General features: G+C 41.9%; 7 protein-coding genes and 1 long non-coding RNA gene across 13 annotated transcripts in view; 4 read left to right on the plus strand and 4 right to left on the minus strand.

Moving 5' to 3' along the window:
- Positions 1-45,724: 45,724 nt before the first annotated feature.
- Positions 45,725-49,281, plus strand: ccdc43 (coiled-coil domain containing 43). Its single transcript, XM_044050047.1, has 5 exons — positions 45,725-45,917; positions 46,845-46,932; positions 47,426-47,561; positions 48,447-48,502; positions 48,678-49,281. The coding sequence occupies exons 1-5, from the start codon at positions 45,744-45,746 to the stop codon at positions 48,863-48,865; spliced, it is 642 nt and encodes a 213-aa protein (XP_043905982.1). The 5' UTR covers positions 45,725-45,743; the 3' UTR covers positions 48,866-49,281.
- A 503-nt stretch (positions 49,282-49,784) lies between these two features.
- moto (minamoto) lies at positions 49,785-54,881 on the minus strand. Of its 2 annotated transcripts, none has more exons than XM_044050045.1 (8): positions 54,801-54,881; positions 54,439-54,552; positions 53,652-53,821; positions 53,365-53,460; positions 51,816-53,220; positions 51,006-51,140; positions 50,553-50,730; positions 49,785-50,469 (listed from the first exon to the last, which is right to left on the minus strand). In XM_044050045.1, exons 2-8 carry the CDS (start codon positions 54,505-54,507, stop codon positions 50,285-50,287), a joined length of 2,238 nt encoding a protein of 745 aa, XP_043905980.1. In that variant the 5' UTR covers positions 54,508-54,552; positions 54,801-54,881; the 3' UTR covers positions 49,785-50,284. The 2 variants fall into 2 exon arrangements, with proteins under 2 accessions (XP_043905980.1, XP_043905979.1); XM_044050044.1 differs by having other exon boundaries at positions 54,439-54,557.
- An 892-nt stretch (positions 54,882-55,773) lies between these two features.
- On the plus strand, positions 55,774-58,189 carry fzd2 (frizzled class receptor 2). The gene has a single exon (XM_044050125.1). It carries the CDS (start codon positions 55,942-55,944, stop codon positions 57,580-57,582), a length of 1,641 nt encoding a protein of 546 aa, XP_043906060.1. The 5' UTR covers positions 55,774-55,941; the 3' UTR covers positions 57,583-58,189.
- Positions 58,190-65,925: 7,736 nt separating this feature from the next.
- On the plus strand, positions 65,926-83,997 carry mylk5 (myosin, light chain kinase 5). 3 transcript variants are annotated; one of them, XM_044051485.1, is made up of 18 exons: positions 65,926-65,969; positions 71,737-71,885; positions 74,031-74,165; positions 74,324-74,476; positions 75,599-75,775; positions 76,214-76,249; positions 77,105-77,235; positions 77,346-77,499; positions 78,524-78,835; positions 78,918-79,026; positions 79,464-79,667; positions 79,992-80,209; positions 80,390-80,513; positions 81,527-81,679; positions 81,758-81,887; positions 81,973-82,060; positions 82,157-82,297; positions 82,828-83,997. In XM_044051485.1, the coding sequence occupies exons 1-18, from the start codon at positions 65,941-65,943 to the stop codon at positions 83,031-83,033; spliced, it is 2,649 nt and encodes an 882-aa protein (XP_043907420.1). In that variant the 5' UTR covers positions 65,926-65,940; the 3' UTR covers positions 83,034-83,997. The 3 variants fall into 3 exon arrangements, with proteins under 3 accessions (XP_043907420.1, XP_043907421.1, XP_043907422.1); XM_044051486.1 differs by lacking the exon at positions 65,926-65,969 and adding an exon at positions 71,463-71,582; XM_044051487.1 differs by lacking the exons at positions 65,926-65,969; positions 71,737-71,885 and having other exon boundaries at positions 74,116-74,165; positions 74,320-74,476.
- LOC122785608 lies at positions 74,095-76,252 on the minus strand. Its single transcript, XR_006362309.1, has 3 exons — positions 76,191-76,252; positions 75,854-75,919; positions 74,095-74,155 (listed from the first exon to the last, which is right to left on the minus strand). It is a non-coding gene; the product is annotated as an uncharacterized LOC122785608 (long non-coding RNA).
- Positions 83,691-87,057, minus strand: hsd17b1 (hydroxysteroid (17-beta) dehydrogenase 1). Its single transcript, XM_044051488.1, has 6 exons — positions 86,930-87,057; positions 86,011-86,172; positions 85,767-85,946; positions 85,575-85,668; positions 85,312-85,495; positions 83,691-83,846 (listed from the first exon to the last, which is right to left on the minus strand). Exons 1-6 carry the CDS (start codon positions 87,042-87,044, stop codon positions 83,691-83,693), a joined length of 891 nt encoding a protein of 296 aa, XP_043907423.1. The 5' UTR covers positions 87,045-87,057.
- Positions 87,058-115,281: 28,224 nt separating this feature from the next.
- On the plus strand, positions 115,282-127,478 carry stk17al (serine/threonine kinase 17a like). Its single transcript, XM_044051580.1, has 7 exons — positions 115,282-115,608; positions 119,417-119,629; positions 123,767-123,911; positions 124,919-125,045; positions 125,139-125,187; positions 125,563-125,742; positions 126,459-127,478. The coding sequence occupies exons 1-7, from the start codon at positions 115,496-115,498 to the stop codon at positions 126,757-126,759; spliced, it is 1,128 nt and encodes a 375-aa protein (XP_043907515.1). The 5' UTR covers positions 115,282-115,495; the 3' UTR covers positions 126,760-127,478.
- A 10,262-nt stretch (positions 127,479-137,740) lies between these two features.
- LOC122785081 (V-type proton ATPase 116 kDa subunit a1-like) overlaps positions 137,741-144,179 on the minus strand; it is a 15,791-nt gene continuing 9,352 nt past the window's right edge. Inside the window, exons 18-22 of one of the 3 annotated variants that reach the window (XM_044050687.1) lie at positions 143,998-144,105; positions 143,146-143,190; positions 142,553-142,670; positions 141,823-141,994; positions 137,741-138,677 (exon numbers count right to left, since the gene is read on the minus strand). In XM_044050687.1, the coding sequence (XP_043906622.1) occupies positions 138,584-138,677; positions 141,823-141,994; positions 142,553-142,670; positions 143,146-143,190; positions 143,998-144,105 (537 nt within the window). In that variant the 3' untranslated portion in view covers positions 137,741-138,583. The remainder of the gene's footprint in view (positions 138,678-141,822; positions 141,995-142,552; positions 142,671-143,145; positions 143,191-143,997; positions 144,106-144,179) is intronic. The other 2 variants (XM_044050688.1, XM_044050689.1) reach the window with 2 other exon arrangements.

A 144,179-nucleotide genomic window follows, 5' to 3' on the forward strand; every position in this document is an offset into this window, starting at 1 on the left:
CCCGCCTGCTGCTTCTCCGTCGCTCTCAAACCCCCATATCGTGTTTGTCTCTGATTATCAACACCTCTAATAAGATCCATCAGCCAACCAACCGCCGTACCGCCCACTTCATTTGCAGGAGGAGTGAAAACCAAAGACGGCGAGTCATTTTGGGATAAAAAAGAAGATGGAGCCACACGTCAGAGTCGACGGAGAGGTGGGGGACTTCTGCCTTAGAGACGGCATGAGACAAGCAGAAAATCACTGACGGCAAGCCAAACGGTGATTCATCTTAAATATGTTGTGTACCAACATGATTAAGGCCCTACATCTGTTTTCCTTCACAACAAGATTAGCCCACGACAAACACATTAGCCAGGTGGACAATAATGACAAACAGCGTTTCTCTCTCCCCCCTCCGTCGATGGCAAGACAGAAGGGGTTTCCAGCCGCTTCCAGCACAGAGCTGATCTCAGCGGCAGACATGCCATGATGGCTCACTGTCACTCTTCGTGTGACTATTTTTAAAGCTGGATGGAAAGCAGTGAAGACAAACACTGAAGAATCCTCTCCTTCTCCTGCCATCAGCCTCCAAATAAATAAATAAATCCCACTGTGGCAACTAATCTGTCTTATTGTCAGTGTGAACACATCAGAGACAAGCTGCTGATAAACATGCAGTGACAGCGATCAAGAAATATCTGTATGTACATGTTGTCCTGTGAAAATCAATATCCCATTGTTGCACAGCCTGACACCACCTTATATAAACTGTGTATAAGTCCACAACATGGACTCACTCGACTTCTTTTATTATACAGTAGTGGCAGTTGAAGGTCTTTAAAACAGGGTTTATGTAACTGTGTAAAACTGAAACGCTATAATAGTGTTTTTATTTAGAGTGTATATTGCGAGTAATAACGCACAACGACCAGCTGTTTGTCGACAAAATCCACACAGGACTGAGGCAGAGAAGGCTCTGCTGTCGTGTATGTTTCTGCAATGCTGTCAATCAAAAAACTGGTCCCGCCTTTCACACAGTTCCTCCACTCATCAAGCAGGAGCCCAGCGTCCGCCCACCGCTCCGTGGACTCCCAGAGAAGCTGAGCTTCCGTGGAAGTGACGTTTTTGGCGCATTTGTCCAATCACCGTCGGGAATACGAAAATCACGATAATCCGAATGAGCTAGTGGCACATTCTTATCGCGTTCTAGTGCACGGTGAGTATTGAAGCGTAAATATAACACAGTACATGTTTGACGACATTTTAGAGGAAGCTAAGCTTCCCTTGCTGTCTTAGAGCAATTGTTGTACAGTAATACCACATTTCTGTGTAAAACGGTATCGTGTAACTTTTAAATGAAAATAAAAGATTTCTCTTACATTAACCCTTCTATTACCCTTCTCATTACCGTAACTCCTAGACCGTTTGCGACATCTAGAAAATTCAACTGGCAATCTGTCCCAGTTGTACCCAACCTTTCGCCTTATGTCATCTGAGATTGGCACCATCCTCATATGGAGGATGAAGCGGTAGAAGATGGATGGATGATATCAGAAAGCAGAGAAATAGAGCTTTGCGTCCATAAACTTGTCATTACAGTAGCACCTCAGGACTGCCGCAGAGCGACTGTCTAATCACAGACAAGATTCACCAGCACGTCACACTTCTCAGTACCGTAATTCCTAAATGGTTGAACAACTGCCAGACATCGAAAATGAAAGTTATCTTGGAAAACGGAGCAGAAAGGGGCAGAAACACTCACTCATTGAAATTTTTTTGACAATTCTACAGCCATAAAATCAAAATAAATCCAGACTTTCTCTGTGTATTACAGTAAAGTGCTTTTTAGATCTTGCGTCGCCCATAAGGAAGTGATTGGAGGAGGCAACAGCCATATTGCGCTAGTAAAGTGAGACAACCGCAAACAGATTCGAGTCTGACTGAAAACACAGAGCAGCGCCCACGGAAAAAGTTTCAGAAGTGGATGAAAATCTTACACGTACACATTTCCTGTCACATCCAGCTTTATCTGCTATCAGTGATTGATGGCATCATGACTACACAGTGGGAGAGAACTTCTCTCAGTTGCTCATCCATAAGCCCAGGGTCAACACCACACGAGCCGGTTGCTCAGAGAAAAGCAGCTGAATAACACAACTGACATGCAGTCTGGGGAGACGCAGTGTACTTGTCTTCCTCTCCGTCTCAAGGCTTCACTCCAATATATGTACATGTAAAATAGGTGGATCCGTGTACGAGTGCAACCAGCTGGAAACGAGCGGCGCAAATAAATAATACACTTCCAAAACGAAGGTCGTCATGAATACGGTGACGGTGGTGGCATCGGGTTTTTTTTTGGAGCTGGTCTGCTGTGATGGGTCCTGCAGTGAATACTGCGTCCCTCATAAGGTCTGTGTGACATGGACGACTGCTGAAGGGCTGTCCCCAACAATCACGTCTTCCGGCAAAAGGCAATGGGACAGGGAGCAAAATAACACAAAGGGCAGCAGCTTAAAATAATTATCAAGCCTTTAGAGAGTTCACATTAAAACAAGCAGCCATTATGAGCCATGATTAAACTAAAGTTCATCCTTAAAATGTGCCTTGCAAGCAATATGTGTTAATTATGCACTTTTTATTGATAATAAGCATTTTACAAGGTCTTATAAGTAGCTCATTGACAGTTAATAAGTGCATTATTGGCTCTAATGCAACATAAATAAGTTAATTATGCTTTTATTAACACCTATATAGACTTATTGATGTTGATATCATAACCAATAATCATGTCATAAACTCTTATACGAGGCTCATTAATATTAACAGTTTAAAAACATTTGTGTTAATTATTTAGTGACACCTATATTGATTAGCGTAGCATAAGGTCCTATAAGTGGCTTATTATTGGTTAATTACAGCTTATACAGGACATTAAAATGAAGTAATTTCCTTTTTGTGGGTGAAATATTTCTTATTTTTAATGTCCTTTATGTCCTAATGTCCAATAATATGCGTTAATTATGCACTTTTTAATGATTTTACAAGGTCTTACTAGTAGCTCATTAATGGTTAATAAGTACATTATTGGCTCTAATGCAACATAAATAAATGAATTATTCTTATAGTGACAACTATATGGACTTGACAAGAGCTTTTAAGTGTCTTAATAATAAAAGTGTTTATTATTTAGTGACACCTATATTGATTAGCGCAATGATAAGGTCCTATAAGCGGCTTATTAATGGTAAATTACAGCTTATACAGGATCTTAAAACACAGTTGTTTCCTCATATTCACTGGAGGATTTCCCCGCCTGTTGTTCACTGTCACAGTCATTGTGTATACACATTTCACATAAAACATGATGTGAAAGGGATGTTGTCGAAATAAAGCATATGGATTTGTTTTTAATGTCCTTTAGACCCATATCTTTAGGTCTACATCTTCCAAGATTTTTTCTCCCCCCTCAGTCACAGTGCGGCTTCATCTTAATTTGAAGCCCCTGCTTTCGAGTAACAACAAAGCAACAACTGCTTTTGAAAAACTGCCCGAGGAAAAAAAATGTATTGTGTCCCTGCAGCTTCCTGTGGGCCACGCTCTCTATCTTCATTTCTCCCACACTATCTTCACCGCTTAACATCCATCCAACGCACACACACACACACCTCCTCCATAACCTATCCTCCCGTGTTTGTCCAGGGACACTTATCATCGATGCACACAACATCTTTTCCTGCATCCCTATCGATCCCCCTACTTAAACAAGCCTCATTTGCAGTCTCCTTCTTGACATTTTTTCCCTCTCCTGTCTCTTTCTTTTCCAAACTCTGACAGGCTGTGCAGATTTTGGCAGTTTGCTGTTCTCCCCTAATCCTCCGCCAGACTTTCCCTCCTTCACAAATATACAAGGATTTCAGAAAGAAAAAATGCATCAGATGGCCATGAAGACATTACAGCTTGTGAAGTACAGTTTTTTTGTTTTTTTTTTAAATTACAAACAAAAATATCGACATCATTTACAGTTGCTTTGTTGACATGTAAACAAAAATACAAAGAGATTTCCTCCTCGGTTTACGGAAAATGCTAGTGGAACTAGTGGATTATTATAATTTTGGCCACTCTAATGTAATATTTTAAATCTGTGGTGTTCCTGAATGAATTATGAATTTAGTCTTAGAATATTACTTTATATATTAATTATTAATATATAAAATAATAAATGTAAATCATCACAGATTTTACTACGACTACTACCAAGGGTAGTAATAGGCCCTAAGCTGAACAGGGTTCCAGTAATGAAGATATGGTAATACAAGTATTAAATTATATTGGTATATAAATGGTATTAGTTTATACAGTATGTTTGTATTAGGGCTGCATGATAAATTGAAATGTTTAATGCAAATGTACAAAAGGTTAGAAACCTTCAGTTAGGCATCAAAGTAAAGTGCCAAACACTGTGATTTCTTTAGGGCCCTGAACATGGCCCTGCATAATGGGCTTATTGTGATTATTGTTGTTATTGTTATTATTATTATTATTATTATTATTGTTGAGTGACCTCACAGGAAGAGGCACAAGTATCAAATTAAACAATGTCGAACTGTAGATCAGTTAAAAATGCTTAAAGGAATACTTCACTGATTTGCATTTAGCTTTGTATTACTAGAATAGGGGTAGTATTTTCGAAAAATATCTTCATTCTTTGTTTTGTTACATGTCCACCAGTGACACTTGGTCCGAGCCTTGTAACTGCAACGCTAATTCCGCACTTTTTACACCCACTCGTAGGGGGACGGGACCACGTTCCCAGAATGTAAACAGTGTCCGCCATCTTTGCTAACAGTTACGCTAACAGGACCAAGTGTCACTGGTGGGCACGTAACAAACAAAAGAAGGAAGATATTTCTCAACTCTTTGTGGTTGGGAATCCAATTTTCTTTAAAAAAATACTACCCCCATTCTAGTAATACAAAGCTAAATGCAAATCGGTGAAGTATTGCTTTAGCTTTAGCTTTAGCTTCCGCCTCCACTGCATCACATGAAGTGAAGGCGCTCAGGGAGACACTCAGAGAGGAAACTAGGATTGTTTAATTGCGACGCAGCTCATGGAATAAAATGCGGAAGAATCGTTGTCATTTAGAAATGAGATCACGTGCAGCTATGAACCGAGATCGCAATCACAATTTATCGTGCAGCCCTATAGTGTATAAACATTTCCTAACACTGTAAATCTATAAGGACGGTCTTTTCTCCACCTGTACGCAACAGATTCTCTTGATCACAGAGCAAGTGGATCATAACATTCAAGTAATAATAATAACAATAATAATAAAGTCAATTATTAATTATTAGTGAAAGTAGCTCAAAATTTTATTTGAACATACAAATCCAAATACATGTCCATGAGTCATGTGAAATTGTGGCTGAAGATATGTGAAATGTTTTTCAGTCATTGTTATAGTTAGGTATTTTCTGCTTTAAGTAAAAAAAACAACAATCAACTGATTTCTTTCACTCTGTCTTGGAGACATTTATCGCAATTGTCTATACTGACTGATTTCTATTGTGACAACCTTTTTGGTCGTATTATCGCCACCTCTATTCTGCTTATTTTTTTTAGAAATAAGACAAAGGGGGGGAGGGAATAGAGGATGAGACAAAGGAGAGGAAGAGGAGAAGAAGAATGGAGGACAAAATGCAGGGGGATTGTGTTTGTATTTATTCTCTGCTTCAGGATGAAGACTCTTTTGAAACATCTATCTTAGTTAAGTGCATCGTGCTCCTGAAAATGAATCCATCTGTGCAGCTGTCCACCCTTCCATCTTTGTCCAAGTGCTTCACTCTAATATTGGTATCACCACAAATTACACTAAAGCACACACACACACACGCATTTTACACACACACACACACGCACACACACACCCACACTCAAGCAGACTGGAATTAATACTCCCCTCAACCAAAAGCCACTCAGTTCTATATTTTATGCAATCTTTCTCTTTCTCTTTCTTTCTCTCTATGTCTCTGCTTCACACAGAAATGGTGTTGTCTGTTGTGTGGGTGTGTTTGTGTTTGTGTGTCTGCTCTAAATCGATCTTTATCTGTATCAGTGGACATTTGTGTGCATCACACTTTATCCGTTGTATCCATTAAAGAAAAATACCAGTAAATGGTAAATGTCACTGACATTATGAATGCTAATTCTACATTATTTTGAAATAGTTATGATCCTAAATCAATACAAGTCAAATGATTCAAATGACCCTGGCCTAGCTATTGTTTTTAAAGAAGAAGTGGAAGAAGAAAGCATGGAATAAAAGTGATGGGATGGATGTACATGTGATTTTGTACAAACAGTGGAAACGACTGTTGTGAACTAAATGCTGACAAATTACCACTGATTGAGTCTAATGTTTTTCTGACAACCCAAACACCAACATTCACTTTGTTGTTAAGAGTTTATTTGGTCTCCAACAACTCCTGAGGGAAACACTTAAGTCTTCAGCAGCTGCCTGCTGCAGTCCAAGGGAACAGTGTTAAGAGGGCTGGGAGAACTGAGCAAAATGTTAAATCTATGGACCAAAAAAAACAAACAATCAGCTGAATAAGAGAATAAAAACACTATAAATATACACCAGGGGTGTCAAACGTACGTCCCGTGGGCCAGAATTGGCCCACCAGAATGTCCAATCAGGCCCGTGGGATGAATTTATGATAATTTGACGTTATGAAATACTATATTTTTCAGTTGCAGACACCTGTGCCTTTGTAGATGCACTGTGATATGTACGTTTTAATGCACATGTGTAAATGAAATTGCTACTTATTTTACCCTCAAGAAATTTCAGGTTGTCCATAATATGTTTTGTGAAACAGATACTTCAGAACAAACTGCACTGAATTTACACAGCACTACATGTGTTTTTTTGTTTGTTTTTTTACTTATTTTAACCACAAAAGGACCAGAGAATGTCCTGTAACTAAGTGCTTTTGCCCATTTATCCAGAATAACTTGCAATATCTGGCAGTTATTTACAATTTACTGCAGGTTCATTTAGAAAAACACTGTCGTTGTAAATCTGGACATTTTTACAGGTGTTCTTTCCACTTTCTCCTATATGGTGACATAGACGCTATTTCTCCGGCTTCCTGAAACAGCGCAAGTGAAATTACCGTAATAACCACATGTTGGCTTCTCAGCTTCCAGAAACCGTTGGATTTTTTTCTGGTAGCACAAACCGCCGCGTAACTACGATAATGCAAAGTGTCGTTGGCGATACGCTCTGTGTTAAGAGCTTAAGTACAAATCATATGATCAACAATTAATTCAAGAAAAATACTTATGTTGATGAAAGACGTAGACATTACTTATTTAAGCATTATTTTTTAACATGCCTTAAAATACATTTATCTGTATTGAGGGGGCAATGGAAATGGCACCAATCTGTGACACACACACAGGTTTTTTTCAGACCAGCAGAACAGCAAAGTCCTGTTTTTTCCTTTTTTTTCCCATTTTTTCCCATTCCTGCCTTCACTCGTATCCAGAAAATGCATATTCAGCCAGTGGTAACAAAAGGGGCGAGAGAAGAAAGATGAAGAGTGTGAAAGGTCGCAAGAGAGAGCGGGAGGCTGAGAAAGAGAGGAGAGTGGGTCCTGCATCTCAAACCCTCCTGGGATCACTTGTACAAACTTCTCCACAAGTGCACTCCCCTGCCCCCGGACACTGAACTGGTGAAATCAATGCTGAGGCGTGTGTGTGTCTAAGTGTGTTTGTGTGTGTGTGTGTTATTGGAGAGGGAGCAGGGGAGGACAACTCTGACGGTGGAGGAGGAGGAGACGGGCGGACGGAGAGAAAATGGAGAGAATAGGAGAGGCAGCGGTGAAGGATAAGAAATTCCTCAGATCAGATATTCTTAAATGTCACCGAGCTAAAGTGTCTCCTGACGGCGTCGCGTGGAGGACAACTCCAGACGCTGCGAAGTCCCAGCATTAACATTTAAACACATTCATCACATGTGTTGGCAGAGAGGAGGAGAAGTCATTGTCTCTGTCTTTTCACTTCATTCACAAGCCACTTTATCAGACACACCTGCTCTAACTGTGTGTTCATGGAAATATCTAATCAGCCAATCATACGGCAGCAAACTCTGATATTCTTTTTTGAAACTCCATCTACCTTGTTCAACTTGTCCTTTTCGTTTGATTTATCTTCTTGTAATTATATATAATAAATAAGATTTTATCGTTATTATTATCATTATTATTATCATTATTTGTTAAATCTTTACAGTACAGTAACAATATGGTAATATTATGGAATAAAACATTCTAATTATTTCTAGGGAAGTAATATGATAGTAACATCATCTTATTTCTATGTTAATCGCTAAGTGATGGCTTTGTAATAACAATAGAAAAATGTGTGTCAGACATAAGGCGAGCTGAATTTCAATTTTATAACATGTCAGTTATACATTTTGGTTTGAAGATATTTCACTGATTGAAGCCTGTAATCGTTCTCATTGACAAATTGTTGTGTAGATATCACTGAAAGTAAGATTTTTCTCTCACACAATTTCATTGCAAATAAGATGGTATTACCATAATATTACCCTACTCTAATGCAATGTAAAGTGTTACCAAAAGGGGATTTAAATGAATTTGAACATGGTACCAAGTTTACAGAGAATGGTCCGGAAAAAAAGATAAAATATCTGGTAAGTTCTCCACGTGAAAACATGCCTTGTGTGAAATTGTGCTACCAAAGGTCAGAGGAGAACAGTCAAACTGGTTCAAAACGACAGAAAGGCCACAGTATCTCAAATAATAATAAGATATGAAGAAGACTATCTCTGCACACACAACACGTCGAAACTTGAAGCAGATTAATTACAAACAGAGTGCCACTCCTGCCACTTTACTAGTCATGTGTACCTAATAAAGTGGCCAGTGAATGTATGGTGATGTGATGTTTGCCAAGCATGTGGTTCTTCTGATCATTGGTCAGAACTTTGGGAACCCAAAAACAAAAAAAAGGCTGCAGCAGTTGTTCTTTTTATAAGAGGTGTCTCAATTAGAGTGTAAATTAAAGGAGTTAGTGGCTTTAATGAGAGAAAATGCTATTTTTCAGAGCATGTGAGTTGCGCTGCATGAAATAAACAGTCATACCTCTGCACAATCCTGCAGGAATGACTTTGTGTGAAGGGCACATCCTTCTGAACGGCTCCGAAGGAAACCAAAACACCCAGCTCTCTTCAAAGAGTTGAAAATCCCATCACCTGTCGAAGCATAAATCCAAATTGAATATTTAAGGAAATGATAAAGTTCAAGATTTGGCCAAATCCTAAATTTAGCCATTTCATTTTCTCCCATTCTGAGTCAGAATCATGTTTATTGCCAAGTACAATGACATTTCTTGTGGATGTCTCCTTTTATAAATAAAGCTCTATGTGGATGACTATGTTTTTTTATGTTTGCCTTATACTTAAAAGAGAGATTTATATAAACATACTCCGCTTTGTGTTTTTCAGAACTTTTTTCACCGGCGAAAGAAGACAACAGAGCAAAGTGTCTCCTTTATTATTAAGGCCCCCCTGATGCCGAGTCTTAGCAGGAGATTTTGGCTTCACGCCTCCCTACCACAGTTTCAGTAAATCGGCTTTCTGTGACCATGACAGTCATTAGCCTTGTCCCTGGCAGTAATCCTCCAGTTTCTGTCTCTAATGGAAGCAGGAAGGGTTGATAGCATTCACTACGTTACTGCCTCTGCTGCTGGGCCCCAGAGGGGACACACAGTCTGTTCAGAGGCAAAGCCTGATGCACCTCCTGCTCCACAATAACGACACCTACAAACACCAATCGTGCTCCTCTGAAGTTGTTGGCGAGACAAGTTCTGAGCAAGGACACTGATGGACGGCGGTGGACAAATAGCGACAGTTTTACCTTTAAGGTAAAAGTAATATTCTAATACTCCGGTTACTGATACGACAGGATCCGTGCATGACCTGCCTTCAATCTGAACCTCTAAGTAATTTGAATGGTAAATGAATCGGTAAAACAATTCTAGATTACTGTATTTGTTGACAGTAATCAGGAAAGTGTGAATTAAAAGTCCCAAATCTCAAAGTTGAGATTGTTTTTCAATTTAAAAGTGCAAAGGTGAGTGACTTTTAATTTGGAAAATGTAGTATTTATTGAATCTCAAAGTTTGTCCAGAGTGGATAAACCCCATTAATCTTTGTCAGCAAAGAACAGCCAAGAAGAAGATTTGAATTTGAAATTTCCTCTAAAACTGTACAGTAAAAATGTCAAATTTCCAGTATGCTAGTAGTCATAGATGTCCTCATTACAGCTTCATCAGTCTTTTTGTATTGTATTGTATTTTATTTATTTTTTGACTTATTTTTGACTTATCTGTACCACTGCTACGATGACCAATTTCCCCTCGGGGATAAATAAAGTTTTCTATCTATCTATCTATCTATCTATCTATCTATCTATCTATCTATCTATCTATCTTGTCCAGAATCTATGGAAAACATGGCATTCTTTGCGTATTATTTTGATTACGATATCCTTACAAATCCACTTGATTCATTAGTTCACAGGGTGTTTTTTCTACTGTAAAACCTTTGTAATGACGGTGTTAAAATTCAGTGTCAAATAGCTTGATCGCAGTTAAAAGACTGTAGCATCAATATTAAAAACCAAACAATATGATAAAGTCATATCAGTCACAGGGTCATTTCCCTGCAGAACAAGTACTTTCAATACTCAAATATTGTACATATAGTACATTTTCCTATTATATACAATATGAACTTTTACTTAAGCTGGCTCTTTCTTATAGGTCAGTTTATAAAAAACCTGAACTATCCCCTTTATTTACTTTTTTTTTTTTTTAGTGCAGGACCTTCCCTTATAATAGAGCATAGAGCACGACTGGATGACAAATGACATCCACACGCAAATATATATATATTTTTTTACAGAGTAAGCAGTTAGGTGTTAGTAAAAATGACAACGACTGAGAAAAATTACTGACGCAAGAAAGTGCTGACGCTGCCCGCGCTGTAACTTTAGAGGCACAAATTTGATGACATTAAAAAAAAGAACATGACCTCCAGTCAGAATGTCGTTAATGACATGGAGAATTCCAAACAAGCTGTACTTGTTGTTTATTAACCGCAGAGGTGAGAGAGAGAGCACGGACTGAGACTTGGGAAATGATTCAATTTAAGCGGCGCGTCCTTTCAGAGTCCAGACCTAAGGCTATCGACTGATGGTGTTGATTTAAATTGTAACACATGACAGGACCTCTCTTGTCTGCAGTGTCCGTGCCAGTCCAACGGCAGTCTGTCGGTGACAAGAGTGTAAACTGCACGCAGGACAGGGGTCCAGCACGGGGTCAGGGCCGTCATCAGCCAAAATGATAGGGCCATCATTTCCAACACTTATGATTTATGTAAACCTGTCAGCTGGTGAGAGCCTGGTCACTTTAAAGGCCATAAGCACGTCACCCTCTTACTGTTCTGTTAGTCATAAAATCATGTACAAACACACTATAGCTGCTTTTCCACTACAAGGTGGACTCGACTAGCCTTGGCACGGCATGGCACGGTTATTTTGCTTTTCCATGAGTGATAGTACCTGGTACTTTTTTTGGTACCTGCTCTTACAGCTGAAACAATTACTCGATTATTAATCGATTACTAAATACATGGTCAACTACTTTGATAATCGATTAATCGGTTTGAAGCTTTTTTCATTATTAAAACAAGATTTCTGATTGTTTCCGCTTCTTAAATGTGAATATTTTATTCCTTTCTTTGCTCCATGTAACAAAGAAATCATTAAAAGTGAATCATGTTGGTTTGTGGAGAAAAGCAAGACATTTGAGAACATCCTCATTTCCGGGTTTGACAAACACTGATCAACACTTTTCAACGTTTCAATCGATTACTTGATTAATCGTGAAAATAATCGACAGATTAATGGATCATTAAAATAGTCGTTAGTTGCAGCTCTGAGGCGACACTATGAGTGACGTCATCACACTGCCGGCCACTGACTAGTCAGAGAGTGTCGTCACTGGAAAAGTCAAACCGAACAATGCCTTAAAAATCCTCAAAACATGCGCTAATCTCCAACATTTACCACGTACAGTAAATCGTAATATTCTAGTGTATTTAGCAACAGCACTGCTGAAAGCCAATGTCAACAATTATGTGAACAAATCTTTTTAATTAACTGATTCTAATGATTCCTTCACTAGTCACTAGTCACTAGTTTTTTGTGTGTCACATGTAAAGCAAAGTCACGGCAGTGATGACTCCACCCACGTTGAGGAGTTACTTTATTGTCATGGAAACCAAACAAACCGTGTAGAGTCGAGCCGTACCGAGGCGAGGTGGTACTACGTAGTGGAAAAACGACATATGTTCTACACATAAAGGTTTCCGGTATCTTCTGACTAAATTATGAATTATAAACCTGTAAAGCTATGGGCTACAGGAGATTTTGGTAAAATCCCTCATTTTTTTTAAATGTAATTCAGCAAAATATTGACTATAGCCTTTAAAATATTGTTAGAAAAAATAAAGCTCCAGGATTCAGTGAGTGGAAAATAAACCAATTCGACCTCTATCTTCACATTTTCTGCTTCTCGAGTCCCATGATGCCTTGCTGTTCTGCCACCACCAAAACACGACATCTGCCTGGCCAGCAGGAAGCCATACTTCGGAAACACAAGTTGAAAACGAACGTGCCTTCCTTTATATTCAAAAAAAAAAAAAAAGGCAATCATTCAGAGTGTTTTAAAAACAGGCTTTCGGTCTTACGTGAGCTTTGACTATCTGTGATTTGTGACCTTTCTTCTACAGAATATGAGAATTTGATATATTGCGGTGCCACCTTCCTAATACCATCCACCACATTTGGGAATGTGTGGCTGACGGATGGCTGTGATTTGTGGGGCCATTCGCTCATCTCTCTCTGGACTGTCCAGGAGGAGGGGAACAGACATGCAGAGGGGCAGCTGTGAACCTTTTGATCCGTCGCTGGCAGATTCCACTCTAAAGTACAACCTGAGTGATTCTTCACTTCAGTCAGCACCTGATGAATCAGTCCTTCTCTCCTCGAGGCCACTCTTGTTAACAGCGTACGCGCAACTGGCAGCTGATGCAATTACTTTCCCTGTGAGAGTGTTCACACCACTTTAAGAGAACCAGTGCGGAACATTTGGGAGGGTTTATTGGCAGGAATTGAATATACCACCCATAAGAATGTTTGGAAACTTTTACAATCACTTTAAAATAAATATTTGTTTGGTTTTGGCTGCCTCAGAATAAGCCTTTTATATATGTAATTTGAAGGCTGCCATCTTGTGCTGCCATGTTACTACAGCAGTCCAAAAGGACAAACGAAGGCTTTCAAAGTGGAAATGTGAAAATGAGGAGCTCGTTACAATCTGCTGTCTAACTATGAGATGTCAGTGATTCTTATACAGTTTGTGCAGTCCTTTTATTCCTTATTGACTTTTGAAATTTCTTTTTTTGACTTTTGAAAGGATGGAATTAAAAGTGATGTGAGATGGCACATTTTGAAATTAAAGCCTCACATGGTTCATGCACACATTCGTTCTATAAAAGAGGGTCCATGTTGGTCCAATGTGGCTGATCTCACGTTCTGTTCCACTGCAGTATATTGTCCTCTACATTTTCTGGGCTGTACTCTGACCCGATTACAGCTGTCAAGGGTGCGTGTTGGCATTTATTGTACTTTGTGAGTGCACAGTTCATCCTCACATCACTGCACCGTCACAGTCTCAGCAAGAATACGAATGTCCGAATCAGAAACTCATCGAGCGAGACCTAAATGTCCAAGTTAGGTATATGAGCAGTTCTGACCATGGCATGTTGCTACGGTGATTTTAGGTACAAAATAATATCAATTTCTCTGGGATAGAGAAAAACTTCCACCCCTATCATGCACACGATGTATACGTGGTCAATTCAGCTACATTTTAACATGTAAAATATCACTGCTGCTACTACTATTAATCAAAAAGTCAGATAGATTGATTGTCCAAGTGCTTAATCAGACGCCTTGTACGGCGCCACTGTAAACTGCCCAACAAATGACAAGTGATTCAGAAATTACTCTGGGCTAAATCCATACAGGGGCCGTGCAGCGACTAAAATGTGCACTCAGGAAGGAGGAAACGGATCGAATGACATCTTGTTGGCTCACATCAATCTGCAGACAACGAATATCTGATAGTGCATGTCTTATAGTCCCCCATTCGTTTAGATTGTAATTGAGAGGTGTCTGCGGCATATTGGCAGCAGCAGGTTTACAAAGCACACTTTTAATTATCTTAGATAAAAGTGAGATTTTCACATTCTGGAGATCCTGTGGCAAAAAAAAAAAAATAATGTGTTTACGTGTTCACGTTATTCTTTAATCCTGGAGTCAAAAATAAAAACATAACATGGCTTTCTTGACTGCTTCTCCCTCATGAGTTGTGTTCAGCTGACGGAGCACAACAAGCATATGTTGCTGTTTTACCCCAGTTTGATGAGTGATTAGACTCCTGATGCTCGACCTGTCCTTCACAGAATGAAAGGAGAGAGCCTTTATTTCTTTACTTTGAATGGAGGCTGTGTTGTGAGGCAACTGCATACAACCCCACTGATTCCCACACACTCCCACTCCCCACGTCCGATGATTCATTCACTTATTTGTTCATTCCATTGTTTGTGCAGTCCTTTGTTTTCGTTTGCTCATTTGTACTTTAGTGTGTTCATTCGCCGGCTCCCTGTTTGCTTGATTGTTAATCCATTCATCCGTTTACCTGTCGCATGTCCACGTCCTGAAATAACACTGATCGCGTTTTAATAAAACGGTGTTGTGTTATGGCCGGCGTGCACCAAGCAGCTGCAGTCTCAGCCCATGAGAACTATTGCTAAAAAATGACCACAGGTTATTGTTGTTTATCGATTCTGTGCAACAGCGTAGAGCAAGACACATCTACTGTTGAAAGGTTTGTTTGTCTCAGACTTTGACCGTCTTCACATTCTCATCTGTGTTACCAAATGGATTCTTTCTTTTCTTTTTTTTTCCTTTCTTTTTTTTGTCCTTTCTTTCTCGGTCATATCTGAATAGGGTTTCTGCAGTAGGGTCACTCTTTCCTTTTTCACTCTGCACCATCTTTGTTCCTGCTCTCTTTATTTTTTAGCAGTGTCTATTTCCCCGCGTGGCTCTTTGAGAGATAACTCTTTGAGGGTTTGGGAGAAAGTCTTTGTTGTATCAGCTGAATGCCAACAGACCTGACGTTATTGAACACTCTTCCTGGCAAGGAACAGGACATACAGAGCTGTAGGCGACGCCACATATGAACACGGACACATATGCACAGAAACCGGGCAGAAAAGGGGCGACCGGGGCGAGGACGGAGTGCGGCTGCTCCAAGCATCAGAGAAAGTGGACTTCTTGGACAAATGAATGAGTTTTGTTACAGGAGCCACAACTCTCACTCTGTGGGCTTTGACAGCCCAACTCCAACCCACTGCTGATTACTCATAATCAATCACACCTCAGCCAAAGCCCACAATTAATCAATCAATTAAAAACCCACACAAAGCCACAGTAGTGTAATCAATCAATCCGGCTTCTACAGAGGTCCGTTATTGAGAGCCAAGTATCAGATCTATAGCCTCAGTTCCCCCGATGCCACTGGCTTCAGTCACATGCCCCGAGTATATGCATCGATGAAACGAGAGAGCGATAGTGAGGTGAGACAATATGCTCGGGCGTGATCCACTACGCGGCGAGAGAGGTCGGCTCTCAGCACTCCCATGACACATCACCAGTGCCTGAATATTCATGCTGAGGAATTGGGCACCATGGAGGCGCTCAGTTATTCATTATGCCTCTGCAAAAAGAAACACATCATTGTCCCACTGCGATGGAATATTAATAGTTCCCATTAATAAAATATCCCCCCGCCCTGTCTTGTTTCTAACCGTCTTGGCTATTGCACATATCGAGGGCTTGGACACTTGGGTAAATCAAAAGAGTGAGCCAGACAACTGTCATTTAGAATATTAGTATACTGGGGAAAAAAAGATATGTATATGTGTAAATGTATACCACCAACCATCTGGTCCAAAGTGAGAGAAAGTGTCTTCTTCCTCATTTGGCCAAAGCCTTCAATGTGAAAAATAGAAAACTCGTGTGGGAGTGGATGGCAAGAAAAGCTCTGTATACTCAGAGGGTGAATGTTTAATTTAGGGCAGCCTGAAAGTATGCTGACATTTCGCCATTGTTAGGAGAGATGAGTACATGGGACACTGTCTGCTGAAGAAATGGAAATGTGCATCAAAGTTGTTAAAAATTCAGCTGCCTTCCCCACCCAGACATGCAGATCCAGGCTCAGAATACAGTCGAAACCTTCTAGCGCAAGTCTCCCCTGAGCCTCTGGCCAGTGGCTGTTCTAATTTCATAATCTTCATGTGACTGTACATAAAAAAACAAGACCAATGTATGCAATCGCACCGGCCCCCTTTTCCCTCCCTGCATCTCTGCTTTTACTTATCCACTGAGCAGCAATTTTCTCCGTCCTCTCCGTCTTGCTCCCCTGATCTTTGACTTCACCCAAATATTCTACGGAGACCTTGGATGTTAACCTTTGCAGCAATGTGGCGCAGCATTCGAAAGTGCACACCAGCAGTTGTTTTTTCATGAAAACAGAGCGAACAAACAAGCTACAAAAGCAGACAAAGCCCACTGGAGTGGGACTTTTAGCTCCTCGACAACACCCAAGAGGCCGGCGGGGGCGAGCGAGTGGGTGAGGTCAGCGTGTGGCAAGAGCAGTGACACGAAGCAAGGGAATGAGAGAAAGAAGGAGGGAAAAGAGAGAGAGCAAAAGAGAGGTAGCCAGAGAGAAGGTCAATTACCTGCCACTACTGTCAAACACTTCTTCTAACAGCTGAGCTGTGTCCAACGGGGTGACTGGCTGCTTTCAGGGCGCTTCATCTCAGACGTGATGGGTGATGAGGGCGACTCTTCCTTCACATTTAAAGTCTGTCACAATGCATCCTCCTCTGCTGGTAACTTCAGGACTCCACTGGGTTCCATTAACCTCGGGGAGGGGGGGGGGATGTCCATTCATTGCTGCAAATTCACAAACAGCCAAGCAGATACTTAGTAGAAGATACTGAGTTCTGCACATCAGTGTCAGTGTAACAACCAAAGTTTGTGGTTGTTGTTTATAACTACCTTTGGGATCCACCATGGAGTTTTAGGATACAAACTGTACATAAAAATGAATGTAGTCCAGGGAAAACAACTGTTTGAATGGAGGTCTATGGGAAAATGAGCCATTGTCACTTGATTTAATGGTCTTAATTTTTTCAGGTCTTCCTTAATTGCACATAATGTCAATTTAATAAATGAAGTCACCATTTAGAGAGAAATAGACAATAAAATAGAGCAGATATGAGTGGACACCGCTATTGTCCAATAAGTGCTTGTTTGTAAGTGAAGCAAATTTCAAAGTTTCTCAACAAGAGTTTATTTCAGAACCGGAAGACTACATCCATCATCTATGGATACAGATCTTTAGCTGTTGTTTATGCAGCTTCACTTCTGTCAAGTGGCTTCATAGCCTGATTCGTTTGTGCGTGCGTATGTGTGTATGGTTGTACAAGAGTGTGTGTTTGACTGTGCCTTCGTGCAAGCAGAACTATCAGCAGGCTCACAGGTCCGTGCCGTGGAGGCAGGAGGGGCAGCCGGACGAGCGACGTGACCAGTTCAGCGCAGAATCACAGCCCTGAATCGGAAACAGCGAAAATGGCACAGGCCGAGGTTTCAGAGTTGAAAGAAGTGTCTGGCAGTGAGAGGAAACAGTCAGACACTGAAACCAGAGAGGAATGAACTCCTGCATGTCCAGCAGACTGTGACTGACTGACACTTTCTGAGCTGAAGATGGCGATGCAGTCGCTGCACCACACCAAGCCAATTGGCTCACTGAAACAGGATCTGTTTTTCCAACCCCAAAGGGACTCGCTGAAAGCTCACTGCCATTCCTCTGTCAGAACCTCGCTCAGGGCTACGGCAAAGAGGAATTAGGGATGGGGTCTACTTTTGGTGGGTTGTGTTTTTTTGGATCATCTCAGCCAACTGAAGTTTCAGGGGGAGTCGTTCTCAGAGGTAGATCCAGAAAGTCTCATCTTTCACCCCCCTCAGCCCTGCTCCCCCTCCATCCCCATGACATAGTGTCAGAGGACATGTGTCTGAGCCAAGAGCACCTGGCAGCCCCTTCAAACCAGCAGGCAGATTGAAACTGTGGCACAGGGGCTGGGATCAAGAAGAAAGTCCAAGGATATCTCAAAAGAATGGTCTGGAAATCACAGGCGTACTGCCACTGAGAACGCAAGGATGGGGGGGGGGCGATGATGGGATGCTAGGAGAGGCAGGCAGGAAAAGAGGAAAGATGACATGCGTAGGAAACAACTAGAGGAGTCCTAGGCATTCTGTTGGAAACGACTTTATTAATTGGACAAACAGAAACACAGATTTCCTTTTCTAAGTTGTCACCTCACAGAAATAACACATTGTCACCCAATACAGTGCTGCAGGGTGCACACCTAGAATTTTTTACATATCATGCAATATCCACGACTGCTGCAGAGGAAAAATATTACCACTTGTATGGCAGATCCCTGAGTGAAGCAGCAGCAGCCAGCACAGGTGCCAAATTCTGTTATCACACCACATCTTCACATTTACTGTCTCAACATACATGCAGGACATAGAGAGACATACTCTATGTAGCATGGGGTCCAAATGTCCCCCATTGTGTGTTTTCTCGCTGCGGCAAATGGTCATTGTTTGGCTCTGCCCACAGAATTTAAAATCACATCAAACGACAATAATTACGCTTCTTCAGCAGCACTCTCTGTCTTTGTCCACCTATGATGGATCAATATGCAATAAGACGTTGGGCGTGTTTGTGTCATTACTTATTTCAGTTTGATGTAAAGTCCATTTTTGCTCCCACTAATAAGACGGATGTTGGCTAAATGAACTTTGTTAACAGCGTCTCCGCAATCATGTTTCAATTTAGCGTGTGCTTGACTTCTCATATTCTTTGAGGCTCAATGATGGCAAGTGTCTTCTGCAGAAACTGATTTTTTTTTTTCTTCTCCCCTGCTGTGGTTAAAATAAAGAACATTGATTATCAATATGCACGCCCACGCGCCGGCACATAGTGAACTGTCGTCTGCCATGCATCATCACCATCATATTGTGGTGTCTAAAATAGTTTGCTGTGTGTTCTTGTCACAAATGATGAATTGTCATGAACTGGATCCATACACTCGCCAACCATCTCGCAGATGAGTTGGGAGTGACAGAGGGAACAGATAAAAAGTGTAAAGCTGACAGAGGAGGTGGATCACAGACAAGCACTCGGCTGTTTTCACCGGACAAGACCGGTTAGTCCGGGGAAACCATGAGCAGAGGGAAAAGATCTTCCTGTGTTCATCTCCAGATTTCTTGCCTTAATCTTGCAAGGTCATAACTACAGACATTCTCAGAGGATTCTCTTTTTTTTCTTTCTTTTCGTGCCTGTTGTTTAAAAAGTTGAATAGAAGCAGTGGTAAAGACTGAGTAGAGTGAAGAGAGAAAAGAATCAGTATTGTTTGCTCTCAGTGGACTGAAAAACCGGCAAAGGTAGTTCCAACAGACCAGTGTCGAAATATGTAATAATGTAAAAGGACGAAACAAACGTACAATCCAAGTTACCATGCAAGCCAGTGTGTACTTCTACTTCTGCACAGGAACCACTATTTCTATTATGTGCAACACAACAGCAAAATATTTTGAATTACTGACCCAAATTTGACTGCGTGAACAGAGTTGCGAGGTGAAATACAGTGGCAGCGTTTGTGATGTGCTGGATACACCAGGCTCCTCTGTTAAATATTGAGATTTTCGCCATTTCCCTGGTAATTGTTGGAGATTATCCCCCATTTTTTTGGATTGTTAAGTAGTCTTATCTGATCCACAATTCGGCACTGTTCGGCTTGATTTCTGTGTGGGACAGCTCTTCCTGTGACGGCACTTTTGGAACCTCGCTGGAGCAGGTACTAAAATTAGTACCTGGTACCAGGTACTATGCTAGTAGAAATGCCACTTAAACCGTGCCGTGGCGAGGCGAGTAGAACTGGGGGAAATACAACATTAAGTTCTAAAAAAAAATGACCTGGTACCAGGTATTATGCTAGTGGAAACGCAACTTAACCATGCCATAGTACCTCTCACTTCCACATGGGACATTATTGTCATCACCTGCCCATTTCTGTGGTGGACCATACGCACCAACTGGGCATTCTCCTGGTAGCACAACACTTTTCAGTGTTTCCAAAAAACATGTAAACTTCTACTCCAAAACACATGCACTCTAAATTGCCTCGACTAGAATGGAATTTGAGATTGAGTATGCATGAATTGAAGTAGCACACAATAACTATTAGCTCACCTTTATTGTCTACCTGTCAAACCTTTCTTTAGCTGTCAAAGCTGTCCTACACTCACCACAGCAGCCTTTTCCATTGATAAGACAATGATTTCCCTCAAACCACCCCTGTTATGAACTACAATAAATGGCGCTTCCTCTTTTTCCTCTTAAAGAAAAGAAAAAAAACAGCCGGTCTGGTCCAACCGTGTGTCCCAGGGTTATGTTTGTGACTGTATCTCTAAACACAATGACGAGGGCTACGAAAGTCTCAAGGACCGAAACTTTTTTTTAAAAAAGATCCCTCATTGCCGAGTTCTTTTCCTGATTCCGTTTCGACAAAATGCTTCGCTTGTCACCACAGGCTCCCAAGCTCCTTTAATAAACGCTCCAAACAAAAATGTCTGGCTTTGAGTGACGGAGTGTGACTGTTTTAAAACCACTGGGATTCTCATGTAATCCTGCACAAGATGCAGGCACTGCCCAAATTTAAAGTTGCTGTCTCACTCCACACGGCAACCTGAAGAGTGGGAGGCTAAGAATTGTGAGAAGAGGATTTTGTTTAAGAAAGACTTGAGTGAACCTGCTAGATTTCCAGGGAACGGGTTCTATTTGGTTCACGTGGAGTGAAGAGACCCATATGTTCTGCAAATGCCTTAGATCTGACATTATGTTTAAAAAAAAAAGAAGTGAAATGTGGGTTACTTCCACTGAGGGGGGCTCGCAGATAAAACCGAGCACTGTCACTCAGTCAAGCAAACAGGTTGATTGAGAAGCCGTCGACACTGCTGTTACGTATTCATCAGAGCGCCGTCATTAAATAAAAGTATAATTCAGCAATATGACATTTTTAAGAGAGAAGTAAGAGATCACTGCAACAGAAACAATCTCATTCATTTAAGGTTCTTCATGCTTGAAGAGCAAGACCAACTTTCGCACAAACTTTGTTTTTTTTCCCCCTCTCTCTTCTCTTTGTCTTTCTCGCAGACAGCTTGTCTGAGACAAGATGCTGCTTCCACTGGAGACCTCACTCTTTTCACTCACATGCTTCCTGGCTCCTAGTTGCCATGGAAAAGCCCAGAAATGGGGCAGATAACAGTTCAATGAGGGAGAGGAGACTTTTAAGGGTCTGGAGGGAGGGAGGCAGGCAGCAACTTTCTAGGGCCCCTCCTGTCAAACCATAAAGTTCTTTTGATGTGTGAAAAACGTAAAGGACAGCAGCGTGAGAGGGAGATGAGTGAAGCGAGGAAAATGAGAAGGGGGGTGGACTAATCAGTTGACTGAAGTTAAATTTGTGTACGGCTGTTAGAAGAATTTCAAATAACTGATATATGATTAGAATAATGAGTATCAATCTGTGTTGGGAATACTGAAAGTCCCAGGTGTAGAGAGGAGAAAACAGATTGAAACACTGATGAAATACGATCAGGGCAGTCAATATCTTGCAGCCGAAGAAATGAGTCACTGGAAATACAGAGGAAATCATGATATCCTGTCTCCAGTATGAGAATTAACTGTCTATTATCAAGGTATTAATAATCTCATAAGTGCACGGTTGGTGATTCATTACAACGCACAGTCAGAGCAAGCGAAAATAAGGCTGGCTGGCACCAAGAGGCCCGTCTATTAAGTCATCCATCCATCCATAAGCTATACCGCTGATCCCGTTGAGGGCTGTACGGGGGAAGCTGGAACCAATCCCAGTTGACATTGGGTGAAAGGCATCTATCGAGTCAACAAATCAAAGTGTACTCATAAAAAGCCAGAAAAAGGCTTAATTTTCGGGAGGAAATTTGTGCTGCGGTAGCTGAAAAATTATGCTTCAATAAATTCTCCGAGGCCCAAATTATCATAAAAAAAACGTCTGACAGCAATGGTGGAGATCGAACTTGGGACGTTTTTACTGGGATTTACAAAAATGAAGGGCAAGACTGTACACAAGAAGAACCACTATACTTTTTGATGACAAAATATGCATTTTCTAATTTTGAAGGGGGCCACAGGGTGGACTAGTGGCAAGCACTCACGGCAAGACCAGGTCGCAAGCCTGAAAGCAAAAAGATCCTCAGGTGGAGCATAAAGCCATGAACAATAATGAATTAAAGAATGAAGACGTGCATAGCTCCAGCCTTGTGAAGCTTTTTTTGACAAAGCAGTAGAGACATGTTCATGACATCTCTACCTCATTTTTCTTGAAGTCGGGACTGTCAGAAGAAGCTCCTCAGAGTTTAGTAAAAACCTGTCTGAAAATTCCCTCTCTACTTTCCTGCCAAACTCGCAGCACTATTGCACATCGGATGAATGCGCCAGACATTTTTGTTAGATAAGTCTGACATCTCAAAATCAGCCAGATTTTTAATTTGTCACATCTTTGTTGGTGTGTCATCATTGCTGAGGTATTTGGACAAAGCTTCTCCTCGAGATCACGTCAACAACAAGTGTCTCTACTTATCGCTCTCATTTTAACGCAACATTGCATTTAGCCTTCTTTGGACCGGCTCCCACTGACAGTGAGAGTTGAAACAAACAATAACAATAACCGTTTCTGATGGTAATGTGAAATGCATCACTTCACCACAACTACTCAGACAGCCGTGGAAAACATTTTGTGAATTGGGTTAAGTTTAAACATTATTGGTATTTATCCGTTGTGAATGATTTTTTTATTTTTGATTATTTTCTCTCCAACAGCACTCTTCAAATATTCATGTTTTTCAGAGGGTCGACCTTAGCCACAACCATTCTCTTCTGAGGTTTCAAATACATTTTGATTTATTTATCATTCAGGGTTAATGAACACATACCATACCAGAGGTGCAATAATTTCCATCTGCCACTCTAATCACAGCGTTGCTCCTCACATATGTTGATTCTTCTGCTGGTCTGAAAGTATCTCACCCATATAATCGCTAGATAATTCTCCAGATAATAATACATAATGTGTGGTAGTTGTACGCACCCAATTGTCTGAACATTATCTAGAGTTCATGTCTGAAAATGGCTGAAATTTAAGTTTCAGTTTGACCTCATCGTTGGTCTAATAAAAAAAAAGCATTGCTTCCTGAAACTAAGCAAACAAGTGCCCAGTGTATGTGAATGATCATGTGATAAATGCAGAATATTTCTGATACAGAGCTGAAAGGCTCATCTAAATGTGGAATCTCTAATTGAAGCCTTTTAAACTGTGCAAAAGAAGTTGTAAATATCAAACTGCAAAAGTGAAGCAAACGCCTGAGTCATGCTTAACCCTCTGCCATTTTCTAGTCCAACTTCTGTCAGTGATTAAGATGAGACGGGGTCAGAGAGGATCGGTAGGAGGATAAAGTGGTATGATGAACGACATGAGAAGAGTGAGAGCATTTAAAGCGCGAAGATTGATTCTTCTGAGGGACTAAGGAGAAACAGGGTGGCTCCTGCTCTGACACAGAAGATCCTTCAATTCTGGCTGCATTACCTCTACCAGGCCACTGGACGCCATGATTGACACCATCCTTCCATCTCTGTGATTACATCTCGTCTCTTTCCCCCACCTCTGTACCATGTGTCTTCTATCTAAGCCACAAAAAACAGCTGTCTCTCTGCTGAATCTGTCTGCAGAGGAAAGCAGGCATCAAGAGATTGTTAGACAGACAGGGAAATCTGTGATCAGACGAGCTGTGGCACAGATCCTCCGAATTTGTCAGTTTGTCACAAGCGCTCACGCCTACAACTCAAACTGCTCATGCGACCTCACAGATAAAAAAATAAATAAAAGTAGATGCAACAAAATTCTAATCATTCCTCAGCAACACCCAACTCCTCCTTTATTATCCTCTTTTTTCTAACCCCCCAAGTCATGACTGAGAGCTCTGGAGGATAGAGAGGGTGTGATGTAAGACCCTGGACAAGAAGACAACAGAGAGACATGGATGAAAGGGAAACACTGTCACACTGGATCGTCATGGGACAATCTAACAGGCATGGATGCCCACCAGCTTCAAGATGATGGAGTCCACAGTGATGGCCTCTGGGGAGCAGCCAGGCTCTGGGGGCAAGAGCACCAGCACTGGAGCCAAATCCCAACAGGACCGAGCAACACTACTGTCCTCTGATATGATGCATTTCACGGCGTATGACTGGCCACATAAAACTTTTGACTGGATTACATCAGAGTCTTCTAGTAGTTTTCTTATACACGCGTGGGGACGTGTAAAACAATACCTGGAGGTGCAGTTGTTCTGCTTCATGCTTGCCCTGAATAAACTCTGTGCTGTACTGAAACCATCGTGAACACCCCTAAGACCAGTCTGAAATTGCATTATTGACTCCATCTGGTGTTTTTCTTAAGTTATTATTCTATAAAAAGTATAGATATATGATATAGGATCATAAATAAATCAGAGGTATGTTTGTCGGTGCATTCGCCTTGACTGACACATTTCTGAGCTTCAACTCTCAGCCTTGGTGGTTGTCGAATGCATTTTTGCAACAGCTGCTCTCTGCTTGTAGCTCACACTGGTGGCCTGAGTTTCCAGTTTTCTCCAAACAGTCCAAACAACTCACAGGAGGACATTAGACACTAATACAAACTGTTAGTTTGTAGAGTCTGTATGTCATGGGAAAGAAAGAAAATCTGTTTTGTTGTTCACTTATTCAGTTCCATGCTGCAATGATGGTATCATAAATGATAAGAAAATTTTTAAATTAAGGCAAATAAACGGTTGTGATTAGAGGTTGACAGCTTGTGGTTTGACAGTTCCTTTGGGCCAACACAGTTTGTCATTTTGTGTTATAAATAAATAATCAACAGGCATACACACTGTGCGATCTTTATCAATCTCTTTGTAGACCTCCAGCTCAAACTGGACGACTAAATCGCATGCAATGAAAAGCCAAAGCTCACGATTCATGTGCGCACACTATACGGTCCGATGCTCGGATGCGATACCCTCACCAGGGGTGACCAAAATGGACCATGCGATTGCCGATCGGGAGCTGCTCGTGAAATCAGCCCGATCCCAAAAATAGTCGTACGAGTAACGCAACAGTTGAACAGTGTAAGCCAGGGGTGTCAAACATACGGCCCGGGGGCCAGAACCGGCCCGCCAGAGGGTCCAATCGGCCCACAGGATGAATTTGTTTAAATTTCACACTAATCTAAACGTAATGTCAAATGCTCCAGATACCCGTGACTAAATGTTTGTTCCTTTATAGATCCAGTGTGCTGTGTAAATAGTAAATTTAGGCATGATATTGTTGAAATTGCACTATATCTCAAGAAATTTCATGTTTTGTAAAATTATCCTTCAGTAAATGTAAAACAAAGGAGAAAAAACAAAGGGGTTCTTATTGTTCATAGGTTATTATGCTATTATTTTACTATTTTTACTGGTTCGCCCCCCTTGAGATCAAATTGTGCTGTATGTGGCCCCTGAACAAAAATGAGTTTGACACCCCTGGTGTAGGCCATTTGTAGGCTATAGCTTAAGCCTCTTATGACCATCAAGATAATCAGGCTGCCTGGATTTATATTGATTTCATGGCTGTAGAATTGTCGAAAAATGTTCAATGAGTGAGTGCTTCTGCCCTTCACTTTCAATATCTGGCAGTTATTCAACCGTTTAGGAATTACGCTACTGAAAAGCTGACGTTACAAACGTGTGACACACTGGTGAAGCTTGTCTGTGACGGTCTGTGAAGTCCTGAGGGCTACTGTAATGACGATGAAGTAAATTGGCGCAGAGCTCTTTCTCTGCTTTCCTGTATCATCTATCCGTCTTCTACCGCTTTATCCTCCACATGAGGGTTGTGTGGGGTGCTGTGCCAATCACAGCAGACATAGGGCGAAAGGCAGGGTCACACCCTAGACCACATGTGTCAAACTGGTGGCCCAGGGGCAACATGTGGCCCTCCAATCGATTACATGCGGCCCGCCCACCACTGTGCGAGGTGATGGAATAGAGACAGAATATAAGACTAAATGTATTTTTTATAATAGTGATAAGACATTCGGTTGTAATCATAGCTTTATTAAACGTATTACACACAACATGAAATTACATATATTTAAGCTGTTTTAATCACAATTATCCACAATTATTTGCTAAATATTCAATTTAATTCTCTGTTTTTGTGCATCATAAATATGTTTTTATTGTGAATCATTTTATATCAAATCAAGCACTTTTACTTTGCAATTCTGTCTAATATCATAATGAATATCTTATATTGCCCACCAGCAATAAATAGTTGTTTTTTCCACTTTTTTACCTCTATGTCGGCCCCCGCTTGACCAGACTAGATGCTCATTGGCCCCCAGGTTATTTGAGTTTGACCCTCAAAAACTATGGACTGCCCTCGACATATCGCCAGTCCATAGTTCTAGATATCACAAGTGGTGAGTTACATAGGAGTTACATAATGACACATGCACACATGCCTGTCAGTGACAACAGGATTGGTAAAAGAAGGGTTAAGCTATTTTATTATTATGTATCATGTATGACGCCCCGATGTGTTGTGTATTTTTTGTTTTTTTTTCACAGATTATGTTTTGTTTTTATGCTTGTGTTATATCTACTGCTGATACCACAAAGCTGCCAATCTGTTTTCTCAATGACAATATCATTCTATTCTATTCTAATCTACAACATTGAGCTTGGCAAACCAAAAGAAAACTTAGATCAGGACCTGTGATCCTGCAATGATTATTATTGTTGTTGATTTTATTGTTTTAGTCTAAATGTCCTTGCACTATATGGGTAGAAGTCGCCTTTGTCATGATTCACAAAGTAACTTTCTTGCTTCTTGGGGGGGAAAAAGGACGAAAGCAGACATTTTCCATTGCACCCTCCTTCTGTAAACTCAACAAGCATCGACCAATGGGAAATCAATGCACTGACTGCTGCTGTGAGTGTCAATGAAATGTTTGGTGGTGCAATCCAAAAAATGCACCCACATGGCTTCACACTCAGGCTCAGACAAACAGAGGCAAATGAGGACACACACCAGCTTGTGTGCACACACACACACACAAACACACATGAAAACAATTAAATCAGAGCAAATCAACAGGGTGTTTTTAGGTAGATTGCTCCATTGCCACTGATTTTTCTCAAACCCGTGAGATAAACCCTCTTTAGATGTTTCCATGTTAAGATAAAATACACTGAAAGGAGTCAAGGGATGAAAAGTTTTAGGGATAAAACAGTTTTGCTCGACTTTGTCAGGCTTTCCTTACATTCACACCCTCATATATGGAAGCTGCGGCTCTGCACTGTAACACATTAACTGAAATGTGACTCATATGTCTGAATACCATCTGGGGGTTTTAACATAACCTCAACCATCTGTGTCAGTGCACAAGAAATCTCGATCCCACTGGGAAAAATTTAGCTTCAAAACAAATTTACGCTTGACGAAAAGACCCCGAGGTGAGCGGCAGAACAAGGGATGAATAAAACAGAAGAGGAGGAAGTGATACTGAGTAATTTCACTCACATGGAACGGTAGTAACACACTGATAGTTATTACTGAAGTAATGGTTTGACAATGAGATGAGAAGAAATGTATATGTCCATGTAAAATCTCTCTATAACCTTCACACAAAAGTCTTAGCTTGGCAAAAATGAGAAGCATAATATGGATGTGGAGGAACCTACTGTGCAAGGTGGAGTCAAGTGATGGTGGCTTTTCAAGAGAAAACAGGTTTTAGGTCCAAACCTGGAGACTAGATTCATTATTTAAATTGTTGCGGAGATTTGATTTGATCAGGTGAAATGACCAAGGATGGAGTTTCTGGAGTCAGTGATGTTTTAAGTTGAAAGGCTTTGATGAAGACAGCTCAGATCTGAGGAGAACTGAGACGACAACAAACATGAACAAGAGGTTTGTTAACAGTCGGGCAATGACTCTGTCATTCTGCCTGTGAATCCCAGAGATATGGTATATCTAAGGATTTGGAGAAAAGGGGGAGAGACGTTAAATCAAGATGTCTGGCGCCTTCCTCTGCTGATACCTAGAGTCAACCTTGGGGAGGACTGTGTAGTTGAGATATCGGTCCTTTGTCCCAGTTGGGTTATGTACAACAAAGATATAATGAGGCACACAGTAGACAAATGATGGGTGCCAGAGTTACACAGGGGCCTTAGTGATTTGACAGTTTCAGCTGGTCTTTACTGAGTTGTTAGGTTTGTGCTTAAGAAGTTGCTACTTTAAAGAAGGCAGAATTATAAGTCTTTCTCTTACATATATAAAGTCTTTAATAAATGGCGGTGAGCGAACAAACGCACTCAAGACAGCACAGACCTTCGCCTTAAACACTTTATCACCTGCTTTTTACAAACCAGCACCTGAAATTTGTACATTTTGGTCCACAGGATCCAGAAGACTTTCTAGATCTGTACAGAACGGTACCTTATAGCTATTACCATCTTACATAAACATGATTAAATTCATCCTGATCTGTAAAGATATCACAGAGATATGTGAATCTTAACTTAAACGGGATTTACCATGTCAAATGTTACTAGCCGCTAAATCCATAATCTGAATTAGATGGTGGTGGAGTGCGTGATCCTGCATAGACATACTGAATTAAGTTTAAATCTGATGAGTTTTGACAGATATATTTTGGTGTTTTTGACCCATTATTAAGAGATAGTGATTTCTTGAACATTTATGTCAGATTGTTCCATCAAAAACTGTGGACAGGAAGTTGTTAAAAAAAAGGCCAAACAAACATTACCTCATTGGTGGACATGGCCAGAAAGCAGACTAATTAGATAAGTCAATATTTTAAGAAAGATAAGCCAGGGTCACAATATGTGGCACCTCTCCAGTTTGTCTGTGTCAAGCTGCTGCCTTCTGTTGCCTCGCTCTTGTTCCTGCTGTTCAGTTCAGTCTGTAATTTAGCACCCACTGAGCCCAGACAAAATACAATGGCCTGCAACAGGACGCTGTGTATACTCTGCTGCTTGACTCTGCAAGCAGGAAGTGGAAATGGACAAGGGGGATAAATCAAGACACATCACCGGGCTGATAGATCCTGAATGGAACCAATAGAGAACATAGAGCAAGGTCGGCATCCATTAAGCATGGCTTCAAGTCACAGATGGATAACACCACAACAGAGGGGTCAGTCAGTGCACACATGCACAAAAGAATGTAAACATGTAAACTGGCCTACATTACTGTAGACTTGTCATACAGTAAATAATACCTGTGAAGCTGTGTAACAGAACTAGAATTCTCAAAGGGCCTGAAAATTGCAACCCAACCCAGCTCGCGGGTCTTTAAGCCCGTACCCGATGCAGCCCGACACACCAGCATGAATTGTCCCCCCATTGGCAAGAAGCTGGATAAGAAGGAGACAACTGTTGGTGCGATAGATAGAAAATGGAAGAAACATAACATGACTGCGGTCTCCATCGGTCTGGGGCTCCACGCAAGATTTCACCTCGTGGGGCATCAATGATCATGAGAAAGGTGAGGGATCAGCCCAGAACTGCACGGGAGGAGCTTGTTAATGATCTCAATGCAGCTGGGACCAGTCACCAAGAAAACCATTGGTAACACACACCGTCTGAATTTTGCCAATGAACTCTTGAATGATTCAGAAAATGATTGGGAGAAGGTGATATGGTCAAGTGAGATCAAAATCTAGCTCTTTGGAATCACTTCAAATCACTGTGTTCGGAGGAAGAGGAATTCAGACTATGATCCCAAGAACATCATCCCCACTGTCAAGCATGGAGATGGGAGCATTGTGCTTTGGGGGTGTTTCTCTGCTAAGGGGACAGGTCAACTTCACTGCATTGAGGCAAAGATAGATGGGGCCTTGTACCATGAAATCCTGGGTGACAAACTCCTTCTCTCAGCCAGGAAACTTAAAATTGGTCGTGGATGGGTGTTCCAGCAAAACATACAGCCACGACATAACGAAGGGGTGGCTCAAGATGAAGCACATTAAGGTCATGGAGTGGCCTAGCCAGTATCCGGACCTAAATTCTATAGAAATCTGTGGAGGGAGCTGAAGCATCAAGTTGCCAAGCGACAGCTTCAAAACCTTAAGGATTTGGAGAGGATCTGCAAAGAGGAGTGGTCCAAAATTCCTCCTGAGATGTGTGCAAACCTGGTGATCAACTACAAGAAACATCTGACCTCTGTACTTGCCAACAATGGTTTCTCCATCAAGAACTTAGTAATGTTTTGATAATGTAGTCAGTCTCAAACTCACACACACAGCCGTCCAATCAATTTTATGTGGCCCACCACTTAATATCAAGTTAAAATTTAGTTATTTCCGTATGCTTTTTTTAAAGTAATAGACTCATGTTGTGTTATAAATGCATTTCTGTTGTGAACTGCTCTTACTGTGTCATTGTGTACTTTCAGTTACTGCACTTAAATTGCACCTTATGTTAAATGGTCTAACCATCATAACCATTCACGCGCTGCCGTCACATCCACTAGGACCAATTTAAGGTCAAGTGTTTTGCCTAGGGACACACCGGCATGGAGGCTATATGGAAGATGACATCTCCACCACTGACCCACAGCTGCTTCTATGGCCCAGTCCCATTTCTCATTTTTGCCCCTACCCCTTGCAGGTGTACTTGGTTCAAATATTCAAATACTATTAAAAGGGACATCCCTTCAAGAATGTGATACACTAGCAGAAGTGACATGTTTTTGCTGGATATTCAACATACCATGCTCAAAGAAAACAATAGTCACTGTCAACTGTTGTTATATCGCTATCATTGACTATTATGCACACATCAGTGTACAACCATGAACCAGTTTATAGAGACTGCAAACATGTTTTGTTTTGCTCAGTGTACCTAGACAACTTGTTCACCAATGTCAGCTTTATGAGGGTTTTGTTGTTAACGTTTGTTGGATTTGTTAATCTGGGAAGTGTGCTCCTGAAAAATCTCCATTTGAAGTACCAGTTGTGTAATTACCATATACCCTACCACTCTACCTCAACAAGAATCATGACACTCTACACTTGACACATGAACACAAACTAGCATGACATGGCACGACTCAACTCTAGTTGGTTTATTTTGCTTTTCCATTACGGATAGTACCTGATAGCTGGTAGTAGTTTTTTAGTGCCTGCTCTGGTGAGGTTCCAAGCGAGCTGAGCCGAAACTAAAATGTGACGTCAACAAACTGCTGGCCACTGATTGGTCAGAGAGTGTGATATGACATTGGAAGAGTCATGAGTGCGACATCCAACACTGAACAATGCTGAACTGTAGATCATTTAAAAGGATCCTGAAAACAAGTGTCAATCTCTTCTTGAGGAGGTACATGGAAAACTACATGTCTGAATGGAAAAGCACCATAAATGTGCATATAGTATATATACTATACACTTGGTAAATCACAATTGACTGGTTTCTTTAACGGTTAATCTTTCACAGCTAACTGACAGAGAGCCTCCTGGAAGAAGGATCCAACCACTGGATCCTGATACATAGCTCATTTTTAGTCATTTTAATTGATAATTGCTATGAAATACACTCACTCCATATTCACTACTTTAAGAAGTCAAACCTTTTACAACAGCATGATGTAAAACAAAAATATCTCCTATGTGCCAATCGGGAATGGTGGTCTTGCACTGACAAAGTAGTGGATGGTCTAACAGCTTCTTAAAAGAGCCAGATGAGGCCTCTTTCACTGTCTACAATTATTCTGGATCCCAAACCTGCCTGGCAATGATGGCACCAATGTCATGCTGTCACCTGAGCTGAGCCATTATAACACAGGCATTCTTAATGGCCCTATAGATTAAAGTCCAGAGGAACAAGACACCAACAGATTAAAAAAAGAAAGATAGGAAAGAGGATGATGAATTGCCTCAGATTGCCAGGCAATCATGCATAAATTACAAGGACGTGCTTAGGTATAATAACCAGTGCTGTTTTAAGTGATCGCTCACTCTTGGGGAGCTGTTGTGTAAGGAGCAGTGGGAGGAAAGAGATGGGTGGCGGGTAAAGAAAGGAGCGGGTCGCGGCTGTCTACTCAATCACATCACCGTCAAGGGTATCGCCCTGACACTGTCTCCACTCTGTGCCCTGAGCATCCACACAAATCTCCTGATAGGCAGCCGCAGCAGTCAAACAGCACCCTCATCCCCCCCAGCCAGGGCTCACAAGGTTCCCTGGGCAAGTCTCTGTGGCCCCACAGGCTGCCGCTGTGAGGCCCGGCAACAACTGATTATTCAGGATCTAGGCTAACAAGGATCTGCCATGTGGATCTCAAAACAACATGCTCTGGTTGTGAATACATCATGAATGCGAAAGGGAACAGGCTGTCTTATGCCGTTCTGTCTGGATATGCTGCACTCTCAAACGCCAAGTTGATTCATGAGGAGCAGTTTCAGGTAGGAAAATTGGAACCAAAAGCTTGACGCAGTCCACATAGCATGAGCTTATATTGTAAAGAGAAGCACATAGTGTGGAAGTAGAATATGTAAAGAAACACAGCTGCTCTGCCATCCTCAGACATACGCGGAAGATTAAGGACGCAGAGATCTCGTGGCACAATACTAAGGAACTATATCCAGTTGATGGGCGGTGCCAGAGTCCTTCATGGGTCCATTTTTGCATGAGCCAGCACTCGCAAAGCTCTGTACAGGACTCGACCCATTACCCCCGTGATTAAACACGCTACATACACATTCATATCTAATAGCTTTAATTTTAATTGTGCCCTGTGGTGTCCTAGGCTGATTAACTTTTAATGTTTTCTCGAGGCCTTTGCACACCATATGCATTTTATTCATGACATATTCTCACGTTAGCGACTTTTTTCTTTTTCTTTTTTCAAACCTGTATCCAGTCAATGCAGCTTTCACATCAGCAATGGAAATTTGCTAAACAGTATTGGGGCTTCAGACTAAGGTCGGATTTCTCAAAGTCAAGTCTTCAAAAGTAATGAAGTAAAATAAAGAAATGGAGGTAAAAAAAACAACAAACTTACAGAGCTGACCCAAAACAGGATATTAACCAAAAAGCAATAAAACCTTAGCCTGACTAATGCCAGACTGTCTGGAATGGGTGTCGTCACCTCCCACTTTCAAGAGGCATGACCACTGGACATAGATGAAAATGACTCCATACGCAGTTGGATAGACCTAGAACTAATCAGACCAATGATCCTGATGACCTATGCAAAGCGATGAAATTCACATCAACAAAAGGGGTTGTTGTGGTTTTCTACGAGCGATGGCTATCTAGTAATCTAACGACAAGTCGCTTAACATGGAAGCATCAGCCGAATCGAGTTTATTTTCTTACTTGCATCACACGTAATGTGAATAGTGAGGACACACTTAATGTGTAACTGAGTTATATGCAGTTTTGTGCCATTTATTCATGTTGGTGTTGATGTACAAAATACTGTACCGTCATGAAAATTCATATAAAAACAACCGTTCTACTCATTAACATAACATTGTGTGGGTTACCTGTCATTGCTGAAATGTAGTGGCCAAAACAAAACTGCCCATGCAACTCTGCATTTTAGAGCTCCAGAACAGGATTAAGATGACTGACTGACGCTGTGTGATGCAAACAAGGAGCACCACTACATTTGAGAAAATATAAAGTTACTGTTAAAAGGTCAGCAAAGTTGAAAAAGAAATAGAATATCATTAAATCAGTAGTGGGTGTAATCAAGTTTGTGTTTGTGGGCAGCAGCATTCATTTGGCTGTTCTTAGATCTGAATCATCTCATATAACAATCACTCTGAAAGCAGATCATATTACTTTATGTGTGGTATGATTATTATGAAATATGAAGTTATGGAACAACTTTCCAGACTGAGCAGAATATCAAAGCTGTGACCAAAAGTTTGGAAACTTTCTTTTTAATGCCTGTGGCCATATGATCAGATAACGCCATGCATGCTCAAGTGCTCGCATGATGCACACGTGGATGATTTGGGCAGCTGATCAGAAGCACATTCTCGTCAAATGACATTTAGAGGACACATGAAGGATAGATATGATTGCATATTAGTTTCACTCCCCTCTTAAAGTGTACACCCAGCCACATCAGTGCTACTGTCTGTGCCATCTGCATCAGCTCAAACAGCCAGTGAGCCTGGCAGGAGTTCAAGCTTGCCAGTTGACTCTCCACCGCAGAGGCCCTCGTGGGAATCATCTCTCACTCCGGTACAACACTTCTGGGCCCGAGCATTCGTCTCCCTTCACCACATCCTTCTTCATCAGCATCACTCGGCATGCTCCTCACTTAAAACATGATACTGCGGTCCCTCTGCCTTTAAATCCCTGCTCTATCTCGCTCTGATTGCTTATAGTGCTTCTGTAATGCTAGCGCAGCAGGGAGCTTGGGAGCACAACAAACTTAGACCATTTAACTCAATCGTATTCACAATGGCAAATTAGGCAGAAATACAGAAGAGGTTGCCAAACACTCCACCCAATCAAACATATACACACACAAACACACACACGGGGAGAACGGGAGAGTGTTTCTCCTCTGTGACTCATTATAGAACTGATAATAAGCAGAAAATGTAGGTGAATGGGCAAAATTCTAAAATGATACACTGGTTACTATTTACTTTGCACTTTGTCTCCATCATATTCTGTGCACCACAGTGCAGAATGAGAGAGGAGGATTAATAGTCCCAATTTTCCACCCATTAATCCATAAAGATACTATAGAGCAACTCCCCCTTTCCCTTTTCTGTGTTTCTTCCCTCTTTGTTTCATATCCCCAGCAGTATGACCTCGAGTTCAAAGCAGAAACACAGAGCAGGGCTTGTGTTTGTACAGACGAGGGCTCTCTCCAGCAGTTTCTGAAGGAAATGAGAAGACTCACTTGAAGTCTGTCAGCCCTCGTCTCTAAATAGCAGGTGGCAAAGGAACAGAGAGAACAACAAGAGTATGCGGGAAAGAGACACAAGAGTTGTTGAGCCAAAACAGCCAAGGCCTCAGGGATGAATCGGGGGAAATGCGGACAAATGAAAATATTCCTTCAGACATTTCAATGGCCACATGTATGTACACACACAAAGATGGACACTTGAGCAGATACAGAGGGCTCATCAACGGTACACGTGTAGCCTGAGGGTTATATTTGCTTAGCCACTAACTTACGTCTGTTAGCCAAGGTTTACTCCTCTGGACTGATGAGCTCCAAGTGGATCACACCAAAGGCTCCACACTGCTATGTGAAGTGCAGACTTCTAAACCAACCAAGCGGCCGGCTGCCAGCTCGTAGATGGTTAAAGTGGTGTGGTGCATCATCCAAGCTTGGCAATGCATGCGTACAGGACTCCAGTCGCTGGTCTCCACAACATCACAAATGCAGCAGCCATGAACACAAAAGCATGCCACATGAAGAGGCAGTCGAACTGAGAGGTTAGAGCTCGCCTCGGGGGTAAAAGCAGTCAGCGGCTAAGACTCTTATGTATCACTGGCATACAGTGCTCCACAGAACAAACTGAATAACCCATAGAGACGTGCACAGAGGACAAACTGGATCCATGTGTGTGGTAAGTGGCAGTTAAATACTGTACCATTAACCTTGGAGAAAGGAACTAATAACAGTGTACTTTGGTACCCTTTCCTGTTCCTATTTAATTCGTTCTATAAATGAATTTACCCTAAGGTGCTGTGTTGGAGTCGTCCTAAGAATAATTTCACTGGTGTTGGATGAGTGTGTGTGTGTAACATTTGTAGAAGTAGATTTCAGGCAGTAGAGTAGAAAAAGAAGAAATAATGGGGTGGGGGTTGGGTGCTCTGAACTAAAACAATGGTTTGGAAACACAGCAAATTAAAGTCTTTAAAGACAACAGGTGTGACCAAAACCAAGGAGATGAAAGCTTTATTTTACATCGTCCTTTTTTTAATATTTCCGCATTTTAGAAAACTGCAGCATCTGAGGCCAATTGCATTGCTGCAACACAACACAGCACAACAAAAGGGAGTGAGACAGCTTTAAGTGTGTCACATGTAGCATTGCTTTCAAGTCTTTTTTTTTTATTTGGAGTCCCTTTTAGCTGCCATTGTGTCCGTGCTGGGTAATAAATCAGATAATATCAATAGCACATACGAAAATGCAAGGAATGGCACAATGAAAATGAGCACATGTCGGAAAAAAGGATCAACATACAAAAAAATAATCCTTTTGTATTGATTATTAACTTAGTCAAAGCAAGTATGGAGTGCTTTAAGCCTCAGCTTCACCAGAAAAACAAGTAATGAAGGCCATGAGGGAGAGAAGAAGAGCAACCAGAAGAGACGAGGATCAAGAAGAGGGAAGGCTGCTTTTAAGTTTCTCAACAGTAGAGCTGCACACATGCTCAAATATTCAACCATGAAACTGACACAAATAGATATGAGTAAGACATTCATTCACGTGTGTCCCCAAGTGTCTCTTTGAAGTCTTTGTCCCTGGGACAATGATACAACTGAAACACTTATCGTGCCAGGGCTCATGCTAACAATAGACCGAACCTTGCACGAGGTGGACAGAAGAGTGAGAAGGAGGGAAGGAAAGAAAAACAAAAGCGATTGATATAAATGATCTGCCGGCCAAGAGAGGTCTTCAGGCAGGGGCGAGCGAAGGTCCGCTCAATACCAATTGATCGTGGGAGGCCTAGGCATTCGTCTTAATTCTGACTAATTAGGGCAGAGGCTGACGAGGACGGGGTAAGAGAGATAAGTTGTTTGTGTGTGTGTGTGTGTGTGTGTGTTTGTATGTACATCAGTGGGACCTCCCAGATTACAAAATCAAGCCCCCGTGTTTACAAAGCGTGGAACAAGCGGAGGATTAAGGAAATCAGTTTAGGAAACAACAACCGTCACCACATTAGTACTGCTGCCAAAAAAATTCCCCTGTCTGTTCAGCGAGTTGCCTGACAGGCAGGAGGATGGGAATAAATCCTTCTCTCTCTTTTCCCCCCTCTCTCTCTCACTTCCTCTTTTTTGTGTGTTATCTTGTTTGTGTGAGATCTGCTGATTATCTTCTGCCAGCACACGTCTGGCCTCTGGTAGCCAAGAGGCAGCAGAAAAGAGATGCTTCCCATCCTTCACCCATTCCACAGATAGACATCAAAGCTTTTTAATTGGAATGAAAGAAAAGCTAGACTTGATCACTGGAACAAATGGGGGAGGGATCATGCACATAGTGTGAAAAATGATGGGATCTACTGTATGTAAGCTCACAGTGCACGGGTGAAAGATACAAGCCTGTGGACACTTGAGGCAAAATTGCTTCAGTGTGCGAGTTGATAGCAATGGAAACCTGACAACAGGAGATGTGGGCTGGGAGGCGTCTGAGAGTTTTACAGGTAAAGCCTCTTTAAAAGATCATAGCATTTGGGAGCAGGTGCTGAGCTGCTGAGAGCCTGGCTTCTGCTCGAGATTTCTATCCGTCACTCCCTGGGGATGTTGGCAGTGTGAAGTGAAAGGTGGCAGGAGGGAGGTATCGCTGTGAACAAAAGGGCAGCAGCGGGGACAATTCCACCCCGACGCAGATCACAATCTAACCACAGAAACGCACACAGACATTCATGTGCAGAAAATGACCAAAGTGACAAAATATCAGGCGGCAGACGTGACAGACAGGTAGCATATCTGGATCAGACAAGAGCCCATTGTTGAGCAGACACAGAGAGGCTCAGACAGACTGGGTGACCTGCACCCTTTGTCACTCACTCGCAGGTCAGCGAAGGCTGGCAGATATACTTGAATATCAGCTACTTTCTCTTGTTCTTTGACGCATTAAAATCCACTGCCCTTTCCACCTCCCCGTGCCCTGTTCCCTGCCATCTATTCATATCACAGCGCGCCTTCCTTCCACCTCCAGCCCTGTGTTAGCTGCAGTGCTCTATCAGGAGTTCACAAATAGAAGCACAAAAAGCAATAGGCGGCTGTCTGGATGCTCTATGCTCACCTAGATTCAAAATAAGCACCTCAGCGGCTCCAGACGAAGTGTCATTCTACTCGCATCATATTAAGCACATCAGCACAGACATGTCCCCTGAATTCCACGCTCATCAGCTCAAATGTGATGCCCTAATGACTGCCTGGCCGTCGATACTGGTCCACATAACAGTGAGCCCAGAGGGGGACAATTAGGGAGAGCGTAAGATGTTTTCCTTGATAAATGGTGTCACTGCTGGTATCAGTACTAATAAGCTGTAATTTGCTCTTGTACATGCTGGTGAGACGCACTGTAACCGCACAGCTGTAGACAGATGGGTGCGACCTGCAAGGCTTTACATTAAAGTGACACAAATGCTTTCATTATCTCAGAGGGGTGGGGTCCACAGATATGTATCCTATCCTGTGCTGATGAGATTAGGCCTGTGCGCCTGCTGAAAATTCACTAAGTGTGCAGCGGTGCTGCTCTAAAGGGGAGAGAGAGAGCGAGAGAGAGAGGAAGACAAATTATGCAGGAGTTTCACTGTGACTGCAACTTTTCTGTGGCTGCAGGTTCATTTTCTGTGACCTCAGCGTGTAACTGTGGTTTGAAAGTCAATTGTTTCAGTGCATCAAAGGTTGAAGGGTTGAAATAGTTTCAAACTATTTAAATTGAGTATTAAGGCATCGCGATGTCACCCAATGGTTGATGAACTGCTGTTCCGAAGCCTTTTGGGGCAGCACCATTTTGGTTTATGACCACATTTGTAAAAGCATATAGTGGGTCTGACTATAGTTATAGTTTGTCCACTGCACGTCCACCTACACCTGTGTCCATGTCCTGATACACAAGCAAGACAATGCAGCTAGATGTTAATAAAATCTTGAATCAAATACAAATTTTTGATTTTTGATTTGATTTTTCCAGACCTACTACCTACTACTAGTTCTTCACTGTAGAATTTACAATACCCAAAACAACTGAATTTGTGTTCTACAGTGAAAATACCAATGTAATGACAAATGTCTTTACTGAGGCAAATTGACACGTCTAAAATCTAAGAAACACACATTGATAAAAATGACAAAAATGATTATTTAAACTGTCACGGGCCACAAATGGCCCGACAGATTTCTTTCCGTGTGCGTGTGCGTGCATGCTCTGAGGAGTGTCCAGAGAGACAGATCATCATGAAGTCTTCTGCGAGGACACAGGTGGTGTGAGACTGCAGTGCGCTGTCTGATGTGTGTGGGTGAGTGACGGCTACCAGTAGAGCAGGGTTGATTTCGCCCATCAGCAGATGTGACACCAGCGCCAGTCTGAGTCTAAGCACAAGCCTCATCGGACCGCTGTCTCTCTCTCTCTCCAACTTTTTACTCTCCCCTCAGTGTCGCCATGCTGCCAGAACACTATCACACGGGTTCCGATTGTTGTCAGTGCTGACTCACTCGAGTCAATGTTTACCCTGGTTTGAGTCGCCTTGTTAGGAAGTCGCCTGACAGCAATTCAGCTGATTGCAGATTTCTCTAAATGTGGCACAGAACGGACCGAGATCTACGGCAAACACCACACTGAGCCACACAATCATTTTTTTTAAGATCAAGTGTCAGAGTCGAAAAGAAGCGATGGCTGCGGGGCTCGTTACACTTTAGATGAGCACATACACATCCGTCAGCATTCCGTGCAATTATTCAGGAACCCTCAAAAGTACAGCTACATTTACAGTATATGTTTCCCTTTTCATACCATCGCTCTTACAAACCCCGGAAAGCCATCCTTTATGCTCAATACCAAGCCAGGTCTTCAATTTAATTCCCCATCTGTGGCCAGCTTGAAATATTATCCAAGAAATGAGATCCGTGACCCTGAATACAGAGTGTGAAGCAGCTCTGGGAGCAGAATAGAGACATGGCCTGATTCTGTAGCTAAGAGGAGGCCTGAATCCCCTCCCCAAGTGGCATTACTAAATATTTGCCCTCCTCCACTTGGCTGTCTAGACGCATCCACTCAGCCCCCAGTCTCATCACTCGTCTGTTCCGCACAGAAGCTGCAAGAGCTGGCACGGTCATCCAGGCAGGGCGCCAAACCCGCGACAAAAAGTTTCTCCACGCTGTCATAGGTCATGGAGGTTCACCAACCTGGAAAGTATGGACGTCGCATTTTTAAAACCTCTGGGCCCCCATTTGAGGAGTCATATGCAAACCAAGCAAGGGACAGGGAGGAAAAAAACACTGTCAAATGGTCTTTGTACTTCTCAATGATTTGGAGAATGGAACCTTCAGAACTCGACAAGCGGTCTCTCTGGACTTCTCTGAGTTAGTGTTCCATATTCATTACCTTTTCTCCACACTCACATGGAGAGGTTTTAATTGCCTGCGATTCAGACTAAAAAGCTATAGAGGAGCCGAGTAAAGGCGGCGTGCCTCCTGAGAGGGAGATGTGGGAAGTCCACCACCAGCACACTCAACCTGATCGACGCATAATAACAGCCCTCATTACACATAACCAGATTATTCCCTTTGGCCATCAGCTCACGCTAATTTTTCCCCCTGCATAGAGACTTACAGTTTCTGGGCTTGAACAAACCGATGAACCATCGTGCACCGCTGCTGTGTGGCCACTGAAGGAGAACTCCAAGCAGCCACATAAAGATCATTAAACGAGTCAAACAAAACATCTTTCATTTAATGACTGACCATTGTCTGCTGGAGGTGCGCTCAACAAGGACCCAGCCGAAATCAAACTTTGACTTCAACACTATTTATCTGAGCTCAAACTTTTTTTTTTTTCTTCGTCTCGGAATCGACTGTATTTTTACTCGGTCTTGTCTCGGTCTCGGACAAAGCGGACTCTGGATTTTATCTCAAGACCGGTCAAGACCACAACTGTGGGGATATCAATACACTGCCTGTGCATTTTTGGATTAACTTAATATCATTACTGTGTTTTTGCATAAATCGTATTGCTTCGGGTACAACCAGTAACTTGACTCATGTATCATTTGAAATTTTTGTCACTGTTAACGGCTGTCACCCCATAAAATTTGGTTACCTGAACCACAAAGACATTTTGTGCATAAATACCTCCAAAAGAAAACACAGCGCAACGTGTAAATTCTGCAAAGCGACGCTAACGGAGACGGCTGGGACCAACTTTTACTGCCTCAGTCTTGGGTCTTGTCTCGGTCTCGACCCCTGACAGTCTTGGTGTTGTCTCGGTCTCGACCCCTCAAAGTCTTGGTCTTGTCTTGGTCTCGATAAACTGTGGTCTTGGTCTCGACTTGGTCTCGGTGTAGGTGGTCTTGACTACAACACTAGGGTTAGGGTTAGAATTTGTTCTCATTAGCTTTTCCCACAACGTGAGTTGAACTTGTATTCATGTTGTTTGACTAATTTTGATGGTGCTTTCATGTTTGTTTTATAGTATGTTTTTATGTCTATATTATGCATACTCTGTTGGTTTAAATGTGCTTTATAAATAAAGTTGGATTGGAGTGAATGGTTAAGGTTAGGGTAATGCATTATGTCTACAAGTGTCCACACAAAGAATCCAAAACCAGCATTTGTGTGTTGTAGGGGCGGAAATGAAATCATCCTGCTAATAAAAATCTTTGTCTTTGCCAAACTGCCTTTGATGTATAAATCATGTTATGTGTCAGAGAGAATATTTCAAAGCACTTCATAAATAAAATGTATGATTATTACTATTTATGCCTAGCAACAACAAATGTAACTAAATCATTTAAGTTATTATTATTGTAATGTAAGTGATTTGTAGCTGTTGATAACTATACTCACTCATCATTTCTCACTGCAGTCAACCACTGTACACTCTACAATAATGGAAATTAATCTTTACTTTAAACGTACCATTAATTCTATTAAATTAATTAGTACATTGCTGCAACTGTGGCTAATTCCATGTGTCTTACAATAATCTTGGACGCAAATTAACTGAGAGGCTGCTCTGACAAGTTTATTCAACAGAATTAGAGGCAGTTTAAATTTCCAGCGTTGCTGTAAGTCGAGCTACTGTGTGATGAGGAGGCAAACAGCTGGAGAAGATGAGGAAACACCGCTGTTACACACCGCTGCTTTTTTCATGGCTCTGCACTGCCTGGTTGTTCTGGGCTCTGGTTATATTCTGTCACATTAATGCTGCGATGGAGGATATGTTGACAGAGAGAGGACATTGCACAGTGAGACTGTAGGGCTTTTCTAAGGCTGGTGGCACTGGGACATGAAGACAAGTGTGTATCTGTGTGTGCATGCGTGCGTGTGTGTGTGCGTGTGTGTGAACAGAAGTAAGAGGGTTGCCTGTGGAGCAGACCATGTGGATGCCCACCCACTCATGCACCTCGCGGCCCTCGTCATTTCGCATCAATCCACAGTCCCTCAATATAAATAGGACAGGCGTCCTAAAGCTACACAATATTAAGAGAAGCAACATCATTATGCATCGACCCTGCGCCCCTGAGCCGAAGTTATGACTAAGCCAGCCAATTGTACTGACAGCTTCCTTTTCACTTACACACTCTCTTAAGAGAGCACTAATTAGAATCTAGAATAACACTGAGCACAAACAGACAAATTAGGCTGCAAACATGGGAGCTCCATTCCATACATACATATATATATATATATATATATATATACATACACACGTGTAGATATATATATATTGTATGTAATAACATTTTTGAGAGTTTGAGGGCGAGCTGTGCCTTCACAAAGTTAAAAGTGAGCGTGAACAAATATATCTGAGCTGTAGGTGGGGTTTATTTTCAGGTTGGTGCACTAACATTGAGAGTACAGTTCCACATGGTAGGCTCCCTGTGGCGTCACAGGCTTCACACTTCATTACTGCAAGGCCAGTGATGTGTGAAGCCATTTTGTAGGAGCAGTTGGAAGGTGAGTGTGTGTCTGTGTGGAGTAACTAATAACCCCGCCTTTTTGCACACACACACACACACACACACACACACACACCGCATTCTATAAGCAGCATCAAGTCATTCACATGGAAACATTATTTCTTGTATTCAAACAGCTGCAAGGTGTTGTCTTGTCCCAGTGTCAAATGAAAGAGGACAAACAAACAGCTGGCAGGACACTTTCCTACTCCATGGCTCTGCTTACAACTGTGCTTTAACAAAGTGAGTGTGGTAGCAATTTGTAAGTCATCTCCAAATCAGTGCCACTCATGCAACTAAATCCAAGACTCAGCTGTTTAACTATAGGGGGACCAAACAAATTTCCATCCTCTAGTTCCACCTAGTGGGCAAAAGTAGAACATCACACTTGTTTGTTCTATTCTTGAAATATACGGGATATATCATTGCTCAAGCAAAGACTTGGGTAATGAAAAGGTTATTGGAACATGCTAAAAATAAATGTGACCTTATACAACCTAAACTTATGACGCAGTGATTCTCAACCTTTAGAGACACTGAATCCACCTGCTCAAAGGTTTACAATCAAACTTTATCAAAAAAAGAAGTCTCCCACTTAGTGGAAACACAGTTTCTCAGTTTATCGGTATGTGGTGATGACGACAATATTCTGCCAATTGCTATATGTTTGCCAGCAGCCCAATAAATTACAGAAGAATAGCTGATTATTTTTGGAATCAGCATTTCAATTAATCTAGTACTGGCATGCCTCGTGCCCTGAGCCTCCGTGTGACTGCAAGTACTTTTGTAAACTGTGGGACAGTCAAACATTAATTTTCAATCAAGGATTTGGTGGATTCATGGCAGTATCCCAGGGCACTTACATGCCTGCCAACACTTGGCATTTAACACTGATTAAAAATCTGGCTGTTGAAATTAATTTAACAAATCAGGCTGGCAGTAGGACAAAGACATGCTCATTCAGCCAGACTTCTGACAGGCTCATAGACTACAAGCTGTAATTTAGCTTATAGGTGATAATCATCAGCTTCTCAGATTTAGTCAGTAGGTGGCAAAATAGGTTCCAAGTAAAACAGGTGGACATCGGGGAGGAGCAATTATAATAGCATTTGTGTGGTGATTTGATGAAATGGAATAGACATCATCACTTGATTTTAAGATTCTCGGTGTGATCTGGCCACCTGTTTTCTTACAGAGCTGCTTATTCCTCATGGCTCAATGCATAACCCTTAAACCAACAATTGCAAAAAGTGATCATGGCTTTTGCCCAGGGTTGCCAGATCTGACTGACCGTTTCCAGCCCAAACACAGCGAAAAACCCACCTCGATAAAAACCCAAGCCCAAATCACAACCTCTCGAGAAACACGTCATAAGCACACAAAAACGGCACTAAATAACCAAAGACAAAAAGGATAACACAAACAGACGAGTGCAATCAGACAACCAAATTGCTAAGACAGATTGCCTTCCTAATCATGGTTCAATCATATGACTAATTAGGCAAAGTAGTCACATGCTAAAAATAAATGTGACCTTATACAACCTAAACCTATGACGCACATAATTTGTAATTAAATAATTTGTAATCACATTGAATCAAAAGGTTTCAACTTACATCTGTGATGCATCCAAATCCATGCGATCCCTATGGCATTGCTCCAGTCTTTAAACACAGGAATCTATCAAGGATAAAGCAATGTGAACATTCAAGTACTGTAAATCAAACAAATAAATAAATATAAACATGAAAAAGCATTTTAACTCACAGGTGCAGAATGTCTGTGCTGATTCTGATTGTTTGGCGGGAGAAACGGAGGTCAAAGTTCTTTAGGGTTGGGTTTATATAACTTAGGGGTATGGTTAAGAGTGGTTGACTGCAATTAGTTTTTTGTATTTACCAGGATTGAGAGGAAAAGGCCTTTAACGCACTGTTATTGTTACAAAAATATGACAGTAATTTCATGGTGAAACTCGATTAACTAGGACACAGCAGTTTATCGAAAATGTGTAGGTTTTTACGTTTTGGTCATACAATGGCAACTTTTTTGTAAATAGTTTCTGTGGAATGTTTTCTAAAAAAAAAAAAAGAAAAGCAAAACGTAGTGAAACCTGAACAAATATTATTTTTCCAGCACAACGTGTTCAAAAGAAGCACAACTGCCCAATCTGGCAGCACTGCTTTTGCCATCAATGTCGCAAAGCTAGGGAACGCAAAAAGTACTTTTAAATCTCATCAGGAAATTAATTCCCGAAAACCTTCGGTCAAAGAACATGTCCGATCTTTATGTATGCCAATAACATTCTTGTATATGTCATATTAAAAAAATAAAATAAAAAAATAAATAAATAAACGTGCCTTTTTGAATCAGGCAGTGGCATAGGACAATGCGTGCGTCACCGAAGGACCCCAAAGGGCCAAGATGGCTGCGCCCGGGCGAGACGCCGGGGAGTTTGAAAGGTGGTTAAATGACCGTCTGGACTCGTTAGAAGTGGACCGTGAGGTGTACGGCGCCTACATTTTAGGCGTCCTACAAGAAGAGGACAGTGTCGAAGAGATAGAGGACGCGCTTCAAGGGATTTTAGCCGCATTTCTGGTGAGCGTGTCTCACTGTGCTATCGAGTCTGCGGGCTCGTTTGTTGCTGTCCGTCTCGTGACACCTGTCATGTAGGGACCACGATGTCCAAATTAAGACACACTTAAGGAGTATTGTTAACCCTTATATGTATTCGCGTTTCTAAACTGTTACGAGGGGAAAACATGGTAGTATATATGTTTTCCCCCTGAAACTAAATATCCTTAGCTTATTTACAAGCTATATATAGATATGTATGTATATATCTATCCTTCATTTGATCTTTGTGTCAGTTTGACCCACATACATGGTAATACATGATCTGCAGTGACCCATGTTCAGGACATTAAGTCCTCCTTTGAGCTGCTAATTCCTGAGAAATGTATTCTGCATATGACAAATCTTGAGGGGAGACTGCATGACTACTCATGACATCCTCATGCTGAGACAGGGGAGAGGGACTTTTAGAGCCACAATATCTCCAAAGAGCTTCCATGTGTTGTCAACACCAAACCCCATTTAGATATGTTTATTCTTTTTTAAACTAATTGTGGTCTTGCCTTGCATTGGTACACACTTAGGAATGTACAACGCCACTTTCAAGTGGTAGTCCACTAATCCTGCTTTTAAAATCCACAACCGGTGGTGTCATGACATGTTCATAAGTTGCCTCTGTAAAGTAGGCATGTGGGTATTGCGTTTATATGAGGAAACGCCATACTACTGCTTTGTTGTAAAATATCAGTTTAAAATACATTTTGGTGGTCACTAACTTGTAATGAGAGGAATTTAACCACTTTGATTCCCACTCTGCACATGGACCACTGTCACACTAATGTCAGTTTGGAGAACAGGTAGAGACGCGTGACAAGTGTGATGCTGAACTGAGGTCAATTTAAAATGGATCTTGACTATTTGTATAATTTTGCGTTAACTATTTGTGTGCAGGATGAGGACACGGTGATAGATGTGTGCAAACAGATCATCCAGCAGTGGACGGAGTGTTGCTCTGGAGTGGCAGCCAGAGGAGATGATGGTATGTCCCGTCGCTTTGACTCGTCCACATTCACTAACTCACTGAATTGCACTGTAAGGTGTTTCATGTTCAAAAGACCTTGTCTCGAAGGATAAAAGTGCAGCTTCTATTGAAGAAAAAGTTGTCATGGTTGTCAGCATCATGGGTGAAAATAAATGTCCAGCTAAAAATCACAACACAACACCAAAACTTTTACTGTCAATACAGAATCAATTATGTGAATAAGGAAGAAGTCCAAAATGATACCAGCAGACACTTCGGCTCATTTAAATCTTTACCAAACAGAGCAAAGACAGTTTGCTACTGATTCTGTCTTAAGTGCCAGTCGAACACGAATAATAAGTTATTTGCTTTGAGTCTGGAGGAGAGTGTGCAATAAGATGGATTTTAAATACTGAGAGTGCAGAAAGGTCACATTCATACTGGCTGCTAAAAGCAGGTATTTGTTCAGGTAAACGTTGGTACTAATTGGAACTTGCCTTTTCTTCCATAGCGGATGTCCAGGCCATCGCCAGCCTGATCGAAAAACAGGCCCAGATCGTGGTGAAACAGAAGGAGGTGTCTGAGGATTCTCTGAAAAGGAAAGAAGCCCTCCTTGCTCAATACGCTAACGTCACTGATGACGAGGAATATCCTTGAATTGCAAATATTGAAATGAGAGACAGGACAGTTGCTAGAATTGTTCACTTAGAGTTTTCACTTACAGGTGGCGTGAGGAGGGCATTTTAATAGTTATTGTTCAAAACTCCAAAATAACCTTTTTATCATGATGTCAACCAGATGATCTGAGAGATAACTAGACACAGAACATGCTATATGTTCTGTTTGTGCCTATGCGAAAAAAAATCACAATATACTTTTTTTATATCATTCAATATCGATATATATCACGATATGAATCAAATCAATAAAGGTGAGGCTGTGTGATATGGCTTATACATAATATTTCAGTATTTTTAGGTTATATCACACAAGATATATCTGCACACTCTGGGGTCGTGAAAAGTTTTCTTTTCAGGTGTTTAGGTGCAAATAGAGAGTGACAATACACTAAAATAAAATATCTAGGGTTTATGATCTGTTACATGCTTAAAATACAGTTGTTACCTTTCATTTCAGATAATACCTGGTTTATTAATTTGGTTTTTAATGGTAAAGTAAAAGTTAGAAACAATGAAATTGCTATAACACAGATAATTAAGCAAAAAAATTAAAAAAGCAAAGCAAAGATTCCTTATCATGATATGACAAAATCTAACACAATATCTTGCCTTGATATAGCTATGTCATAATATGGATATAGTATCTATATAGTATATACAGCCCTATGCACACAGGAATACATTGCCATAATATGTACCTAAGTAAGTAATAAGTAGTAGAATAGAATTGTGCATTTAAAGTATTGATGTTACTGTGTAGCCATAACATTTCAGGGAATAATAAGGGGAAAGATTGAATGATTTCATTTGATTTGGTTCATAAACACTGAGCTGTTTCCTTGACAAAAGCACTGAAGCTGAAGAAGAGGAGCCAGCAAGTGGATATAACCCTCCATCAAACGAAAAATGTATCCTTTCCAAAACTGTTCATATTCAGGGGCTGTGTAAAAATCATGGCTCTCTTGTTTAGTACTTGTGTACAATGCTGACTACACTAATCAGTTTCACCTCAATAGGTGGTAAAAAAATACATTAGCATAGCACTTTTGCTTCCATCCATCCTTCCTTTACTGTAAGCATCAGCCCTGTTTAAGAACACCAACGTGGAGGAAGTGCTGCACAGACAAAAGCAAAAGCGGGACCAGGCTCGCGAGGACGCTCAGAAGAAAAAAGAAACGGACAAGATGCAGCGGGAGAAGGACAAACTGGCCAAACAAGATAGAAAGGAGAAGGAGAAGAAGCGCACACAGAAAGGAGAACGCAAAAGATAATGAGGTGGAAAAAAAGCATGTCATTTGCCTCATTTACGCTCGACCTCACTGGCACCTTCAGAATATGAACATGACGTCATGAGACCGTTAAATACTTTCTTACTGTGTGAAGAACAATGTTCAGGATGTTGTGCATGTCCATAATCCTTTTCTTTCCTGGATATACATGCAGAAGGATGTGGTAATCATTCTTATGTAGCTGAGGGGAAGTGTAAAACATGCCGGGTCTAAGATTTGAACCGTTACCCTGAAATGATCCAAGAACTAACCTTTTTTTTGTTTTTTTGTTTCCTGTGAAAAACAACAAGACCAGTTACTAAATTAGGCCTCACGTACTTCATGTTCCATGATCTGAATGTTTATAATGACGTTCAAGATTTTTCAAGTAATAATAAAAAAAAAAAAACATTTTCCAACTCTTTCACTTCCTTTTATTTCTAAATGTTTAAAGCTACAGAACAAGCAGTTGACAAACCCTAACATGAACAGTATATGTGTATCGACAAATGACTTTGTAATAGACAGAAGAATATTTGATACCATTGAAAAATAATCTAGATGGAAAAGGGATTAACACATTTAACTTAAAACAAGTTTGTTCCATTTCAAACAATTGACTCAATAGCAGAGAAATAAACACTTTTCCCAAAATGCTTAATTAATAGAACAACTCAAACTGTAGTGAATAATTTAGCACATAAAACTTGTGTCTTCAGAGACTTTACCGTATGCAGAACTTTTTTACTTGCTGCACAGCAATAGTAGGAATGTGTGTTATACCTAATGTGTATTTTTTAAATTGTGATGTTTACATTAAAGCACTTAACTTAAGAATGTATAGTACTGTCACCAAAGAGCAGATAAATAGAACATTGCTCTTCTTTGCCTTTTTTCTCTTCTTGTTGGTTATTTACAACACATTAATGTTACATGAGATTAAACAGAGCTGCAGAAATTCAGACCATTTTAATAATTTTGCGTATTTTTGCTTTATGATTCAATTATCGTCTCCGAATACCAGGAACCAATATTCCAATAAATAAGTAAAACAAGGAAGAACTCACTGAAATCTTCCACATAAATAGTGCCTTAAAATACAATGGTGTTTGCTCAAGATTCACGTTAATTAGACACTAATTCAATGACAAATGAAGTTGTGATGCAGCAGGACGAGCTACATTTCATTGGGAATCCTAAACAACCACCTGAAGGTTCACGACAGCCATCATCAAACTTCAAATCTCATTCATTCATTCCTTATTTCGCAACGATCTCCTTGCTGCAGCTAAAATATCATTGACTGGGTTAATAAGACCATAAAAACATTTGTTGAACCCTGTTACCTATGGGGAATTTTACAACTGTGGATATAATAATTTATTCAAAACTTTGAACTCATGCTTGTCTGCTTCTAAAGAATCACTTAAAAGAGTATTGTGTGAACGGAGAGGTGAGGCCTTCTCTGCAAGTTGCCTCCTTGTTACCATGGTTTTCCTGCCTTTTGTCAGATTTGGGCAGTGTCACCTGGAGAGCGCACCACAGGGCTTTGCGGAGCATCCTTGTGGTAGCGGCTAGTTCCTTGAGGGCGATGATCATCAGGTTCTCTATGAAACAGAAGCAAATTATGGAGTGGCGGCTTATCAGAGAGAAGAAAATGCAACATGCTCTACCAATGCAGCTAAGCTACCTCTGCTTTCTGTGATATAAGCTCTCTGCTGCTGCTGGTGTCTGGACATGCTGGACAACTCCTCCTCACGTCTTGCCTGGGTGAAGCAAATAACCATGTGGTGCTGGTTCAGCACAGTGCCGACGTTGGGGAGGGGACTGTTGTGCAGACATTCCATCCAATTCATGAGACTTGCCACCTGCAGCACATCACCACATTTAACCATTACATGTAGATCTCAGTCCCATTTTTAGAAATGGAAGTCTATGATCATGGTTAAAATAATGCAGGGAAAATAAGGTCTAGTGTGTATCATTTGAAGGGTTTATTGGCTCTGCTCAAGTAGAGGACAAAGCAATACAAGGTGAGTTAGTGAGAAATCATATGTGTAAAATACAGTTGCATACCAAGGCTGCTGCGCCAGTACTTGCCCTGTAGATGTCAGTGTGGTTGCAGTTTATTCAGGGCTCTCACCTTTGATTGCTCCCTTATCTGTTTCACAAGGAGGTGGTCCACTCTCGTGGGATTTGGTGGACTCTTTAGCAGGGAGGTGTTGGTCACTGCTGCAATCCGTTTCCCATCGAATGTCCTGACGAGGACAACCTCTGCCTACAACAGAAAACAAGCGAGGACACAATGACAAACTTACACTTTGACAAGAAAAAACAGTACTTGAATTCAGGCTGTAATACAAATATGCAGTAAATTAAAATATATGAACAGTTCTATCTCTTGTCCTCCTTTATATAGATTTATCTATTATGTGGTTTCAGCCTCTTGAATATGATATGAACATATTATATTATCTATAGATATATATATCTATGGATAAAATTATCTGTATTTTGGCACTAAAAGGTACATTCAATAAATTGTCTCTAATCACATGCTGATGTCAAGTTATCGTCATGATATTCATATTAATGTATGGCTTATCTGCTTCATATTAACAAAACAACTGCAACAATTGATTTAGTATTAATTGATTACTAAATTAATTTTAGCAAGTTTGAGTATTTTTTAAATAATTAAAACAAGTTTTCCAATTTTTATTCAACTTCTTATATATATTAATCTTTTCTGTTTGTGTTGCTCTACATGACAAATAAATCATTAAAACTGAATAATTTAGTTTATTAATAATAATATGGCATACAAAACAAGACATTTAAGAGGATCATCATTTTTGGAAACACAACTTGACATTTTATAGACCACCAATCAAGTAATCGTACCACTATACATTTTCTAACTGGACATAAAATGAATCAAAACAGAACATACCCTCTTCCTCTCCCTCTCCAAACACCTCCACTGCTCGAAACACTCGTCCACACGGAAGTACAGGTGCACCACAGGTCCTCCTTTATTCATCACCACTGAGGCTCTCCCATGATTAGTGTTCTCCACTCTGTTAGTCACCATTTCTCTAACACAGGAGTTGAAAAGTGCAGACTCATTCATTGTTGACCTGTCATGCAGATCTCCATAGAGCAGTGTGGATCTGGAGCTGAAGTTGTGAGGGATGCTGGAGCGTCCAGGATATATGGGAGGCACGCACTGCTGCGTAGACCCTGTGCTGACCACGCCGTTTTCTCCATTGAATGTCAGAGACTGTGACCCTCCCTGAAGGTCATAGGGTGGGCTGCGATTGAAAACCTGTTTCTTAGCGCCACCTTTCATGTGACTGTTGTTGAGTGACCGTGTCAAGAGGTTTTCTCCCAAAAATGCAGGCATGTGGACCATTGCATTTTCTTTCTTCATCTGTGGCTTGACTTTGTTCTGTATCTGGCCCTGCAGGATATGGTGCCTTATATCCTGGTTGATGTTCAGGGTAATGCTCTCTCTGGGAATGCTCATCTTGCTTTGGTATTGGTTTGGGAGGTTTACAGATGGAGAAAATGGCTGTGGCTGCTGACGGTCCTCCAGCAGATGGTCTTGAAAGGCCTCACGTTTTAATATTTGTTTCCTCACTCCATTTCTCTCCCTCTGCATCACCCCAACATCTGCCATCAGCAGTTTCTGGCTCTGCATTGTTGGAGAACTTTTTGTTGACACTGAAGGCCCATTGAATTTACATTGTTCAACCAAGCCGTCATCATGAGACATGCCAAACATCTGCTTGTGTATGTTTGGAAAGCTACCATGTTTACCAGCTGTGAAGGATTCAAAACTACTGACCTGTGGCACATACTGATCATTACTACTGGACTTAGTACTGCTCTGAATGTAGCTGTCTTCATAGTAAGGGTCAAAGCAGGGGCTCTGATATCTTAAGACATCACTGACGTCAGAGAAATTATTCACAGGGTGACTCTTCCTTCTCTCTCTGTCAGCTGGTGATATGTCACATTTGCTTTGCTGTATAAGTGACATGTAATTGTTTCCTACTTTAGGCGCTGGTAAACCTGGGGGCACCTTCTGAACACGCTGGACGTGGTTGTCCCTGTCTACATTAGCCCAATTAAAAAGCAGTTGGTGATTGATAGCAAGGCCATTGGACTGTGGACAAAATTCTCCAACATCTTTGTCCATTGACTGTCCATGTGCTTTGCTGAATGCCTCACGGGACACATAGTTTGAGGAAAGGTTTGGGTTATGTTGCATTTTCGCCTCTGATTGAGAATATTGCATCAATTCTTCGCTCGATTTCTTTGGAGACCAGAATGGATTAAATGTAGGATGGCTCCTTAAAGAAAAATGAGGATTTACTTCAATTAAAAACAAAAGACTATACATGAGATACATTTAAAACCACAATTTTTAGTCACAAATAATTAAACACATACTGTAAATTATATACACAATCCTATTAATGTTAAACTTGACATACCTTTCAGTGTTGTTGTCCTGTGAATGGGCTCCATTCAAAATGTTTGACATCAGACCCTCGTTCTCCCCATCACAATCAGAATTATCAGTAGGTTTCCTTCAAGGAGACATCACATCATCAGAATTGCACTGCAATTTAACTTTCACTCAATATACTGTATTAAACTGCCTCTGATTAATAGACTAAAATCCCAAACCCACTTTGAATGGATGAAACAATACTGTGATTTAGAATTGTGCAGCACTGAAAAATCACACACTTATTCTGAACATTAAACTTAAAAATACCTGTTCATACTGCTGTTCTGGAGACAGTTGATAAGGTCATATGGATCTTCATGAGCATGAGACCAGGGCACATAAGATGCTGTCTCTTGGTTCTGCAGTGAGACACCAGGGATGGAGAGGAAGGACCATGTCTTGTTTCCATTGTTTTCTCCACCAACATCTGCACCAGCCTGAAACAGAGTGAGAACCAAATGTTACTCAAACTGAAGATTTTAATATGTGTAATTTTTAAAGTCTTCCTTGAGATTTTTTTTATCTGTGTGACTTTCAGGTAAAATAATGGAAAAATACCTATAATAACACAGTGAAAAATATAAATTGCAAAAAGTGATAATTTGACATCTTAATCAAGAAATAATAATGTGCTTTGCTATTTTTTCTGGGGGTTTTAGTAAAACAGTAAACTTGAAAAGTCATGGATAACAATAATAATTATATTTTAGCATTAAACATATCATTTAAGTTAAAGAGCTTCTACATAACCATTACAAAAACATAAATATACATTTGATAATAACCAATGCCGTTCATTTAGGGCAGCTGTGGCATAAACCTTACACTGGGTGGTGGTCTATGTAATCGACTGTACCTAAGCTGTAATGTTGGTGTTATGACTCTAGAACTTTGTGAATAAAATTCAGCACTTCTAAATACCTTTTGGAGAAATCAACAACACCATTTATGAGTTTTCAGAACATGAAAATATCCTGAAATTCCTCTGCCATCAACCCTTAACACTGCAAATATGATACGTCATGTACATAAGAGGGCAGAGATTTTGTCTTACCTGGTGTTGGTATGAGGGGATGAGTGAGTTTGCAAATGTCCTAGTCTGAAGTCCATCGAATGCCATCATGAATCTCAGTCTCCCTTGAACCTGAACGGATCCTTTACTTCATTCCTGCCCTGGCAAGACACTCAGGGTTAAAAGTTTGTAATAACCGTCGTGTAGTAAATGTTTGAAGCAGTAAGAGAACACTTTTTTTCTTCAGAGAAAGCAAATGGAGAAGCCATTTTAGCCGTTGATGGGTTAAGCTAGCTTATTAACTTTTTTGACTCGTTAAAAATCACCGAAATTTCACCGAACAAAACAGATTATGTTAATATTTGTAGGTTGATATTTACACATTAAATACATGAGTAACTTACCAAAGTCATATGACGTTACGGGGCGTTAACGGGTTGGAAAGATTACTGATGGGTCTTTGCATCGCGTCCTCAGGCCAGGTGTTCTCGTGAACCCCCTGAATAAACGCCTCGCGACCTCCTGCACTCTCATTGGCTGAGTAACGGATTTTGCGTCCAATCAAAATCAAGCAGAAGATCAGAATGCATAGCAACGTAAAGTGTCCCCAACCCCTTCAGATTCATACGTTTTGACTGGTTGGAGCAATAACTGGTTTGGTGATTATTTTAGTAAATAAAAAAATAAATTATTCACCTTACTGTGCTATTTTTTATTATAATTCGTTTACCATTATTTTACCTGAAAGTCACAAAGTCAGAGAGACTTGGCCAATGTAGAAAGAAGCCATACAAAATTACACATACTGTATATATTTTTGGTGGGGAAAATGCTACTTTTCATATCCCCAGAAGGTTTTGTACAAATCTGTGTCATAATAATCTAATTACATATTGTTATTAAGATGTTTTTAGTATCATTATTATTATTAGTTAGCAGTTACTGTAATTATTGTGTGTAGTAGTAACAGTGGTTTGTGTATATATATACACACACAAAGGAAAATCACATAAAATAAATGATATATCTGCTGTTTATTATAAATTATTTATTATTCTTTCCCCACTTTGGAATGAACTGCATATATTTACAGAGAGTTACAGAGAACTTGAAAATCTGGTCCACTCAATAAAATATTGCAAAACTATCACTAGTACACAAGCTATATAACCTTCAAAATAAAAGCATACACTTTATTAATTTGGCCCTCCTGACCTCAGCCCAGTGGCTGCTCACTGGTCTCCTGGCAAAGTACCCCGAACTCAAGCGGTTTTTGTTTTATTTTGAAGGTCATGACCGGAAGTCGTATTTATTACTGTGGCTGCCTTGACCATGGTGGTGGAACCAGGGGGGGAAAAAGTCAGTGAGTGAAGCAGCAGAGTTCAAAGCAGAGACTCGGCACAAAGACAGCCGCGCTCGGGACTTAATCTGAGACTTTTCTCTTTGGAAATTTACTGATCGACCATTTACAGAACTGATGATAAATAACAAACTGACTTACAGTGAGTCAACCAGGATAAAGTTCGTGTCTTAAACTTGGGAAAGATGACTTTTTGCAAGACCTGGTTCGGTGCGCTCCTGCTGCCCCTGCTGATCTCAGCGCAGTATCACGGGGACAACGGAATAGTCGTGCCGGAGCATGGATTCTGTCAGCAGATTACAATCCCTCTGTGCACGGACATCGCATACAACCAAACCATCATGCCGAATCTAGTGGGCCACTACAACCAGGAGGATGCGGGACTGGAGGTGCACCAGTTTTACCCGCTGGTGAAGGTACAGTGCTCCCCGGAGCTGAAGTTTTTCCTGTGCTCCATGTACGCGCCTGTGTGCACCGTTTTGGAGAAAGCCATTCCTCCGTGCAGGTCGATCTGCGAGAGAGCCAAACAGGGCTGCGAGGCTCTCATGAACAAGTTCGGCTTCCAGTGGCCGGACCGGCTGCGCTGTGAGAACTTCCCCGTGCTGGGAGACGGGCAGATCTGCGTGGGTCAGAACGACTCCTCCGCTGCCCCCACTGTCCCACCCGTGTTGTCCGTGCCGGACTCGCACGACAACACAGAGGTTTCCACACATGACAGGCCATCCCGGTGCCCCAACGTTCTGAGGGTGCCACCATATTTGAATTATAAGTTTCTAGATGTGAAGGACTGTGGAGCTCCATGTGAGCCATCCAGGAACAGCGGGCACATGTTTTTCACTGACAAAGAGATTCAGTTCTCTCGCATATGGATTTTGATTTGGTCTGTTCTTTGTTGTGCATCCACCTTATTCACAGTAACCACCTATTTGGTCGACATGCAACGCTTCAGATACCCTGAGCGGCCTATCATCTTTCTGTCAGGCTGCTACACCATGGTTTCCATAGCCTACATCGCTGGCTACTTCCTTGGGGACAAGGTGGTGTGCAATGAGAGCTTTTTCCCTGATAGCTTTAAAACCGTGGTGCAGGGCACCAAAAAGGAAGGTTGCACCATCCTCTTCATGATGCTCTACTTCTTCAGCATGGCCAGCTCCATCTGGTGGGTCATCCTGTCCCTCACCTGGTTCCTGGCTGCAGGTATGAAGTGGGGCCACGAGGCCATCGAGGCCCACTCTCAGTACTTCCACCTCGCAGCCTGGGCAGTGCCCGCCATCAAAACCATCAGCATCCTGGCCATCGGGCAGATCGAAGGTGACATGCTCAGTGGCGTCTGCTTTGTCAGCCTCAGCAACCTGGACCCTATGCGGGGCTTCGTTCTGGCCCCTCTCTTCATTTACCTCTTCATCGGGACCTCCTTCTTGCTGGCCGGCTTTGTGTCGCTGTTCAGAATCCGCACCATCATGAAACATGACGGCACCAAGACGGAGAAGCTGGAGAGGCTGATGGTGCGGATTGGGGTCTTCAGCGTGCTCTACACGGTCCCTGCCACCATTGTCATCGCCTGCTTCTTCTATGAGCAGGCCTTCCGCGCTCACTGGGAACGCAGTTGGCTCAGCCAGAACTGCAGGGGCCTCGCCATCACGTGCCCCTCGCAGAGCGGGCCCCGCATGACCCCGGACTTCACCGTCTACATGATCAAGTACCTGATGACACTCATTGTGGGCATCACATCTGGTTTCTGGATCTGGTCTGGAAAGACGCTGCACTCCTGGCATAAGTTCTACACAAGGCTGACAAACGGCAAACAGGGAGAGACCACTGTGTAGACAAAAAACAAAAACTGGGACTAATATGTGTATTATTACCTGTTTCTCGTGTGTGATGGTAAGTAGCACACACGGTAGCCTATGTTTCTTATTTTCCTCAAGCTTATTAGCCACTCATTCATGTCAAACCAAGGATTAGGGGGGGTTTGACAAAAGGACAAGCTGGATAAACAAGTACTGAACCTAACTGTCTGAACAAATAACAAGCATGGCCAAGGATGCCATGTGCTGAAATGCTCACCTCCCCCTCCCTTGGCTCTTTTCTTAAATCCTCTATAAAGTGAAAAGGGGAGTTATGATCCACCAGCCAAAAACACACAAAGAAGGGAAATGAGCTGTGGAGGAATGACCCTTTCCCTCGAACATTTTCACGTGTAATTAAAACCCTAACTGTAAATAGTATTTGTAAAAACTAAAAAAAAGTTATATATTTGTATTTAAAGAAAGTAAATACTTGTTCCTTATCTGCCAGTGTACCTGCTTTACGTTTGCACTGTAAAAATGCCACATACCAAAGACCTTGTTGTTTTTTTAATGTTGTTATTATAATCACTGGTCATAAATCATCTTCTTTTTTTGTACGGATTAAAAGAATGTCTACATTTCAGTCTGTTGGATGATGTCCAAGAAACTCTGTGGGTCCGGCCCACTGCATTTTCACTCCTTTAACCAAAAACATGTGCGCAGAGTCTCAAAAATCAGCAAGTATCAAAGGCCTGACTCTGAATTCTAAGGTAAACGGGGAAAAAAAACGCATCTTTCTCAATTGTTTTTCGCATATTTTCAGTGCTCCATAATGTTCAAACTCCCTCTTGATAATGTGATGATTTCTCTGGTTAAGGGGCTGTATGTTGTTTTTCAGAAGAGGGGAGGGAGTCGGAGTGTTGAGTCACACCTGAACATCTGTTGCCTCACACTAGAAAGCTACAGTAAAAGGAGATGACCGGAATTCTGGGAAAACATTGAGCTGAGTCCTCACTATCAGCCGAATACTGTTAATAACGTATCACCTCCGCTCACTCTCCTGGTGTGTGTGTGTGTGTGTGTGTGTGTGTGTTCTCAGATATTTCACATGTACGTGTTTTGTGTCTAAAGGCACAGGTGCCAGACTTCCTCACACGTACACAAGAAGTGAGAAGGGGATCTGTGTTGTTGCACAGGTGTGACGGTGTCTGTTTGGTGAGGGGAGGTGTTCGGCTACGCTGCAGTGTTGTTCCTCTGGAGTCACTGTACTCTGTGCCAAGTTGGAATCCCCCAAGCCATGCACGACTGAAACTGAACCTGGTCCATGGTGATGTCATGAAGTGCATGGGTGTGTTGGAGAAAGTTGATCCTCCTGCCTTAGAACAGAGACTCTGGGCATTTTGAGTGTTACACGTACACACACAGCACTGCACTGTACTGTACTGTATTGTACTGTGTGTATTCATGTTGTTATTGTTAAGGCTTAGAGGGAACATGATGCCACACATTATTCCTGTGTTAAATTGTGTTTCTACAGGTTTTGCTAGTCATTCCAAACCCAGAGACTGAGGCCAGGACTCGTAAGGGGGTTCACCAAGGAGGAGATTTATGTGCATTTAGTTTAAATAAAACATGCACACAATGAAGTTCTGTCAAACATACACTCAACAGCCACTTTATTAGGTACACAGGACACTGAGAGTGGCCCTTAGTGTGGTCTTCTGCTGTTATAGCCCATTCGCTTTAAGTTTTGACTCGTGATGGGACGTCTGGATTGTTAGGTTATAACTTCTGGTCACTGGATATTTTTTTTACCCCTTTTCTGGGACCATTCTTTGTAATCTGTAGATGGGGCTATGCCTGAAATACTCTGACTTGACCAGTCTGGCACCAATCACTTCAGTCACATTTTCTCTGACGCACTGATTCCACTTCAGCACGTCGCCTTGACCATGTCTGCACGCCTTAAAACACTGAGTTGCTACCATGTGATGGCTGATAAGACAATTGCATTTATATATTTTTTAAAATCGACAATATTTTTTACAGGTCTTTAAAGTGTTTGGGAAACACGGGGTTGCGGTTGAATTTAGTGATGTGTGCGAATATCACAGCAATGTTGTGACCCACTGAACAAGTTGATATTTGTCTTTCTCGTTTCCTTATCTAGGGTTATATAAAGTATGGTTGTAATAACAGACAAGTGAGACTGATTAAAGGTGGGAGCAGATAGTGTGAGGAGGGGAAAAAAAGCCAAACCATAAATCTACCTGTGTGTCTTTTCATTTTGCCATCTTATACCCCCTCGGCCGTCATCATCCCTCCCTCTCTGCGCTCAGATGAATGGGGGGAATGCGAGTGAGTCAGTGGAGTGGTGCTGGGCCTTTGCTTAGTGACAGACAGTCTCCTGTGTGCTGCTCACTTCAAAGCGCTGCTGAAACCTGACTAGCTCCTTGTAAACAGTGCCGTCTGGCCCGAAGGCCCACTTCCTGCGCTTAACTCAACTTAATAGCCGGCTTGTTTGGCTTTGCACTGAAGCAGAGAGGCGAATGACGAGTGAGAGAATGAGGAGAAGCGGCATGTGGGTGGGGTGCTGGTGGTGCCGAGTGAGATTTGTTTTAGGGTGGAGGGGTTTTTTTGGAGAGCGCGATGGAAAAATTCTGCATTATTGGGTCGGTTTCGCCTTTCTCCGGGGGATAACAACAAAGAATGGAGAGAAAAGGGAGAACTCAAATGAGGAGAGACATGGCTGTGATTTTGTGAATATTTCAACAAAAACGTTGGCTCTCAAACCATCAGAATTAAATGAGAGTCAGATGCTGTGCATTTAAGTTGCGCCAGGAAAAAAAACAAAAAAAAACAAGAGGCTTTTCACAAAGTAATTTTCTCTCAGTAAATCTTGATATGTGCTTTACACGATATTATACCTGCCAGGCAGGAAACTTTTTAGACGTGTACGATAATTAAATGATTTTGCTTATATTAACCAAACCAGAGCTGGTGGCTCTCTGGTATGGATTACTTTTCTCTTTGTCAGTGCCCAGTCTTTTCCCGGGGGTAGAACGTCTCCCGTGTTGTTGATCTCAGATCTTAAATCTAGCATGCAGCCTTTTCCTGCTTGCTCGAGGGCAAGAAGGGACAAGCCAGGGATTGGGGGTAAGACTGCAAGAATGCTCTTTGAGTTGATATTATGGTGTCGGTCTTATTGGAAGAAGGGGTTTGGTGTGTCGGAGAAGTGTATGTAACCCATAAACTTTCTTTTTCACTGTACAAGTATCAGGCCTATATATGAAATGGCTTTAAATGGACAAACACTCGAGGAAAAGAAACGGGAGTGGGGGGAACCTACCCAGACATGTAGTAAGTCTGTTTCTAATCAAATCTTGGCACAGACTCAGGAAGAGCTCATGCTCTGAGGGCTAACACTGGATTAGCTGCAGTCATACATTATCCTAACCATAGGAGAGCAGATGAGATTTTCCAGAGCGCACACACACACACACACACACACACACACACTGTACATATCTGTCTTGCTCTCACTTGAAAACGCTGCAGGAAGTGCAATATGTCCTCCCTCCCTCCGTCATAGCTTTCAGCAGCGGCTGCTGTGAAGGGGATGGAGCGTATCAAGTTAGCAGGAGACTGAAAATCTAAATGTTCATGTTTTAGTTTCTGACTCGGGGGCCTCCAGCCATAAATACTGGGCCTGACAGTGTTCTGTTGCCACACATCTATCTTGTGAGTTGTTTTTTTGACTCCACGCTTGTCATATTGTTTCCCGAAACTATGATATATCCAAGTCATAGCCCAAAAAGGAACTTTATTTTTGCTTATATTGCAAGGCAAAAGTAGAGTTACTGACATAAAAAGTGAAAAAGATGATGGCAGGGATTTCACTCGCTTTAGTATTAGTGCGATTATTTGTCCTTGTGGTCTGTTTTAAACAAAAAAGACAAAAAAAGACCGACTAAACCATGAATCATTGCACAAATTGTGGCGAGTGGGTTTTAGCCCACCAAGCATCCTGACATAAAATTCCTGGTGGCTCATTTTCATGCCTCATGCACACCATTTGTCTGGGGTTTTATTGCTCATGAGTGCCTCAGACTACTGCAGGGCGGCTCTGATGACAAGGGCACACACTCAGTGATGTTACGGGGAGGGTTTTTGTTGTTTTTGCCCCCCCCTCGTGTTCTTCCGAGTGAGGATGTACTGTGTGCGTTATCGGGGCAGAAAGTTGAAGGAGTCGCTCCGAGTCTCTCCAGCTGAGCAGAGAGGTGCCGGCAGCAGCTGCGTGACAGATATTTTGGGAGTGTGCAGAACGCCTGGGATAATAATGGGCTTGACTGGGAGGAGTGTGTGTGAATGGGAGGGAATAGTTAATGTGCATCCAGACACCACAGTGTATAAACAACCATGCCACTCTCATAAACTTTCTAGTTGATGGTGCAAGTAGCAAAATATGACACATTTCTCTCCACTCTGTGTGTGTGTGTAAATTCTCTCAATCTTCCTTCCTAAACAATGCTGTAAATAAGATGTTAAATGCTTGTTTGACGTGCAAATTGAAGCTGGTGTTAAATATTATTGTTTTGGGATGGATTCTGAGCCGCTTCCTTCAGGTCACCACACACTTTGATGACCCGAGGTGATCTCTCCATCTGTGCAATGCTCCACCCACATCGACACAGGCTTTCTTTTTAGACTCCTGGTTCCTTTACTAGTTTCCTTTCCAGCATCGGCAGGAACTAGTGACCTTTCAACTGAAGGGATCCGTACATGTAGCCGCTCAGTAACAACAGCCCCATCAGTGCTTCCCCCTGTGATTGGTCAAATCCAGATTTTTTTTTTTCCATAGCTGGAAACAGAGCCTAGGAGAGGTGGAAGCATATGGACCTCATTACACTGCAAGGATATCACAGAATTATTGGTCCAACAACAAAAATATGTCAACTCGCAAAACTGTAACATTATAACGTTTTTGCTGCATGCGCTGGAGCAAACAACTGATCTCACTTCTGCGTTACCCTTGTGGTTCAACTCCAGTCCGACTATAAGTATATACGTGCAGGAGTAATCAGACTATGAATTGCATTATCCAGGTATGTTAGTCCGACTAAGACGAGCTTGATTCTCAACTATAATCGGACTTTTAACATGCATGTAAACGCACTGGTCAAGACAGAGGCTCAGGTGTAGAGTGGTACTTAAAGAGGCACTATTCTCTCCATGACAAGACAGCTGTTATTTTAAGGTTAAAGGTCAAGTGTGTAAGACATGGTGAGGTCTAATGGTGAGACGGCAGACTGTAACAAACAAAAAGGACAACGCTAACAACCTCACGCTTTCCTAGAAGCTCACAGAGAGCCTGTAGTGGCCTTTGCATACCAGAAAGGATGTTAGTCTTGTATGTTTGTGTAGAAATCTTCTGCTTTAAAATGCAAATGGTACTCCGTAAAGTGAGGCCCTTGACCTGAAGTACATATAAAAGGCTTATTTAACAGTGATTAAAGTGATTGTGCACTGATACTTAGATAGGTATAGCTGTCTGTCAATGACCCTTACTAAATAATACACTGTGCATCTTTAAACAAAAGTTGCACTGTGTTGTGTGAAATCATGACAGAGGACCCAAAGATTTGTTTCCATGCAACAGTAGGTCACACAAATCACCAGGAATCACAGAGTTTTTTAAATGATGTGACATTACAGTTATTGCAGCACCTGGATCTTCCACATAAACCAGGTGTATTAAACAGAATGAGCTTGTGCTGCTCCGGTATGTAATCTAGTATGTTATTCTCCTGTGGGCCCCAGTATAGCCTCAGGCTTTGATGATGACTTATTGAGCGGGCTCCTCTCTGGCGAGGAGACGAGCCCTGCTCCCCCTCTTTAAACGGAGTCCCTCTTAACAGCTCTTTTTTGAGGAATTTACAGCCTCGCTCTCGTCCCCCCCTTTCAGTCCAAGAGAGGGAGGGAGGGCGTGGAGTGAAGCACACACTGCAGCCTTGTCCCAACAGAGCCAGCAGTGGAAATGTACAGCTTCAGGCAAGGTGGCAGTGAAGCTTGAGTGTGTGTCTGCCCATCTGTCTCTCTCTCTCTCTCCCTCTCCCTCTCCCTCTCTCTCTGTATCTGTGTATGTACGTAGTCACACGGCTGTATGTGGCTCTGAGCTTGTGTTTTTTTTTTTTATTATGTGTGTAAATCTCAGTGAATGAGTGAGTGGAAATAGGAGGGCTCCAGTTCCGTACGTTCTCTCTGTAATTTCACTCTCTGCACAGCATAATCACTTCCATGTGGGCCCTCACCGACAACAGAGTGGTGGAGGGGCCTCATTGCAAAGGTGGAAGTTAAACACACACAGAAATGCTTGCTCTCTCACTCTCTCTTTCATGGAAAAAAGGGTCTGCTAAGCTTTTTCACAACCGACTACTTCATTGCACAGTTTTTTCAAGCGCTGAAATTAAAAGTTAATCATCTGACTTTGAGAGTGAGCGTCAAAGTTTCAAAAGCACCTTTTTTTGAACATTTGAAACACACAGAAAAGCAGAAAATAACGCTAACACAAGCTCTCAACAGTCCAAATTCTTGTGGTTTTCCTTTGCATTCATCCATTTTTTTTTGGGTGTCTCTCACAATGCCCCTAGGACCACTGGACCAGACAGTCACGGTCAATGTGTGAAACCAGCTGAGCGAAAAACAACAGGACCTTTGGCACGACGGGGTCAATGTCACCTTTAACTGAGCTCATCTATTTACACAGCCGCAGGGGAAGAGAAGTTATCAGCCCATGAGGAGCCGAGATAAAAGAGTGAATGCACAGAAAATGGAAAAGACTTGAATCATAAAAGACTGAATTATAGATTTATGAAAACAGCTTAAAACATACTTTTAGTCAAAATATGTGTTAAATAGCTCTATTGTCCAACAGCTATCATTGATCTCGTGTTCACTCTGTGACCTGGATCTCAGTCAGTAAATCTATGAGAAACATTTTACAACAACAGTTCATTTTCAATGTATGAATCATGAATCATGAATTCTAACGGCAAATAAGAACATTTAGCCACAGGGGAGGACATAGAGACATTTTAGGTTCCCCTTCACTGTGATTGCACAGTCAATAAGCCTTAATACTAATAATAATAATTACTAATAATAATTTCTTGTTTATGCCAGAGAATAAAACTAAATTACAGCCCATCTAAATCTTTAGATTAATGGACTCATAGCTCATGGATTATCATCCCTGGAAACCTGGTTTGAGGCAGGGCATTGTTTGTTCCTATACATTTATTAATGCAGGTAAGGGGAATATAATGTTTTGTAATATTTATACCAAACAGTACAGTATATATGTAGTACAATGGGGAGATTTGATCTTGCGGCATGTTCATATTTGGCCTCTAGATGGAGCCGGTATCTTCTTAAAAACAGCCCATGGCTACACTGAAGAGGTGCAATTAGTCAAACATGCAGTTTTGGGTTATTATTTTCAAGTGGACACCAGGGTTCCTATAGTTTAACTCTTTAACTGCTTTTCCAAGTTAACGTCTGACTTCATTCTCAGTCTGTGTGACTCAGAGACGGAGCATGTACAGTATTTTACTGCCACCGGTGTCCTGTAGTAAAACAAGAGAGAACACTAGAGGGCACTACTGTTTAATTTAATTTCAAATAATGTCATACAGTAACGTCTCTGTCACAGTTCTTCATTTGTTAATGTTGTATGACACAATATAATATGATACAAACATTGGTTGTTCATTGTCTGTTTTCTGTGTGTCTACAGGTCTGTATGCCTTTATGCACGCTATAAGAATACTTGTATAGTGTAAGCCATGGGTCAAACTCTAATGACTCAGTATCTCATGTATTCAGTAGGGGGCCAGTCAAGTGACAAAAAATATGGGTATTTGATGCAATAAGAACATTTGTAATAATATTTTAGAGATTTTTTGTTGGTGTGATATATTGGTCAAAATAAAAACAAATATTTGAGATATCTCTCGTAGACTTACATGTTGAGCCTCGCCCCAATGTGATTTCGTCATAAGTACGGCCGAGCGGAAATGGCCTGCTGCTGGCGGAAACGGAAATGCCTGCGCTCGCTTCTATGTAAGTTGTGCTAACTTTACCAGCGCGTAATTGGCTGTTTCGTCATGAAAAAAAAGAATCACCAAACACTTTCTCTCGCTGCAAAATAAGAAAAGCTTCGGCTTTTGGAACCCGTACCCGACCAGCCGAAAGTCGCCATAAAACAGCAAATGAAAGACTGAGGGAGGAAGGAATTACACTCGTTCTTTCTCCAGGAGCTGGTATGAGAAGTACTGGCTAACAGGTTGCCCTCAGACCAGTGCCATGTTTTGTTTTCCCTGCCTCCTCCTTCAGATGCCGGACACAAGCCTGGATTCAGACAGGTATTACAGACTTAAAACATTTCTCTGAAAGAGCAAAAAAACACGAACAGACTTCATTTAAGTTAATCTTTTAAAAATAATGGTATCAGGCATGAGAATGGTGCTTTGGCGTGTCCTAGTGGCTCAGTGGTGATATACCACTGGGTCTTATAACCACAGTCCATTCAAGATTCAAGATTCAAAGTGTTTATTGTCATATGCACAGTAAAGAAACACGTTTCCCTGTACAATGAAATTCTTACTTTGCTGTCCACTCAAAAAACACCAGCATAAAGTAGAAAAGTATAAATATACATAAGAAAAATATAAATATTGCATAAAATAAGTGTAAACATATGCATATATGCAAGGAATGAGAATATTACAAAAAAAACTAACATAACATATATGCATAAAATAAGTGTAAACATATGCATATAAACAAGAAATAAGAACTGTACATAAAGTGAATACTGGTTGTGCAGTTTAACAGATTTAAAGTGACATGTTTCAGGTTTTAAAGTGACGGTAACAGATTAAAGTGACAGTGTAACCAGGTGACAGGATTATTTTAGTCCCGTTCAGCTGTTGAGGATTCTGATGGCAGTGGGGTAAAAAGAGTTCTTTAGACGGGTTGTCCTGCATTTGGCACTCCTGTACCTCCGTCCTGAGGGCAGGAGTGTAAACAGTCCATGTTGTGGGTGGGTGCTGTCTTTGATGATGGTGGCAGCTCTCCTGTGGACTCTGCGGTGGTAGATGCTGTGCAGTGAGGGCAGTGGGGACCTGGTGATCCTCTCAGCTGTCTTTACCACTCTCTGCAGGCGTTTGCGGTCCATGGCTGTAGTGCTGCCGTAAACATGCTGATCTGTCAAATACTAAATTTTTCAGTGGATCCACTGTGATCTGTAAGTTATGGAGCCCATTTCCGCCACTTGATGAAAAAGAATTATGAGATACTAAGTCAAAATTATGATAGCTAAGTCAAAATTATGAGATAAAAAGTCATAATTATGAGATAAAAAGTCAAAAATTTGACTTGTTTATCTCATAATTTCGACTTAGAGGATATGTTTATTATCAAGGCTAAGTTTTCTCTCTTTTTTTTTCTAGTGGAAATGGGCTTCCATAGTAAGTTGTAATGCACTTGTGTAAATGGTCAATTTAGGCATAATATTGTTGATCTGGCACTCGTTTTTCTCAAGAAAGTCTAGGTTGTTCATAATATGTTTTGTAAAAACAAAGGGAAAACATTTTGAGTCCTCGTTGTTTATACATTAATATGCTATTATTTTACTGCACTTCCACTGCACTAGAAAAAATGAAATTGTAAAAATAGCTTCACATATGACAAGAAAGAGACATCCTCATGCACAAAATAAATATTATTTTTTAGTTTAGAATGTTTTAGTTCTAACAGATAAACAGAGATCTAACAGATAAACAGTTTTCCCGTTAATTCTGTTATTGTCAGGAAAACAAATAATTATTGACTTTATGTCCGCATGTCTTACAACAGTTCCACAGAGATTAATATTCAAGCAGCGATACGTTTTAAATCTGCCGTGACTATCTTCAGTCTGCATCATTTCCCGTTTTTCACTTCAGACGTTCAAGGACAGACGGCAAAACCAAACTAACTGCACAATCAGATGGTACAATCTGTAGCATGTAAAGAGAGGAGAGGTATAATAATGGGCCAGTCAGCATGTCTCCCTCCTGCTCTCCACTCTATTGTGTGCAGTAAGTGGGCCCGTGCTGAAATTACATTAATTATGCTTCTACACACCAAGGCTATGAGAGAGAAAAACAGCGTTGTTCTGCAGCGTCAGGGTTCCAGTTAACTTCCTCTCTTTGTGAGCTTTCTTTCTGCAATGTGTTATTTAAGTCATACCTTATCACACACTGTCCATCACAACTCAAGTGCTCCTGAGGGGCCCATTAACACTGGCAAAATTCAAGTGGAGACTTTAAAGGTATCAGTGTGATCCAATATGTTGTGTCGCAGTTTCCTGAGCAGATGCAGTGTAAAGTTTCAAGTTTCCCTCGAAAGGATTATCTTGTAAATTCATCAGTCAGATCCTGCCCGTGCATGTTGGAGCCCGTGGCCGCAGTCAAAGCTCTGAACAGGGCACGTGGTGGGTGTTCATGTCCGTCAAATGCAAGTTTAGAAAGGAAGAAAAAAAAAGTATACAGGATGTGCTATCTGTGTGATTAAGTACTTAATCTGAAGCCTGGCTTTATTAGTTAGTACAGAATGAATTTGTTAGCAGAGACGGGACTGGACTTTCACAATTTGGCACATATTAAAATGTGTCTGTGATGCGTTTCTCAAATTTGGGCCAAGTAAAACAACTGAAAAAATTTGAATGTAAAAAAAAAGCACTTAAGTTGAAACTCCTCTATAATGTAATGTTCTAGTTGAGTTGAAAAGTTTACACAAGCAGCACACAAAAGTGAAGTTATATCATTCACCTCAGTGTGTTTCTGTTGCGTTCAGAACTTTTAATGCACTTTAATCTACTGTGTTCCACTTTATAATTATGGTTATAAAGGTACTGTTATTCAAAATTAGATTATTGTCACTTTATAACACATTAGAACAACGGGCAATAGTGATTTGTTGCTTGCCAAATAGTGAGCCCACATTGACTGTGAAGCATCAGTTCACTTTATTGCCAAAGCATTTCATGGTTAAATTTATATATCATCACTTACATATTATACTTCTTTGTGTATGTGCAATCTTCTAAAAATTACATACATATTCATTTGTAGTCTTTTTTAAAAATTTGGGTTTGATATTTACCTTGCAAATGATTGCTGACATTCAGAACTTGTAATGCACTTTGATCTCCTGGGTATGACTTAATAATTGTAGTTATAAAGGTATTGGTATTCGTAGGGTTTATGGCTGGGTTCATAGTTACATTGTTGTCACTTTATAACACATTAGGGATATAGTGTAGTGAGCCCACATTGACTGTGAAGCATCAATGTATAAATCCTCAATTTTTGATGAATTTATTGACATTTGCAAAAAAATATGTTGTTGCCAAAGCATTTTATGGTTAAATGTACATATCACCACTTGAATATTGTTTTTTTTTTTCGCTTGTGTCACATATATTCATGTATGTACAATCTTCTAAAAATGACTTTGAGACAGATACAGTATTCATCAGCAGCATTTGATATTTACCTTGCAAATTCTTCACTCAGTGACTCTTTTACTGAGAGTAATGTTTCACACAGAAGGAGGAAATGCATTTCAATTTTCACCTCCCTTGTCAAGCACTCACCACATCTGTTTTACATTTTATCATGACTCTCCCGTTTGTGTAAAAATAGCATATATTTATATTTATTAGTTATTATTATGATGATTATTATTATTTTTATTATTACTATTTATTATAATAATAATAATAATAATAAAAATTAAGTGTTAACAACCAAATAAATGTATATCACTTTACATATACGTGTGTCAAAGTGGTAAATGATGATAAAATAAAGTCAAAGTAAAAATGATCATTTATGATGGTAGTGTCAGTCCACAAAGACTCGCCGTGGTGAGTACAGTGCATACCATAATAACAGATGCAGATCGTGTGATACTGTACACGGCCCTGCTGCGTTGTGCTGATCGTATCAACAACATATGTTCACCTCGAAAACAAGTGTGGGCCCCTTCATGTTGCCATAGCAGCAGATGGATCTGGTATAAGTGACACTGCTGGTACCCGCAGAAAAAGGCTCCCTGTGCATGTGTGTGTGTCTGAAGTGGGCTTTTGATTCAAACCTATCTTTATGTGGACATTTCTGACTCGTCCTCATAAATTTAAAGGGCTTTTTGAGAGGTAAGACAAGATAAGATAAGATAGTCCTTTATTTGTCCCACAGTGGGGAAATTTACGTTGTTAAAACTTGGTTTTACGGTGAGAGTTAGAATTTGGTTTAACTTCAGGGATAAGGTTTGGCATTTATTTGGAATGGTTAAGGTAGGGACTATAGGAAATGCATTATATCTATGAGTGTTTTCACTAAGAATGCCATATTAATTTGAAAATATGTGAATTTCTGAGGAACTGGTTTCAGTGTAGTAGTAATCATGCTTAGGCATGAATTGGTTGTGTATAAGATTAGGGAAAACAAAGCCAAAGTAGGGTCATGAGAATTGTAGCTGCACAAATGTATGCATGTCTACTTGTATTTATATCTTTGTGAGGTGCAAAAAACGTAACACTATTTTCAAGGGCTTTTTCAGGGTTAAGACCGGGGTGAAGGTTAGCCACTTAGTTGTGAGGGTTAAGGTTAGGGTAAGGGGCTAGGGAATGCATTATGTCAATGAGGTGTCCTCAGTAAAATATAAAAACAAATGTGTGTGTAGCTGGTTTTCCTTATGTTGGTGGGACCTCAATCTGTTCACACACTCACATTATGAGGACTTGTCTTCTTCATGGGGACAAAAATCAATGTAAATGACTACATTTTTAGGTGAAGACATGTTTTAAAGTTAGGCTCAGGTCAGGGTAAGGGTTAATTATGGTTAAGGTTAAGTCAACAGGAAATGAATGTAAGTCAGTGTAATGTCCTCTGAAGTGTGTGTTTGTGTGTGTGTGTGTGTGTGTGTGTGTGTGCTGGGACACCTGGGGAGGCGTTCACTCAGACAGACTTTTTTTATGAGGCTGTTCTTCCCAATCAATCACAGCTTAAACGCCCGTAGGCGTGAAAACAGGAAAAAAAACCTTCGCGACGCCGCTGTCCTTTTGCATCACAAAGTTCAGTTGCAACATTGATAAGTGGGAGAGCAAACAGGCATATCGATAAGCAGCAGCACATTCAACACACAGCGCACAATACGACCTTTGGCTGTGTGGATAGATAAGTCCCCCCCCCCACAGTCCTCCTCCCATTCCTCACACACTCCTGCATTCTGTGTCTCCTCCTGTGTGTCTATTAGCTGTGGCAATAAAGAGAAGGGTTTGAGTCGTGGGTGGGTCATCTGTAGCTTTGAGGTGACAGATAAGGAAGGACCTGCCCACACTGTTATTGCCAAAGCCAAAGTAAGATTTCCTTTTTTTAAACAAGATATTTTTATAAATCTATATATAAAATACTAACCCACAATTTAGACTACCAACCAAAACCAAAACACAGAGACAAACAAGCTCTACCCCTTCAAAATAAAGGGTTAAAAAGCTAAATAAACATAAGTCATACATAAATGAAATGTCCACAACTTCAGAGTCAACCACATGTAGACAAACAAATGAAAGGAAGGAAAAAGGTGCGTAACCAGGTTTAAAAGTAATTTTTATGCAGTCAAAGCTTGTAATAGTTCACCCCATATGGTGTCATGTTGATTAAATTAGATTTTTTTATGTCCAAATAATCATTTATTTTAGGTTCCAAGTTTAGAAGTAACTTGGCAGACACTCAGATTCTCACTTTTTAAGTATGAACGCCACATGATTTCTGCTGTAGGTGGGGTTAATGTGGATGAGGGTAGGGTGAGAAAACAGGACATGTGCAGAGCGGTGTGAAGAGAGGGGGCAGAGCAGTGCATGCTGTGGCAAAGAGACAGACACACAGACAGACAGACTGACAGATAGACAGAGGCTGCAGCGCAGAGTGAGCGTGCAAAGGCCCACACACAAACACACACACAGACAGCAGTGGCACTCACAGAGAGAGGAAGTGTGATTATCAGCCTGGGAAATGACTTTGTAAATTGTTGTTTTTTTGTTGTTATTTTCTTTTTATTTGCTGCTTGTTTGGAGACCAGAGACATGAGCGGTGATGGCAGCAAACAGCGCTTTGTGTCAACCTTCAGGATGCAGCTCAAGCCACCACCACCACATGCATCATCTGCTGCACCAGGGAATGAGCCAAGGACTGTTGACCCCAGGGCCTCAGACAAACATACTGACAGAGGTAAGAGCTGCAGGAGAGAGAGAGAGAGAGAGAAAGTCTGGGAGAAGAGATGAATAATAATAATGTTATTAATGTCAGTGCTTGAACAGACAAGACTGAACAGGATAACTCATTTTGTGTGCTGCAAAAACAGAGGGCTTTCATTTCCTTCTGGTGTAAAACAGCTGATTTGCATTACTTTAAACATTCTGTGTTTGTTGCTCCGAAAAGTTCATATCCAGTGTTGTGTTTTTCCCTGAGTTTAAATGTCCAGATTGTTTTGATTACATTTATTAGGGCCTCTGGGCACCAACTGTTGTGTCCACTCTAATTATTCTTTTTCATCATCTTTTTCTCGCACTTTTTTTTTTGAGTGCACGGAAAGTTTTAGGGCGATGCGATGAATTCTGCGGGAATTATAGTCTAAACAAACATTTTGACATTGTGTTCCCACTAGCCAAGCAATAGGCTTCTGCCCAAACAACCAGGATCTTGGCTGCTTTTTTAAAATGGATTTTTCCATAAACATTTGACCACATCCCGTGTTTATTTTGCAGTTCTAATAGATTTGTTTGGCTTTTCCTGTGACAATCTGATATAATAAAGCTATTTCATCTAATGTTTTGTTTGGATGGCTATAAATGTTCTGTTATCAGAACCAAGAATATCTTCTCATATATGTTATTTTTAGTGTTAACTGACACAAATTGAAAATTGAATTGATAAAAATTGACATTGACATCTTGGCCAAAGTGTGTGTCTTAAGTTAATACTGATATGTATTGTATTGATGATCACCTTTTCAAAACACCCTAAATCTCAGAACATTTACATTTTTGACTAAACTGTATGACAAATATTGCAAATAAAGTCATTCCCCTGATGGACAGATTTGTTTTCCCTCTGGTTTACAGTAGTGTTTGAGAGTCAAGTTGGTTTTCTGAGGTCAATGTTTAAAAAAACCTGGCTTGTCACACACTCTTGTCTTTGAAGATGAAGAATTCAAAAAGCCTTGTGTTGATGGGGGAGGCGTGTGATGTAGTTTGCCGCTGATGTCATTCTGTGAGCTTATTTGTCAGTTATGCCTGTGGGGCCATTGCCAGGTGAAGTGTACTGACTGTGTTGAAATAGGGTAAGCTACCTGACAGTGTGTTTTGAAAGTTTAATTTTCAAGAGGACTTGCAGAGAAACCCGCCATGGACATTATTCTTAATCCTCATGAAGTGTTTGAGTTCTTAAGAGGTCAGCAACGGGGTCAGTCTGTGAAAGTGAACGTAACCTTGTGGTGTGTTTTGAACTCCACTGAGGATTCTTCCAGCGTCTGTGCTCAAACAACAGACCATACAGTGACTACTTCAGCATTGTAAAGTCTAGGCTAAAGGTTGATGGTAAAACGCCTGTTTTGTTAAAACATAACTAGTTCACTGTCAGTGATGTAACTCACATTATTGGAATGCACTATCAGGTCAGGATTAGAGTAGGTAAACCGTGCTGCACCTACAGGCATCTGCAATGATAGTACATTGCTCTGATTAGGTCTTTTCCGTGAAAATTAGTCCATTAAGATTAAGATTAACTTACTTTTTGAGGGAGAATTTGCCAGAATAGCTGATTACTCAACGTTATACACCCTTGTAATTAATTACTTACAGAATGAATCCAAAGAGCACATCATTTATGTACATAAATCCAGTTTAGGAACAGGATTTACACTTTTCACTTCCGCAGTTATTCATTATTGTCGTCAACTCATTTAGATTTAATGTGTTCTGGAGGTTATTCCATGACCAGGAGAAGTTAGACAAGTTACACACATCAGTTGTTATATTTTGTAATATATAATAAGATATGGTCCTGGAAGAGAAACAACACACAATCAAAAAACAAAAACAAAATGTATTTGAAAAAGCAGTTATAATGTTTAATCTTGAGTATTACTGACTTACATAAATTAGTAATACATCTACCTCTGTACATAGTGCCTGAAGCAAGACCACATACTGTCACTGTAACAAAATTGTAGTAGTTTGATGTGAAAATCCCTTTTTCTTTCAGTCAAAAAGACAAATTAGGATTAAGGGATTCAGCTGCAAATGCAGTGAAGGCCTGTGTTTTGTTGCTTTGTCTCTCTGTGTCTGACTCCTTAACTCTCTCTCATTTTTTCAGGGTCTCTCAACCGCCTGGATCCACCTGTCTTCACAGAGCCTCTGGAGGACTGCTGCGTGAACGAAGGAAGTGACATCACATTGCGAGGGGTTCTTGCAGGAAGTCAACCCATCAAAGTGTCATGGCTGCACAATGGTGAGCAGAGACAGTGTATAAGTAAACAATCCCATCCTGTTTGTTTCAGCAGAAAAAAAGTAGCCTCTCGCAGGTACAACCAGTAAAAAGTAAATACATTTAAAGTTTCCTTAGCAATCGGGAGTGTTTCTAGTCAGTGTGTTTGCTTTTATGGGCAGGTGAGGTGGCGCGGTTTGGGAAACATTCTTTCGATGGCAGGGAGGTGACTTTCTTAGTCCGGGAGTGTCTGCCTGAAGATGCTGGTGCCTACACCTGCTTGGCTGAAAACAGTGCAGGAAAGACGTCCTGCTGCGCTGCTGTGTGCGTCAGAGGTGAGGGAGATGCTGCAATGACCTGTGGTGGAGGTTTGGACCAATTCATACAGATGGGTTATTATATATAATATAAGCAGAAAAGTAGTCTGTAGTAGTGGTTCCTAAACTGCACACAAATTAGCATTTTTTTCTAATAAATCAGAATGCATCATCTCTATTAGACACACAGCACACGTGTGTGTGCTTTACCAATGTTTGGTGAACGCAAGGGCAGGATATTCCTGATTATATCAAATTGAATTTAATTTAGTAAGAGCATGGCGTTTGCATGTTCTCGCGGTGTATGTATGCGGGGGTTTTCTGTGGGTTCTCCAGTTTCCGCCTACAGTCCAAAAACATGCAGATTTGGGGATTAGGCAAATTGGACTCTCTAAATTGACTGCAGGGAAAAAGAGTGAATAGTTGTTTGTCTCTACGTGTCCCTGTGATGGACTGGCAACCTGTCCATGGTGTACCCTGCCTTTCGCCCTATGTCAGCTGGGATTGGCACCCCCTGTGACCCCTCATGTGGAGGATAAAGTGGTAGATGGTGAGTGAGGATTACATTTAAGAATAAAAAGAGTGCCGTACAAAAGAAGAAAAAATACATGAAAATGGGATAGATGAAGCTAATTAAGTAGAATAGGTTGAAAGGACTGAATGCACTTTTAAGCTACAGTGTGTAATAACAACTTGCACTCAAAGGCTTGCGAAAACAAGCCTTTGTGTGAGTTGTTAACTTGTCAACATATCAATGGGGAGAAGAATTTATAGTGAAAGGTAAACAAAGCTTCAGGACATCATTCCAAATGCGCCATACTTTGTTTTCTTTTAGCTTTAACCAAGGCACTGTTAATAGTAACTGGTTAAAGGATTGGTGTACATTCGTCTTGTTTTACACTTACCTGCCACTCCTTTTACAAACTGGTCCGTGGTTCGCTAACAGTGTAGCATACCTCATTTGTTTACATCTGACCTCACTGTGCCACTCCCGTTAAAATGCCACGCCCCCTCCCTGGGGGGTTATGACCCCCAGTTTGGGAACCACTGATCTACAACACATTATTATCCTGTGAATTCTAATGTGAGGTTTCTCATTCAGCTTCTCCTCCTTTTTCCTCTCACCTATAATCAATCCAGACTTTGAAACTATCTGTAGTGTCCAGAACAGCATCTCAAAGATCACCATGAGTGCGTCCAGGAGCCTGGTGGAAAATGGAAGGTCTCCACTATCTCCCAAAGAAGATCTGCAGGTGTTCAGAGGATCTATTACCTCCCCAACAGGAGATAAGCAGAGCCCAGTCTCATCGCCAAAAGGTAATCAAACACTGACAAATTTAACACATCTGATCTGTCAAGTCGTGACCATAAACAGTAGTATAGTATATACTGTACATGTTTCGATGCAGCAGCAAATCGTCTTTGCCATTGTTGAACTTCCTCAGGATATCCATCGTATATCTATAAATGAGAAGGAAACACATCATTTCCAGTCCCCATTGTGATTGGCTGTCAAGGCAGCATGTATACTGAACAGGAACTGTGTTGGACGTCCACAACAGTGTAGCTTTCTGATACAAGGACAAAGAGTTGTCAGATCAGTCCCAAGTGAACACCAAATAGGGAAGTGGACAGTATATGGGACAGTAAAACTTAAGTGAGCATGTCAAGCGATAGCCATATACGTAGACTGAACACAGCCACACCTCTGAACTCTCCCACTAAAACATACCTGCTCCTCATCTGTTCCTGCAGAAGTTGTACCAAAGAAGCGAGCCAACTCCGGGAAAGGTATGAACACCTGTCTTTCCATCATCTACTCCTGCTCATGTAGCTTAGAGTCTGTTTTTGTGTGAGTGAGAGTGTGTGTGTGTATTGTTGTATTTTGCTCTGGACCTACACCTTCTTTATTCTTTGGTCTTGCTGTTTTGTTGTCAGCTTCTAAGCTATTGTGATGCCTTGGGAACTTTACGCTTGGGTGTATCCTGCAGCAATATGGACATGAAAGGCTTTAACAATAAGGTTTGTTGTGAGTGTGGGAAATATTGTACTCTGACAGCAAAGACGATTTTTCCTTTTACCTTTAAAAATGATGGCAGGGTAAACAGGGAAAAGCAATAACTGGCTGTATCTGATTGTCCAGTCAAATTGACCGTCCTGATACCTCAATATTTGAATACCAACTATAAATTCAACTTATATGTGGGATTTTGCGATATAATGCACTCACATGATGACATAACATGCATTTGTAGCGCTCAAAACATTTGCTCTGTTTGCTTTCTTTAAGGAAAATAGCTGAGTAAATAGCTCCAGGTTGGTAAAACATGGAACTACGAAGCATAGGTTTCTTTGTTTAACATGTTTGATTACACAGGGACAGGTTGTACTTGTGTGCAGTGTGGGTCATGTGTTTTGTTTCATCTTTAGACACTTGAGTTTGCTGTGTGCTACAATAATAAGGGTCTCCAGGGAAGTGTTGGAAGAGTAGACACCGCAGATCAGACTTCTTCTCCGCTCATGTGTCTTTTATCTTGCCAAACTGGATAGTTTCCTTTCATTGACGTGTTAAATAAAAACCACACACTGCAGTATGAATGTTGGCAGATTTTGAATCAAAACACTCGCTTTATTTTGACTTTGCAGGTGCACGACCATTACAGTTTGTAAATCCTCCACAGCAACTCGAGGTGAAAGCGGGGCAAACTGCCCGTCTGTTGTGTCTTTTCACCGGCAGCCCTCCAATCGTGTCCTGCTGGATCAGAAACAAAGAACAGGTGTTGTAATTTAAAGGCAAGTTTTAAAAAAAACAAAAAAAAACACACACTGTGTGTCTCAGTATCTAACACACTCACTCTTTGTTCCCTCACACATGTTAATCTTACAGATAGTGGACGGTCCAGAGCTGTGGACAGAAAACACTGATCAGAGCAGTTCACTGGTCATAGCAGAGGCTAAACCACAGCACACAGGCTACTACACTATTGTCGTGAGGGACCGCAAGAGCTCAGCGCAACACACGCTCACCCTTTCTGTCATAGGTAAGACAACACACTGTCTTTGCCCTTTCAGGACCATGTTAAAGGGATGGTGGAGGATTTCCACATCATAGGTTTATGGGGTAGTGACACATAGTCAGTGCTGACAGTGCCATGCACACCACTAGTGCTGGTAACCTGCCTGAGACTTGGATACTTACCCTCACTGAAAACATGGCTGCCCAAAAACAATTTTAGCCACAAGAAGAGACTCACAAAATAAAATATAGGCCTGCTTTTAGTGAAATACTTCCTGTGGAAGTGCTGGGAAGCACTTTCCTGTGGTCTATTAGGGTCTATTAGAACGCCATACACCCTCACCCAGGCGACACAGTCTGCGGTTTCCCTCTTCAGCGGCGTTACTGATGTATTTGATGACCCCCTTCTTAGCCAGCACCACTATCCCTAAGCTTGGTCAGGACTCTGCAGAGAGACTGGGCCTTCAAAGCCCCGACATACCACATAATAGCCTGCACTACCTGGTTTTCGCTCTTGAGCCTCCTCCATGCGGTCTTCCCAGGGTACAGTGAGTTCCACCATGATCACCTGTGCTCTGGAAAGTGCAGCTGCTTGCCCAGATCAACTTGAGTTGCTTGAGCCTCCAATCTCTTCGGAACATGTTCTCTGCTTCATCTTACTGTTAGACAGCCTTATTTGACTGAATCTCACTTTTGTTCACCACTTATTCCCCCAAACTACACTAAAGTCCGTATAGATTCGTGATTTCGTGTCATGGCTTACAGGATTTCTTCATGCACTGCTACTTCATTTAGTAAGTACAAATGTTTGAAGGATTTTAAATACTGTTTGAACATGTTGTTTAGACTTAGAGTTAAACTTAGCAAATACAGTAGACAAGTATCTCCCATGTCCTGCAAGCTAAAATCGCTGATCTTCTCAATGAATTTTGATGTGGGAGAGTAACCTGGTTACAAACTAAGGTCTAAGGATGAGATAAATTGACAACAAATCCTAAACTGTCACTTCACACACTTACATGGTTCTTTATTCATCATCTGCCCACCAGAGAGACCAGAGCCTCCCGCCTCCTGCCCCGTCATCTCCTGTGTCACCGCCTCCAGCCTTGTGCTGACCTGGTCAGGACCCTGCTACGACGGTGGCAGCGCCATTTTGGGATACGCAGTTGAGTTAAAGGAACAAGGACACACAGAGGCTGGGGACTGGCGAGAAGTCACTGACCTGTGCACGAGTACGTCATACAGAGTGTGTGCAGGGCTGCGGCATCAGGGGGAGTACTGCTTCAGAGTGAGAGCCTTCAACAAAGTGGGAGCAAGTGATCCAGGACCAGTATCACCAGTGGTTAGGATGGAGCAGAGAGGTGAGGATCATTTAAACCACATTTTGAAACGTGGGCTAATATAATGAGTTTTACATTAAAGCTATCGTTTCTGTATGCACAGTTTCAGCTAAACCGCAAGCAGGGGAGGCCCCTAAACGCCCTACCTGTGTGACCATGGACTCTTCCAACAAAGTTAAAGACCACTACATTATGCAGGAGAAACTGGGAGTGTGAGTATCTGCCACCTAAAGCCTCTAAACAGGTTTTCTTTAACAGCCCTTTGAAACATTTTCTTCACAGTCTGGCATTAATGAGAAGGTTTGACATTTCAAGAACAAGTAGTGTTCCTTTTTATAATGTTGATTTATCTGGAAAAGGGTAAGTCCTGCCAAGAGGGAGAGGATTCAAACTGCACATGTAGTGACATGATCCTTCCTTAGTAAGAACACAAATGGACAAATGTTCTGCAATTCCAAGACTGGAATCATCAGCAATCCCTGGCTGGAGGTCAATTTAGAGTGTCCAATTACCAATAAGAGACTCAAACCTGTTCTTAAGCTTTGATTACCTAGGAAAAACAGATGGACTGACTTCACTGCACAACTACACTTTGAGGTGACATGAGATTACGAAAGACGTGTCAAACTTGAACCACTTCTTTCCTCAGGGGAAAGTTTGGTCAGGTGTTCAAGCTGACCCACAAAGTCACAGGACAAGTGTGCGCCGGGAAGTTCTACAAAGGCCGACGTTCCAAGGAGAGGGAGGCCGCTCGTAAAGAGATAGAGCTGATGAACTATCTCCACCACCCCAAGCTAGTTCAGTGTCTGGCGGCATATGACCACAAGCCTGAGATGGTCATGGTCATGGAGTTGTGAGTATCATGACATGATCCTGACATTGCTAAAAAAGGACTAGTGTGAAGTATTTAGGGGGAAACTCTTGTCAGACATCAACACAAGTATCTCGAGTCGCTGTAAAAACCAAACACGGGCCATAAAGAAGGATCCTTCCAAGTTTAAATTTGACCTAAAGGCGACTGGCGAGTTTCATTTGGTTGCAATCTGCACCCTCACCACTAGGTGCCACTAAATGCTACACACTGGTCCTTGAAACTCCTGTAGCAAGTGCAAATCTAGGGTGTAGCAAAGGCAAAGCATAAATAAGACTTCCGTCTCTGTGCTTTGTCTGTCTGCAGTATCGCAGGCGGGGAACTGTTCGAACGCATCGTGGATGACAACTTCGAGCACACAGAGCCTGCCAGTGTGCACTACATGCAGCAGATCCTGGAGGGGGTCGCCTACATGCACGAGCAAAGCATTATACACCTGGACCTGAAACCTGAAAACATTGTGTGTGTTGACACCACCGGCACCTCTATAAAGATCATTGACTTTGGATTAGCCCAACGCCTTGGTTTGTGAAATTAAAGTTGAATTCTTCTTTGTGTGTGTATGTGTCAAGTCCATCCCTACATGGGAACCACATCATTTACAGTATTTCTCTGCAGGCTCTGACTCTTTACATTTAAAAAGCTTGCAAATAATTTTGTGTATAAGACTAAGACTATCACTGCTCTCTCCCTAAATTTAACAGATGCTAACACACCTCTGATGGTAATGCAAGGGACTCCGGAGTTTGTGGCACCTGAAGTGATCAGCTACGAGCCTGTGTGTTTAGCCACTGACATGTGGAGCATTGGCGTGATCTGCTACATACTGTAAGTCATACTCTTATTGGAACGAATATGAGACCTGTGAGCTTAGCTTAGCGTAAAGACTGGAGACAATTGGGAAACGGCTGACTGTGTCGGCCACATAAGCCCACAGTGCAATCTTAGCAAAGACATCACTGTGGTGGAGCTCAGCTTAACAGTTTCAGTTCATTGTTTGCCTGCATTCCTGCTTTGGTTTCCTCTTGCTGTATAGTTCCTCTCTCATAGTATCATTTTTCAGCCACAGCAGACACACAGCTGTTTTCTAAAGTTAGTGAGTAGATGGTGGAGCAAATTTAGGATCTTTAGGCAGGTCATCCATCTGCTTCAGGTGATGAATTACTGTTTACGGGAAGTAAATATTTGACTTTCAATCATCAGCTGGGCAGAAATTATTATTATTAATAATAATAATAATAATAATAATAATAATAGTGCTGTAATGCAAAACCATAACATTTGATATTGCGCTTTGTTCCTCCGTGTGCTACAGAATTGGGATTCTTTGGTGGATTTTACAAGACAATAGAAGCATTGTTGTCACTACTAAGCTTCATATTCACTAAACAAACAAAGTCTACAGCAAGAGATCAAGTCGCTATTTCTGTGTCATTTGCATCAAATCTAATCCAATATGCACTCACTGGCCACTTTATTAGGTAGAGAGGTCACCTGAGTTGAGTCGCTGTTGCCCTCTTCAATCAACTCTAACTAGTCAACTTGTAAAACGTAGAGATCAGGAGTTTCTAAAATACTCAGACCAGCCTGTCTGTCACCAACAACCACATTAAACTTCACTTAAATCACATTCCTATGCCTATCTCTCCAAATGTATTGCGTTGCTGCCATATCGTTGGTTGATTAGATATTTGTGTTCATATGTAGTCTGACAGAGTACCTAAATAAAGTGGCCAGTGTGTGTATATAATACATCCAATAGTTCAGACTCAATGTATCCACCACTGCAACACACTATACAATGACACTGGTACGTCTCTATGCCTTCCTCTGGTTTCCAGACTGAGTGGTGAGTCTCCGTTCCAGGGAAACAGTGACACAGAGACCCTGGCCCTGGTCACAGCGGCCCAGTGGGAGTTTGATGAGGAGAGCTTTGACGAAATTACAGATGAGGCCAAAGATTTCATCAGTTGTCTGCTCAACAAGGACACCAGGTGGATTTATAAACTAATGCACCCAATGCATAGATACCATTTACCAAATGCTGATTACTGTCTCTGTGCCTATATCAGGCGAAGGATGTGCTGTAAAGAGGCCCTTGCTCATCCTTGGATGGCTGCATTTGACTCTGAAGATCTTGCCACCACAAAGTGTCTGTCCAAGGAGAAGATGAAGCGGTTTCTCGCCAGGCAGAAGTGGAAGGTAACACATCGCACCACTTCACATACGTGGAGTGTGTTGGTATTACACTTTAAAACCACTTTCTTTCTTAATGTGTGTCTCATAGAAAGCAGGTAAGGCCATGCTTGCCCTGAAGAGAATGGCTTTACTTTCCAAAGGTGACAGCTGTTCATCTCCTACCAGCCCTGGAGAAAGTAAGTCACACCTATCATAAGTTTCCCAGAATAACCTGGCTATAAGCACATTTTTTATTAGTATTATTTGTATTATTCTTATTCTCACTGTGTCAGAGTCACCTCTGAGCCCAGAAGCAAAGCATGCACTTAAGTCTCTAGAGCAAAAGATGCAGGGGCCACCACACTTCACCCAGTGTCTGGAGGACCAGACAGCCGTTGAGGGATCCAGTGTGTCCCTCTCATGTCATCTCACAGGTAGATACCATCCTCTCCTTTCTAACAACAGGCATAGTTACACAAAGCCTTGTCAAGTTTTAATTGCACTGAGATGAGATCCAAAGCTTCAGAGCAGACAACACATTGACACTGAGTAGTTGAGTAGCAGAAGTCGGAGCCGTCATTATGTCAACGACAAATACCTGCACACAATTTCTGAGTGATTTTGGTTTTAATACATTATACACTAAAACCCTACAAAAGAAAACAGAAACATGTCTCAGTTTCCTGCTATAATGTTTAAATGTGCTGTCTTTTAGTTGTAATTCGCTTCCGTGATAGTGTTGTATGAAGACATTCTATGCTGTCAATTACATAATTGTCACCTTGCGAAAGAGACACCAGATACTACCTGGTGTACGCATATAAATGTGAACAGTGTGGCTTCCTGCCAACATGGCATTGTTTTGATTCCGACTGTTGCATGACGTCAGTTACTGGAGCTGTTTATTTACATGATTCCATGTGAACCTGGCCTTTTCCTCGCACCTTAACCTCCATTTATGCAGGATACCCTGACCCAGAAGTGGTGTGGCTGCGCGGGGAGGAGCCTTTAGAGGAGTCGTCCGCGGTGCAGATAGAGTACGAAGAAGACGGCCGCTGTAACCTGGTCCTCGCCAAAGTCAGCATGGAGGACGCCAATGTTTACACCTGCAGAGCCACCAACAACCATGGAGAGACGTTCTGCTCAGCCAAGCTCGCTGTTAAACAGTAGATGTTCTGTAGTTGTATAAAACCAAGATATATGAATATGTTGTGGAGTGCCATGAACAGATAGATATATTGTACATTTATTTTTGCTGTAACACATATAGGGACCAAACAGTCCATTCTGTTCAGTGTGAGAATATATAAACAGGTGATGATTATTATTATTATTACAGAGGTAAAATTGAACAATATATTGTCATAATTGTCATAGAATTATTTTTTTTCTTACTGTGGCACCTTTAAAAAAGAAAAACAGGTCTGAAATTGTGATGTTTGGGTTGTATAGTGAGGATCCGACGATATAATTTAGATAGAACTGAAAAAGAACGCCCAAACATGAACTCACCATGTTCATGTAGAAATGCATGAACATGATGATATGAAAAGACACATTCAATCAAACAGTTGGTATAAGTAACACTGATTTCATGACGTCTTCAGTTCTCGTCCCCTCTGCAATCCACGGGCACCATGAGACATCAGCAGAAGAAACTGACCTTCTTTATGTTGTTTTTATTTGATTTGATTTTATTCAGCTAAGCAACAACACAGACCGTGATATACTTGACTTTATTACAGGAATTAAGATTAAACAAGCAAAATATAAACTCTTTGCACCTAACGCAAAGAAAGGTAGAGTCTGCACACGCAAGAATGGAGGTTAGTTTTCCTCGGCTGTGAAAATGAGTTTGCTCATAGCACGGATGCACTGCGAGCCGTCCGGCTCTGCGATCTTCAGCTGAGTAAGAGGCGTAACCACGCCGCTGGTGAAGTATCTGAATGCAGGACTGGGGGACTGGATGGCTTCTAGGAAAACCTTGGAGACACACACAAACACAAAGTAGCTGTCACATGTAGAAGTGACCGAATTGATCCATGTTTCTATTAAAGTACAATGTTTACATATTATATGGAGCCAAAGTCACCATTATATAAAGATAGAAAATAAATGACTAATACAAAACAAAGCTTTGTGGTGTTTTTTCCCCAGGCTTTAGATACTAGATTAGTAGCAAACCTATAGATACTGAACTTAATAAACATCATTAATACACAGGACATTTTCAGATTTTGAGAGATATTTCATTCACTATTGCGTGTTTTTAGTTCATCTACTAACGTCAAAAGTGTTACTCGTTCTCAAGCTTGGCTATTTTACCTAATTCACACCACCTATTTACATTTATCAGTTATTGAAAACACTTGTTATATACAAATATTCTTATAGGAGGGGGGAAAAAAGGCCCATGGAATATCATTGACATTACATCATTCCAATCCAACTTTCAACAAAGTCCTGTACATCTTTGTACATAAAATATAGAAACATAAGCCGTAAAAACAAACAATAAAATGCCCAGTATCATTGATACAGTCCATACTCAACTCAACCTACACCTGCCTGTAAGTGGGAGCAGGACTCACACACAAGCCCCCAGCCTAACCAGGGTTCAAACCACAACCCCTCTTGCTGTGTAGTGACACACTGCACCCTTGTGCTGACACTGTGTAAAAAAAAAACCTATTCCTTTAAAGCGACTTAAAATTGAATAGAATTCTGAATAAGTGTTCACTGTAACATCATTCTACCATAAAATTATTATTTCATGTTTCATGGGACAATTTTATCAATTAATTTGAGTGAAAAAATACTGAATTAATTTGAAAAATCTGACTAGATTTCAGCAAACTGTTCATCATTAACATTCATACAGATGTATGATTACATTACAGTGTTAAGTGCCCGGGTAGAGCCAGGGTTTTCTTCCCCTTCTTTATCTCCCTCACCTACACACTCTATAGGTTGATTGGTGTGATTGACAACCACCTGTGTCAGGCAATGCTGCCTGTGGACTGGCCAATCAGCAGTCAGGACACAGCCTGGACTCTCCCTCCCTCCCTTAGGTCCTTCCTGTAGCTGGAGACATGTTGACGATGTTGTGGTACAAGGGTATGGAATAGATAGGATTGGGAATCCCTTAACATACATACATGTTAATATCACTAGTTAATGGGTTGTGCCACCCCCTGTATTGTTTTTATTATGTAAGTGAAGGATTTTTGGTTTGTTTATTTCATTGTTAGTGTGACAGCCTGAGAGAGTTCATTTGGTTCCCTTGGTCCTACCCTCATCCTCCTTTTGGAAACATGTGAGTCTCTTGCACTTGTACCCCTGCCATCTCACCCCTAGGAGATGTAACACAGTCTATAATAAACACATTTGTGGAACTACATTAAAAAAAAATAGGAACAACTCTGTGTTCTAAATGCACAACATGTACCTTTACAATGTCCTCAGTGTCCTGTGCTGCGTTTTGGAAAACAGAGCCACAGTGCTGCAGGTATTTTTCATACAAGCTGACGGTGTGGGTATCCACCTGCTGGAGAGATGCATCACCAAGCTCCGCCCTCTGCAGGTTGACCAGGAAGTCAGTGTTGACTGGGCCGCACTCGATGAGACTCACACTTACGGGACAGAGCAGCGAGTCAGTCGCATCAATCGACATTTCTATGCAGCGGAATGCAACACAACTCAAAAACTCACTGGATGTTGAAGTGTTGCAGGAGAACAGCCAAACTCTCACACGCTCCCTCTATTGCAAATTTACTGGCACAGTACACCACATTAAAGGGGAGACCTATGAGAGATGATTCGAGGTGTGTTATTTTATTTTATTTCATTCATAGTACACGATATGGAACACTCAGTGTCTCCTCAGCTGTTTGCCTGTCTCACCGTGAAGCCCTCCAGTGCTGCCGGTGACGAGAATATGGCCTTGGCCCTGAGCCTTCATCTCGGGTAGGAAGGCCTGGATGGTCTGGATGGTGCCTAAGAGGTTGACCTCCAGAATCTGCCTCATTGAATCCAGGGACTGCAGCTCCAGTGGCCCCATCAGGCCCACGCCAGCATTACACACTGCAACACGTGACGGTAAGGTCATTGTAATCCTAATTTTAAACACAATGTGAGGAGGACTTACCCAGAATGTCCACTCGCTTCTCCACCACCCTGTCCCTCGCATCTAGAATGGACTGTTGGTCGGTCACGTCCATTTGGACGATGTCCAAAGTGTCCTTGTGCAGGCCTTTCACGCTCTCTAAAAGACGCTCCTTCTTGCCCAAGTTCCTCATCGTAGCGTAGACTAAGCAGAAAGCAGCAGTCGTGATTTAAAAGTCCATTGTTTGATGTTTATTGGCAAAAATGGAATACTACTGCTACATATGTCTGTGTAACTGTATAATGCTGGTGTTTTGGTGAGGTCGCTTTCTTCCAGCGGCTTCCGACGCTTTGAATCTTACTACGCAAACAAAGAGAAGCTGCTCTGTCCACATAAGCCCCATGCCTAAACTAACAATCAACAAAGAGGACGGAGGAAAGGGCAGAGAGTGAGCGTGAAAAACGTTGTGGAAGATTGTTTACATGCTTTCTGGTGGGTGAAGGCCACCATACTTCCCTGGCATGATTGGGAAAAGAAGGGCTAAGTGGAGGAGTCCATGGTTTGTCACCAAATCTTATACACTGGACCTTAAGACATGTTATCAGAGATGAATGAAACGTTTTAAAATTGGATTGCATTACCTGCTTTAAACTGTAGTTACATATCATCCATACAACCTCTTTAATGTTTTACGTAAAAACGAATATACATATTGTTAAGTATCATATAAACTTCAGTAATATAACGTTTCATGGTATAAGAGGCCAATCGTGTAGCAGCAGTGCATATCATTGTCTGAATATGGTAAACAATATAATAATAACAGAATAATGTCGGTCAGTGCATCTCTTCATCTCATCTTACAATTAACACATGATCATACACCAGAGTCTGACCCAGGGTCGGCTCTCTTGGAAACAGGATTAAAGACCATTGTGGTTTAGATGTCAGCTGTTGTTACCTTTGAACTTTTTGTCGGGGTCAGATGCCAGCCGGACAGCCAGGCTGAGGCCGATCCCCGAGGAGCAGCCCGTGATCAGGACCACCTTCTTGTCCATGGACCTCGGCTCACCCATGCTCTGAGTTCAGCTGGTGCAGAAATGAAAAAGACACCTTTAAAATGAAATGGGCCAGGCAGATGGCTGGAGGCATGTGAAATGTCTTCTTCTCAGCATTGACACTCGATCTCAAGGTCAGTTAATTCTAAACATCGGTCTGCTATCGGCCACCTGGAGTCCTCCCATTTTATCTCACGTCCTTGTGTCTGTGGTTCCATCTCTCTCTTTTTTTCTTTACTGAGATGTGGGAAAGACTTTGTGGAAGGTTTAGTCGTGCAGCCCAAAGACGTAGTTTACACAAGACCTGCGATGACTGCTCTGGAATATCATAGTCTCATTGATATCAGTTCATAAGTGTATATGGAAAAACCTGGTAAATGATGCCTTCTACCTGTCTAGCCTTGGAACTTTACAACTGACACGAGCACTAGGTGGCAGCAAAACATACAAAATAACAGTCCTTGCACTACAGCATTATCCACATATGTGAGAGCTTGAAGGACCATTAACACAAGCGAGAAGCACAAAGGACAACAATCACTGCCTATAGAATCAGATTCAGAACCAACATCAGCTTTATTGGCCAAGTATGAGACAGCACATACATGGATATAGAAACAGGACAACAACAGTGAGCAATAAGTGAAACGACTCGAGCTCACTGGTGACCAGTCAGCTTTTAAATCAAGCTCATGTGCAACAGTTGGCATGTGATCCAGCATTGTCTTGACTTGACTTTGTTGGCTGATGAAAGTTACAAAAAGGTAGTTGGAGGAGGTTTGAGTTGAGACACAAGGACTTAAAGTGTGTGTTTCATATTCCAAATAATCTTAATAAGTCGCATGTGATCACAGGGCTTTAGAGTTGAAACACCAGGTCAAGAAAACTTTACTCTTTATCTCCAGTAATCCATCTTATAAGTTATAATAGCAGGACACCTTGGCGTAAATGTGGCTAAGATTCCACTAGGTGGCAACAAATCTTCATGCCGTGTACTTTTTGCTCCTTAGTGTTGAGTTAGTGTTCCCAGAGATGTTATGTAGAATGTAAAATAAACAATGTGAGAGTTGACAGTTTATTTTGAGAAACAGCCTGAATTCAGACCCTGTGTTTATGCTGATGTTGTGAACGTCACCATATGCTGTGCATATATTGCCACTTTATTTCTGCACTCAAGTACAAAATCATGTGCATCTCATCTTAGTTTCTGTCCAAATACAAATAAAACAATTCAATAGTTGGGCAGCTTGATTTTGAAAAGAAAAAAACTAAAACAAAACTGCTTTTGCAAACGGGAGCAAACCAAGAAGGAATTTCCTGCCATTTTGTTGCATTCCTCCCATTGAGATGGCATCAGTTTGGCTGCTGTCCCGGAGTCTGTGGGACAGATAACACCAGGCCTTGAACCTCCTTTAAATATCAACAGCTCCCAAACATTGATGAAAAGCTCAAACTGCTTGAACTCTGGTCGGCAACACTGAATTTTCATCGTATCCATCAATTATTAAACATTATGAGGTTTTTGTCATATACACTTCTTTGAAGTGCACATACATGCATGCTGCACAGCTACTGTTCTTGTACAGGAGCTGATTCTTGTTTCTTTTGTTATGAATATAGAGGGAAAAATCAGTTTCGGTTGCTGTATTGGTTGTGTCTCATTTCCTTTCCCGCTCACCTGGGCTGCACTTCATCACTTCATTTTCCCTGAGTGTCCTGACAGCATGATACAGTCTGTGGTCCATGCATGCATTCCTGAGCTGCTTGCTTCTCCACGTGGCCTTCGGTCTCTCTGTGGCCCAGTATAATTAGGAAGGAAGGGTTTGCGGGGAGGCAAACAGTTGTCTGGAAAAGCCTTTAAAACACTTCCCAGAGACGTAAGGCCAACAGTGCAGAGTGTAAACAGACTTCTGAAGATCCTGCAGGGGCTCGGGGAAACGGCGAGGATGTCCCACGTGCACAGCTGTGTGTCTTTTGGTAGAAAGTGGTAGGAAAGTGTTTGTTGGAACTGGCTGTGGCAGCAGGCCGGCCTCGTGCTCCAGGGTGAAATGCATGACCTGGAGCAGTCATTGATTTGGCACAGTGGCTGCTGACCGATGTGCAGATGGGACAGAGCAGTGCAGCGTCTCTGCATGAGTCCGTCCATGTGCTCGCCGCGTGAGTCACATTGCGCTTGGCTGTTCTCAGACAGACGGACACAGATGTGTTATAACGTCACGCCGTAGACACAATACGAGGTTTGTGATATAGTGAGTGCGCAAGTGGCTGCAGAAGCAGATGTTCTCACAGGATGTCCCGTGTGAGATGAGCAGAAGTGAAAAACGCGGTGTGGTAAATGTGGCGACGCTGAAATGTCACGCTATACCTGGCAGCTGAGCTGAATGCAGAGCTTTCATTTCTCACTGCTGTTTGCCTGAACCTGTTAAATAACGGGCTTGTGAAACTGTTGAAAACCTTAAACAACGAGAGGCTCTGATGATGATTCACCTGAACACTAATACCTTAGGGTGTCAATGTGCTGTGGAGCAACTTTGAACTGTTAAAAAAAGGTTTCATAGAGTTGCAACTGAGCTTAAATAGCAGCAGTAATGGAATGGATGGATGGTTGAAATAACTCAACATACATAAAGAATGGATGGCTGGAATAGTTTTAGAAATAGGAAGGTGAAACAGCGGAAGCTAAAGGAGGGATGGTTGGAATAGTTCACATAAGGTAACTGATGAATGGTAGCAACGAGTGAAAGTGACAAATGCATGATGGAAATAGTTAAGGCGCTAAAAGGTTAATGAAGAAAATAGTTGAAATACCTACTGTAAGTGAACGCAGCTTCACACTGACAGTTCTGTTGCATTAAGGTATCATAGCCATAACCTTGTTCCTATTCACTGAATCCAAAACCAATACCTGCTTGTGTGACTTTCCAGTGCACCTCTTTGTACACGAACGTCTTTATTTCATATTTATTTGATGGATATTTCGTACGAGCCGGACACTTGATCTGACGGGGTTGCGGAGATACATCTGGCAAAATGGGAACCACATGTGCACCTACATCATGTTGTTTATGTGTAGTATAAACACACCGTTCCTAAAGTCAGAGAATATCAGTCACACATTGTATAAACATATGTCGCAGATTGTACTTTTTTTTCTCTCTTTCTTTCTGAAAACAGTTTTATATTGAGACTCCTGTGGATGCAGCCATATATGCTACATAAATATGACATAGAGGACAAAAACATTGCAGTTTTTAGTGTGACATTTGCTCAGAATCTGATATCAAGTTCATTCTCTCGACTTCAATGAGAGTCTTCATTTCCCTTTGAGAAACTCCTGTCTGACTGCTGAAGTCTAGACTTGATGGGTTTTTCCTGATTATGACGCTGTCTTTATCTGATGAGGTAAAGTTGGTTAGCAGGTTCTTTTTCTGCCAGAGGTAGAGGTTATCTGAATTGAGCTCTTTTGCTGTTGCATGTGTTTCTCTGCATTGTCCAAATTTCCACAGCAAGTTCCAGAGGGCTTGTGCTTTGAGTGTGTTACATACATGGCACTTCATGTTGCAGAGATACCTGGTAAATAGACATTAGACATCACCCTGTGTTCTGTGAAACCCATCCAGAATACAGGCCCACTGGGACCAGAGTGAAATTCCCTCCTCTGGGAATTTAATCCAGGATAATAAAAACTGTGCAAACCAAAAGGAGCTATAACGTAAAAGTCCTTGCTCATAAACGCCCCCGAGTGATGAGCGATGTGGCTCCAGCAAATTGTTTTGTTGTGACGACCGTGGAGCTTATGACAGGTCTGCCTCATTAGGGTGAAGCGAGAACCTGAGAAACGAAGGGTTTATTTTCTGCAAGGTAACACAGAGGGAGCAGAGCTCACTCCTCTCTGGTAAAATCATCATGGCTGAAACAGGAGAAGATATGTGGAAAGTATGAATGGTTCTTAACACTTATACAGTGTGTACAGAGGCAGAATCAGCACATTTTCAGTTTATGGCCTCCAAAGTAGAATTCCCTCAAACCGCTTTAGCATGATACCAAAAATATTTAGTCCCATCTAATCGTTTTATGGTTGTACTTAAGCATGTTTTATTCTGAATCTGAGGAAAAGAGAGAAGAGCGATCCATCTGAAAGTTGTGAGAAAGTTGCAAGTCTATAGATCATTTCAGACTTTATTTTTATTGCCGTTTTAATATTTCAAGGGCAAGAACATTACAATCCTGCTGTGGGCACACAGCGGGGGAGACTGACCAAACAAAGCATACAGTGGGTCAGTCTGGTCCCGTCATTCCCATCATGAAGGAGATAGGGGCACCATATTTTATACATGTATGTTTTTCCAGACTTCTTGATATACAGTGCGAGGCTGGGCAGAGTTTTTCTTTTTTTTTTTCACATCAGCTGTAACCCTCAGGGCCACTGCCTGACTTACTGCTTACAAGACTTGTTTGTGTACAAAACCTCCGAGCCCCAGGATACGGGAGGGGATGGGTGTCATGGGAAATGTCCACTCCATCTTGAATCAACTGCTCAAGGCATTTTCTCTTGCTTCTAATTATGGGGACGTCCTGTTCCAACTCCTTCCCAGGGCTGCAGGTAATCAATTCAGGCCTAGGACTTCTTAGATGGTTGGTTGGTAGGGTTGTTGGATAGAAAGGCAAAGGGAGCGTTTGACTTTCTGTCACAATTCCATCACGAAATAACACACATTCTACATCAAAACATGTGGTTTGACCAGGAAAGGCATGCTATGTCTTATCTAAGCGTTTTGAATAACCATGGCCACTAAAATTGTGAAAAACTGTGAACCAATTTCTCATAGGAATGAAAGGAGAATGGTGTTAAAAATGCCCAGGCCCATGTTGGAGCCTTACAGTTTCAACTCTAGCCAGGTCACAAGTCGGCATTTTCATAATGAAACCTCACAGTCATTGACCTTTAAACTGCTATGCATTCGAACATGGCTGTGTCATCAGTGCAGAAAACATTTGTCCCACTGAAGTCCTTTGTTTGAGACACTCAGACATGATCCAAAAGAATTTCCTCTCTTGATGTTTTCTGCAGGCAGCGTCTCGCAGAAAAGAATACTTTATCCAATTACAACTCCATTCACAAAGCATACATTGGCCAAGAGTAGAGCAATTTCCTTTGCCGCATCTGGGTTAAGGATCCAGCATGCACCAGACCATAGCTGCTGTGTCATCACCAGTGCAAAAAAGTTCAGCATTTTGTCCCACAGACGTCTTCGTTTGCTCGAGATAACTGGACACGATCTGAAATCATTTCCTCTCTTGCTTCTTTCATGCAGTGCCTTGCAGAGAAGGACATTTTCCCCGAATGCATCTCCAACCACAAAGCAAACGTTGGCCAAGAGTTGTCCACTTTTGTCTGAGGACTCAAATGTCTCACTTACGATATCCAAAACACTTTCAGTGTCTTCAGGCATGTCATACGCGTGTATGTATAAGAGGGGAACGTTGGCAATTTACTTGAGGGCATCTTGGCCACTATCCACTCTGCACAAGGCCATAACTGTTTCATTGTCATGGCAGAATGTTCAGCAATTGTCCCACTGAAGTCCTCCTTGTTTCAGATGCCCAGACATTGTCTGAAAGAATGTCCACCCTTGATGTTTTCACAGACAATGCCTCGCAGAAAAGGACATTTTCTCCAATTGTAACTCCCGTCACAGAGTAGAGTGTGTCCACTTTTGTCGGACGCCTAAGTCAAACTGCAAATTTCCCACTTCAATAAATCTTCCCCGAAACACTTAAACTGTCTGCAGACATGTTAATGTGTCTGGCAATTGTCAATCAAAGCAGGGAACATTAGCCTTGAAGAAAGGGACATTTTCTGTGGATCACTGTTTTTCCTCAACGACAACGTCAGTCAACGTCTTTTGATTTTAGTCATCTTTCAGTTTTGTTGTGTTTGTTTTGACCCCGAGTGTTGTTCAAGGAAACTGTTTGCTGGGAATTTAGTGATTCAGTTTGGACCCGTGTGTTGATTTGTGTCGGTCACAATGCATTAGGCGGGCCACACGGTGGTGTAGTGGTTAGCACTCTCGCCTTGCAGCGAGAAGACCCGGGTTCGAGCCCCGGTTGGAACAAGGGCCTTTCTGCATGGAGTTTGCATGTTCTCCCCGTGTGTGCGTGGGTTCTCTCCGGGTTCTCCGGCTTCCTCCCACAGTCCAAAAACATGCAATGTGGGGATTAGGTAAATTGGACACTCTAAATTGACTGTAGGAGTGAGTGTGAGAGTGAATGGTTGTTTGTCTCTAGTTGTGTGTGGCCCTGCGATGGACTGGCGAACTGTCAAGGGTGTACCCCGCCTATCGCCCGATGTAGCTGAGATTGGCACAGCACCCCCCGCGACCCTCTGGTGGAGGATAAAGCGGTTAGATGATGACTGACTGACAATGCATTAGGCATTTCAAACATTGCCATGCAAGATACTGGCACAAAGATACTGGCAAGATACTGGCACTCCTTCAATAACAACCTTGGGTTGTTATTGAAGGAGGTAAAGAATACAACACACCTGAAATATCCAAAGACCACCTGTTTCTCATCAGCACAAAGACCCAGAAGCACTTCCTCTCCATTGTCTTCAGGTCAGTTTGTTAATTTGTGTTCGACTTTGTACCAATTCTTCAATTATTTTTTAGTATTTATTTCCTTTCAGGGATAACAGCCAGGTCTCCCTCCTGGTATTTGAAATAGGCCAGTTATTTTTTGTTTGTTTTGATTTCAGTATTTGATTCAGTGCTACCACGTTGTTGTTTTATTGCATTATTTTCCCCAGTGGTAACTGGACAGGAAATTAGACAGTTTGGTCTTTGTTGCATTGTGTTGTATTTACTTTGTGTTTTTCCCCTCATTTTTGTATTCAATCCGGTGATATCAGCCAGGTGGAAGTTAAGATAGATCACTTTTCTTTCTTTGTTTTGATTTTGTGTCAAAACATTATTATAAGAACACCCTTAAAAGTGTAAACCCCAACACTGAACAGCATGAAATGTGGCATGAAATAGCTCAGTTTTATTTCTTAGTGTTGAGTATATATTTGTTTTACTTTTGTGTTTGCTTGGAGGTTTGTTTTATTATTAGTCATAGTATGTTTCAGTACTGGTCAGTTTGGACCATAAAGACCTGTGCTGGTTTCAAATATACTGCCATGTGAAATTAGGCATTTTACATTTGCACAAATCCCACAGATTGCATTGTTTTTTTGAGCAATTAATCATTCATATTTCAATTTAAAATATCCACCACGGATTTTACTTGATACTCAGTCCAAAGGACACGATGCCTCTGGAAATTCTATAGAAACTCTTGTAGTTTTTGTATTAATTTAGTTCAGTCGTTTTTCATTTCAAAGTACCAAACCCGAAAAAGAAATACTGAAAGAAAACAAAAAGAGTTTCCTTGTTGTACACAAGTCAGCTCATCGAATGTAGTCCAGTCACCCGGCGGAATCCAGTCCAGGTTTTGCTGGTGGTTTGTCGTCATCATGAACACCTGCTTCCGTAAACACGTGATGAGCGAGCGTGAGAAGAAAACCGGCGAATGTGGAGCTTTTCTTCGAGTAAGTAACATTTTGAGGTCAAATAATGTCAGTGACACAACAGAGAAAACATATTTATAGAACATTACCTTATTTTTACTTTCAAATATGCAGCTGCACCGTCGTCACAAACCTCCTGCCCCACTTATACAAGTAAAACAGAATAACACTCATAATAGATAAGGTGAATAGGGTAATGAGAGAATAATAGTAATATGAATAGTCATAATAATAATAGTAATAGTAACAGAAATGATAAATAAAATACACAGAAAGATGAATAACGCATAACAAATTCCTCTTTGTAAATTTGTTTTGACTTTTTTTGTATAACTAAACCACAGAGATTCAATTCACTGTAGATATTCAATGCACTAAAGAGAATTACATTTGTGTATATGATATATGACATTCAAAAATATTAAAAACAATAAAATCAACGTCTTCCTTTTTTCCATGTTCAAATATTTACCGTATATTTGCACAATAAATAGTTTTCCATTCAAGCCTATCTTCTAAAAAATTCTATTTGATTCATTTTTTTGTGGTCTGTCCTCTTCCAGACCTCCACAGCAGCGGTGGTTTGGTCTTGGGTTGCCATACTCTTCCGACAAGACCACACTCTGGCAAAACCTGCACCATTGTGTCTCCATTTACCCAGGATGGGCCTGTGACCGTGGACGACTCGCAGCCTCGTGATCATGACTAATTCAATGTGCTGCTACTGTGAGTATTTGCCTCTCTTCTATTTATTTCTGTTGTAATTCCCGTTATCTTCTGCATTTTTGTCATTGAGCATGAACGCTCTGTACAAACTTCTGGGCCTATTAGTAGGCAAGTAGGCCTCTACTGGCCCATACCTATGGGACTGATGTGTGCTGATAACGCCCATTAAATAGTCTGACAACAACCACATTGGGTGTTGAACAAATATACATTACAAAGTACATAATCACAGAAGCAGAGATAGCGTCAGAGAACGCCACCGCAAGGGAGATGTAGGACTATGTCATCATCATTTTCCCAAAGCAGAATTTTGGTTGTGCACACGAAAACCCCAGGGATTGTTTCAGTGTTCTGAAAACCCCAGTTTGGTGGCTCAAAAGCCAATATGGTAAAAAAAACTTTGGTGGATTTTGTGTGCCTGGTATGTACGAGTGAATTGACTTAACAATATTATATACTCCAGTAGTAGTTTCATCATGTGAAATAAAATATATCATGACATGTTTTTGGTAAATAAAGTAAGAGAATATTATCCACGAGCTGTGAGCACTTTAAAAACTTTACCTGACCTGTATTTACCTCAGAACACTATCATATCTTATTCATAGTTATAGCTGGATGTCAAAACAGGAAAGTTTCCACGTCCCCCCGCAGCTGCACCATCATGGTGACTTTTGTTTGCAGGGCAGGTATCTGAACTTTGTATCAGAGGCTTGTTCTGTTTATGTTCCGTTAACATACACGAGAATATTTTTGACTATCTCTCATCAGCTAAGGTTTGCTGCAGTGGGAGATAATGAAAAAAAATTCCAGCGTATTAGTTATTGTGAGACTGAGCAGCAGCACAACACATTTTTTATGTCTTGGCTCCGTGTCTCGTAGCTCCAGGTGCAGCAATTGGAGAAAGCCAAGTTTTCCATGCATCACTACCTCACCTGTGATGTGGTGAAATTAAGTGATGGTGGTGTGTCGGGGCACAGCAAGTGACTCAACCATGCTGGTATGAGCCCATTATCGAGTTATCCGCAGTCAACACGGTTCACACGCCAGATGGCTTCTCATTGCCCGCACACTTTGCTCCTCCTCTTTTTCCTGGCTGTCAGCACCACTTGAGTCCCTTTCTCTCTCTTTTTTTTTAATCATATCTAAATGATGATGCTCCGTGAGCATTCTTGACTACCCACAGACACGGAGGTGCACTCCACCCAACACCTGGTTACCTGGATACCCTCTCTGTTTACAGCTGGGTTTAGTCGTCCAAACATAAACAAATGCCACTGCATGACTGTAGATATGTCTGTGACAATGATGAGTCACCCAGGTCATGGAATCTTCAAGTGTACATCGATTCACCTTTGATTACTAAAACCTATGTGAGCATAAACAAGTGCAAAAAGGAATTTACAAAAACGGTACTGAAGAAATGAAAACATATAAGTTAAAACTGATATTTTAGACAGATTTTGAAAGGATGAACAAAAGAGTGGACTGGAATAACAACACATATTGGGGACACTTCTTGACTTTAAACTTTAAGTGTTTCTCTGCCTGTTTTTATTTTACCCTGCACTCCCTTTGATTATTTTGCTCTTTAATCCAATAAAATTCCATTCCAAGGAATAAAAGAAAAGTCTGTCTGAGTGTGAGCCAACACTGAATATCCACTAACCCTCAGCTGGAGATTTATTCTGACATTAACCTCAGTCCCTGTCTTCGTCTTCCTAACCCTAACCTCATATTCACGTTGCTGCTGCTCTGCTCTGAGCATCTAAACGCACCTGCCAGTGTGTTCACATTGGAGTCAATTGAAAGTGACAGAGCTGTGCCATATGATGCTCTCAACTGAACAGTGTAGATGAGCTACAACCATAGCTTGACTCAAGTGTGCATGGAAACACACTGAGTATTGCAGCCTTGTTAACAACTGTCTTAGGATATCTATAAATAGGAAAAAATAAATGTCTAAAAATGAGGCAGACACTAAATCTATGATGTGTGAATATGAGATTTATGCACATCATCTGTTGCATATGAAGCGCGTGCATGTGTCTGTGCTCATCTGGTGGAAGGAGTTCAGGACAGAAAGCCTGTTTTATCGACCTGGGGGTGAGATTCTATCACTCCTGCTCACTACAGCTTGAAGAGATTCAGCTCTTTTAGCTGAAAAAGCAAAGTGAAATCTTGATGTTGGAGTTAGAGCCTGCATTGTCTTCCCAGTCAAGTATACCCCACCTCACCTGCAGGGAGGCTGCAGTGAAACTTCAGCAGACCTTCTGTCAACATCTGTTGCCTTGGAAACCAATGAGAAATCACAACACATCGCCAGCTCATACCACAGTTGCATAATTTCTACTTGAATTGTGCCGCGGCCGAGAGCACAGCAACACAAAGTTTCACACCTGAGGCATGAAAAACCTGATAAAAGCCTGTCACCGTAAGCATTTTTTTTTTCTTCCCTCGCTCTCTGGCACTTTGAAAGGATCATATGTCCTCACTGGCCTTTGTCACCTGCTCTCTGCACAGGACCCAGTACGTCCAACACTCCCACAGTTCAGACCTAATCCTTGTTATTACCTCAACAACCACTTCTCTCTCACACCTGAATGAAAAAAGGAAATGTCAACTGTCTTCATTTCTAGCATTCCTGCTCTGGTTTTGTCATTGTTGTTTTCTCATTGGTTGAATTCCCAAACGACAGCTTTGCCCAGCTGAGAAGAAACTCCACCTCGTATCGCTCTCATTAACTCCACCCACACACTGAGAGTATCTAGGTGACATGTAATTTTCCAACTGAAAGTTACTCGGGTGGTGAGAGTAAAATCATTACCACGACCAGGAAAAGGTTAGTAAGTTGCGTTGAATCAGGGTCAGCAAATCAGAGTGGTTGAATATATCTGACCTCAGCAAGCTATTTCTTAAACTTCCTAACTAGGTCTCATTCCACTTGATTTGATTAAATATAGCCCCCCCCCCCACCCCACAGGTCTCCTTTTTCCTGGGGCCCCCTGTAGCTACACCCTTACATTTGGATTTGAATGATTTATTTATTCAACCTTTAAGCTGTTTTACGAGGGTGTCACGTATTAATTAAAATCTCTTTTACACGTGAGACCGAGCCAAGATATGGGGACAAGTCACGGCATGTGATTAGACTAGTGGTTCTCAAACTGTGCTACGTGTAAACACCAGTGGTACGCAAGCTTCCCTTGGTGGTGCATGGAAGAAAATCAGAAATACTCAGGAATTTGGAGTGCATAACAGTTAGAGTCACCTTATCTCTCACTCCATCTTAATGTAATTCCACTATACCAGTGTCTGAAGTATATGTGAGGAAGAGGAGGATGATGAGAGAGTAAATTATGTTATTGGTAATAAATCTGCCTCTAAGGCCTCTAATAAGTCTGCATAGCTGACCTATTTACACCTCTGTGTTTTAACGTTGGTGATAATGGTGTTACTTCGAGAGCTCGATAATTTCTCAAGTGATACTACCGGATTAGACGATACGATTACACCAAACATCAGGAAAACGGTGAGTAAAACAAACAGAGTGAGCAACAGTTAGTCATACATCGATCGGTTACGGGAAGAAAGTGCTTTTCCAGCTAAAATGATCTACGCCCAGTTTAGTGTTGTCTCAAAATGAATCTGACTACTTGAATCGCGTGACCAGTCAGGTGTTCTGGGCATGTGCATGCTGGTGTAAACATGAAGCACATTCTCTTCATGGCAGTTGTTTGTTTAGTTTCAGAAAGTGCTATTAATATGAAACAACAATTGAAGTATTTGTTTTATCAGAACATTCATTTTCGGGGGCCCAAACATGCCGGGGTAGCAGGCATAATTTATGCGTTTTGGAATGAAAACTGAGTGGCTGTAGCCAAAGTCCCCCGAAACATCCCTTCATGGCCAAAGTATACTCTTAAAAACCATATCAAAGCAACGTCGAACAACAGTGAAGTCTTTCATTTCCAAGCATAAGAAATATCACATGGATTTTAATAGGATTGGAGGCAAAAATGCTTTTCATTGTCTGATATTTCATCTATGCATTAAAAAAAAGTCTTCTCTTGAAGCCAGAGGAGATTCTATGTCTCACTTAGCAGACGGTTTGATTTTAACCTTGGTCTTTGTGGTCACCTTGTGCTTCATATTAGCCTTCTGAGTAAAATAGGACCCCATTAATGTCTTTTCAAATGTAACAGGTAGCTAGAGTTAAATTCAAAAAGAAGTATTTTTGCTCTTAAAAATAGCATTTAAGAATAATTATTTGCTTTTTATCTTATCTTATCAAACCAATAACACTTTTTTAGCTCCCACAAGAAAGGAGTTATTTAATAACACCGTTTTCATAAGAAATAAACCGTGGGTTATGTAACTTTTTTCCTCCCATTCTGAGCTGAGGATGCATCTATGAAACATTCACAAGAACCATCTGGCTCTTATCACCACTTAACATAATTTCCTTCACATTAAATGAAGTGAAGACGCGAAGTTCCCAAGTGTGGGCCTTATAAATGGTGCTACGTGCTTATCACACATTAGCTGCATATATTGTCATCAGCATTATAGTCCGCCCATGTTTATAACACTGAGTGATGAGGGTCAAAGGTGCATTAGAGCAGAGATATATGGGGGTCACTGTGACATGCTGGAGAATGTCTTTGGCATCTTTCTCGCTCTTAAGATGACGGAGCAAAGGTTACTGACGGAGAGCTCTGGGAAACACGCTGCATGTCCCGCTGGAATCTGCAGAGGTCCTCCAAATTAAGCAGATCACTCAGCTGAATCTGGGGCAAACATTTCTGCTGACAGTTTATCATACTTAGTAATTATTGCATAAGTGGCCTATAATTTGGGTTTAGAAAGCTGACTTCTGTGCAGATAAAGTAGCAGCAGGAGGAGAGGAGCTCAAACACATGATTATTAGCCGATGGTTATATAAGACGGCTTTTTTTCCGCGACTTTGCCGAACGCAAGAAATGAAGTGTAATTCTGGGAGTGACAGGCATGGCAGATTCACGACGGGCATGTCGGGAATGCCGTGCCATTCCAGCCTAATATGGGCACTGAACGGAGCCGATGAGCCAGTTTGATTCTCGGTAACATTCCTGCTTCTCTTGGTTTCACGAGAAGCCATCGAGCTACTGTGAACTCACCTTCACATTCCTTCCTTGTTTGTGGCTCATGTGCAATGGTGACGGGATTAGTGTGTCTGAGCGTTAGGGTGGTGCTCATGCACTTCACACCCTGACACTTCACAGTGAGAACGGCACCTGGTATAGCTACAGTGCATACCTTCCTCCTACCAAGCCCAAACAATCCTAAAATATGCTTGCTTTGTTTTCGTTGATACTTCAAAAGGCTGCGAGTGACTGAGAAAATGATGAAAACCAAGTTTGGGGCCAAGTGGTTCAGTTGTGGTTGGAAATATTACGCAACTCCCTTGGCAGAGAAACGGAAACAGTTTGGCCAGTTAATGTCGTTCCTTAACTGCTCAGTTAAGATGAAGTCCGTTTTCTTATAAGATGTCATTTCGTAGCATATTCATTTAAATTGGGTGGAGTTTAATCTTATTTCCCAATGTCTAGTTAAAGTCCTGCCTGCAAACTACATTTATTTATTCATTTTTGAGTTAAGTTGTTAGTTTCAATCCACTTTAGTTGCAACCAGGGTGGCAGGAAAGAAAAGGCAAGACATACAGCATTATAGGCATAATACATCATAACTGGATTGATTAAAGCCACTGATGTGTCATTGGTTGAATGTTTTTAAATGTACATTACATTTACTTTACGTGTACAGACATTTATTTTGGTTAAAAACAAAAACAGAAAAAATATTATCATTAACAAATTAAATTTCTTTTCAGACACCTGACGTCAATCACTGACTGGTCACTATAGATCACATCACATGGGATCTTGCGAGGTTGTTATGCATGAGTTAAATCATTGAAGGTAGACGTTTATGTTTATCTAAAATATTAATATTAAAAGTGAATAAATAATTGATAAATCTTGGGAAAAAAAGAAGAGATATTCGTCTCTGACGTAATGTGGACTGGAGGAGACAATATTTCCTGGGAGTTTATGTGCATGAAAGCAGGGAGAGATCACTCCTCTGATCCCCGTCCATGTGAGCTTTGACTTTATGTAATTCACCACTTGTCATGGCTGTCTCGTTGCATCACAGCAAACTCGGGCCAGATCACATGACTGACCTGTCTGGGAGTCTTTGATCAGTGCTTCTGATCACATACTGCAGCGGACATAATGCTGCTCTCCTCATTAACATCAGTGTCCAGACAAAAGTGAAGGGACATCAAAGGTTCTGGGAAAGTCTCAGAGGAGAGAGACTTCAGAGAAGAGAAGGTTATATTGGCCTAAGTTTCCTCCCAAGGAACAAAAAAAATATGCTATTTTACCTTTTTCTTTTTTTTTTACAATCGCTGTGAAACATTACATTTGTTTCTGAAGTTGGCTGAGTCAAGAGAATGAGTTTGAATGTGATGTTTTTTGTAGAGCTGGAGTTACCCATGGGGCAAAGAGTCCAAATTCATATCCACATGTGATCCTCGGCAGGGCCACATCCAGTGTATTGCTATAGGGTTGTGTCAGATAGTGTGCACACAGATTATCTGCTGTGCTGTGAAGAAGAAATGGGTCATATTGACATTTCTAAATGAACATACTTCACAAATATTTGAAAATCGGTGGTGTGTAACATGAAGGTCTAAGGGTCGCCGGGTGACTATCGCAGCTGACATAGGGCAAAAGACGGGGTAGACCCTGGACAGGTTGCCAGTCCACAACCTGGAAATTAAACATCACCCTTGGCATTTACCTTAAAATGCCAAAAGTGCAGCAATAAATAAATAATATCATTTTGGTTCAGAAACATGAGCTCACATACAGCTCAGGTTAGCAGAAATACATGATGGTAATATATGATCCATGAAATCTTTCTCATGACACACACTCTGTAGTTTCTGAACAAAGAACCTCCTTATTGCAAAGACATGTTGTAATAATAATAATAATAACATGTGATATGCCTTTAAGGGATTCTGCTCATGCTTATGTTCCTTTAATGTCAACTGGGGTCAAGCTTTTTTTTTGTGTAAACTAATGACGTGATTCGCAGTTTTCAAATAAATCCAGTCTCGCCTCCGGTTTCACATGGATGCGGTGGTAAATTTCGCAAGGGGCGGCCTTACGTCAGCGGGGAGATTCCACAAGATCCAGCGCCTGGGTGCTGCATTCTTTTTGACCCTACACAAAACCATCGCGACGCTCACTAGACACAACAGTTCAATGGTCACAGTCGCGTTCCTGTCCCCCTCCCGGTTAGAGTGAGGGGTGTGAGAACCATCTCCACTGAGCTCAGAGTTATGTCCACAGAGGCGATGGTTGCACAGAATACCAAATAACCCCATCCTACAGCAGTGATATGGTCCCCTCTCTAGCAGACACTTCACTCAATAGATGAGGAGGAACAGTGACAATGGAGCAATTGAGTGTCTGTTAACACAAGAGGGCTTGTCTGTAATAAATACAAGGCCATGAATGAAGATTAAGATGTGTAAGATTTGCAGCCGAACATGGAAATCTTCGTTTCAATCGCGAAATGTGAATAAATTGAGCAGAGATCATTAACCCAATACACACAAACACACTGTAGGACATTAAGATTCCCAGACAAATTAACAATTGGAATTAACAGGGAAGATTATGTTAAAACCCAACAGATGGTGCTTACCAGTGACTTTATTTGTGGGGTTTCAGGGTGTGGAATTGGACGAGGGCCTGTCCAGGGCTCTTGTCCCATCAGAGTGGGGACACGCCCTCATTGTGGCCACAAACATTGGCGTGGAGGGCGGCTCGCTCTGAATCCTTGCCATCAGTGTTTTATGTTCCCATTCAGAGTGAGGAAGGAGCCACAGATCCCTGAAAACTGGCGGCTCTCCAACTCCTAAAATATTATTAAAAGGGCAATTAATTTGACATTGACATGCACCTAAAATACTTCATTAGGGCTATAAAACCAGACTGTTAAATGTTCAATTTCTGTTTAAAAGCGGCCAAAGCTATTTCCTTCCTGGGGAAAAATTTGACTGTGGGGGGAAATAAAGCATGTTCAGAAAATTCTATATTGATTAGTGGCTTCGGGTCACTTTGCCTGATTTGTGATGTGATCAGCTGAAAAGCAGAGCGGGGCTAATAAAGGAAGCATTTTTAAAACGCAGACGCCAAAAGAGACACATGAATTAGTGTCTGTCAGCGTGAGCTATAAGTCATCGCTGGGACTGTGAGGCTGGTACAAACACACACACACGCATACTGGTGTGTATGTACACTTCAGTTTCGATGTCTCTCTGGGAGGTCTTGTAGGGGTAACAGGGATAAAGGAAGTGGAAACTGAATGCAAAATTATGGGACTAAACAAGCAGCCAGGCTCTAGTTTAATATCATGGATTATTCAAATAAGAAATATTTGTTTGTGTGAACAAACGATGGCAAAAGAAAATGTGCTTTTTTTTCTATGGATATTAGAGCAGTGTGCCTGTGTGCAATATTTATCCTCATTATAGTCATTATGTCAATTCAAGGTATATCACAACTGTATTGTTGTATTTCCATGAAAGTTGCTGCACTCACCCCCTTTTTTCCTGGAGTTTGATTCCCAGTGGTCCCAGTGACCCCTGTTTCCTACGGTGAGGCCAAATTCCCCACATAAACACAGGAAATATAATGTCACGCGCAGAGAGCGATAAAATGTACTCACCACATTAATACTCCCCGGAGGTTAAACCATTTGCATTGAGGACATTTGACACAAGTGTCCTGACACTCGTAAATCCCGCTGCATTTAGCACCAATGGCATTTCCTCTGCTGTCAGAAAAATAAATAAATGTTGAGCCAGAATTCTTAAGCTGATTTGTTCGTACTTGCCGTGTTACCATGGACCAGGGATCAGCGAGTAAAATTTTGAATATAGCAATTAAATATAAACACTGAGTTTAGGTTAACTGTCAATTCTAGCAACATAATCTGTTCAAATTGGTTCATATTTTTATTCAGAATAAAAGCTCTGAACTCTATATACATTTTTTTTGTAAAGATAAACAAATCATTTAATATCAGATTTGTTTAATCATCTGTCGGGCCAGATACTGATGCTGGCAGGCCAGTTTTGTTCCGTGGACCACCAACTGCTGACCACTGCCGTAGACCTTTTATCAAAAAAGATAAAAAGTGCCTGAAAACTCTATTATAATATCATGTCATTTAGGGGTGGAGTGGATCAGTGATTAAGACCGGTCCCTCTGTGCAAAAGACATCATGGTCGCAATGGTCGCAAGTTCGATTCCACCCCTGGCTGATTGTACTCAATTCCATTGTAAGTCGCTTTGGATAAAAGCGTCTGCTAAATGACATGTAATGTAATTTACCTGAAGAGTTTCTGGTCTTAATCACACCATTTAGTGTCAAATAGACAATAAAATGTGGCATGGACATTTGTGATTAGGTCCACCCCACAATGGTTACTTCTTCATTACTTTTTCATGCATTAACCTGAACCCTTTCACAAAAACCTACAGGGCTTGGGTCAAAACAAATTAAGCCTAATGCTGCAGTGTGTAGGGATTTTTGAGGAATAGAATTCACTTCTCTGTGTTTTTAGCAATACCTCAAACTGTCAATCTTCTCACTTTACTAGCACAATGTTGCTGCCGCCTCCATTTGCCTCGACATAAAATGAACCACTTCCTGTGTGCAGCGTGGAGATGGCAACACGAGAACTGAACACCACTATGCAGTTTTAAGGCTGCAGATCACACAGCTGTGGGTGCAGTTACCCTCACACAGCTCTTTTCAGTGTTTGTGCTAAGCTAAGCAGGCTAACAAGTTTGTATCCTAGCTTATCCTCCATTACTAATGCTATTGTTTCTCTCATTACACAGTGCACCTGTTCACACTGTGCAGAAAAGAATCGCCCACTAAACGTGTGACATTGGTGTCAATGAAAAGATCATCCATTTTTTCTGACCTTTAACCCAAACCTCCTCCTCGGTGAAAGTTATAAAAGGCCACACAGTGAGCGCTTTAGCTGCCCATTGATTACAAATGGACAAAGACAAAACACCAACACATCACAAATCATACATAGGCAAAACACACACAGCTTGACATGGTGTGAATGGGTAGAATTGGTGTGATGGATTCATACAGTCATGGAGAAGCTGTACTTTCTTCTTCATCCTTGAGGCTTTTGTTTAACTACGACTTGGATGAATGAGGTTATTTCATTCCAAGCTGTGAACTCTTAGCTCATGAAAGCCGCCGTGTGCGGTTTTCACCTCACAAAATTGTTACTGTTGTATGTATTTTATGAGGCCACTTGTGATTTTTTTGCTTGTCTTTCACCTCTTGTGAAGTTGAGACTGTCCTGTAAACCAAAACCGCGAAGCTCTCCCCGATGGCCTTGTGGTGGGATGGATATGAGAATGAGAATAGACTGCTTCTCCTCCCACACAGAAAAAGGAAAAATCGGAAAATAGCTTTACAAGACTTCAATATTATTTAGCAGTTTTTACTTAAGTTTGAACTCATCGTCGGAGGATGGTAAAAAAAAAAAGCTGCCTCGTTGGAGCTGATTGGAAGTGTGTGGCTGCTTTGATGCAGCAGCTTGTTCCAAGACTTGTTTCCACGGCTACCCAAACAAACACAGATAACTGAAGCAGCACGGTTCAGCAGGTAATCATTAGGAGCAAGCTGACCCTTGACCCCCAGCCAGGCCTCAGATGACATATGGTCACATCTACCTGCTGTTACCGGAGTCACTGGGCTGTGATGCCCCAGTGTGGTGTAAATGCACCAGTTAGTTTGGTTGTTTTCAGGCCGGGGACTCACAGAGGGAGGGTGCCGTTTGAAGCATAAAGAGCATAATATATGTTGTATTATAGTATATTATACATCAGTCAGTATGTATACATGAAGTTAGAAAGAATTGTGTTCATTCGACATGTTAGTTCAACATAAATTGTACTAAATTGAATTTCTCTGAGTAACACTAATCAAATTACTATTGCATGTACATTCAGTGGGACTGAAGGTAGGCCTGAGGGCTCTGCTCCACAGATCCTGACTCTGGTTGCTAACTGTTCGGTATTTGAAAGATAAAAGACGTGTTGCATATTGAACCGATAAGGAACGCACTTTGCTCCTTATTTTTGGACAGTGCAAAACCATGACAGAAAAAATTGACAGATTAGTCCACTAATGAAGATTGTATGAGGGAAAATAAACGCCGCCTCCTGCTGTCAGGCTCTCTCCATCTGTCTGTCACTCTTTATATTACTATAACAGAAAATGGGCACTTTTAATTGCTCGTATGGTTCATTGTGAGTCCTGTGTATCGTAGCGACAGTGACGCGGCGAGATGTAAAGGTAAACTGGGCATAGGAGGATACTGCTTCTGTCGCCAGCTTGCAAAAGTATAATACAATTATTTTAAATATTTATTTTTTTTACAATTATAGATTGAAAACTTAATCTTTTACTCAACTGTGGAAGTGTGTAGTGTGTGGGGGTAATGTAGCCAATGTAAAGGGCAGTGTATCAGCTACATGGGGCGCTGCAATGTGTGTAAAGTACAATTTGTAATTTTATTTATTCATTTTTGGCAACATCATTGGCAACCCTATTCCTGACCCCCCAGCACTGACTCAGAAATAACATAAGGAGCCAGTACATAGAAGAAGAAGAAGAAGACTAACAGCGTGATAAACATCACAAAATCCAGAGCGATGCATTTTTGGACTGACGTAGAGACCACATGTTTTCCTCTTTTGAGCATATTTGGGCATTTTGACACCTAAAGGATGGGAGATTGCAGCTACAGTTGTAGTCTGAAATGTAAGGATTGTGTCTCTTTGTCACGTTCAATAGTTTTCTTTAAACAAGCAGTCAGGCTAATGGATGGACGCATAGGTGGACACAATTCCTCGATTTCTGGGACGAGGGCAGTGGACCACGTGAATAATGTAGACACGCTACAAACTATGTTGAAATGGAAATGTACTTGTTGCGTGTTTCTGTTGTTGCGCCCAATACTGTGTGCAGGAGTATTTCGCTTCAAACAAGCCTGGCTTTGACAATAATTAGGAATTTCCCTTGGCAAGACTCTGAAATGACAAATCGCTGTTAGCAAATGACTTCCTTGCAAACATTCATCTTCTCTGTGTGTGTTCAAATTCCTGTTTACCATTCTTAACACAGAGGTGACGGCTTTATAAAGGATTTTCTGTGAAGCATCACAGCTTTGCCCTTCTCCTTTCCAATCCGTCACCGTTTCTTGGACACGTTTTGTTTTCTCATTGGCATTTCAGCGAGGTTAACACCACCCTGCCTGTTTCTCTTACTGCTGACCACTCCGCCTCTCCTCACTTCCCATCTTCACGTGCCAATCAAAATACATTTTTTCCATTTCTTTCCTGAGTCAGACATTCCAAACCGATTTGTCTGCTCCTCCATATCCTCTCTTTCTTTCTGCCTTCTGTCTTCTACCCGCCGGCATGTCTTTCATTTTCGCCGCCCTCCTTCCCATTCGAGCGATTTATATTCATTACAATCGAGCTGACTCATTGAGACTTTATCTGGGCATCGCTGAAAGGAGCGAAAAGCCAAATTACCTCCTCCGCTTTTAATCTAGAGTTGCTGGGAAATTCTGCTCATTAAGGTCGGAGAACAGTTGCTATTTTTTAACAGCTTTATTTTACTGTGTCATTAAACCACAACTGAGACAACACCAGTTTGTTTTGGCAACCGGCGCACACAGATAAGCGTTTGATGGATGGCGACGGGTGCAGGACTGTGTTGGACTGCATTTTTCATGTGGTCTGAGGAGGTGTCTGTGGCTATAGTTGTGTTTTAATCCCCTTAGATATGATCTGAATAATGCACGTGCTGTATGGTATGAGGCATGTACAGTAAATTGAGCTGTGAAGGGATTTGTGTGCCTCTTTTTTGGATTAATGGGACAATGATGTGGCTGTGAGGCGGGGGGATGGACACCGGAGACAGAGGCAACAGCTGAGAAAGCCCTTTCGGTTTCTAAAGTTGGTCTGTCTGTGCTGTGTGTCTGTCCATGGTTAAGCCCGACTGCATCTGTTAATGCCCACACCCTAACAGCTTTTTAGGGCGGTGTAATACCTAAATATGCATGTAGCTATTTTGAACAATCTAGACGATCTTTGTTAAGCTGTTGGGAGAATTCTTGTGCACGGAGTCAGCAGGACAAGCTCAAAAACATGCTGTCTCTATTCTGTGTTGACAAAGATAGAAAAGATAATACCCTCAATCCTCAGTGAATCATTTTGTTTTTGTCTTTCGACGACTTACACAAGTCTGTGTTGTCCATGTTAATACTGTTTTTGTGCCTTTTGCCCGAAGGAAATGATCATTCGACCACGATTTCTGCCCTCACGTGCACAGAGCGTCTAGCAGACATGTGTGCAACTGCATGTGAATTCCACTGGTCTGGTTGGTTAGATTGCCAGAAAGCGAGGCAGGATGTGGCAAAACGTCTACCTGTGCACAGCTTTCATCCTCTCTCGGTCTCATCGCTCTCTTCCTGTGCTGCTCTTCTGCATCAACCCACGCAGAGAAAACAAATCAGTTGCTGCAACCAAAATTCATTTGTGTGGGCAGTAAAAAAGAAGAAAATTGAGCAAAAGTGTTCATGCTCAAGCTTTCCACTGCACATCAGAGGGTCAGCAGTTTAAACATGAGCATTCCCAAAGCACTACTTTGTTTTTCCTCATGGAATCTCATCTGCTGCATTTATCCCAAACACCATGTCAGTTTTTCCTCCATTTGGTTTTCATGGTTAGGAAAGATGAACCAAGACCAGCTGCTCAAAGGTCATTAATGTCCACAAGTGTCGCCTCATTTGAAAATATTAGCACACTGTCGCCAGTTCGAGCATAGGAGGCTGAGGCCTGTTGTTTTTGGCTGATTTGAAACACAGATGCAAACAGAGGTGTGCATGCATGTGAGCCTGGAGCGAGGAATTTGACAAATGACTCCCCACTGGGGTAGAGAGGAGTTGACAAACATGTTCACTTGGGACATCACGGTACAGGGCCACTGCTGGAACACACTGTATGAACATTTTACAGCAACAGCACATTCCCCGTTGAACACGTTATTGACGACTACCTGTTTCTCAACTGCTGCTGAACTGCTGTCCCTTTTAAGATCAAAAACTCTGTCGAGGAGATGTTTCCACCGACAGTTCACTGTTGGTTACTGTTTTAAAGATGCAGCCGCAGCAAAAACGTTGGTATGCACAGAGCTGCTGCATGAACAGAAGAGCAGATATCAGGTGATCGCTATTTTCTTTGTTGTTTTGGATACAGAAGACTGCAGCTCATTTTTCTTTTCTTTTTTTTTTTGTTGGGTGAAACCCCTATCCTGCTGACAAGGAGAATAACAGAGTGAAAGCAGAGGCTCACAGTATAGGGGACAATATAAAGGTGGACAGTGTTGTTTTTCTATCGCAATGACAGTGTGCAATCAATCAAGACCTCAATCAAGTTAATTCAGGAAGTCATTTTTATTCAAGTTTAACCCTAACCCAACAACTTCATTACGTGTAATGTGTCCAATAGAGAAATAAATAAATAAATGTACAGATGCAGAAAATCGGAATTTCACATAAATGGTTCATGAAAACACAGGCTGTAAGTAGAGATGTGATGCACCAGCATCATGTGGATAAAACAAGAAAAATGCAGACAAGAGTCCATCCATCTTCTACCGCTTTATCGTCCACATGAGGGTCACATGGGGTGCTGTGCCACTCTCAGCTGACATAGGGCGAAAGACGGGATCACACCCTGGACAGGTCGTCAGTCCATCACAGGGACACATATAGAGACAAACAACTGTCTACTCTCTCACTCACCTATGGTCAAAAGGTGAGTGTCCAAAACCTAGTCCCCATAGTGCATGTTTTTGGACTGTGGGAGGAAGCCAGAGAACCGAATCTCTCAAGCGCGGGTCTTTTTGCTTCAAAGGCAAGCGTGCGAACCACTACACCAACCGCGTGGCCCTACTCCAGGCTGTATTGTTCCGCAGTCCATAGGAAATCCTAAACTGTCAAAGAAATACAACTTTATTTTATTCGCTCACGAACTTCAGATCACATGAGACTTGACTGCACCTCCTCCCGTGATGACTCCTCATTACAAAGTAGTGTGATCACTGTCTGTGGTGCAGCGGGGGCCACACACTGCTTTCACCTCCAGGCCTGTTTGCCGTGTATTGCCAGCAGATTACAATCACGGCAATTAGATCTCAAGTCTATTCCGATGTCTTATTTTTATCTCTCCTTCGCTGATTTTGTGTCTCCCTTGCCAGAGAAGAGATTAGGAACTTATCTTTAAATACCCCTCGAGCGTCAGCTGTGCACGTCATCCCCGTAGCCTTGAGGTGAGTGACTTCCAGCACCAGTGTTTTGGGAACATGCTGATCCCCCCACTGTCAGCCCACAGAGGAGATGTTTGTGCTCTTTTTTTGTTTGTTGGCCACATGGATACCAGCAGCAGCAGCAGCAGCAGCAGCAGGGGAAAGAAGGCCCGAAGACGTGGGTGGTGTGTTCAGCATCTAAATCAACCTGAGCTACTGAGCTGTTTTGTTTTATGAGGTACAGGACCTTTGCCGCTCCATTCAGACACTCCACTCTGAGGTCACCGCGAAAGGATGAGGGATCACACCAGTGTGTGACCTAGACTCATCGCCATTACGCCATGATTTAGAGACTTAATGAAAGCATGACATCATGTATTAAATTAGCCCTCTGTTAGCCTCCGCAAGTGGCAACACACACGCTATATCTACCCATGCAAATTAGCATCTGCCAGTGCCACAGAGACACGATGCAACTGTGCACCGGTCGCTTGTTAATTACAAATTGCACAACACATGACAGAAGCGTCATGTACCGAAGCAACTGAATAAGCAAGCAAAGAAGACAGGGAACACTTATCGACTAAAGTAAGATTAGCAAGTAGCCTTGCTGAGTTTGAACCTATTCATTATGCAGAATCACCTTTCTGCGTAAACAATGGTTTATCACTAAGAACCATAAACAGGGATTTCACACAGCTAGCAATCAGGCTCCATACGAGTTCAGTGTTTTGACATTTTGCTGTTGTGTTCTTTAAGGCCTTGTAAACGACGTACAGTATATTTCCTAAGAAAGGCTGTTGGCTCTTTCCTTCTCACGAACTCTGCTGCTTGCATTAAAAAAGCGACTGACTATCAGCGACCAGCTCACAAATGAAGCGATACAAGTGAGCGGAAACAATGAAAGCATTGTTATTATTATCATTATTATTATTATTATCAGAACAAGCTTTCATCTACAAACCAAAAAATGTTACACCTCATCAGTCAGACATTTACCGGTGCCGGACGCTGGCAAACTTCCTCATACCTCCGTGTTAGAAGCAAGGGTGGAAGCAGGTCATTGTGGTCATTCAAACAGAAAGGAAAAGTCTGGGATGTTATCAAAGTCATATATCTTAACATAACAGCACAGGCCTCCGCTGTCTCATAAATGACCAGGAGCAAACATTTAACAGCACAGTGTCACTGGAGAAAAAACACTTACATAATGAAAGCGCCCCCCTCCTTTACCCACTTTTTCTTTTCTTTTTTTTTACGCTCCCGTGGGCGACGTAAACAAGAGAAAGAGAGAAAGGACATCTTTGAAACCGTGGACAGGAGACTGTCTGTCTCCAACGCATTTACCTAAGGGACTCATAAGAAAGCTTAATAGTGTGCTTTTACTCATATAATGCAGTGGTCACCTCTTTAGCACTTTTACCCTTCTCGTCTCTGAGTATCCATCATGAGGAGATACCTGGACTCGCTGGAGCAGAATCTCGAGATCATTTTCAGGGTTTTACAGAATCCTATTCTGTGTATCATAAATATAAAGTCATGCAGTAGTTGAAGAACTATCAAATCCCCCTTTACCCTATAAAAATCTCTTTAACAAGACTCGCGGGGGTTGTAACGATATAAAATCTGGAGCCACGTTTTCTGACCCAGTCATGACTGAGACTGTTTGTTCTCGTGGCACCGAAAGTGTTTGGCGTTCCGCGGGCCGTAGCTGAACTTCTCATATTTATGTTAGTTAAAGTGTAGGCTGGCAGGCTAATAAGCCTGTGTGTGTTTTCATTAAGTCTCCAGGGGCCCCGGGTAGCGCTCGCTCACGTACGTAGCTCCTCTGAACTCTGACCTCCGGCTTTCATGAGAAATGGGGTCAAGGCTTCAGAGTGGACTCCCTTAGACTTAAGGTAACAATTTAAGGAGGCATAACAGGTTATGTAACCTCGCTGCTGGACAGTGATGAGTCGATGGGACCCGAGGAATGCCCTGTCTCAATAGGTCTCTTTTACATCGCTTGCTGTTTTGTGGCAACAAAATTGGCTTTGGTATGGTGAGGCTGGACAAATCCTACTCTGTGTCATAGACAACAACAACAACGATGTGGGGCATGTGACCAACCACTAACAACGTGCTCAGCCATGAGACATAAAACCCAATATAGAGACTGGTGTCATCCTGTCATCTCCTCTTTCCTTCCCTCACATCAGCAACAACAGTCATCTCCTCATTTAGGAAGATGACAAATACGGGCTGACTGCTTTAGGAAACAGTGCAGTACGTACCTTCTATGATGGTGTGAACATATGCAAACACCAGCCACTTTATTAGGTACATGGGAAAGCTAATAAAGTGTCAGGAGTGGTCTTCTTCTTCTTCTTCTGCAGCTCTCCCACATGTCTTCAAGGTTCAGCGTCTTCTTGTTCTCCGTCATCTTCCTGTTCAGCTTGAAATCTGCCATGAAACTCGTCCCACAGCTTTGAAAAAACCGCAACAAATTATCCTTTAAAATGTGTGGTTTGGCTGGGAATGGTGTACTATGCACCAATGCATAAAAAAAAACCCGGTGAACCCCTGTGTAGATCAAATGATGTGCCCCAAACAAGAGGCACATCCAGATAATTGCCCCACACTAGGTCTTTTTCAGTTTTAAGACCTTTCTCTGTAAAGACTGAAGATTAATTTGTATGAAAAATGAAGATCCCAGCAGATCAGCAGTTTCTGCGATACTCAAACTATTCTATGTTCAAAGTCACTTTAATCACCTTTCTTTTCCACTCCGATGCTTGGTTTGAACTAAATTTGCTGATTAGATATTTGCAAGTGGCCACAGACATTTCCTTGAATCTTTCATCTGCTAAACAGTTGGTCTAATAAATAATCAACAATAAAAACACTGATGTCCAACATGTGACTCCACGTTGTCTTGCTACAACTACTACAAAGTACAACAGTGTTTTTTGAGGACGTCAAACGACTCGTGTTGTCTCATATGGTCTTCATGAGGTGCAAACTGAGGCCAAAACCACAGCTCTCACCACCAGTTCCTTTATTGTCTGGGAAGAACAGTGAGCTGGGGATGATGTGCTGTACGTGTGTGTGTGAGGAGAGGGATTTGTGCTCTGTTTGCACAGGGTCATCACAGGTCTTGGTCTTGGTCTCCTCACAGTTTTGTAGCTTCAGCAAGTCCCCGGGACTTAAGTGACACATTTTCCATGGAGTCCATGTTGTCATCACACTGGTTCTCTCACATTTTGTCCTCACAGGTTTGCCTTTGTTTTCACAGTCCAAACCAACGATAGTGTCTTTTTTTTTTGACTGATGAGAAACACAGACAGAGTGACAGGAAACTGTGGCACCTGCACATCAACATTGCTGGACTTTCCAGGTGATGAATTATCTAATGGGATTCTTTGAATTCTTCTGTAATGGTTTCGCATGTTCAATGGGTTGACAAACAACTCTCCCACAGATTTAAAAAAAAAAGAAAAGAAAAAGAAACTCATGCAGAAGGCTCCAGCCTCAGGGCAACTGCACATTCATGGCTGAGCGATGTGTGGGAGAAAAAAATAAATTCCAGTCTCACCTGTGGTGGAGCCGAGCCCGAAAGAGGTAGGCGGAAAACACAAATCAATAATCACTCCAGAGATGACAAAATATTTGTGTTTCTCTGTGCAAATATGAACATGATCTTTCGTCTCGGGGTAAAGTTCGGGTCATTTGCCTATTTACTTTATTAAATTGTATATACCATTGTTTTTATACTGTATTTTGATTATTATATCATTATCCATAGTCACTAACACTAACCACAGTTTAAGTTTGTTTGAAATACTGAACTTGTTCTTCAATATCTTTTTCTCAAACCAAGCACAGAACAACAACACATCCTTTTTCAGTAGTGAAAGAACATGATCCAGGCCTTAAGTGTATAAGGTTTGTTCTATCTGTCATGCAACATGTGTATGTAATTCCCAAGCAATGCAATGAATAAACCTGGCATAATATTAATCTTTTTTGACATGAAAAAATAGGACAAACACATGTTTTACCAATAACAGTTGTGTAAGAGTATAGCCACGCTCAATACTTTACACGTTAACCTGTAGGAGCTGTTATTTTCAACATGTTTGTCATGTTTTCAGGATGTTCCAGGTAAAACTATTGTCTTGGCATCGTTACAACATCAAATCTAGAGAATTTAGCACAGTATGAACATTTAGGGCAGAAGAGAAACATCCTAAATGTGACACACTGTTTAATCCCTTCTTCATGATAAAAAAAACAAAACTATTACATTACTAAAACTAATGTTTATGTGTGTGTGTACCTGTTTTACCTTGAATGCATCACTTGCCAGCTGCCTCGGGTCCCTCCTCTCCTGCGCAGTCATTGGCTGCAGCAGCTGTGCGTCGGCGCTTGGGGGCGGGGCCTGAGCGGCACATTATTGTCAGGAGTGTGTAGTGGCGTTCTAAGTCATTTAACCACGCCGACTGTCACACTCTCCTGCCGTGTGTCCTCCTCCTCCTCCTCCTCGGTCTGTCGTGCTAACCTGGATTATCTGCCTGTGCGTGTCTCACACAACTGCTGCTGCAGCAACTCAGTCTCACTCTCATTCACTCCTTTATCATGCGAGTTTGGACCTGAGTGGATCTCAAACGCGTCTCTCCTCTCGGCTACTTTGTAAAGTGAGTGTTTCACGTCAATGCCAGATTCAGCCACGATGAACAAAAACGGAATGATGACAAAAATCCACACGAGGATAAGAAGTGACCCGTTCACGGCCGCGTACGACCTGGTCGGCAGAGAGCTGGGCAGGTGAGTTTTACGCGTTATTTATTTAATGTGATGCGTTTGTTACACGCATATCTTTCGGAAATGACTTGTTTATCTTTAAAAAAATATATATTAGCTGTCATTTGTATGTGCTTCTTGTATGTTTAATATAAATATATTGTTATTGTTAAGTCATATTGTGCACATGTATGATTTTGGGTCGTTTGAGAACACATGTTTCCCCCCCATATGAAAAGTTTGAGTTGAGCCACACTGAGTTGCGGTTGCTTGGTACCAAAATATCTTGACCAGATTAAGGTGGCACATATATAATCCGTTTAAGATTTGCTCTCTGCACGCGTAAAAGCGAAGCGTGTTAATTGAACATTTCCACCGTCACATTCCAGCCCTGTGGGGGAAATTGCGGCTGTTCAGTGAATCACAGCACAGCGCAGTGGTAAAGCGCGCCCCTGCAGCGCCTGCATACATTATGCGTCCTCCTGGATGACACGGAGTTTAGAATCTCTCTCAATGACTTGAGCAGAAGTGAGTCCGTGACGTTTATTGGTCATGACATGTAGAGCTGCTGCTCTGTCCGCACAGTCTCGTCATGTTTCTCCCTGTGTTTGGAAACTGCACCTCTTTGTTGACATCTGTGGTTCAGTCGTGGGAAATGTCCTTGAAACGCCGCATGCGCAACTTCCCAATTTTGTCCAAGATGTAATATTATAAAAATGTTGTGAATTGTTTGTGTAGAACTTCGGTTAAAACGTGGTTGAAAAGTGCATTGCTGGATGTGATCAATCACGGGGAACATAAAAGACCAAATTTAAGTCAACATTCAATCATTAAAATAGCAAAACACAGAAAAGGAACAACAGAAGCCTTAAATAAAACATGCTGTAAGATCAAAACATGTTAATGCCTTCCTGTTTAGTTGTCCACAACAGCAATAACTCAACAAGGAAACATGTGTTGTCCATTTCCATGCACACTATGTCAAATCCTCAACTTATAGATCCACATTTGCTTTCTTGGCAGTTTTTCTGCTCCTCATTCTCTAAGACATGCATTGTAAAATGTGTCATGTACCATCAGACACGTACATCCGCCCGACGCATACCAGTGATATGGTACACCGGGATGCTGGAGTCTGCCAGACGGTAATGATTTTACCCTGAAAGCATTTGGGAGCTAAAGAGGAGAAACCACTGTGGACATCTTGGTTTCCGCTTAATGCAGCAGCTGTTTGATCACCACTTGAGCCAAGTTTGCATCTGCCTCTGCGAGTCTCGACTTTTCATCGTCGCGTATAGCTGCGGCGTGTGATGGGACGGGCTAAATAAAGAGTCCAGAGGGAGCAGTCAGTTTTGCCTGTCAGACATCGCGGGACAGCAGCCAGAACCCATGGGGGGGGGGAGAGGAGAGGCACGGCAGCTTCAAAACACATCCTCGCCTTCCCCTCACTCTCTGACCCTCAACCCTTCATCCGTCCTGCCTCCTCTTCTCATGACTCCAACCCAACAGCATCCTGAGATCAGGCCTCATAATCGCATTAAGGAGAGGAATGTATGTAGAGCTGCATGCCAAGGGATCAGCTATGAAGTCTGTACATTAGAAAAGGGTGTCTGGACCGTATTAGAACCTGTAGGAGCTGGAATTTACTTTTTTTTTTTCCTTTGGTTGCACCTTTTTAAAAAATGTGCCCTGCAGAAGTGCGTACAAAGAAAATGTTGTGGCCCGTTCTGAAGCACAGGAAGGGAACTTGTGTTGCATGTCAGAGTGTCTGCGCTGCAAGCAAATGAGTGCTGTCATTTCTCGTTTGCACTTCAGACATGAGTCAGTGCCCCGCTGAGAGAGACAAGAAAAACACAGACACCGCAGGAAAGTGGTTTTCTAAACCAACCTATCACCATCTCCAGCTTTGTGTGGCACAGTAAAGTTGATGAGTGACATGTGTCTGACAGATTCCTCCTAAAGATGAGTCTGTGAATGAGCCGTTTGATCTAGATAACTGCATGTGTGCAGTTTTTCTTTTGTTTGAGGAAAACATTAAGTGTTAACCAGAGCTAGGTTGAAAGAAACTGAGCAAGTAGGAGGGTTTATTGATCATAAATGAATGCACTATGCATTCCTGTAGCCTCAGACTAAGCCTTTTATCTGTACTTTAGTCAAGGGCCTTGCTTTACAGATCTTGAACAACCATTTAAAAGTGTAAGCTTACTATCCATCAACCATGTGGTTCATCTGCCTAGTAACTAGTGGCTGAGTGTGAACGTTGCCGGCTGGAGGATGGCCGTGTTTAGTAACCTCTGACCTCTTGTCAGCCTTTGAAAGGCCTCCCGTTGCTCCTTTCCACGGCCAGCGGTCATTCCCTTTCAGTCCACATGTCGTTCCCAGCCCACTGTGCGCTGCATGCTCTGAACTTGGCTAATTAAGGATGAAAAGGCTCTGACGGGCTTTGCCTTTTCACTCTGAACAATGATTCAACCATCAACCATTCCGCAAGACGAGCCAAGAAGGGAGAAGGAGCCGGCCCTCGCGGCAGCCGGGGTGGTAGCCAAACCGGGGCCAGACTCCGGCCAGAACAGTTGCTGTTTTTGGTCTGGAGCACAGTGGGCTTGGAGTAACGCTGTGTGGGAAAACGACTGGCACCATGCTGACTTAGCCACTTCATTCACACTCTGCCCAGTTCACACGTTTCCTTCACATCCTGTATTCACTCTCCCTAAGGGCTTTATTCGGTGTATTTGTATTGTGCTGCTCATTAAAACATTGAGCTGTTACTTGGACATACTGTAGATGTTGAGGTTGCGATATCCATTCTGGCATGCTGCTCAGGCTCCAAGCTGACTATAACAGCAGTGGCCCCCCACCCACCCCCAAGAGCCTGGCCTGCCCAGCCGCGGTCATGTGGGTGGTCCCGGGTCTTTGAGCGGCTGCGTTAACCGACTGGTCAGCTTTTGTGTGGCTGTCAAAGGAGAGGCAGGCTTTGGCCAAGGGTCTGGGCGGAGGCGTTGACACAATTCCATTTGTCCCTGCTGCTGTCAGCTGTAAAGAAAGGGGAAACGAGACAAGGCCTCATTATCAGCCTGGGAGGGACGGCTGGTGATGGAGGTCGGCCTGACACAGAGGCAATTCTGCACACATCGGACATCCTGCCCGCACCCACAGCTGACCTTTGACACCTCCTCTGAATCCATCAGCGTATATGCAGAGAAATGGATGACAGCGATGGCGTCGCATCAGGGGATGAATTCTCAAATTTGACCAGTGACATTCAGCAATAGCGCTGATGCGTCTTTTGTTGTAGTTCGACCCGCATGTGCAGTGGCATTATATCCTTATCGGGTCCCGGCCCACTGTTCAGCAGCTGTTGCCAAAACTGTCAGCCTTATCTGCCTGCTGTCAGACCCTCCTTAAAGCTGAAGGGAAAAGTAGACGGCGGTAATCTTTGCTAAAAGCCCTAATGACGCCTTTGCATCTGAGAACATCGGCGGTTAATAGCAGTGTCCTGTATTTTTCAAATGATTCCACTCGTGAGCGTCTTATCTCTGAACCGTTCTCTAACCTCGCCTGCAGTGTTGCACTCGTGGCTTGTTGGCGGGCTTCTCCAAACATCTTGCACTGTAATCTAGTTTTCACCTCAGAGCAGAATAACTGCAATGAGTGTCCAGTAATTTTAACCTTTCATTCGCTGCCGTTCTTTCTCGCTGGCCACTTGGATCCAGAACAGACCAGACTCTGACCAAATCTATTTGCAAAGCCAGTAATGTGGTCGTGATCGTTCTGTCTCCTCACTAATCACTCTTTTGCTCTCTCTCTCTCTCCCCCCTCTTTGTTTTCCCAGGGGAAAGTTTGCGGTGGTGAAGAAGTGCATCGAGAAGGCAACGGGGAAGCAGTACGCCGCCAAGTTCTTGCGAAAGCGACGGAAGGGTGAGGACTGCCGCATGGACATCTTGAACGAGATTTCTGTGCTGGAGTCGGCCAAGGCAAACCCGTATGTGGTGGCGCTGCACGAGGTCTACGAAACCAACACTGAAATCATCCTCCTCCTTGAGTGGTAAGACAGTAGGCATGACAGAAAAAGCAACACCAAGGTCTATAAAAGTTCATGGGAGGGAGAAGAGGCTCTAAATCACATTCTGACTGTCACTCGACGTTTGTTTGTGTTCACGTTTGTGTGCAAGCGCGCGGATATGAGGAGGAGATTATAGTGATAATTTGACGTCCTTTCAAACTTCCCTCACTTTAATGCTGAAAAACTGTGGTGAAGCCATGTGGTCGTCAAAAATTAGGGAAATGAAAATCTTAAATCACTCACAATAAACATTTTTTTTATCATGTTTACTGTCAGTGGGGGTCATAAACATTAAACTGGACTATTATTACATGTATTCATTTTTACTTGCGAGGCAAAATATTGTTTTCTTTAATTGGGGGGGGGGACACCTCACCACATCACATTTACATGATCAAGCCCTCAATCTTTAGGGAGATTAAAACCCTTAAATCACTCACAATGAACCATTTCTCTGTCCTGCTGAGTGTCCGGGGCTTTCTGAAGCACTAAATTGACTTCTACTGAACTTGAGTTATTCATCTCATTTCACTTGATAAGCAAAATATAATTTTCTTCAATTGGGGGCGGGAAAAACCCTCACCGCATGACATTTAGATACATCTCTGCTTACGTGTTTCCACGTAAATTGTGAGCCTGTAAAGAAGAAAAACTTCAGAGTTATGAGTTAACCAGCTCATTTTTAACCTTAAAAAAAAAAACACATGCACACACGTAAAAAAATGCACATCCTTTGCGCTGCTGCGAAACGCTTCCTTATGAGGAAGTTGTCTCTGTTTGTGGTTTCGTCTCAACACCTCAGTGTTGTTACGCTAAATGCTGTCAGGAAGCATCACTTTAAATACCAGAGTGACATCTCTGCTCACTGTGAGAAAAAATGACAACACAGAGTGATCTGCTGCTGCTGCTGCTGCTGCTGCTGCTGCTGCTGCTGCTGCTGCTGCTGCTGCTGCTGCTGCTGCTGCTGGCGACTGAACAGGCCGAGATGAACTTTGTCTGAGTTGGTTTGGTGTTCGTTGTAGTAAAGTGTCCCTCCATTTGCTCTAATCGTGGTCTTTAATTGGGATGTGGAAACACCACTTAGTGCCTTAATTGCCTCTCGCCCGCCTCATTACAGGGAGATAACATTGGGCAATTACACTTGAACCACGATACCCTGACCCTGTCTCTGAACGGCTCCTCTGCCCCAGCCGTTGCCAGTCATCCTCATCCCTGACATGGAATTCTTCTGCAGAACAAAAGACTTTCTGTAGGTCAGCGTTTGACCTCTCACTGAAGTGTGAAAGAGGAAGTAGCACCGCAGTTCACCCCTGCATGCCTGCAGAGAAAACGCAGCAGGAGGTCAGTCAACACTTGTCCACAATTCCTGTCCAGCTGCCAAGTCTTCAAACCCCTGCAAAATGCACAATATTTAATCAATCAAAAAAAAATCAATGTTTCTACTTTTTTTATTTCTTCTTAAAAGCTACAGCTGCAACTACCCCTCTGAAAACCATGTGTTAAAAAAAAAAACGGCGTGACATCAGCGTGCATTGTAAGAAATGCAAACCATTTTCCATTTCCTGTGGGTTTAAATGTAAGCAGCGCACTGCCGCACTGCTGTGAAGTGTCGCGCACACTCCTCCTCCTCTTCAGATAAACACACAAACACAAGCTTCTTCTCATCGCCACAACCACATCCTTGGTGAAGTCAGAAGAAGTCGAGTTTTTAAACCATCTCAATTGTGAGCATCGTCTCTGAGTAGCCCTTTTATATATCCTGCTTTTTCCACCTCTTTGAACTGCCTTAAAGCTGAAATATGATGTCTCTGTAAATCATAAACAAACCCCAGAATGTAATATCGTCCCATTTTAGATGTGAGTCTCTCTGTAATGCTAAAGGCTTGCACATTCATAAGGAATCGTCAAGCATTTATTTGAATTTCAGAGTTCTCTGCAGGCTATCTGTAACGTTGCATGACTTCCCTTAACATAGCATGACGTGAATTTCATTTATTTTCCTTTTTTTTTTTTCCAAGAGCCATGGTTTCATGTAAATTTTGATTCAATATCCCCTCCTTGTGTATAATGTAACCCAGAGCGCTAATGTCCTCGCTGGGATATAATTGGACTATAGTTCCGAGTTAGGCCTGTGGGAACTGTTTGACAGTCTGCTGTCGAGGTGACGTCAATGAGCGCCCGGCTTGGTGTTCAGCCAAGAATCGCTTTGAATTAAAAACAAAAGGAAAGGATGTGGAATGGGATTACGGCTGAAAGATCTCCACCACCAGCCTTTTCCTTGTAAAAAAACCCCCAAAAAATCTTATATTCATAGATTGAAGCTCCATTAATTTGCTTCCTTATACCTTTTGCTCTCGTCGGTTATTAGTCTTGTGGTTGGTGCAGGGGGAGGATGTTGGCGTGCACGCTCAAGTAGCGAGCACATTAGCTTCTTTGCAGGAGGGAGGGAATATTTTAAGGCTTCAGGGAAGTTTCAGTGTCCAAACCTGCATGTGTGCAGCAAAAATGGCCTTTCATCAAAAAGTCATTAAATCCTTTTTCCTGCTGACAGCTTGAAATAGTTCATGTCAGGTCTGGTGAGGAGAACCTTTACACGTATATTATTCACTAGAGCTGCAACTAATCGGTCAATATGTCCATTATTTTCTCGATTCATCGAGTAATCGTTCGGTCCATCAATGGTCAGTAAGGGTTGAAAAATGACCATCAGTGTTTCTCAAACCTGGAAATGACCCGTTTTTGTCCACCGTGATTCAGTTTTTAATGATTTCTTTGTCATATGGAGCAAAGCAACCAGAAAAGATTCACATTTGAGAAATGTTGTTTTAATCATGAAAAAAGCTTCAAAACCAATTCATCACTTATCAAAATAGTTTCAGCATTAATATTCAATAGCTCTTCAGACATCTCCAAACTTAGTATTTTAAAGGCTTGTTTGCAACACGTGGGGTAGGACCTGTACAGTAGGTGGCAGCTCATGTATGTGATGCTGGGAGTAAATAGAAAGATTATAAAGGCCAATAGTGTGTATCCTCAAAATCCAACAAATAAACACTGTGCTGTTTTCACAGCTGAGGACAGTAAGCAGTACAGGGTGAGGAGGCTAACGGGAGCCTGGGTGGTGCTGGTTATGTAACAAACATGCCCTGAGCAAAGTCAGAAAGGTTTTTTTTCGTCTCTTCTGAAGATAAAAAGCATGTGTACCATCTAAATCCTCCACACATGGTTCTGGGTTGTTTTTAGGGGGTGAACTGTCAGCTTCAGGCATTGATTTGACCAGTGGAAGCTTCCACTGTAAATCCACCATGTCTCTACCTTTTTATGTTCTTTCACAAGCACAGCAAGACCGGGCAGAAATCTGACTATTTCATCCACAAAAATGTGAGAATCGGTGAGGTCGCCACCAAGTTGTGTATAATTACTGAATTCCAGAATAGGATAATCCCTTGGACTATGTGTAAATTGTTATGAGCTAACAAGCTGAAAGCGACACAGGTTGGGGCCGTTGCAGAACGGTATCCAGTTACCAACCATACAATTCTGCACTTTCTCAGGCTTCTTTAAAGCTTAAGCTTTCATTTTTGCCAGGCTCTGTTCAGTCATTGCCGTTTCTGCTTTCTAGATTTACACTGGTAGGTTAACGTTCAATATATCAGGCTGTGCAGGTTTTTATCTGAGCGTGCTGTAATCTCAAACGACCGGTTTTATCTGCGGGAATATTCCTGAGCAGGGGAAGGGTGCGTGCCGAGTTGGACTTTCCCTAAAATTGTATGAATTCCTGTTGATGTGGAGGGACGTCGTTCCTTCAAGCCAAAGTACATTGAGGGGGTTATGCTGTTATGTCATTTTAAAGAAAGAGGAAACACTTGTTGACTTCAATTGCACTAATGGGATCAGTTGAAATTCATCATTGTCAGCTTTCATACTCAGAGGAAAGGCGTGTTTGTACAGTTTAAGGCAATATTTATTATGACAAGTTAAAATGGACGCTCAGAAAGTGAAAGTCGGCCAAACTAAACTCCGCTCTGTGATGGTGACGCATGTACGGTTTCTTTTTCCCTTCACCCCTTATCCTCGTTCTTGTTTGCTCAGTTTCGTCTCCCTCTGTTTCCCTTCTAGCGCCGCCGGTGGTGAGATCTTTGACCAGTGTGTCGCCGATGACGACGAGACCTTCACAGAAAAAGACGTGATCCGGCTGGCCAAGCAGATCCTGTCCGGCGTGGCCTTCCTGCACCGAAACAACGTGGTGCATCTGGATCTGAAGGTGAGCGCGCGTCTGAAATGTTCCGTGACGATGTGGGGCGGTGAAGTCCCTCGAGCGGCACACTGAGGCAGATACAGTTTCCGTTATGTAAGCGCAGCGCGTCCAGTGTCCCAATACCCTATTTCCCACGAGGAGCCAGCCTGTGAAGGAGCCCCACTGAACTATCATGTTTTCTCTAAACGGGCCCCCGAGGTGTCGACACTGACGTTTTCTTTTAACACGTAAGCGTCTTGAAAATTGAACCCGGCGTCTCGTTACATGTTATACAATGCTTTACTCAACCGTACATGTGTTCTAGATTAAATGGCGGAATACTCTAAATCCATTGTTTAGCGCTGCGTGCTAAATCCCGCTGTTACATAAAGGTGTAACTGCAGTTGACGGCCCTGCAGGTACAGGGGACGGCCAAACATATAGGATGTCGGCCTAAAATAGAACGTCTTCCTATTTTAGGAAGACGTTCACTGCCTTACCTCGCCGCTAAACTGGAATTTGGGTCACTTCATAAACCACAAACTCGTCCACACCATCGTCCATTGACAAAAACAATAGACAAGGATTTCACCTCAAAAAACACAACCTCATACAGTCCCCACATACATCTCATCATACCCAAGTGTTCTCAAGAGGTGACTCTCATACTTTCCTCCCTCGCTCTTGTGGTTTGACGGATGTCTCCGGCTGCGGCTCGCCGTCTCCTCTCGTGCTCTAGTGCTTATCTCATATGTTCTAACCACCGCAGCCTCTCCACAGCCAGTCTGACCCGGAGTGGAGCTCGGTAGCACGTACTGCATACCGTAGCATCTGCTCACAACATGTGCTCCTGCCAAACCTCCTACCTGTCTTTCATCTCGTCTGATAGACTTAGCCAGAGGCCCCAGATCTGGCCCCAGATCCCGCTGGACTCGGTCCAACCAGTGTTTCACTTAGCGATCTCCTTCAATAACCATTAGTCGCGTTGCGTAACTATTCTTCGATCTAATCCGTGCGTTTTTCTCTCCCTCCAGCCTCAGAACGTCCTGCTGACCAGTGCCAGACCCCTGGGGGACATCCGCATCGTGGACTTTGGCTTGTCCAGGCGCATGGACAACCTCACAGAAGTCAGGGAAATCCTGGGTACACCAGAGTATGTGGGTGAGTCCGGCCCCCGCGGTCACCTGGAGTCTTTCACTTCACCGAGTGTCGTTTTTTTTCCGTTACTAATTGGAGTGGTGTGTTCCGTTGCAGCGCCCGAGATCCTCAACTATGAACCCATAAGCACTGCTACAGACATGTGGTGAGTCAACGACTGCAACTAATGACATTATTGTAATGGCTGTCATGCAACACTCGTTTAGTATTCTGCCTTACGTCTAGGAATAAAGACTTAATTAGGACCGTGACGGGATGCAGATTCAAAATTTGACATCTTTCCTTAAAGATATGTTATTTAACATTTGGTACTGTCTTTTGTTTTTGCATTTTATGATGTGTATTTGTCACACAAATACTTAGGAAACCAAACGCTCAGGGAAACCAAACGAGACAACAGAACGTGTGTCTGTGTTTAATATTCATCCATTAGTGACTAACTGCAGCATAGAGGAAGACAAATGTGTTGTGCCACATTATGTCACAAATTGTTCATTTTTTTCTCTTCCTCCTCTACCAGGAGTATCGGGGTCCTGACCTACGTCATGCTCACAGGCGAGTCTCCCTTCCTGGGAGACGACAAGCAGGAGACGTTCCTCAACATCTCCCAAGTCAACGTAGACTACTCACTGGACACGTTTGAAGGCATCTCCTCTCTAGCTGTCGACTTCATCAAGTCCTTGTTGGTTAAAAACCCCAGGTGAGGCTGCGTGACATTAAAAAAAAAAGATGAAAAGATAAAACAGCAAATTATCCATCATCACCATCAAGGATGTGAGTCAGGTCTGCGTCAGCACGGAAGTGCATCACAGCATGCGCGTAAATGAGTAACGTGTGTTAACAAGAATTGCACCACACAGATGAGAAAACACTTCCTTTTTTTTGTGCAAATATAGAGCGTTAACTGGCCTCATTTAAAATGCCCATGCACTGATGCAATCAAATTTACAAACAAACAAAAAAAAGCTAAGGAAGGTGATTTCCAAAGGAAGCTATGAAACCATACTCTAACCATGCATCAATTCTAACTGAGAGCTTTTAATTTGCCACCACAATTTGTTGATGAAAAGCAGCAGCAGCAGCAGCAGCAGCAGCAGCAGCAGCAGCAGCAGCAGCAGCCTCTGCCACAACCTCCAGTCCGTATCATTTAATTGCAGCAGTTTAGTGGTGACACTGGAAAAAGTGGAAGATTCCTTGGTGTCTAAGTGGAGGTTGGGGAGGGGGTCAGGGGATCTTCATTGCAAAATGGGTTTTCTTTTTTTGTGCGTGTGTGTGGTTTTTCCAAACCAGACGTTGAAAATGAATACGGCCGACGTCTGCGAGAAAATGGGCCGAAGATCCAGGCGATCGGTCGGTTATGTAAACTGTTGGGGGAATTTCCACTCATCCACACTGTTATTGTGTTTGTGTGTGCAGGAAGAGAGCCACAGCAGAAGAATGCCTCAACCACCCCTGGCTGAACCAGCTCCCCCATCCCCACTCCCACCCGCATCTCCACTCCAGGTCGGCCTCGTCTCTGGACGAGCCGGAGACGAGCCAGTCCGAGTCGGAGCCCGAGAGCCCGGCTCCCTCCCCCGACCTGGACTTGATCGGTTCCTTCCTCGCGTGCCCGGGCCAAAGTGGGCTAAAAGCGGGCCGCGGCGCCTTCTCCTTCAGCGAGCCCCTCTTTCCCACGCGACCCGAAATCGCCCGAAATCAGCAGGAGCTGATGTGCTGAGTTGAAGCTTCGGGCGGTTTGAGGAAAGGGACTGAACAAATTCAAACTCGATGGAGTGGACGGCTTTGAAAAGAGCGAGCGTTGAGCCTGCAGCGCCTGAAAGTGACGCCGCGGCGCCGTGCCGTGTGGATGCTGCGCGCCTGCTGTTGGCTGCTTCTACTGCTGTGATGTCTCGGCTGAGTGTAGTCTGATACCTCTGTGTGAATGTGTGGTCGGTGTGTGTGTGTGTGTGTCCGTGCTGATTTATGAGTGCACGGCAGGGACGTGAGACTGTGTCGCGGGACTGCACTGCTGCCTTTTTTATTAAAGTGACAAAAAGTGAACCACGCTCGGCTTTAACGGCGGGGCTGCAGTTCACCCCCCTGCACACACACAAACTTACACACACTGGTTTCTCCTTTTTTTTTTTTTATCCAATTAAGCCTTTTTTGAAGAGAAGAGGCAGGGAAACGACTTCACTCACTGTGTGCGCTCATCAAAACATGTTATGCTTCAGCTGACCCAGACATATCGTCTGTGGTGAGTTCTCTTGAAGGAAGTGAAGGGTTTTGACAGGTGGTTCTGCTTAATGAAGAGGATGGCACCGACGCTGAAGCCCCACCCACTGTTTATTATTATTATTATTGTTATGCTTATTTATGTGTTCAGTTAAACCACTTTGGCCCCTTTTTAAATATACAAAGCCACTCTTGACATGGAAATGGTAGCATTCTTATTCTTATAAGGACAATCAAGCACTTTTTTAGTTTGTTGTTGGATTTCTGTGTGATCGTAACCAACCAAAGGCACAGTCACCTGTCACCACGTACTGTACATGCAAACCACCCTCCACTGTCTTTGCCACGTGTTTTCCACAAAGTGCCACGTTATCAACCTCAACAAATTCATTTATTATTATTAGTATTTCACTTTGTTTGTTCCGTTGGCTCTTGCACAAGTCGCACAAGTTTTGTTTTTGTACGTAACTGCAATGTTGCCACTAGATATCATGCTCTTTAACATCAGTCATGATGGGGGGGGGAGTGGTCAGAGGTTTTTGTTGTTATTGTTATTATAATAATAATTGTTATTATTATAATAGATGAACGATGACATGGTCAACTGAAGAGCCCAGAGATGTATAAATATGTGATGTTTGCCTTCAGATACTCGGGAGCAGAGAAACGGAAACGAATTCTCAAAAGTACTGAAATGTATATTGTGAGTTACTATTAGATATAATATGTAAGGATAATTGTTTTTTACCAGTGTATGAATGTCATAACATAATTATATGTGTGTGTATATATATATGTGTGTATATATATATATATGTGTATATGTGTATATATATATATATATATATATATATATATATATATATATATATATATATATATATATATATATATATATACATATATATATACATATATATATATATATATATATATATATACATACATATAGTCTTATTTTGTACTTATTGTTGTTTTCTGCTCATGGATTTCAGGCAGGTTTGCACTTGTCCCTGTGGACTTTCTGTTTAAATGAATAAATGTTGATGGCATGCATTGCAAAATGTAACCAAGAAGAAAAAAAACCAAACAAATACATGTGCATTTTCTATCAAACTCTTTGTGTTTGATTGTTTTTTTTGATAATGACATCTGCAGGATAATGAATTTATTAAAAATAGATCAGTTGTTGTGACGGGGAAACTTGGACTTTTTTGTGATTTAAACTTCCGATGTAGATCAAACATGTTCACATGCATCGTGAGGGGACAAAAGTGGAGCACTGCTGTGTCTCACCCTCCACTAAATTCTATAACTCTAGAGGATAATTGACCAGATTTCGGTTCGGTGGTTGCCTTCCGGTTTTAAGCTGATTTGAACAGATTATCCTGTCGTGTGAGGGATTAACAGACGCAAATTTAACGTCATCAAAGTCTTCCCGATTTCTAATCGTAAGTGTCAAACGTGACTTAAGCAGTGATTGGGAGCGCGCGAGTTGAGCGGGAAGCGGATGTTGTGTACTTCTCTTCAGAACCGTAACTTGTACAAAGCAAACTGATTCCGTCTTCACAGTGTTGTGCCGACAGTCCACCTCCGTGTCCGTTTATATATTCTGAAGTCACGTTAACTCACATAAGTTTCTGTGAGGTCTGAAATCCCTGGAATCTCCCCCGCCTGAAATCGTTTGATTAACGAATAAAGTGTGTGCTCCTGCGTCCTGACCCATAGTTTCTAATAAAAAACAACAATAGGGTAACCATTACATGTTTTTGTATCACCTCATCATACGTTCTTATCCCTCTGCATGTTTTCCCGATCCCATCGCTGATGACGAGCAGCGATACCTTACACAGGTTTGCAGTTTGACCCGTGTGTCTCTTTTTACGTCAGTGGAAAAGCAGACCAGAACAGATTACCATGCTTGGAACAGTTTACTGGCGAAGCATCTGTTTTCCCTCTCAGAGTTTCTATTTACAGAAACGGCGAATTATAAAGAAAAGAGAGAAAAGGAATAAAAGTATACTCTTGAACCAGTCTTCCATAAATATTCAGAAGCCTCTCAGCACAGGAAATGCCAGCACCCTGCATGTGAGGAGGAACACAGGGTAATGTTTTCCATTGTAGTTTATCTTTTCCCTCTGTCTACCTCTCTCACGCTCACACTCTTGAGCGTGTTTACTCGTGTCAGGTTGAACAATATCCCTGCCCTCCAATATCCTGAATTCCTGCTTTAATGTGGACTTCCTCTTGTGGTCGGCAGAGGGCCAGTTCAGCTGTGTCCAGTGAGGAGAGAGCGGGGCTCCCTGCAGGATCCTGCTCTGGTGGCTCTTGACTGGACTTACTGTTTCCCCCTAAAGAAAATCCTCCTGTTGCATGGAGCCAAGGAATGCAAGAAATGTCCATCACTGGCCTCCTTCCCATGTGTTTTTTTGTCCTTTGTCTCTGACCTCCTTTCCTCCATATGGATTTCTTGACTCTGCAGGAGGTGGGTCTGCTCCCATAGTGCACACACACACACACACACACACAGGGCGACAGGCGTAAACATACATGGTTATTGATGTGGTTGATTAAGCACCGTTTCTCAGGACGGATTCCTGGAATCAGCTCGTTTTGACTTTGATAGTTAAGGTGACCATTAGCGGGTGATTTGAGACAGATGTGGAGACAGTTTATGTCCCGGCTGAGTGAACTCCAAAACCTGCTCTTTGGTGCAAAGGAGCACTTGACTCTCGCACATCCAAACAAACACAAGAGCCGACCAAAGCTCACTGTGACATCCAGATAACCTGCTTTCAACGGTGTTTGTGGATTAAAACCTATGGTCTGGCTAAATGGTTTTTGAAAGCAGCAAATATTTGTGTTAAACCCTATAATGAGGACCCATTTGTCTCCCTTGAGACTGTAAAAGACAAAAACTGCCAGAAGAGATAACCAGGCAGATGGTTTTATATACATATACAGTATATATATATACATATATATATATATGTATATATATATATACATATATATAGGTACTAGTTTTTAATCTCAGAGTAACCCGGCGGCCACACATCCCAAAGACATCCCAGCAGGCACACTTTGATCCCTTGAGGTTTGTGGAATTTCCAAACGTAAACCTGAGCTGGAAAAGGCCTCATCCCAGACAGTAACGTTTGAAATTACCACTTACAAGTACACAACCAAACGTTGTTTGATGAGAAGTTGATGTTTTGACTGCGGCTGTCACATGATGCGCCACCGAAGATTAACATTGTGCTGCAGAAAATGGTTTTGTGTCGTGACTGTAATCAGACTTGTCTTCGTCCTATTTACTCAAAAAGTACTCTTCGTTAAACACATAGCATTTGGGTCTGTGCTGAAAACCTTACAGGTGTAGCATGTTTTGACCGTGTCTTGATCAAAGTGGCTTCCTAGAGTAGTATTAGGAACACCTGTGCAACTGCTTGTTAAATGCAAATATCTGGTCAGCCAATCACACGGCTGCAACTCACTGTTTGGAGCCATGGTGTGAATGAGCGGCTGAAATTCAAACCAAGAACCAGATTGGGGATGAAAGGAGATTTAAATGACTTTGACCTTGGGGCATGATGTTGGTGCCAGGTGGTGCTATTTCAGAGACTGCGGGTCTACTTGGATTTTTAGACAGAAACAGCTCTAAGGTTTGCAGAAAACGCAAAAGAGAGAATATCCACTGAGCAAAAACATGCCTTGTTGATGCCAGAGATGAGAGGAGAAAGGCCGGACTGGCTTGAAATGATAGACAGGTGACATAGTATGAGGAAGATCATCAAAAACCCGTCAAATCATGAAGCAGATGGGCTACAGCAGCAGAAGCTTCTCCTGCAACTTTACTAGGTGTACTGGGAATCTAATAAACTGGCCTGGTGAGTGTTTACACATATTTTTTTTATATGTTTTACTGCAAAAAATCCACAGTGCAGCATCTGTGAAGCAGTTTGGGAGGTTGTTGCAAAGTGGATTTCAATTAAAATCTCATTTGCTCGGCCAGACCGTGGCCTCCATGAATGACCTATTTCAATCATAAAACTTGAAGGGAAGCATTCCCCGAGCTCCATCTGCCTGACCTCCCGCTCCGGTTGTTCTCCGCCTCCGTCGTTCTCAATCTCACTATCTCCAGATCTTGTTCGGGTCCTCAAAAGTATAGTTTCCCCCTTGCACCTTACATAATGAGCAAATTCCTTCACGCTTATGTTCCTGATTACCCTGCCCACTATGGAGAGAGTCCACGAGACATGTCAGAGACCTCAAGAGAGCGGAGCGTGGAAGGAAAGAGTCCGAAAAACAACATCTGTCCTCCCCGGGATTGAAAAAACCAGCAACCTCCAGCGTCTTTGTCCTTTTAACCCCCGTGTCCCTTCCATAAACATCACCTCAGTCCATCTTTACATCATAGACGTCTTGTTGATTATACAACGTACGGCTTATCAAATGATTTTCACTGCATCCACTTAGGAATGTGCTCATTTGGGGGTCTCTCTAAATTAGTTTGCTCCTGCTACACATTCCAGAGTAAAAGGTTAGGCTGAGAAATCTTAAAACTTTCATATGGATCTTTAATACTTAGCTGGATTACACTAATCAGATCATTAATCTCTGCATTTTCACGTATCAAAATTCTAATCTTACCAGGAGTGGCAAATAATGTAAAACTAATCAAAAAAGATAGAAAAGAAATAAAGACATTGACCAGTTTCTAATGTTGATGCATTTTCAACCTGGTCTTGTTTCATTCGGACATGTTGTGTTGTAGTTCTTCCGTATTTGAGGCAAAATTCAAATGGCGAGGAGGAGGGACTAGTGTGAAACAAAGCAAGTGACATTGTCTGGCACCAAATTGTGTTTATCTTTTGTTTTTTTGGATTTTATAGCACTCTGTGGACATTATGTAAGTCTTATATAAGTCAGTCAGTCATCATCTACCGCTTTATCCTCCACCAGAGGGCCGCGGGGGGTGCTGTGCCAATCTCGGCTGACATAGGGTACACCCTGGACGGTTCGCCAGTCCATCGCAGGAACACATATAGACCTATGGTCAATTTTGTGTCCAATTTACCTAATCCTGCACAGTTTTATAATAATTTAAATTTCCTCGTCACAATTATCATTTTAAATGGCAATATAATCAAATCTAAGCCGCGCAGGAGTGAAGAAATGAAAAAAATGCTGCCGTTGTTTGACATCTGGAGTCAGATATCTGAACGAGGGCCGTGATTGGCTCGCGGGCCGGACTTTGGACACGCCTGTTATAGGCAGTATCCAACATTTTTGCCTGCAAACCCTCATAAAAGATAACACACTGGACCTTTAAAATGCTATCACGTTGATATGCATGTCTGCAGTGATGTACAAAAAGAAAACTGTAACTATCTGTGGTTTGCAGAAACACAGACACTGCCAAAGACACTGTCGGCTACAGTGGGTCGGCACATCATTGGTTGGTAGAAGTAAATCACAAGAGAATTAAAAACAAAGCAGAAAAATCCTCACACTTCTCTAACAGCCGGCTGAAATCCCCCATGTTTCTATGCTTACTATGCTGACCGAGCTGACAATGGAAACAAAACGTGCTTCCAGAAATGCTTGCGAAATGAAAACAGAAAGAGAGAGCGTGAATTTCCAGAGCAGGCAAAACACTTGTGACCACAGGTAATATGTTTCTCATGGCGGTGCGTTCACTGACAGGGGGAAATGCCTTTGGTCGAGCGCAGCTATTTATTTTGTGCCTGGAAACGGGTGAAGCACAACAAAAGCACTCTCAACATAGAATAGCACGACCTGATGCTGCTGCCTGTTTCCCTCTTGTCTGTGGCGACCGTATCCTTCCTCAGCACGGGGCCACAGCTGAGAACCAATGAGCCACACAATAGACACACTGAGCTCACGGAGAACTTTTCAACCCAAAAGCCAGTGCAAGAAATCCAACCAAAACACGGGACACGGCTGAGTTAATCTCCAAAAAGGTTCCATTTCACTGTGGGTAAAGTTCAGGGAAAGAAACAAAAACACTGCCAGGTTTTTGTTGTTTGGATTTGAAGGACGCAGTGCACGCGAATGCCTGCTCACATGTACCTAAACTGTAGTTTCTGCACCCACACACTTGCCTGAGTACCCACAGTGAACTCTGTCCAGGATTTTGGACTGACTGGGAACAGATTCTGGTCTCAGTGTTTTCAAGCAGCAGTCTGCCTGTTTACTATGGTGCTGGATTAGAGGGTTACACACACACACACACACACGTCTGTGCAGCTGTTCTTCTGTTGCACAGCCTAAACAAACAACTAGTTAATATCTAACCCTAACTTTAACCTCACCACAATTCAAATCTTAGCTCTACACGTAACTGGTGTCTCAGAAATGCGGTGTCGACCTTTTAGAACCAGTTTATTGATTGTGGTCTCCATGAGGACCACTGGTCCTGATAAGACCGTGACAGAAAAGGTCCTAACAAATACAAGTACATCAACATAACATTAGTCATTGCATTCCCTATCCCGTTACCCGAACCTTAACCATCACAACTAAATGTTGAACTATTAACCTAAATCTAATTCTAACCCTAAAACCAAGTCTTAACCCCGAAATAAAACCCTTTCAAGGTCGTGACAGAACGTGAGGACCAGCCAAAATGTCCTCACTCCCTATGGTTTTTAAACTTTTTGGTCCTCACAAAGACACCCATACAAGAACACAAACACACGTACATGGATTCAATTCCAGGAAATAGAGTTAATGATGCAATCACTGCTTATGAATCTTCAAATTATTTTTCAAGAATTGAAAGACTGAAAACTGAAAAGACTGAAAAGAAAAACAATAGGAGGGTCAGCGATTTCTATTTGGCAATGGCAAATGGCAAATATCTATTATGGCAGTTTATCACATCACCTCATGGTGGTGCTATAGAGGAAATCATCAAAGTGAGCAAAAATAACTCGAAACACACTCGAAGTGTTGACAGACTTCGCCCCCACTTGTTCGTTTGTCATCATTTTGAGTTATTTTGTCTCTTTAAACGAAGATAAAAGCCTACATCCTTTTCAGGAACTTGGCGACTCTTTCATGGAACGCGTCGCGTCCAAGAATGTGTCCTCCCGTAGCCAGGAAAAATTAATTAGTCAAAAAGTCAACTGTCACATCTTTTTAAGTCACTTCTTTTTCTCTTTTCCCCAACTTTTTCCTTCTCTCCAGGGCTTTTTATGTTATGCAACTTGCTTCCACGCGGAGATAATGTGCATGTATGTGCATTTTTTTTATATTGTCTGCAAACTTCCTGATGTAATCGTACAAATCGGTGTGTGTGGAAAAAAAAAAAAAAACCCAGCCTGAACACAATAGCTAAGGGTCAGGGAGGGCGTGGAAAGTTGTCTTTGAAAAACAATGTTATCACCTGGCAATACAATTCCAGTTGTGTGGAAAGGTTCAAGAGACCTTTGAGAAAAAAGAAGCTTCCGGTATCCCAGACTCACCTGGGCGGCTTTTTATTAGAAGAATGGAGCATGACCGCATGAACATAAGCGTCTGTCGGCCAAGATAATTCCTGATGGGACAAACTTGTCCGCAGCGTCCTCTTGACAGCACGGCACTTGTCTTCACTTGTGCCATGCTGCAGGTGGATCAAGAGGCATCAAGTCCACGTGTGGACAGACTGTGTCACCTCCACATTTTCACTCTGGAAGTCAAAGTACAAGTTAGGAAGTCGCTTAAGTAGCTTCAACTGACATCCTTTGGGGTTTTGAATGAATGCTAGTGATGTAAAACATTTCAAAAATACAGAATATACTGTGTCTTTAAGGTTATTACATGGCTGGGTTGATTGCTAAATTCTTTTTGGTCACTTACAACATTCTACAGACCGTTTCAAGGGAAGTAAAAGACAGCTGCAAATCTGTCAGTGTCCACTTGGCGGACGGCTTGTGCTTTGACTGTCATTTTTACATCATTTTTAAATTCATATTTTGTGTCTAATGATAGTTTTTCAGAGAGCTAAATATGTAATAAGTGGAATAATAGGCAGTGAACCATCATTATTTGTGGGGACATTGTGTGTGGCCCAAACAACTTTAAAGGGTTTTTTCAGGGTTAAGACCTGGTTTTAGGGTAAGGATTAGAATTGGGGTTAGGTTAATTAGGGGCTAGGGCAGATTGTGAAATATCATCATAAATATTCTAATTAAATACCTTTTTCTCAAAGATTTTGACTTTTCTTCACTTCACTGGCTCCCTACTGACCAAACTAGACACCCAATGGCCGCCATGTCATTTGAGTTTGTTGTATGTGTGTGTTAGCATGTTTTGTTCTTCTTTTGCACATTTATGACATGAACAGCCGTCATGACGGTCGTTTAAGTAAAAATATAATTTCTATTGGCCTGGGAGGTTCGAGTTTGGACGTCCTCATTGAACTGAAGTCAGTGCAGTGTCTTAAACTTACATCATCTTCCAGGTTCTGGACTCTGGTCCGTCATAAACACTAATGTATGGGTTTCCCTTTGAAGACCACAGCTGTAGATTGACCTTCTTCTACGAGGTCTTACTAGTTTTTCAGTTATACAAACCCTGTTTTGGAGACCAAGACCCTGCACAGCTCTTACAGCTGCAAAATCCTCTCTGTTATCCCAAAGAAAAATGAGCGTAACCTTACAAGAGACACAACATTGTCAAACTAAAGTGCAGTTTGTGTTTGCTTTAGATAAAGGAGCAAAAGAAATAGAGTCAATCTCTCTGGAATTTGAGCTTTGAAACTGTAAACATGACAAGATTTCTGGGGGTTCGCTCTCACTCATGGTTACACTTGACACGCTGGGAAATATCAAGTTAAATGAGCTCCATTTAAAAAAAAAAAAGTTAGATAAATAAAGAGCACTACTATTACTCGGAGATGTTGTGGCTAAGAACGAGACAGAGAACATGATGTTCCTGAGAAGGTTTTTATGGCCAGGCCTCCTGTGGTGCAGGTACGCACTGTGCTCACAGTGACACGTCAGAAAATCCTAATTCAAATGTTATTTATGAGTAAAAAATTCCATTCTTGAATAAAACTAAATTGCACTGTGGTCTGCTACTTCAGTGTAAGTACATATTTGGGGCAGTTTTATGTTTTATTTGCAATAAGTGAGGTACATTAGTGATATGCATAGGCTATTCTGCATTCCAGGTACTTTAAAATAATTGTATATAATATTGTGTAAAATTCATTGCTTCCCCTTAGCTGACAAAATCAATTTAACACTTTCAAAATCAGTGTAGGACATAATAAAAGGCTCCTTCTGTATGGACATTATAACGTCATGGCCTGGAGACGCTGAGGCTGGGAGAAACCAGGCAATCACGCGATAAGTGGACATGTTAAAGAAAAGGACCATTATAGTACAACAACTGTAAATGTAGTTTCAACATATATATATATGTGTGTAGTCACTGTTTCTATGGGTCATTTCCCTTTATGTTGCCAAATAAATCTCCAGTGTCCCATGTCGGGCACAAAGTACAGCAGCAGCAGAACAGGCAATAAAAATAATTCAACTACTGTAAGTGTTTTTATTGGCTTGAGCTGGAGATTTTCTCTCTCTCTCTCACTCATGGACAACTGTCACACCGTCAACTCAACAGCACCACCAAGAGGAGGAAGAACACAGTGACACATCAGGTTACAACAGACAATGACTTTGACTAAAACATGACTGTAACAGTGTATAATGTTCACATGACATTAAAAGTGCAGGAGTCGAGGTCACTGTAAAGCGGGTGAGGATGGATGGATTTACTCTCAGCCAACTATAAACTATGGATTGTATGATGTCAAAATATATTTTGCCGTAATCAGCTCAATTGTTTCTGTTTAAGATTTAAAGGAACTTGCTCATTTATTTACAAATAAAAATAATTTACTGCAGCGAGGATTTTAGGGCTGTAACAATTTAGCGATAACGATTTCATAACTAAATAAATCGCTGATAATTGGCAACTAATTCACACTAGAAAGGTTCATCTTAAATGTGTGAAACTATATTGTCAAAGTGGAATATCTGACCATTTTTCCCTGATCTTTCATCTTCTTCATCTGATAACTTCATCATTTCAAGGTTTGGGAAACTCTGATCAATATTTCCTTGGACCAAAAACCCAATGAATTGATGATTCACTTATGGAGGGAAGTGTTAGTTGCAGCCTTGTTTTTTTGGTTTGTTATTCAGGACACAGGACCTTTTCCACCATGTTTCAGAAGGACAAGCACAGGTGTTAGTTAATCAACACTAACGACGACGCTGTTCAGTTCAGTAATTAACTTGATTAATCACACCTGTGATCGTCCTGGCTGCTGTAAAAATGTGGTCCATTAAAACCACTAAAAGAAGAAGATAAATAACTTTTTATTCCTATTTTGGACATAAACAATGGCTTTCCTCCACTTCTGCTGCATGAGGTTTGTGTGAGAGGAGAAGAAAAACATGCACAACTTAAACCATGTTTCTACTTTATTGACAGAGAGATGTACAATCAATGCAGGTGCTTAAAAACTGGTGAGGGTGGAGGATTATTTATATCCGAGCTGTTTTGCCGCTCTGACTCCCTTCTACGTGTGAGGGAAACATATTTTACCATGACGTACAAGTGAAATATCATAATAGGGAACAAAAGTTTACAATACAAACTGGGCTGCATCATTTTATCATGCGTTTCAGAACATCCACCTACAGTTTCCCCTTCACTCTCTCTCTGTGCAGACTGAAAGAAAACAGATAAGCGGGCAACGGCAGAACACAACGGAAAAGACGCAGACCGACGTCCTGTTTTAAGGTAAGTTGCATTCCCTTTTACTTTAGTTCTACGCGCGAGGTCAATGTGCAATTAAATAGAGGTGTTGTTGATTGTTGCTGCAGAATAATGCCAATAGAAAAATGGTCAGTTTACTCTGAATGAGTATTTGATCAGTCAGGAAACTAAGATCTGTATTGCAACACTCCCACTTAATTATTTGCAGTTTTTGTTGCAAGAATCTTGCATAAATAACATTACACTAAATAAAACAGGTAAAACAACTGTGACAAGACATGAATGACAGATGCTGCAGATAACGCTATTTTCTCTGGAATTAATAAATAGTACATTTTGAGTAGATTTCTCAGATTTAGCGACTGAATGTGGAAAAACAAACAGCAGAAGAACAGATAATCGTCGGGTCTCTTGTGAAGTTGCGGTAACACCCAAGATAATGGAAAAATAATCACGCCTCAGCAAGACACAAGATACTGAAAGGAAGAAAAACTTTAATTGAAGAGGAGGGAAAAAGGTCTCGGAGCTCAGTCTTCAAACTTCCCGTCCAAGATGCTGTCAAAGGTGAAGGGGAGGAACTTGAAGCCTTGGCCGGTGTAAAACTTGTTCTGGAACTCCACCCTGTGAAGACACACAAAAAAAACAATGACCAGGAAGTCTGGCAAGCAGTATGATGATGATGATGATGATGATGATGATGATGAGTTTGAGGTTGTGTAACGCTGAGCGGTGCAGTTGTGGCCGTTGACCTCTGCTCTTCATTCCACAGTCTGCACCCGCTCATGTCTGCAGCTCTGCTGTTGGAGGCCAAGATATCTAAGCCGCTTCCCCTCTAGAAACTGATCAGGCTCTATTTTTAAAAAAAACCCAGCCCATGCCAAGTGATGACTGGGTGACCTTATAACTGAGCAGCCGCATATACCTGCCATTCAGTAGTGTGTCTGTACTGTGCACGACATCATGTTTTCTTGTAAAACTGCTCAGATGGTGAAAGGAGGAGAAAACAAACATATTTAGACGTGAAGGTATCGTCATGTATGTTTACAGTGATATGCACTAGCTTACTAAACATGCATAGACTGTAAAGTACATTTTAAAGCTTTCTTTGGTTATGTACAAGGCCATTTTGTAGTCTCTTCACAATGCTATTAAAAAGCATGACTCATCAAGACCGCGTTGAATAATTGGTTGGTGGTCACTACTTGAACCAACCCGCATTGGTTCATACCATCAATGTATCTGCAAAGGCTCGCCAGGGTGAAGTCAATGTCATCATCCATCTGTGTCGATGCACCCAGGCAAGCTTATCTTAACGTTATACGTCACATTCTCATGCTCCATGTAGCACAGCACTTGCCGGCGGCGGTGTGCTCTTGTCTTGATCGAGGACAACGCGGGGGCGGGGGGGGAAGGCAACTTGCTTAAGGTTATGCGAGAAGCGAGTACCGTTAACAACCCAATCTACAACCCATTACTCTACGATTTGTTTAGACTGTAGTGCAATGGATTTTTAAGCATATCCAGATTGTTTCTAGCTTGATTTTTCACTTTGATCACTTGCAATTTATAATGTGAACAGTTGGTCAGAAAGATCCGATTGTGATCAGATATGGTTACAAATCTGATTTGGGCTGCAGTCTAAACAAGGCCCAATGAACACAAGGACACATAAATGGCAAGAAATCACCAGGACTAGAATGACTGGCTGGCACAGACCCTCATTTTAGTATGAATGGTTCCCACGACCATGCACATGCAAGCATTAATACGTGGCAACTCTCTGCAGACATGGAATGCAGTATGACTTTGGCCTAACTGTGCAGACCCTGCTCATGTCTCATAGCGCAACACCAGGAGGAATTCACTGCTGACCAAGAGACAATGACCAGAAGTTAGTAAGTTAAGCAGTCATAGAAAAGTGGCAGAGAAAGTAGAGCCAAATTTCGAATTCCATTGTTTTGGGGGCAGGGCTTTGTTAAAAAAAATGCAACCGTCACATCCCTTTCATTCTTATCGTCAAAGTATAGCCTGCTCTTTTTTTTTTTTTTTGAATTTTGAGACTTATGAAGCCTTGCTTTAAAGCTACAGTGCATAACTTGTTGTTTTACCTCTGTTGGGTCTTTGTATACTGCGTTTGAAAACAGGCTCTGTCAGGCAATACTATCAGACCTGGTAAGACCTACAGTGGCAGTGCACAGTCAAAATGCTGATTGATGTAGTGTTTTTTTACGCAGAAGAATTCACTTCTGAAACTTTTTGTGAGACAGTGAGAAACATGGACAGAGTCACGTGGAGCTGATAGGCTTAATCAGGATTGCGTGAACTCATTTGACAATAGAGATATTTGATATAATGATTGTTACAGGAATTATATATAATGGAAACAGGCAAACTGCCCATTATTTGATTATATCAGTTTAGAGTAGGGGCAGGTATAATAAGTTTTCTTGTGGAGGATTGTATTATTGTTGCATTTTTGTCTTGGTTGACGAGTGAAAACTTTCTTTTTTTTATTTTGTCCACCTTTACTTTGGCACTCAGACATTAAAACCCATGTGACCACATTCAGCATTTAGAAATAAATAATGATTGCCTTATTATAAGCATCACTGTGCTAAAAATGTCTTTTATACAGTGAAAGCTGATTCACTCATAATTCCTGATTAAAAGGACAATTATAGAGCAGAGTGGCTGGAGCACAGGCATCCTCTGTCAATGTGCCAGTGGATTCTAAACCCAGGATGACATTCAGCAAAGCCAGACAAAGACTATAACGAGGGGAAACAAAGAGTCGTCTGTGCCGTGTTATGGAGCCGCGCACTGCTGTGCACTACCACACGCACACGTGACAGAAATGGCAAAATGTGACAGGTTCCAGGTCACGGGCCAGGAAAAAGTGAGCGTGATGGGAAACAAACAACCGGTTAGTTTGTAATAAGGACACATCCAAGTCTGATGGTTACTTAGATTCGTGACAGTTGTGGCCACAAGAAGTCAGAGCAACTGTGGCAGCCGATAGACACAGAAACTTGACTTTTACTCAGATTATCCTGTTAATTCTGCATATTTAACATGTTCATATGTGTTCAATAACACATGTATAAAATAAAGTCATATTTCTTTCATCAAAGATACTAAAACAATACTGTAAAGATGTGTGCCGCTGTAGCACACGCATCACAACAAACGCAGACGTTTGATAACCTCCCAGTTTTTATGAAAGAGGATCAACTTACAAAATGTCTTTGAGGCTTTTATTTTAAAAGGGTAAAAATAAAGTTGCATAGCTTTGCTTCAAGTTAAGATAAATTGTATTCAGCCTCTCTCAGACAGAATCAGCTGCCTCTTATCTGTACTTTATTTTCTGTGCAACTGGAATAAAGTTACAAAACAAAGCTCCCACCAGCAGATGGAGCTATAGCTCTGTAGTTCTTATAATGGAATTCACAACAAAACAACTCCTCTGGTGTAGATGGACCATGGGTCTAAGGTCAAAGTTAACAGAGCTGATAGGAAAAAGATTGCAGAAGACCGAAACCTTGTAGTTATGTGGGACTTCCCTTAAACCCCTTACATCCAGACTACCCACAGACCTTAATAAACCTTTAAAATGGTTTGTTTTCTGTGATTGCTGGTGGTTTTGTGGGAGTTGGGGAAAAGGGAGTCTCCTGTATTCATGTTGCACCCAGGTTTTCCCCAAGGGAGAAAAAAGTAAACACTAAATGTGTTGTTCATATAACAACTCTGTGGAAAGTGTTGAGCTCACCAGTGCAGTCGCAGTGCATGCAAGAAGGCAGACAGACCCTCCATGATGAGGAGAATGGCAACCGTAAGAACAGCAAAGAAGTAAAAGACTATGGCCAGAAGGATGAATCCTGCAATGCTGGTGGTAGAGAGGCCAATGTGCATCACCATGGTCCACAGCACCTCCGACAACTCTGTGCACAAGACATGCAAAACACAGATTATACAAAGTAGAGGTACAGCATGCAGTGCATTTAAATACAGACAGCATCAAGCTTCGTTTAGACTCGCTAAAGCACATCTAGCGTAAAGGAGTGTGCACCAGACATGTATGACAGCAACCGAAGGTTGCCAGAAATCCCAAGCACGTGCTAACATTAACACGTAATCTCCATTGAACTCTTCAGTTCAGCTATTTATCTATATCAGATAGGAGAAAAGAGAACATTACTTAATTTTCAATATATCATGTGCAATAAGTCTCTGCTGTTTAGGTAAATAATTGTGGTCTTTCTAAAGGGTTGTGGGTTTGTGTGTGTGCACGCTTGTGTGCTTTTCTGGCATAAACACCAACCTTGTCAGGACCAGCAGTCTTCATGGGGACCATGATTTTAATTGTGATTAGGGTTCGGTAACAACTGGTTATAATTAAAGTTAGGCATAGGATTTGGTTAGTGTATTGTAAATAAATAAATGACGTGTGTGCGTGGCTTTCATTTCTGCTGCTCTGAGGTTAGGCGGTGTGGACTTACGTGCATGAGCCAGACTGAGGGCCCACAGCCGCAGATAGGAGGCCGTGTTTGAGATGCAGCCCAGGCAGTATTCTATGGTATGGATTGCCTGATTCACTGCCACATCTCCAAAGTTAAACTGCGGGGGAGAGAGACACGTCAGCATTGAACTGTACAAAACCCACATATCAACAACAGGTCCCGAGGTCCACAAAGAAGGACTCTGGTTCATTGTGAGTGCATGATTAATCAGATAACTGTCAGGAAAAACCATTTGCCACTGTTGAGCCACAAACCCCCCCCAACATTGAACAAAGCAACACCATCTTAAGACTCTGTGAACCCAAAGATCAGCTGGTCAGCTGATGCCTCATGCACGTCACGAGACTGAAAGGAAGCACTGGCCTACTGGCACCCACTGCTTGAGGAATCTGTGCACCCCGTGCTTCTCCTGGAAACTACTGACCAACCACCAACTAGCAAACACGACAGACACAGCTAAGAGCGGCGGGCGGAAACGGAGAGGCAGAAAAAGACTAAATTTGCTGAACATGCACTTTGACAAGAGAGGATAAATTGCAGGGCGGGGGGCGCAGCGTGAGATCCTGTCCTACCTCTTCCTCCTCTTGGGCCTTGAAAGCAGGTGACAAAAGGCAACGCTTGGTTATTGGCAGCACACATTCACACAGATGGACAGACAGACATGAGTAAATGGAAGGAAAGTAATGAGAAAAAACAGTTAACTTAAATACAAACAAGGGGAACCACACATGTGCACTTTAGAATTAAATTATGAATCTGCAACAGATAATGTTGTATCAGTTCAATTTTAAGATTAACAGTAATCAATTCATCTGATTTATGGTAACATTAAAACTTTCTACATATTGGACAAGTATGGACAATGGAAGCTTGAAGGTCTTTGCAGACCAATGTAGTTCCTGGCTACACAGATTCATAATTTGAAGTTAAGCAGTGAAGCCACCATAACTGTTAACCCATGACTCTAGGTGAAGATCATAGTAACTTTTGATCTTTGTCCATCAAAATATTTTCACTTCATCTGAGTGATCCATGTACGAAAGTTACGAAGGAATTGTTCCTAAAATATTACATTCACAAAGCAAAATGTAAAACAGTGATCATTTGAATTGACTTTTAGAGAAATCCTCTTCATTAGATATTGTGACCACAGGAACAAGAAAAAACAGGTGGACAGGTAAACAGAAAACAAAATGCCTGTGGCCACTGGCTGTTAAGTGGGGAAATATAAATTTCTGCTAAACCAGTCCTTAATCCATAATTCATGTTTGTATTGCCACAGTGGAACTGGAGACATCAGGTATCGCTTTTTGTTTCCAACTGGGTCCAAGTGACTGAATTATTCAAGGATGTGATCTTATAACCCGTGTACCTGCTGGCCTGACGTTACTCCTGCTTTTGCTATGAAGACACGTCTCTCTTACCTCAGGTTCTTCCTCAGAATGTTGTGCGAGCTGATCGTGCTGGATAATTTCAGCCTCATCCTCCGTGGGCCCGTTGCCCACCCGGATGCCTCCAAAGTTCTGCATACCCTGTCACACAGGAAGGATGGAAAAAAAACATTTTTTTAAGAAAAGGACAAACAAATTGATCGCCTTCTGCGTTA

This window comes from Solea senegalensis, linkage group LG19, assembly GCF_019176455.1.
Source record: "Solea senegalensis isolate Sse05_10M linkage group LG19, IFAPA_SoseM_1, whole genome shotgun sequence".
In the NCBI taxonomy this organism is placed as follows: domain Eukaryota; kingdom Metazoa; phylum Chordata; class Actinopteri; order Pleuronectiformes; family Soleidae; genus Solea; species Solea senegalensis.

Coding starts and splice junctions, on each gene's coding strand:
- ccdc43 (XM_044050047.1), top strand. CDS start 45,744: ATGGCTGCGCCCGGGCGAGACGCCGGGGAGTTTGAAAGGTGGTTAAAT. Junction 47,562..48,446: donor AACGTCACTGATGACGAGGA/ATATCCTTGAAT, acceptor TGACAAAAGCAC/TGAAGCTGAAGAAGAGGAGC. Junction 48,503..48,677: donor CCCTCCATCAAACGAAAAAT/GTATCCTTTCCA, acceptor TGTAAGCATCAG/CCCTGTTTAAGAACACCAAC.
- moto (XM_044050045.1), bottom strand. CDS start 54,507: ATGATGGCATTCGATGGACTTCAGACTAGGACATTTGCAAACTCACTC. Junction 53,822..54,438: donor TCCCCTCATACCAACACCAG/GTAAGACAAAAT, acceptor ACTCTGTTTCAG/GCTGGTGCAGATGTTGGTGG. Junction 50,731..51,005: donor AGATAAGGGAGCAATCAAAG/GTGAGAGCCCTG, acceptor GATGTGCTGCAG/GTGGCAAGTCTCATGAATTG.
- fzd2 (XM_044050125.1), top strand. CDS start 55,942: ATGACTTTTTGCAAGACCTGGTTCGGTGCGCTCCTGCTGCCCCTGCTG.
- mylk5 (XM_044051485.1), top strand. CDS start 65,941: ATGCCGGACACAAGCCTGGATTCAGACAG. Junction 74,166..74,323: donor AGTGTCATGGCTGCACAATG/GTGAGCAGAGAC, acceptor TTTTATGGGCAG/GTGAGGTGGCGCGGTTTGGG. Junction 79,668..79,991: donor ATGGTCATGGTCATGGAGTT/GTGAGTATCATG, acceptor GTCTGTCTGCAG/TATCGCAGGCGGGGAACTGT.
- hsd17b1 (XM_044051488.1), bottom strand. CDS start 87,044: ATGGGTGAGCCGAGGTCCATGGACAAGAAGGTGGTCCTGATCACGGGC. Junction 85,669..85,766: donor CAGCACTGGAGGGCTTCACG/GTGAGACAGGCA, acceptor CATCTCTCATAG/GTCTCCCCTTTAATGTGGTG. Junction 85,496..85,574: donor CTGCAACACTTCAACATCCA/GTGAGTTTTTGA, acceptor CTGTCCCGTAAG/TGTGAGTCTCATCGAGTGCG.
- stk17al (XM_044051580.1), top strand. CDS start 115,496: ATGCCAGATTCAGCCACGATGAACAAAAACGGAATGATGACAAAAATC. Junction 115,609..119,416: donor GTCGGCAGAGAGCTGGGCAG/GTGAGTTTTACG, acceptor TTGTTTTCCCAG/GGGAAAGTTTGCGGTGGTGA. Junction 119,630..123,766: donor ATCATCCTCCTCCTTGAGTG/GTAAGACAGTAG, acceptor TTTCCCTTCTAG/CGCCGCCGGTGGTGAGATCT.